At 43.3% G+C, this 135,061-nt stretch overlaps 95 non-coding genes and 1 pseudogene across 95 annotated transcripts; 1 reads left to right on the top strand and 95 right to left on the bottom strand.

Moving 5' to 3' along the window:
* The first annotated feature begins 49,492 nt into the window (after positions 1–49,492).
* Positions 49,493–49,611, top strand: LOC130421559 (5S ribosomal RNA; annotated as a pseudogene).
* A 21,944-nt stretch (positions 49,612–71,555) lies between these two features.
* trnas-uga (transfer RNA serine (anticodon UGA)) lies at positions 71,556–71,637 on the bottom strand. The gene has a single exon. It is a non-coding gene; the product is annotated as a tRNA-Ser (tRNA).
* Positions 71,638–72,033: 396 nt separating this feature from the next.
* Positions 72,034–72,106, bottom strand: trnak-uuu (transfer RNA lysine (anticodon UUU)). The gene has a single exon. It is a non-coding gene; the product is annotated as a tRNA-Lys (tRNA).
* Positions 72,107–72,246: 140 nt separating this feature from the next.
* trnal-uag (transfer RNA leucine (anticodon UAG)) lies at positions 72,247–72,328 on the bottom strand. The gene has a single exon. It is a non-coding gene; the product is annotated as a tRNA-Leu (tRNA).
* Positions 72,329–73,032: 704 nt separating this feature from the next.
* Positions 73,033–73,114, bottom strand: trnas-uga (transfer RNA serine (anticodon UGA)). The gene has a single exon. It is a non-coding gene; the product is annotated as a tRNA-Ser (tRNA).
* Positions 73,115–73,514: 400 nt separating this feature from the next.
* Positions 73,515–73,587, bottom strand: trnak-uuu (transfer RNA lysine (anticodon UUU)). Its single transcript has one exon. It is a non-coding gene; the product is annotated as a tRNA-Lys (tRNA).
* Positions 73,588–73,727: 140 nt separating this feature from the next.
* Positions 73,728–73,809, bottom strand: trnal-uag (transfer RNA leucine (anticodon UAG)). The gene has a single exon. It is a non-coding gene; the product is annotated as a tRNA-Leu (tRNA).
* A 704-nt stretch (positions 73,810–74,513) lies between these two features.
* Positions 74,514–74,595, bottom strand: trnas-uga (transfer RNA serine (anticodon UGA)). The gene has a single exon. It is a non-coding gene; the product is annotated as a tRNA-Ser (tRNA).
* An 84-nt stretch (positions 74,596–74,679) lies between these two features.
* trnah-gug (transfer RNA histidin (anticodon GUG)) lies at positions 74,680–74,751 on the bottom strand. Its single transcript has one exon. It is a non-coding gene; the product is annotated as a tRNA-His (tRNA).
* Positions 74,752–74,983: 232 nt separating this feature from the next.
* On the bottom strand, positions 74,984–75,056 carry trnak-uuu (transfer RNA lysine (anticodon UUU)). Its single transcript has one exon. It is a non-coding gene; the product is annotated as a tRNA-Lys (tRNA).
* A 755-nt stretch (positions 75,057–75,811) lies between these two features.
* trnas-uga (transfer RNA serine (anticodon UGA)) lies at positions 75,812–75,893 on the bottom strand. Its single transcript has one exon. It is a non-coding gene; the product is annotated as a tRNA-Ser (tRNA).
* An 84-nt stretch (positions 75,894–75,977) lies between these two features.
* On the bottom strand, positions 75,978–76,049 carry trnah-gug (transfer RNA histidin (anticodon GUG)). The gene has a single exon. It is a non-coding gene; the product is annotated as a tRNA-His (tRNA).
* Positions 76,050–76,281: 232 nt separating this feature from the next.
* On the bottom strand, positions 76,282–76,354 carry trnak-uuu (transfer RNA lysine (anticodon UUU)). The gene has a single exon. It is a non-coding gene; the product is annotated as a tRNA-Lys (tRNA).
* Positions 76,355–77,109: 755 nt separating this feature from the next.
* Positions 77,110–77,191, bottom strand: trnas-uga (transfer RNA serine (anticodon UGA)). Its single transcript has one exon. It is a non-coding gene; the product is annotated as a tRNA-Ser (tRNA).
* An 84-nt stretch (positions 77,192–77,275) lies between these two features.
* On the bottom strand, positions 77,276–77,347 carry trnah-gug (transfer RNA histidin (anticodon GUG)). The gene has a single exon. It is a non-coding gene; the product is annotated as a tRNA-His (tRNA).
* Positions 77,348–77,579: 232 nt separating this feature from the next.
* Positions 77,580–77,652, bottom strand: trnak-uuu (transfer RNA lysine (anticodon UUU)). Its single transcript has one exon. It is a non-coding gene; the product is annotated as a tRNA-Lys (tRNA).
* Positions 77,653–77,792: 140 nt separating this feature from the next.
* Positions 77,793–77,874, bottom strand: trnal-uag (transfer RNA leucine (anticodon UAG)). The gene has a single exon. It is a non-coding gene; the product is annotated as a tRNA-Leu (tRNA).
* An 875-nt stretch (positions 77,875–78,749) lies between these two features.
* On the bottom strand, positions 78,750–78,831 carry trnas-uga (transfer RNA serine (anticodon UGA)). Its single transcript has one exon. It is a non-coding gene; the product is annotated as a tRNA-Ser (tRNA).
* Positions 78,832–78,915: 84 nt separating this feature from the next.
* Positions 78,916–78,987, bottom strand: trnah-gug (transfer RNA histidin (anticodon GUG)). The gene has a single exon. It is a non-coding gene; the product is annotated as a tRNA-His (tRNA).
* A 232-nt stretch (positions 78,988–79,219) lies between these two features.
* trnak-uuu (transfer RNA lysine (anticodon UUU)) lies at positions 79,220–79,292 on the bottom strand. The gene has a single exon. It is a non-coding gene; the product is annotated as a tRNA-Lys (tRNA).
* A 140-nt stretch (positions 79,293–79,432) lies between these two features.
* On the bottom strand, positions 79,433–79,514 carry trnal-uag (transfer RNA leucine (anticodon UAG)). The gene has a single exon. It is a non-coding gene; the product is annotated as a tRNA-Leu (tRNA).
* A 533-nt stretch (positions 79,515–80,047) lies between these two features.
* trnas-uga (transfer RNA serine (anticodon UGA)) lies at positions 80,048–80,129 on the bottom strand. Its single transcript has one exon. It is a non-coding gene; the product is annotated as a tRNA-Ser (tRNA).
* Positions 80,130–80,213: 84 nt separating this feature from the next.
* On the bottom strand, positions 80,214–80,285 carry trnah-gug (transfer RNA histidin (anticodon GUG)). Its single transcript has one exon. It is a non-coding gene; the product is annotated as a tRNA-His (tRNA).
* Positions 80,286–80,517: 232 nt separating this feature from the next.
* On the bottom strand, positions 80,518–80,590 carry trnak-uuu (transfer RNA lysine (anticodon UUU)). The gene has a single exon. It is a non-coding gene; the product is annotated as a tRNA-Lys (tRNA).
* Positions 80,591–80,730: 140 nt separating this feature from the next.
* trnal-uag (transfer RNA leucine (anticodon UAG)) lies at positions 80,731–80,812 on the bottom strand. The gene has a single exon. It is a non-coding gene; the product is annotated as a tRNA-Leu (tRNA).
* Positions 80,813–81,516: 704 nt separating this feature from the next.
* Positions 81,517–81,598, bottom strand: trnas-uga (transfer RNA serine (anticodon UGA)). Its single transcript has one exon. It is a non-coding gene; the product is annotated as a tRNA-Ser (tRNA).
* Positions 81,599–81,682: 84 nt separating this feature from the next.
* trnah-gug (transfer RNA histidin (anticodon GUG)) lies at positions 81,683–81,754 on the bottom strand. Its single transcript has one exon. It is a non-coding gene; the product is annotated as a tRNA-His (tRNA).
* A 232-nt stretch (positions 81,755–81,986) lies between these two features.
* Positions 81,987–82,059, bottom strand: trnak-uuu (transfer RNA lysine (anticodon UUU)). The gene has a single exon. It is a non-coding gene; the product is annotated as a tRNA-Lys (tRNA).
* Positions 82,060–82,814: 755 nt separating this feature from the next.
* Positions 82,815–82,896, bottom strand: trnas-uga (transfer RNA serine (anticodon UGA)). Its single transcript has one exon. It is a non-coding gene; the product is annotated as a tRNA-Ser (tRNA).
* An 84-nt stretch (positions 82,897–82,980) lies between these two features.
* On the bottom strand, positions 82,981–83,052 carry trnah-gug (transfer RNA histidin (anticodon GUG)). The gene has a single exon. It is a non-coding gene; the product is annotated as a tRNA-His (tRNA).
* A 232-nt stretch (positions 83,053–83,284) lies between these two features.
* trnak-uuu (transfer RNA lysine (anticodon UUU)) lies at positions 83,285–83,357 on the bottom strand. Its single transcript has one exon. It is a non-coding gene; the product is annotated as a tRNA-Lys (tRNA).
* Positions 83,358–84,112: 755 nt separating this feature from the next.
* trnas-uga (transfer RNA serine (anticodon UGA)) lies at positions 84,113–84,194 on the bottom strand. The gene has a single exon. It is a non-coding gene; the product is annotated as a tRNA-Ser (tRNA).
* Positions 84,195–84,278: 84 nt separating this feature from the next.
* trnah-gug (transfer RNA histidin (anticodon GUG)) lies at positions 84,279–84,350 on the bottom strand. Its single transcript has one exon. It is a non-coding gene; the product is annotated as a tRNA-His (tRNA).
* Positions 84,351–84,582: 232 nt separating this feature from the next.
* Positions 84,583–84,655, bottom strand: trnak-uuu (transfer RNA lysine (anticodon UUU)). The gene has a single exon. It is a non-coding gene; the product is annotated as a tRNA-Lys (tRNA).
* A 140-nt stretch (positions 84,656–84,795) lies between these two features.
* On the bottom strand, positions 84,796–84,877 carry trnal-uag (transfer RNA leucine (anticodon UAG)). Its single transcript has one exon. It is a non-coding gene; the product is annotated as a tRNA-Leu (tRNA).
* Positions 84,878–85,752: 875 nt separating this feature from the next.
* trnas-uga (transfer RNA serine (anticodon UGA)) lies at positions 85,753–85,834 on the bottom strand. The gene has a single exon. It is a non-coding gene; the product is annotated as a tRNA-Ser (tRNA).
* Positions 85,835–85,918: 84 nt separating this feature from the next.
* trnah-gug (transfer RNA histidin (anticodon GUG)) lies at positions 85,919–85,990 on the bottom strand. The gene has a single exon. It is a non-coding gene; the product is annotated as a tRNA-His (tRNA).
* Positions 85,991–86,222: 232 nt separating this feature from the next.
* trnak-uuu (transfer RNA lysine (anticodon UUU)) lies at positions 86,223–86,295 on the bottom strand. Its single transcript has one exon. It is a non-coding gene; the product is annotated as a tRNA-Lys (tRNA).
* A 140-nt stretch (positions 86,296–86,435) lies between these two features.
* Positions 86,436–86,517, bottom strand: trnal-uag (transfer RNA leucine (anticodon UAG)). The gene has a single exon. It is a non-coding gene; the product is annotated as a tRNA-Leu (tRNA).
* Positions 86,518–87,050: 533 nt separating this feature from the next.
* trnas-uga (transfer RNA serine (anticodon UGA)) lies at positions 87,051–87,132 on the bottom strand. The gene has a single exon. It is a non-coding gene; the product is annotated as a tRNA-Ser (tRNA).
* An 84-nt stretch (positions 87,133–87,216) lies between these two features.
* Positions 87,217–87,288, bottom strand: trnah-gug (transfer RNA histidin (anticodon GUG)). The gene has a single exon. It is a non-coding gene; the product is annotated as a tRNA-His (tRNA).
* A 232-nt stretch (positions 87,289–87,520) lies between these two features.
* trnak-uuu (transfer RNA lysine (anticodon UUU)) lies at positions 87,521–87,593 on the bottom strand. The gene has a single exon. It is a non-coding gene; the product is annotated as a tRNA-Lys (tRNA).
* A 140-nt stretch (positions 87,594–87,733) lies between these two features.
* Positions 87,734–87,815, bottom strand: trnal-uag (transfer RNA leucine (anticodon UAG)). The gene has a single exon. It is a non-coding gene; the product is annotated as a tRNA-Leu (tRNA).
* Positions 87,816–88,519: 704 nt separating this feature from the next.
* Positions 88,520–88,601, bottom strand: trnas-uga (transfer RNA serine (anticodon UGA)). The gene has a single exon. It is a non-coding gene; the product is annotated as a tRNA-Ser (tRNA).
* Positions 88,602–88,685: 84 nt separating this feature from the next.
* Positions 88,686–88,757, bottom strand: trnah-gug (transfer RNA histidin (anticodon GUG)). The gene has a single exon. It is a non-coding gene; the product is annotated as a tRNA-His (tRNA).
* Positions 88,758–88,989: 232 nt separating this feature from the next.
* trnak-uuu (transfer RNA lysine (anticodon UUU)) lies at positions 88,990–89,062 on the bottom strand. Its single transcript has one exon. It is a non-coding gene; the product is annotated as a tRNA-Lys (tRNA).
* Positions 89,063–89,202: 140 nt separating this feature from the next.
* Positions 89,203–89,284, bottom strand: trnal-uag (transfer RNA leucine (anticodon UAG)). Its single transcript has one exon. It is a non-coding gene; the product is annotated as a tRNA-Leu (tRNA).
* A 704-nt stretch (positions 89,285–89,988) lies between these two features.
* Positions 89,989–90,070, bottom strand: trnas-uga (transfer RNA serine (anticodon UGA)). Its single transcript has one exon. It is a non-coding gene; the product is annotated as a tRNA-Ser (tRNA).
* An 84-nt stretch (positions 90,071–90,154) lies between these two features.
* On the bottom strand, positions 90,155–90,226 carry trnah-gug (transfer RNA histidin (anticodon GUG)). Its single transcript has one exon. It is a non-coding gene; the product is annotated as a tRNA-His (tRNA).
* A 232-nt stretch (positions 90,227–90,458) lies between these two features.
* Positions 90,459–90,531, bottom strand: trnak-uuu (transfer RNA lysine (anticodon UUU)). Its single transcript has one exon. It is a non-coding gene; the product is annotated as a tRNA-Lys (tRNA).
* Positions 90,532–91,286: 755 nt separating this feature from the next.
* Positions 91,287–91,368, bottom strand: trnas-uga (transfer RNA serine (anticodon UGA)). Its single transcript has one exon. It is a non-coding gene; the product is annotated as a tRNA-Ser (tRNA).
* An 84-nt stretch (positions 91,369–91,452) lies between these two features.
* Positions 91,453–91,524, bottom strand: trnah-gug (transfer RNA histidin (anticodon GUG)). Its single transcript has one exon. It is a non-coding gene; the product is annotated as a tRNA-His (tRNA).
* A 232-nt stretch (positions 91,525–91,756) lies between these two features.
* On the bottom strand, positions 91,757–91,829 carry trnak-uuu (transfer RNA lysine (anticodon UUU)). The gene has a single exon. It is a non-coding gene; the product is annotated as a tRNA-Lys (tRNA).
* A 140-nt stretch (positions 91,830–91,969) lies between these two features.
* On the bottom strand, positions 91,970–92,051 carry trnal-uag (transfer RNA leucine (anticodon UAG)). Its single transcript has one exon. It is a non-coding gene; the product is annotated as a tRNA-Leu (tRNA).
* Positions 92,052–92,926: 875 nt separating this feature from the next.
* trnas-uga (transfer RNA serine (anticodon UGA)) lies at positions 92,927–93,008 on the bottom strand. The gene has a single exon. It is a non-coding gene; the product is annotated as a tRNA-Ser (tRNA).
* Positions 93,009–93,092: 84 nt separating this feature from the next.
* trnah-gug (transfer RNA histidin (anticodon GUG)) lies at positions 93,093–93,164 on the bottom strand. The gene has a single exon. It is a non-coding gene; the product is annotated as a tRNA-His (tRNA).
* A 232-nt stretch (positions 93,165–93,396) lies between these two features.
* trnak-uuu (transfer RNA lysine (anticodon UUU)) lies at positions 93,397–93,469 on the bottom strand. Its single transcript has one exon. It is a non-coding gene; the product is annotated as a tRNA-Lys (tRNA).
* Positions 93,470–93,609: 140 nt separating this feature from the next.
* On the bottom strand, positions 93,610–93,691 carry trnal-uag (transfer RNA leucine (anticodon UAG)). The gene has a single exon. It is a non-coding gene; the product is annotated as a tRNA-Leu (tRNA).
* Positions 93,692–94,798: 1,107 nt separating this feature from the next.
* On the bottom strand, positions 94,799–94,871 carry trnak-uuu (transfer RNA lysine (anticodon UUU)). The gene has a single exon. It is a non-coding gene; the product is annotated as a tRNA-Lys (tRNA).
* Positions 94,872–95,011: 140 nt separating this feature from the next.
* trnal-uag (transfer RNA leucine (anticodon UAG)) lies at positions 95,012–95,093 on the bottom strand. The gene has a single exon. It is a non-coding gene; the product is annotated as a tRNA-Leu (tRNA).
* Positions 95,094–95,968: 875 nt separating this feature from the next.
* trnas-uga (transfer RNA serine (anticodon UGA)) lies at positions 95,969–96,050 on the bottom strand. The gene has a single exon. It is a non-coding gene; the product is annotated as a tRNA-Ser (tRNA).
* Positions 96,051–96,134: 84 nt separating this feature from the next.
* On the bottom strand, positions 96,135–96,206 carry trnah-gug (transfer RNA histidin (anticodon GUG)). Its single transcript has one exon. It is a non-coding gene; the product is annotated as a tRNA-His (tRNA).
* A 232-nt stretch (positions 96,207–96,438) lies between these two features.
* On the bottom strand, positions 96,439–96,511 carry trnak-uuu (transfer RNA lysine (anticodon UUU)). The gene has a single exon. It is a non-coding gene; the product is annotated as a tRNA-Lys (tRNA).
* A 140-nt stretch (positions 96,512–96,651) lies between these two features.
* trnal-uag (transfer RNA leucine (anticodon UAG)) lies at positions 96,652–96,733 on the bottom strand. The gene has a single exon. It is a non-coding gene; the product is annotated as a tRNA-Leu (tRNA).
* A 704-nt stretch (positions 96,734–97,437) lies between these two features.
* Positions 97,438–97,519, bottom strand: trnas-uga (transfer RNA serine (anticodon UGA)). The gene has a single exon. It is a non-coding gene; the product is annotated as a tRNA-Ser (tRNA).
* An 84-nt stretch (positions 97,520–97,603) lies between these two features.
* trnah-gug (transfer RNA histidin (anticodon GUG)) lies at positions 97,604–97,675 on the bottom strand. Its single transcript has one exon. It is a non-coding gene; the product is annotated as a tRNA-His (tRNA).
* Positions 97,676–97,907: 232 nt separating this feature from the next.
* Positions 97,908–97,980, bottom strand: trnak-uuu (transfer RNA lysine (anticodon UUU)). The gene has a single exon. It is a non-coding gene; the product is annotated as a tRNA-Lys (tRNA).
* A 755-nt stretch (positions 97,981–98,735) lies between these two features.
* On the bottom strand, positions 98,736–98,817 carry trnas-uga (transfer RNA serine (anticodon UGA)). The gene has a single exon. It is a non-coding gene; the product is annotated as a tRNA-Ser (tRNA).
* Positions 98,818–98,901: 84 nt separating this feature from the next.
* On the bottom strand, positions 98,902–98,973 carry trnah-gug (transfer RNA histidin (anticodon GUG)). The gene has a single exon. It is a non-coding gene; the product is annotated as a tRNA-His (tRNA).
* A 232-nt stretch (positions 98,974–99,205) lies between these two features.
* On the bottom strand, positions 99,206–99,278 carry trnak-uuu (transfer RNA lysine (anticodon UUU)). Its single transcript has one exon. It is a non-coding gene; the product is annotated as a tRNA-Lys (tRNA).
* A 140-nt stretch (positions 99,279–99,418) lies between these two features.
* trnal-uag (transfer RNA leucine (anticodon UAG)) lies at positions 99,419–99,500 on the bottom strand. The gene has a single exon. It is a non-coding gene; the product is annotated as a tRNA-Leu (tRNA).
* A 533-nt stretch (positions 99,501–100,033) lies between these two features.
* trnas-uga (transfer RNA serine (anticodon UGA)) lies at positions 100,034–100,115 on the bottom strand. Its single transcript has one exon. It is a non-coding gene; the product is annotated as a tRNA-Ser (tRNA).
* Positions 100,116–100,199: 84 nt separating this feature from the next.
* On the bottom strand, positions 100,200–100,271 carry trnah-gug (transfer RNA histidin (anticodon GUG)). The gene has a single exon. It is a non-coding gene; the product is annotated as a tRNA-His (tRNA).
* Positions 100,272–100,503: 232 nt separating this feature from the next.
* trnak-uuu (transfer RNA lysine (anticodon UUU)) lies at positions 100,504–100,576 on the bottom strand. Its single transcript has one exon. It is a non-coding gene; the product is annotated as a tRNA-Lys (tRNA).
* A 140-nt stretch (positions 100,577–100,716) lies between these two features.
* trnal-uag (transfer RNA leucine (anticodon UAG)) lies at positions 100,717–100,798 on the bottom strand. Its single transcript has one exon. It is a non-coding gene; the product is annotated as a tRNA-Leu (tRNA).
* An 875-nt stretch (positions 100,799–101,673) lies between these two features.
* trnas-uga (transfer RNA serine (anticodon UGA)) lies at positions 101,674–101,755 on the bottom strand. Its single transcript has one exon. It is a non-coding gene; the product is annotated as a tRNA-Ser (tRNA).
* An 84-nt stretch (positions 101,756–101,839) lies between these two features.
* On the bottom strand, positions 101,840–101,911 carry trnah-gug (transfer RNA histidin (anticodon GUG)). The gene has a single exon. It is a non-coding gene; the product is annotated as a tRNA-His (tRNA).
* Positions 101,912–102,143: 232 nt separating this feature from the next.
* Positions 102,144–102,216, bottom strand: trnak-uuu (transfer RNA lysine (anticodon UUU)). The gene has a single exon. It is a non-coding gene; the product is annotated as a tRNA-Lys (tRNA).
* Positions 102,217–102,356: 140 nt separating this feature from the next.
* On the bottom strand, positions 102,357–102,438 carry trnal-uag (transfer RNA leucine (anticodon UAG)). Its single transcript has one exon. It is a non-coding gene; the product is annotated as a tRNA-Leu (tRNA).
* A 1,107-nt stretch (positions 102,439–103,545) lies between these two features.
* trnak-uuu (transfer RNA lysine (anticodon UUU)) lies at positions 103,546–103,618 on the bottom strand. Its single transcript has one exon. It is a non-coding gene; the product is annotated as a tRNA-Lys (tRNA).
* Positions 103,619–103,758: 140 nt separating this feature from the next.
* trnal-uag (transfer RNA leucine (anticodon UAG)) lies at positions 103,759–103,840 on the bottom strand. The gene has a single exon. It is a non-coding gene; the product is annotated as a tRNA-Leu (tRNA).
* Positions 103,841–104,715: 875 nt separating this feature from the next.
* On the bottom strand, positions 104,716–104,797 carry trnas-uga (transfer RNA serine (anticodon UGA)). Its single transcript has one exon. It is a non-coding gene; the product is annotated as a tRNA-Ser (tRNA).
* An 84-nt stretch (positions 104,798–104,881) lies between these two features.
* Positions 104,882–104,953, bottom strand: trnah-gug (transfer RNA histidin (anticodon GUG)). The gene has a single exon. It is a non-coding gene; the product is annotated as a tRNA-His (tRNA).
* Positions 104,954–105,185: 232 nt separating this feature from the next.
* On the bottom strand, positions 105,186–105,258 carry trnak-uuu (transfer RNA lysine (anticodon UUU)). The gene has a single exon. It is a non-coding gene; the product is annotated as a tRNA-Lys (tRNA).
* A 140-nt stretch (positions 105,259–105,398) lies between these two features.
* On the bottom strand, positions 105,399–105,480 carry trnal-uag (transfer RNA leucine (anticodon UAG)). The gene has a single exon. It is a non-coding gene; the product is annotated as a tRNA-Leu (tRNA).
* An 875-nt stretch (positions 105,481–106,355) lies between these two features.
* Positions 106,356–106,437, bottom strand: trnas-uga (transfer RNA serine (anticodon UGA)). The gene has a single exon. It is a non-coding gene; the product is annotated as a tRNA-Ser (tRNA).
* Positions 106,438–106,825: 388 nt separating this feature from the next.
* On the bottom strand, positions 106,826–106,898 carry trnak-uuu (transfer RNA lysine (anticodon UUU)). The gene has a single exon. It is a non-coding gene; the product is annotated as a tRNA-Lys (tRNA).
* A 140-nt stretch (positions 106,899–107,038) lies between these two features.
* trnal-uag (transfer RNA leucine (anticodon UAG)) lies at positions 107,039–107,120 on the bottom strand. The gene has a single exon. It is a non-coding gene; the product is annotated as a tRNA-Leu (tRNA).
* Positions 107,121–108,227: 1,107 nt separating this feature from the next.
* trnak-uuu (transfer RNA lysine (anticodon UUU)) lies at positions 108,228–108,300 on the bottom strand. The gene has a single exon. It is a non-coding gene; the product is annotated as a tRNA-Lys (tRNA).
* A 140-nt stretch (positions 108,301–108,440) lies between these two features.
* On the bottom strand, positions 108,441–108,522 carry trnal-uag (transfer RNA leucine (anticodon UAG)). Its single transcript has one exon. It is a non-coding gene; the product is annotated as a tRNA-Leu (tRNA).
* Positions 108,523–109,397: 875 nt separating this feature from the next.
* trnas-uga (transfer RNA serine (anticodon UGA)) lies at positions 109,398–109,479 on the bottom strand. The gene has a single exon. It is a non-coding gene; the product is annotated as a tRNA-Ser (tRNA).
* A 355-nt stretch (positions 109,480–109,834) lies between these two features.
* Positions 109,835–109,907, bottom strand: trnak-uuu (transfer RNA lysine (anticodon UUU)). Its single transcript has one exon. It is a non-coding gene; the product is annotated as a tRNA-Lys (tRNA).
* A 140-nt stretch (positions 109,908–110,047) lies between these two features.
* trnal-uag (transfer RNA leucine (anticodon UAG)) lies at positions 110,048–110,129 on the bottom strand. Its single transcript has one exon. It is a non-coding gene; the product is annotated as a tRNA-Leu (tRNA).
* Positions 110,130–111,004: 875 nt separating this feature from the next.
* On the bottom strand, positions 111,005–111,086 carry trnas-uga (transfer RNA serine (anticodon UGA)). Its single transcript has one exon. It is a non-coding gene; the product is annotated as a tRNA-Ser (tRNA).
* A 400-nt stretch (positions 111,087–111,486) lies between these two features.
* On the bottom strand, positions 111,487–111,559 carry trnak-uuu (transfer RNA lysine (anticodon UUU)). The gene has a single exon. It is a non-coding gene; the product is annotated as a tRNA-Lys (tRNA).
* A 140-nt stretch (positions 111,560–111,699) lies between these two features.
* On the bottom strand, positions 111,700–111,781 carry trnal-uag (transfer RNA leucine (anticodon UAG)). The gene has a single exon. It is a non-coding gene; the product is annotated as a tRNA-Leu (tRNA).
* Positions 111,782–135,061: the final 23,280 nt, after the last annotated feature.

Genomic DNA, 135,061 nt, shown 5'->3' with positions numbered 1-135,061 from the left:
GCATCGGGTCCTCCCTCAGTATGAAATACTTTGTTGTGCGGCATGTTAATAATTATAATTGATCTTAGTTTTGTTTTTAGTAAAAATGCCGGGTGGATCAACTTTTCGGCAGTGCACCCATTGCTTGGAAAAAATCAACAGTGCTAATCGAAGATGCACCAAGGTAAATAATGTACAATAGACTATTGTACTGTCTAACTACTATCCCCTTTTGTCATGCATTTGTGCCAGAGGAATTAGGTCAAAATTCAAATAACCTTTATTGGATTTAAATATCTCAGTATCTGTTGTCCAAGTAATACAATGAGAATAAAACTGGAGTTTGCAGTGGATAAATTAAGTTAATAATAAAAAAGCCAAAAGAGTTTTGTTTTAATACACTACAAACTTGCATGACAGTAGGCTCAAAATTCTAGAAAATGGCAACATCTCTGCTAGCCCATGCAATAGGGTACGTGAATGTGTCAAACATCACATGGATAAACAAGTCTCGTTACATCTGCTTGTTGGAAAAAGTGTTAACAGAAGTACTAACTAACTGTGATATTTATTTGTAATTAAATCGTAAAAATTATTTGTATTTTTAAGTTATTCAGATAACCTAGCTAGCTGTTTCCATTTTTTTCATATTATTTTGCTATTCAAATATCTGTGAGAAGAAGAAAAATAAAAGCTTTTAAATATCAATCTGGTTATGTAATGGCCATTGATCTTCGGTAACTCATTTAAAGGTAATTTAAGTATATCAGCTCTTTGTCTAACAAAGCGCTTAGAAAAGGCTTAAACCTGATGCAATGAGAATTGTTTTCTGCATTTGGGGATCGGCATGAAGCCTATAGTGACAATTTAAGTTATATTGTTTGTGGCCAAATAACGGAGATTCATATTTTCCATTAAAATATGGTACATAACAAGCTTGGTGATATTAAAGGTTGGCTGCATATTTAGTCTACCTAGTCAATACACACACCACAGTCTAGAATTTTTTTTGTGTCATACTGTTTCCTCACTCTCTCCATCTCTCCTCCTTACTCAGTATGGGAAGCTGCTGGACCTAAAGTCCAGGCAGACAGCTCGCATGAGAATGTTCCAGACCAAGGCCAAAGAATGGGCTCAAAAAGTAAAAAAGTCACGGAATCAGGCCAAAATATTTGACAACAGTTCCCTGTTGGTAATAAACACTTTGTTTTTTTCTTTTGGTTAGCCATGGGAGCTTTCTGTCAACATAAATTACATTTAACTTGTATCCATTCTGCTTCACGCTAAGGTTTTTTCTTTTGGTTCACTGGTAATGCAGTAGAGTACACTAGTGGTCCAAAGTTTTGGGACACTTCCGTAAAAGGTTTATCTTGTTTTAAAAAAAACTTTTGATCTGAAAGTGTATGCCTAAATGTCTGAAATTAGTTTAGTAGACAAAAATATACTTTTGCAAACATACATGTTTTTCAAGGAGAAAACTAACATTTTATTTAATGATAAAAGTTTTTAAAATTGATGACTTTGCCAGAATAATGAAAAATAATGAAGTTCAATGAATGCAAATAATGAAAAATAATATTGCTTTAAGAGCATCTCAGGGTAAGACCTCAAGAAGCTTCTTGATAAAATGACATAATAAAGAAAACATTTCTGTACTGTACTGTATTTTTTTTCCACATTTTAGAATATTAATAAACACTTAAATTATGAAATGAAACATAGGGTACTAGGGGAATGTTGTAACTGTGACACTGAAAAATAATCAAAAAATATTATGTTTGATCTTTAGTGTAGTCACTTTTGACTAGAAATGTTTTCATGTCATTTTAGAAGCTCCTTGAGGTCTCACCCTGAGATGCTTTAAAAAGAATATTAAAGGAGTTCCCATCTATTCTGTCCTCTTATTGACGTTTTTTTCTTAATTATTCGGTCAAAGTCAGCCATTAAAAAAAAAGTTAGTTTTGTAATTAAAAACATGTATGTTTGCAAAATTATATTTTGCAAATTATATACTGGCTGCTGCTCATCCAGGGGCAGTACAGAATCCATTCCATTCCATTTTCTACCGCTTATCCGAACTACCCCGGGTCACGGGGAGCCTGTGCCTATCTCAGGAGTCATCGGGCATCAAGGCAGGCAGTACAGAATCTTTAAAGTTAATTTTTTTAAGGATTTGCTTTGCCATTATTTAGAAAGGATGAAAGAGAGTGGACAGAAAAGTGTTGGGCAGAGATAGGGGACCTTCCAGGGGGGAATTTGGTTTGTCGTGAATTGCACTAGCAGTTTATGACGGAACACTAACCAATTGGTTATTGGTGCCGTTGTACAGAATCTTTCAGAGAGTTTCTCGTAAAAAAAAAATTGCTCTGGATGTTCCCCCTTATAAAAACACATACTAAGGAGTAAGGACAGTGGACTGCCCGCTCTTTATTTCTAAATACTATGTGTATAGTAACCCTGCTTTGGAAATCTCTCTCTGTTTGCTTATATGCTTTTCTTTGTTAAGATGGAGAAACTGAAAGCTCTTTGGTTTTTGCCCCTCCTGCTGTGGGGAAAGTATAGACTGCAAAATAAAAAGTGGGTGGCCCACCTCCAGTGCCCCTTTGAGATGCCAGTGTTAGCGCATGCGGTCATGGAGAAGATCATTTGCCTATTTGAAGGTTTGTTTGAAGGTAGGTCACATGATAACATCAGTACATTCATGATAATTTAAGATTGATCCTGTATTGTGTACCTGTCCAGAACAGATTTAAATCTCAGTTAATATCATTTTTCTACATAGTGGGTTGTAATTCTGTTTGGTTTATATCTGTTTATATTTCTTTGGGTACTCATATTTTATATACTGTGTGTGTTTGTGTTTTTGTTTTGTATTTTTTATCAAATCATGTGTTCCTGAAAGAGAGGAGGTGGGGCAGCAAGTAAGGACAGGAGAAGATGAGGTAGAGAGAGAAAAGATGAACACCAGAGAGGACAGAAGGAGCACCGTGAAGTAGAAGAGACTGAGAGTAGGGACATGCAGGAGATTGAGGTACAGGAAGACAGAGAAGAGACTGAGAGTGCGGAGAGAGAAGAAATGGAGGGACGAAAATACTTAGAAGAGTTGGGACTGATGGAGACAGAACAGGTACAGGAAGAAAAGGTAGATAGTAAGATGGTGGAGAGAGAAGAGATGGAGGGACAGAAAGACTTGGGGGCAGACAAGGAGAGAGAACAGACAGCGGAAGTGGGGAAAAGCAAGATTAAGGAGAAAAAGAAAGTAGTAGCAACAAACAGGTAAGTGCCAATTCAGAATAGAAGATACAGAGTAATAAGGGCAACCTTCACTATGTAGAATATATCCATGTACAAAGAAAAGAAGCACACCACACTAGACTCTGGACACAGGATAGTAATTCACAAGTTGATCTTTTTATACTTTCTTAAAACATGAAGTTATTTGTATGGCAGCAATTTGGCATCCAGGGGGCCATAATGCAAGGTGGCAACAACCAACTGTGAAGTCATCAGAGAAAGTGTCAACAGATTGCCCTGCATTGCACTTGCAAGTATTTACCTGGCTTACTTCTAATGCAATTTACACAGTTGTTTTTCTCTATATAGGAAAGTAGCTGTCAATATTTCAGCTAAAAAGAAAAGAAGAAAAAGAAGACAAACCGAGGATGATGGTAGGAAAATGCTATAAAGTATTTTAAATAAAAAATTAAATAAATAACTAATCCTAAACTGTTAATTAATAATTTAAAAGGTTTAAAAAATCGAATACCTTTTTGGGGTGAGCTTCAGGGTTAAGTACTCTGTACTATTCTCTCCCATTTAGGACTACTTTGCGAATCCTGTAACATCCATTGTGGCACAATTTTTAACCTAGTTTATATTTACGAAACGCAATTGGGGTGGTTAGTAAAGCTATTGAAAATATTTTCTTTGTATTTTTTCAGTAAAACAAAGGTAAATTAACAAATCACATATTTCTTGAAATGGGGATGTAGATTACTATCTAGCCAGTATGGCAACAATCAAAATCTCTCCGCTGATCCACATTTCTGGTGTTTTGGTTATACCGCTGTTTCATTAAGGAGCAATGGTTTGTAATTAGACAATTTGTGCATTTTTCTTGACAACATGTCAGTATCACAGCACATTGGACATTTTTCAAGTACAATGTGTATCTATGACACGTGAACGAAAGGTTAGCAGCTATACAAAAAACATTCTGTACAACTGTATGTGCATGAATTGATACTAAACCACACCTAGAAAATATTGCTGAAAATGTTGCATTTTGTCAAAAGTTTTGAAGTCTAAAGAAAAAATAGTTAAAATGCCTTTTGATTTGTCTTTTACCTTCTCCCCAAGGGATGTAAAGAAGTACTGGTCCACTGGCTCCTGTGTCCATCATGGTAATATCAGCTTTCATGTTGAACTGAATCGAGTTGTCCCTAAAGGGACAGTTAACCCTAATAAAGAAGACTGTCCTATAATAGAATGGCAGTTATTTAGAGTTTTGTAAGCACATGGACCAATGTTACACCTCTTTTTGGAAAGTGAAGCGGGCTGCTTGATTGTGATTGACTGAAACAACTCAACATGTTTTCCCTATCAGAGAGATTAAGTTTTGTCACAAGAACAATTTATATGTACAGCTGTTTTAAGTGACATTCTGCTAAGCGATGACAGAGCCATAAATATTTGCTAAATTTTGATTTGATTGAGGGTAAGGAGAAGTTATCACAATTTCATATTTGGTAGGAATGGGAAGGTCTGCTTTTCACACAATACGATTAGATACACAATATGAGGTTAACAATTTTTCTAACTGTGAGAATCTGATTTCGTCCTGTCCTCTACAAATATTGCATCTGTGTTTAATACAAAGTTCATATATCATATGTATTCATTCGTATTCATTCCTATTAATATTAGCTTCTATTCATATAAGATGTGCCTTTCATTCTTGTTGTTTAACCTCGTTGAAAGTTGTATAATGTCTTATGCTGTCTTATGTTGATATAAGTATCTGTTGTTCTCCATCTCAAGGTTCCTAATGATGTCTAGGGAATTTTTTTTTGATATTGTAATATTAAATACGTGATCATATCTGATTGTTCAGGAGAAATAAGACTAAACAGAACGTCTGGTGATTTTCCACTGCTTTGGTGGTTTTATATGACACCTCCTGGTTAAAACTTATAAATATTAGTCCTTAAAACAATAAACTTTGGACTCTGATTGAACAAGCACTTGTGTCTGTGTCAAACTTTGTCTCCAGGCCTGAAACTCTGTGTGTTCTTCCGACTAGACTCTTCAACCGTAGAATATTGTTTAGACAAGGGGACATAATAAGTTTACATTCTTATAGATTGGGGGCTCGTCTGAGGGGAGATTCTTCTCTCAATGAACCAAAGAGAACAAAGACCTGTGGGGCACTGACGATCGGTCACAGACCTACATTAAAAGGGGTAAGTGTTTTTCTATACAGTTCTTGATGACTTACAGAAATCTAACGCTTACCCTGTAGGATTCTTGTGTGTTTAAATTCATGTTAGTGGGAGTTGATTCTCCCATTGTTGTACCAGTGAGGCTGGCGACAGTAATTAATAAAATAATTATTAACGAACATGAATAGGTTTCAATTCATGTTAGTGGGATTCGACTTCCCATTGTTGTACCAGTGAGGCTGGCGACAGTAATTAGTAAAATAATTATTAACGCACGAATATGAATGGTTAATGCAGTCTTGATCACACTGTAATTTGGGATCGAAGTGTTGGCTTTGAGGAGGCTTTGTTACTCACAAACAAACAAAAAATATATATAAAAATAATTCAAATCTGTGAATTCAAATGGTTATTCTAAAAGATAACATTCTAACAGTTAAAATTGAAAATATTATTGATATCACTGTTACTGCTTGTATTGAAATATTGGTGTCAGAAAAGGACGGTGAATGTAAATATCCCCCTCTGATCACAATATAATTCATGCAGCACTGTTGAAACTGTTGGTCGATTGAACACAAGGGTTTTTTCTTTGTTTTGTCTGTACTGTACTGTTTTATCACCGCCGGGTTTGAAAATAAAGATGGGAAATTCTGTTTCAAGGCCACTGCCGGGCGAAACAATCAAGGATTTTATATAAATCCATATGTTAGCAATATCGCAGGATGGTCGGAGGGAATAAAACCGAAAATTGATATTCCCTATCCGAGGGAAGGTTCATTTTCTGATGAGTGTATGTTACTGGCAAAGGGCATGTCACATGGAGGTTGGGGAGACCCAATATGGGATTATGCATACATGAATAAAGCTTATGCAGTATGGAAAGACATGAAAAAGGTTTGGGACCAGGGTCTGGAAAAAACTAAAATTGTTGCGTATGCAAATCAAAACCGGTGGCCATTAGAAAAGCCGCCGGGATACACAAACCCTTGCCAGACACAGACTTCTCCCTCTGCACCATCACTGTCGATATAACCAAAAGAGATGTGTAACAATCTCAATAAAATGGAAGGAAGGAGGCGGGAACCGGCAAACATTTAAACATTTAATAAAGTAATATAACAGCCGGCGGCCCCTCACGGACGACCGCCAGCGAACAAAACATAATATAAATACAAACATAACATAAGTTCGGGCCCGGTCCTCTCTCTTCGACGGTCCGGTCGCTCGTTCCTTTTATATTCTCCCATCTCCTACGTGATTCGAGGCCGGTGTGCGCACAGCTGGCGCTAATTCACAATTACTCACCGGACTCGAACCACGGTCTCGCCCCGCCTACTCTACTACAAGATGAAACCGGAAAAATTTATTGATAAAACTAATGTAACTACAAACCCTCTAAATTCAATGGTTTGGGTACGCGCTGGAAACGGGAAAATATGTGTCCATTTTGCGAACCCACATGCGTTGTTTGGGAAACTTGTACAGATGTTGAAATATTTTTTTAGACAATTAAGAGTGTTTCTTGATAAATGTCTAGGGAGTCAACAGGTCTTATCTTTTGAAACAGGCAGCAAGAGAGACTCAGCTGGTCCATTTTTTGTGCGTTTTAAGAAAGCATGGATTGAAGATTCTAAATTGCCATTAAATAATGACATAAAGCCTCTGTTTTTAGCACTCTGTTAAATAACATGAATTATAAACAAGCGCAGTTAATCAGAATAACAACTTCAAACTTGCATGATATGACTTTAGATGCTCTAGGAAAGCGAATCAGAGAGCTGGATAGCTCTGGGGGGTTTTCTGTAAAACAGGAACATGCTATGTTTACAGGCTATCCCGAAAAGAGGAGGACTGAACAAACAGCTGTAAACCCTAGCCAACGGAAGAAGTCTGAGGTCATTTGCTTTTGTTGCGGAAGGAGGAGCCATTACAACGAGAGTGCAGACAGTTGCGCAAGCCGATTTCTGGTGAGACACACACACAACAAAACACACCACAGAGCAGACATGAGACCACGGGTGCTCCATACCCAACCCAATGGCCCTCAAATCAAGAATAGGGGTGCCCACAGAGTGATCAGAGTGATGTCAGTTCTGATTTATGTATGATGATTCAAGTGTCGAGTAATGGCAATGGTCTTAAACCATTTTTCCACAAATACACAATTATTCCAGTTTACAGGCATCCGTCGATCCTCTGCCTAAAAGTGGACTGATAGGCGGCTCAAGGGCAATCTGTCTCCGGTGGCAGCATGTCTACACGGGTAGACTCCATGATTAACCCTTTGTTATGGTCTCAGTTCAGGGATGAAACTGCACAGCACATTCCCTGGTGTAAAAATGTACACCCTGGTGTATATATGAGTCCATACCTACGGGTGTACAAATTTACACTGAAGCAGAGTCTTTCTGGTGTGAAATGTTAATTTATTCATGCAGTTATTTAATCAATTGAGTTCACATTACAAGTGATGATTAATCATTAATGATGAACACCTGCTGTTAACAAACACAATCACTGAAGAAAACATGAAAAAGAGAAGTAATTTATGAGGTCACCAATAAGGAGAATAATGATTCCTTTAGTTAATCTCCTTGCTCCTTGCTAAAATATATGTTTATTTTAATTCTTTCAGTGTTGTCGTCTTATTAACACTCATAAGATGTTAAACACAAAGTTTAGCTAAAGTTATACGTGAGGTAAAATATGTATGTGGTTGATATTTTGCAATATATCTGGAAATTTTGTGTTAGTTTCAGTTTAACACTATTAATGTAAAATGCTTTATATAACACATAAATAACACTGCTGCGGTCGAAATATCACTTAAATTATTCTGGAGAAAGAAGTAACATTAATACAGAGCTACATCTAGACATCAACACTCATCATTCAATCCTCAATGATGGTGACAAGCTACAGAATTATTAAAATGAACAGATCAACTGCAATGCATTCTGGGAGTCATAGAGGAGTTTCTACCATGATGTTACCCAGAATACATTGCTACCTAAAGTTAATCTGTTGTTGATTGTCACCATCATTGAGATGCATTAAAAGATTCTTGAAGTCTGTGTGTTTAAATAAAACATTTTGACCCTTTAAAAATAATTGGGTATTACTATGCAGGTTCAGAATAACTTATTATCAAAATATTTTAAGTATAACATTTTGGTCCTGTATCATACACCAAAATCGCCACTTGGCCTCTTTGAACTTTGCTTTTACTGGAGTAAAGACACCAATAAATGAGAATGTTACAACTGAAGAATTTTATTATCATTGACAAACAAGGATCAAGAGACCAACTAAAGGAAACACTAAACACTATCAGGGTGACTTCTTATTGTTGATGTTTCTTCAGTGATTGTGTTTGTTAACAGTAGGTGTTCATCGTTAATGATCAATCATCACTTGTAATGTGAACTCTTGATTATTTAACTGCATGAATGAATTAACATTTCACACCAGAAAGACTCTGCTTCAGTGTAAATTTGTACTCTCTTAGGTATGGACTCAAATATACTCCAGTGTGTACATTTAACACCAGGGAGTTTGCTGTGTGGTTTCATTGACATGGAGCCGTATAGGGCTAAACTTAAAACAAACAAACCTGTCTACATTAAACAATACCCTTTGTCTAAAGATAAGGAACAAGGCATTCAACATTTGATTGAAAATTTTGTCAAGCAGGGTGTCCTCGAACAAACACACTCACCATATAACACACCAATTAATCCTGTTATGAAAGCTGATGGGAAAACTTGGAGATTAACTCAAGATTTAAGAGCAGTTAACCAGTTAATCATACCACTCGCACCAATTGTGCCTGATGTTGTATATCACAGTAATTGATTTGTGTGCAGCCTTTTTCTCTGTACTTGTACACCCAGATACTCAGCCTTTGTTAGCATTTACATTCAAGGGGCAGCAATATTCGTGGAAACGCCTTACACAGGGCTATGTAGACTCACCCGCTGTCTTTTCTGCAGCAGTGCACAGAACTTTGGCCAAAATGAGTGATTTGCCTTCAACAGTGTGTGTGCTTCAGTTTGCAGATTACATCCTTGTGTCGGGGAGACGGAGGTGGACTGTGAAAAAGCATCTGTGATAGTTTGCAGTGTACTTGCTGAAACAGGTTTTAAAGCCTCGAAAGAGCACGATAGGCACCTGAGGGGTCTGATCGATCACAAAGCTCGACCAAACACACCATTGGAGGTGGACTGCGGAAGCTGATGAACATTTCAATGCTTTGAAAGCAGCCATCACGACAGCACCAGCATTGGGCCTGCCAGATTACACCAAGCCTTTTCACTTGCATGTTAGGGAGACAGCGGGTGCCGCCTTAGGGGTTCTATATCAACTTCATGGCTCAACATATAGGCCAGTTGCATATCTGTCTAAAAAGTTAGATAACATAGTCACAGGTATGCCAGCATGTCTTCGTGCTGTGGCTGCAGCTGCTCTGATTGTACAGATAGCTGAGAAAACTGTGCTGTCACACCCTTAAATACTGTATGCATCCCATCAGGTAGGTGTAATTCTACACAACATGCAAACACAACACATGACAGCGCAACGACGCTCAGGTTACGAGGCTAATCTGTTGGCAACGAAAAATCTTAGCATTCAAACAACAGCAAACATTAATCCTGCTTTGCTGGGTATTTTGGGTATGGTAGACATGGCAGATTTTAATGTTGAACATGATTGCATCTTTGAACTGACCACCTCTTACTCTTCTAGGTTCGATCTGTTGGATACGCCCCTAGAGGGAGGAGAACATATTTATGTTGATGGGTCTTGTTCAAAACCATCTGACGGTGTCTACCTCTGTGGCTATGCTGTGGTTTCCGAGTCAGGAGAGGTAAAAGAAGCTTTTGCTCTAGATTACAATTCGGCTCAAGCTGCAGAGTTGATAGCATTAATACGGGCCTGTGAGCTGATGACAGGAAAGACAGTAACAATTTTCACTGATTCAAAGTATGCTTGGAGTGTTCTTCACCATTATGCCAGAATGTGGGAAGCGAGAAGTTTTAAAACTGCTGATGGAAAGCCAATTGCACATGCGAATCTGATAGGACAGTTAACTGAGGCAGTTCAGCTTCCGCTCGAAGTGGCCATAGTAAAGGTCAAGGGTCATGCTTCGGGGGGAGGATGAACAGACTATAGGCAACAGAAGGGCTGATGAAGCCGCAAAGGCAGCAGCCCAAGCTCAGATTAAATCACCATTTCTTCCAAAAAATGAAAGACAGGTAGCAATGACAGTGCACATAACGAATGTATCTGACATTGATATCAAAATCCTGCAAAGTCAACCAACACAGGGAGACTTAGAGCATTGGAGCTAAAGTGTTTGCACTCCTGACAAGGAAGGGATTATTAGAGATGGACAGGGTAGGATAGCACTACCAAAATTAGGGTTAATTATCCTAATTAGACATTACCATGGGTTATCTCACACCAGTTGTGCAAAAGTAGTTCAAGCAATTAATCAATTGTATTGTATAGCCGATGTTCATAGAACAGCAAAGCTTGTTTTGGATGCATGCTTAACATGCGCTCAGGTAAACCCGCACAAATCAGCTAAGCACGATGCATTGACACATCCGGAAGCTCCTTTTCAACATTTACAAATTGATTTTGACTCCATCTTCCACGACAAAATTGTAACCGTTCGAGGTACTAATGGGTAGACCTTTCCCGACCCCGTGGTCAAAGGCCGGTCTGGTATTTCTTGTTTAGGTGATCTTCAGGTGATCCAGGAGGACTACGTGACTTCCCTAGTTGAAAAGTTAAATTCTATATGTGCTGATGTTTCTTTGTGCCTTGCTCTTCCCTCAGAGCAGCCTACTCATAACTTTGTTCCAGGACAAAAAGTCTTTGTGAGGAATCTGAAGCCAACAAAGGTTGGAGAACCAAAGAACCACAGACCAGCGACTGTGATTGCCATAACACGGACAGGAGTTCTGACGGACTACCAGCCACAGTGGATACACGCTTCCAGACTGAAGTTGTGTTCTTCAGGAGAGCAGGCCAGCTCCAATTTAACATAGAATCTCAACAGGGGATTCACCTTACTAGACCTCAGGGTGGAGAAAGCACTGACTAAGCTGAGGAGAGAACTACCTTTTGTGAGGTGGGGGCCACCCAAAGCAAGAAGATAGGAGGCCCATTGAGCCAACAGTGCTGACTCTGTAGCTTCCCCTGCGGTGCATTGAGGGCCAAATTCTATTCTTAAAAGGAAAAAGGGAAAAATTGTTATCCTTAGTGCAAATTTCCATGGAATTCTTAGATATCAATTCCTATACTGCTTGCACACTTACAGAAGCCCTTATTGCGTTTGGCCCAGATATTCTGAAATGATAGAACCTAACAGGCCATGGCATCCGTTCAGGCAGCCAGGTAGACTGCGTGGAACTACGATTATTCTAATCTAATTATTCTAAAATACCTCTGGCACACTGACGACCGGACACAGACCTACATTAAAAGGGGTAAGTGTTTTTCTATACAGTTTTTATGACTTAAAGAAATCTAACGCTTACCCTGTAGGATTCTTGTGTGTTTAAATTCATGTTAGTGGGAGTTGATTCTCCCATTGTTGTAACACTGAGGCTGGCAACAGTAATTAGTAAAATAATTATTAACGAATATGAATAGGTTTCAATTCATGTTAGTGGGATTCGACTTCCCATTGTTGTGACAGCGAGGCTGGCAACAGTAATTAATAAAATAATTATTAACGCACGAATATGAATGGTATATGCAGTCTTGATCACACTGTAATTTGGGATCGAAGTGTTAGCTTTGAGGAGGCTTTGTTACTCACAAAAAATAAAATCTGTTTAATGTTTATTCTAAAAGATAACATTCTTACAGTTAAAATTGAAAATATTATTGATATCACTGTTACTGCATGTATTGAAATATTGGTGTCAGAAAAGGACGGTGAATGTAATATCCACCTCTGAACACAATATAATACATGCAGCACTGTTGAAACTGTTGGTCGATTGAACACAAGGGTTTTTCTTTGTTTTGTCTGTACTGTACTGTCTTATCACCGCCGGGTTTGAAAGTGTAAGATGGAAAATTCTGTTTCAAGGCCACTGCCGGGTGAAACGCCAGTCGCCTGTATGTACAGAAATAATCAGGGATTTTATACAGATCCAGTATGTTAGCAATCTTGCAGGATGGTTGGAGGGAATAAAACCGAAAATGTTATATTCCCTATCCGAGGGAAGGGTCCTTTTCTGATGAGTGTATGTTATTGGCAAAGGGCATGAGACCCAATATGGGATTATCAATACATGTTTAAAGCTTATGCAGTATGGAAAGACATGAAATTGTTGCGTATGCAAATCAAAACTGCCCCTTGCCAAACACAGACTTCTCCCTCTTCACCATCACTGTCGATAAAACCAATAGAGATGAAACCGGAAAAATTAATTGATAAACCTAATGTAACTACAAACCCTCAAAATTCAATGGTTTGGGTAAGAGCTGGAAACACGCTAAATGATAGACCGTTGAGAAAAGTTTGCCCTCCCCACAATATCAATTGAAAATGATAAAATCACAAACAGCGATACGGGGGCAAACCCACATGCGTTGTTTGGGAAAATTTTACAGAAGTTGAAATATTTTTTTAGACAGATAAGAGTGTTTCTTGATAAATTTTTAGAGAGTCAACAGGTCTTATCTTTTGAAACAGGCAGCAAGAGACTCAGCTGCTCAATTTTTTGTGCGTTTTAAGAAAGCATGGGTCGAAGATTCTAAATTGCCTATGAATAATGATATAAAGCCTCTATTTGTCAATACTCTGTTAAATAACATGAATCATAAACAAGCTGTCAGGCTTTGCCTGTCGTTTTATTTTTGGTTTATTCTTATCCAGTTTGCTGTGTTTTGTCGTTTGCCTTTGTCTCACGTCTGGTAACCCATTAAGGCTCTTACTGCTGTTGATTTCCCTCACCTGCTCCTCATTTGTGTTCCCTCTATTTCAGCTCGTTTTGCCATTCTCTCTGTGTGGCGATGTAATTTGTTTGTACCATGTTTGCTCGTAGCGCTTGTAGTTACTTTTGATCTATCCTTTCGTAGGAACGAGGCATCCCGTGAGCTGGTTTGGACTTTATTTTCCCTTACAGCTCTCTTTTGGATCTCGTGTTCCTTTTGGATTTACGTTTGGATTATTCTCTCACGGAGTATCGACTAGCGGAGTTTTCCAGTTTTACGGTCTGGTGTGCCCTGGCCACATTCTCTCTCACGGAGGTTATAGCCGGCCGTGGTTCCTATGTTTCTTGTCAGCAGTGCCCTGCCGATTTATTGTTTGTTGCTGTGTAACCTTGTGCAAATAAACTGTATTATCCTCACCTGCATCTGTGTCCTTCTGAGAACCGTGACAGTACATCGCCACCAAAGATGGACTCAGCAGAAGAGGTCGATGTTCGCCGTGCCATCGCCAGCCAGGGATTGCTTTTAGGACGTCAGCAGCAGGAGGTAGCGGAGATTCGTGTGGGCATCTCTACTCTCTCCCAACAACTTGCTGCTATCGCTCATCACCTTGACCAGACCCAGTCTATACAAGCGGCAGCTTCAGCTAGTGCTGCACCGGTTGAGACGGACGCAGTCTCTTCCCGCCGACCGGAGCCTCGTCTCAATCCTCCAGTTCCCTACGCCGGTGAGCCCACTTCCTGTCGCTCATTTCTCTCACAATGTTCTCTGACCTTCTCCCTACAGCCCTCCTGCTTTTCCACCGAGCAGTCGAAGGTAGCATTCGTGGTCATGCAGCTGAAGGGTGTCGCCAGGGAATGGGGTACGGCGCTCTGGGACAATAAGCATGCCTGCTGTGCTTCTTTTGAGGTGTTCTCCCAGGAGCTTAGGAAGGTTTTCGACCGGTCTGCACTTAACAGCGAGGCAGCTCGGTCGTTGTCCCTCTTACAACAGGGTTGCAGGACGGTCTCTGATTACTCCATTGAGTTCCGTACATTGGCTTCATCTTGCGGCTGGAATGACAAGGCTCTTTGGGATCGGTTCTTGCACGGATTAGCGGATCGTGTGCTGGACGAGATTTATTCTCTGGAGCTTCCTCCGGCGCTCGACGGGCTGATACAGCTCGCCCTCCAGGTCGATTTTCGGCTGGGACTCCGTACTCAACGACGCGGGAGGGAAACCGTGGACGGGGAGTCCTCTAGCGTGTTCAGGGATGTTGTCCAGCCCCCTTCTCTATCTCCGCCCCAGGAGGAGCCTATGCAGATCAGCCGTGCCCGGCTCACCAATCAGGAACGTCGTCGACGCCGGGCCAACAATTTGTGTCTCTATTGTGGTGATCCTGAGCATTTAGTGGCTGGTTGTCCACTTATTAAGAGTCGTCCAGTCAGCTTGTCTTCTCGTGGGGTAAGCATTTGCTCTACTGTTCCCCTCTCTCACAGCCGGACTGTTCTTCCCGCAGTCATTCAGTGGAGGGGAGTTAGCCACTCGGTTATTGCCCTCATTGACTCTGGAGCGGAGGGTGATTTTATTGACATTGAGCTGGCTAAGAGGTGGAGGATTCCCGTAGTACCTCTCGCTCAGTCCATTGCGGCTGAGACGCTCTGCGGCACGCCTCTCACACACATTTCTTCGACTACTGAACCTGTTTCGCTCACCACGTCTGGAAATCACACAGAGAAGCTTCAGTTTCTCCTGATTCAATCTCCCTCCGCTCCTATCGTGTTGGGTCACGCCTGGCTGACTAAACATAACCCTCTTATTGACTGGAGAAAGAATGTTGTTTGTGAATGGAGGGATTTTTGTGCTTCTAATTGTTTAAACACTGCTCTTTCTCCTTTGATTTCTTCTCCTCTGTTTCAGGAGGAGCCTGTAGATATCTCGGGGGTACCTAAATGTTATCATGATCTGAGAGCGGTTTTTAGTAAGTTCCGAGCGACATCTCTACCTCCACACCGCCCGTACGACTGTGCGATTGACCTTTTACCTGGCACTTCTCCACCTAAGGGTCGCCTTTACCCTCTTTCTGGTCCTGAAAGGGAGGCCATGGAAAGGTATGTGGCCGATTCCTTGTTGTCCGGCATTATTCGTCCCTCTTCCTCTCCGGCTGGGGCGGGGTTTTTCTTCGTGGAGAAGAAGGATGGTTCCCTTCGCCCTTGCATTGATTACCGGGGGCTGAACGACATCACGGTTAAGAATTGCCATCCTTTGCCGTTGATGTCGTCAGCTTTCGGTCTCTTGCAGGGTGCTACCATCTTTACGAAGCTAGACTTACGCAATGCTTATCACCTGGTCAGGATAAGGGAGGGGGACGAGTGGAAGACCGCCTTTAACACTCCCACAGGCCACTTTGAGTATCGTGTGATGCCTTTTGGCCTGTCGAACGCTCCGGCGGTTTTCCAGAGACTCGTCAATGACGTGCTGAGGGACATGGTCGACCGGTTCGTTTTCGTCTACCTCGACGACATTTTGATTTTCTCGCAGAATGAACGGGACCATGTCCAGCACGTCCGGCGGGTTTTAAGTCGGTTACTTGAGAATCGCCTGTTCGCTAAGATGGAGAAGTGTGTATTTCACGCACGGTCGGTTCCGTTTCTGGGTTTTATCTTGTCGCCCGAGGGTATTCGGATGGACCCCAGTAAGGTAAAAGCAGTTGCTGATTGGCCTACCCCGGTTAATCGCAAGGCGGTCCAGCGATTTCTGGGGTTTGCCAATTTTTACAGACGGTTCATCCGAGGGTTTGGTCAGGTCGCTCTTCCCTTGTCGGAGCTCACATCCACGTTGAGGCGGTTCGTGTGGTCAGAGCGGGCTCAGACTGCGTTTGATAGACTTAAGGGTCTCTTTACGTCTGCGCCCATTCTGGTTAATCCCGACCCGTCTCGTCAGTTCATTGTGGAGGTCGATGCTTCTGAGGCGGGGGTAGGAGCGATCTTGTCCCAACGTTCTGCCCAGGACGACAAGATCCATCCCTGTGCGTTCTTCTCCCGCCGGCTCAATTCCTCGGAGCGGAATTACGATATCGGTAATAAGGAGTTGTTAGCTGTTAAGCTTGCGTTGGAGGAGTGGCGTCACTGGTTGGAGGGGGCTAAGGTTCCCTTCTTGGTATGGACCGACCATAAGAACCTTGAATATATCCGTTCGGTTAAGCGTCTGAACTCTCGGCAGGCTCGCTGGGCTCTTTTTTTTGGGCGTTTTGATTTTGTCATCGCCTACCGGCCGGGTAGTAAGAATGGTAAGCCGGACGCACTTTCGCGTCAGTTCGAGGTCGAGGCTTCTTCCTCCCTCCCGGTGTCCGTTCTTTCCCCCACTCGGGTGGTGGGGGCGGTCACTTGGAGGGTGGAATCCTTGGTTCGCGAAGCTCTTGTCAACATTACTCCCCCGGCTGGTGTTCCAGCGAATCTGTTGTTTGTTCCTCAGGCGGTCCGTACCGACGTTCTCCAGTGGGGTCATTCCTCCAAACTAGCTTGTCACCCAGGAGTTGCTCGCACCTTGTCTCTTATAAAGCAACGGTTTTGGTGGTCTTCCATGGCGCAGGACGCTCACGAGTTCGTCTCGGCATGCCCGGTCTGTGCGACTAACAAATCTTCTAATCGTCCCCCGGCGGGACTCCTGCATCCGTTACCCACCCCTTCGAGACCCTGGTCCCACATTGCCTTGGACTTCGTCACTGGACTTCCTCCGTCCTGCGGCAATTCCGTGGTCCTCACTGTGGTGGACAGGTTCTCGAAGGCGGTACATTTTATTCCCCTCCCTAAGCTTCCGTCTGCTAGTGTAACTGCTAGCATCGTCCTTAAGGACGTTTTCCGTATCCATGGCCTTCCCGTGGATGTGGTTTCTGACAGGGGCCCCCAGTTTGTTTCTAAGTTTTGGGCAGAGTTTTGTCGTCTCCTGGGGGCCACTGCCAGTTTATCCTCTGGTTACCATCCACAGTCTAATGGGCAGTCCGAGCGGGCGAATCAAGATCTCGAGAGGGTCCTGCGTTGCGTTGCTTCTTCTGAGCCTTTGTCTTGGAGTTCTAAGTTGACAATGGTCGAGTATGCTCACAACTCCCTTCCGGTTTCGTCTACGGGTTTGTCGCCCTTCCAGTGCTGCCTTGGTTACCAACCCCCGTTATTTCCCTCCCAAGAGGCTGACGCCTCCGTTCCATCTGCTCAGGGCTTTGTTAATCGGTGCATTCGCACCTGGAGGATTGCTAGACGGGCTCTCATTCTCGCTCGTAGACGCTACCAAACATCAGCTAATCGCCGTCGCTCCAAGGCGCCCTCTTACGTGTGCGGTCAAAGGGTTTGGTTGTCTATATCTGACCTTCCCCTTCATGTCCCCGCACGTAAGCTGGGTCCCAAGTTTATCGGCCCTTTCCCTATCACTAAGATTGTTAATCCTGTGTCAGTTCGCCTCAAGTTGCCTCCCTCTCTTAAGCGTGTTCACCCTACATTTCATGTGGCCAAGATCAAGCCTGTTGTTCGTTCCCCCCTTCAGCCCTCGACCTCTGCTCCTCCGCCTCCTAGACTCATCGAGGGGTCGCCGACATATACGAGCGTCGACTTCTCGATGTGAGACGGCGGGGAAGAGGTCACCAATACCTGGTAGACTGGGAGGGTTACGGTCCGGAGGAGAGATGCTGGATTCCTGCTCGGGACATTTTGGACCGCTCTCTCATTGATCAGTTCCTTCGCTCTCGTGGGTAGGTTTTGGATGCCATGAGGCATCTTTGGGGAGGAGGTTCTGTCAGGCTTTGCCTGTCGTTTTATTTTTGGTTTATTCTTATCCAGTTTGCTGTGTTTTGTCGTTTGCCTTTGTCTCACGTCTGGTAACCCATTAAGGCTCTTACTGCTGTTGATTTCCCTCACCTGCTCCTCATTTGTGTTCCCTCTATTTCAGCTCGTTTTGCCATTCTCTCCGTGTGGCGATGTAATTTGTTTGTACCATGTTTGCTCGTAGCGCTTGTAGTTACTTTTGATCTATCCTTTCGTAGGAACGAGGCATCCCGTGAACTGGTTTGGACTTTATTTTCCCTTACAGCTCTGGATCTCGTGTTCCTTTTGGATTTACGTTTGGATTATTCTCTCACGGAGTATCGACTAGCGGAGTTTTCCAGTTTTACGGTCTGGTGTGCCCTGGCCACATTCTCTCTCACGGAGGTTATAGCCGGCCGTGGTTCCTATGTTTCTTGTCAGGAGTGCCCTGCCGATTTATTGTTTGTTGCTGTGTAACCTTGTGCAAATAAACTGTATTATCCTCACCTGCATCTGTGTCCTTCTGAGAACCGTGACACAAGCGCAATTGATCAGAATAACTTGCATGATATGACTTTAGAGAATGCCATGTTTACAGGCTATCTAGGAAAAAGGAACATTGAACTAACAGCTGTAAACCCTAGCCAAAGGAAGAAGTCTGAGGTCATTTGCTTTCATTGCGAAGGAGGGGCGATTACAAACGAGAGTGCAGAGAGTTGCACAAGTTTCGCACACACACACCACAGAGCAGACATGAGAACACCGGTGCTTCATATCCTACTGAGTGGCATTCAAATCAAGCATAGGGATACTCACAGAGAGATGTCGGTTCTAACCCTAACATTTTCGAGTAATGTGGAGGCCAATGGCATTAAACCATTCTTCCACAAATTCACAATTATTACAGGTGCTCCACTTAATCTTTTAGGTCGTGATATGATGCATAAATTAGGCATGGACATTAAGTTTACTGATAACAAGGTTGTTTTTTCCTTTCTGTCTAGTTTACAGGCATCCGTCGATCCTCTGCCTACGAGTGGACTGATAAGCGGCTCAAGGGTAACTCCCTCCGGTAGCAGCATATCTATAGGGGCGGACACCATGATTAACCCTTTGTTATGGTCTCAGTTCAGGGATGAAACTGGTTTCATTGACATGGGTCCTCATCGGGCTAAACTTAAAACAAACAAACCTGTCTACATTAAACAATACCCTTTGTCTAAAGATAAGGAACAAGGCATTCAACATGTGATTGAAAACTTTGTCAAGCAGGGTGTCCTCGAACAAACACACTCACCATATAACACACCAATTAATCCTGTTTTGAAAGCGGATGGGAAAACTTGGAGATTAACTCAAGATTTAAGGGCAGTTAATCAGTTAATCATACCACTCGCACCAATTGTGTCTGATGTTTTGACTGTTATGAATTCAGTGCCACATTCGCACAAGTATTTTACAGTAATTGATTTGTGTGCAGCCTTTTTCTCTGTACCTGTACACCCAGATACTCAGCCTTTGTTAGCATTTACATTTAAGGGGCAGCAATATTCATGGAAACGCCTTGCTCAGGGCTATGTGGACTCACCCGCTGTCTTTTCTGCAGCAGTGCACAGAACTTTGGCCAAAATGACTGATTTGCCTTCAACAGTGTGTGTGCTTCAGTTTGCAGATGACATACTCGTGTCGGGGGAGACGGAGGAGGACTGTGAAAAAGCATCTATAATTGTTTGCAATGTACTTGCCGAAACAGGTTTTAAAGCCTCGAAAGAGAAACTGCAATGGGTTCAATCCAAGGTAACCTGTCTGGGACATGTGTTGATGCAGGGTCTCAGAGCAATATCCACAGATAGGGTCCAGCTGATCAGAAAGGTTAAGTCCCCACGAACAATAAAGGAGCTACAAAGCTTTCTGGGACTAATTAACTATTGTAGACAGTGGATACCTGACTGTGCGATTCACGATAGGCACCTGAGGGGTCTGATAGATCACAAAGCTCCGCCAAACACATCATTGGAGTGGACTGCGGAAGCTGATGAACATTTCAATGCTTTGAAAGCAGCCATCACGACGGCACCAGCATTGGGCCTGCCGGACTACACCAAGCCTTTTCACTTGCATGTGAGGGAGACAGCGGGTGCCGCCTTAGGGGTCTTATTGCAACTTCATGGCTCAACATATAGGCCAGTTGCATATCTGTCTAAAAAGTTAGATAACATAGTCACAGGTATGCCAGCATGTCTTCGTGCTGTAGCGGCATGTGCTCTGATTGTACAGATGGCTGAGAAAACTGTGCTGTCACACCCTTTAATACTATATGCATCCCATCAGGTAGGTGTAATTTTACACAACATGCAAACACAACACATGACAGCGCAACGACGCTCAGGTTACGAGGCTACTCTGCTGGCAACAAAAAATCTTAGCATTCAAACTACAGCAAACATTAATCCTGCTTTTCTGGGTATTTTGGGTATGGTAGACATGGCAGATTTTAATGTTGAACATGATTGCATCTTTGAACTGACCACTTCTTACTCTTCTAGGTTCGATCTGTTGGACACGCCCCTAGAGGGGGGAGAACACATTTATGTTGATGGTTCTTGTTCAAAGCCATCTGACGGTGTCTACCTCTGTGGCTATGCTGTGGTTTCCGAGACAGGAGAGGTAAAAGAAGCTTTTGCTTTAGATTACAATTCGGCTCAAGCTGCAGAGTTGATAGCATTAATACGGGCCTGTGAGCTGATGACAGGAAAGAGAGTAACAATTCACACCGATTCTTGGTATGCCTGGAGTGTTCTTCACCATTATGCCAGAATGTGGGAAGCGAGAAGTTTTAAAACTGCTGATGGAAAGCCAATTGCACATGCAAATCTGATAGGACAGTTAACTGAGGCAGTTCAGCTTCCGCTCGAAGTGTCCATAGTAAAGGTCAAGGGTCACGCTTCAGGGGAGGATGAACAGACTATAGGCAACAGAAGGGCTGATGAAGCCGCAAAGGCAGCAGCCCAAACTCAGATTAAATCACCATTTCATCCAAAAAATGAATCAAAGGTAGCAATGACGGTGCACATAACGAATGTATCTGACATTGAAATCAAATTGCTGCAAAGTCAAACAACACAGGGAGACTTAGAGCATTGGAGAAAAAATGTTTGCACTCCTGATAAGGAAGGGATTATAAGAGATGGACAGGGTAGAATAGCACTACCGAAATTAGGGTTAATTATCCTAATAAGACATTACCATGGGTTATCTCACACCAGTTGTGCAAAAGTAGTTCAAGCAATTAACCAATTGTACTGTATAGCCGATGTTCATAGAACAGCAAAGCTTGTTTTGGATGCATGCTTAACATGTGCTCAGGTAAATCCGCACAAATCAGCTAAGCACGATGCATTGACACATCCGGAAGCTCCTTTTCAACATTTACAAATTGATTTTACACACATGCCGCCAATAGGTAATTTAAAATATCTTTTGGTAATTGTGGATCGATTCTCAAAGTGGCCTGAAGCATTTCCATGCGCAAAGGAAGATGCTAAAACAGTGGTAAAAATCTTAACGAAGGAGATTGTGCCAAGGTGGGGCGTACCGGCCAGATTGGAATCGGATAACGGGACGAGTTTCACGTCAAAGGTAACACAGCTCTTAGGAAAAACATTGTCTATTGATTGGCATTTTAATATTCCATTTCATCCGCAAAGTGCAGCAGTCGTGGAGAGATGTAATCAAACACTGAAAACACGACTAACAAAAGCTGTACTCGATACAGGAAGAAAGTGGGTTGATTTATTGCCCGCAGTCTTGGCAGAAATAAGAATGACCCCATCTTCCACGACAAAATTGTAACCGTTCTAAATACTAATGGGTAGACCTTTCCCGACCCGTGGGTCAAAGGCCGGTCTGGTATTTCTTCTTTAGGTGATCTGAAGGTGATCCAGGAGGACTATGTGACTTCCCTAGTCGAAAAGTTAAATTCTATATGTGCTGATGTTTCTTTGTGCCTTGCTCTTCCCTCAGAGCAGCCTACTCATAACTTTGTTCCAGGACAAAAGGTCTTTGTGAGGAATCTGAAGCCAACAAAGGTTGGAGAACCAAAGTACCACGGACCAGCAACTGTGATTGCCGTAACACGGACAGGAGTTCTGACGACTACCAGCCACAGTGGATACACGCTTCCAGACTGAATCTGTGTTCTTCAGGAGAGCAGGCAAGCTCCAATTTAACATAGAATCTCAACAGGGGATTCACCTTAATACATCTCAGGGTAGAGAAAGCACTGACTAAGCTGAGGACAGAACTACCTTTTGTGAGGTAGGGGCCACCCAAAGCAAGAAGATAGGAGGGCCATTGAGCCAACAGTGCTGACTCCGTAGCTTCCCCTGAGGTGCATTGAGGGCCAAATTGAATCATTGAAATTATCCTAATGATGGGTATGTATACAGCTCCACTCAATGTGGAGAATGCAGGAGCTTACAGCAGACATGCTAGTAAATGATAAGGGTGATTGCAATATGCCAAAACAAATGTGTTTAATTGTACAAATGACTCTGAATATTCGAGAAGGAAGACCACCAACATCCGTAATGCGAGACTATAACTGTTCGTATACAGGAGAACCTTTTCAAGGTCCTGCATTTTATGTAAATGCTCGTCCCGCAGAATTATGTGTGTGTTCCAAATCAGGCAGACATATAGTAGGAATGTCCGATTGTAGAAATGAAATTACTTTGTCTCAATCAAATAACGGACATCATAATTGCACCATACAATATCTCAATAAAACTACTGAGGGATTTGAATGTCCATTTTCACACTTAGACAGTTCACCAGGAATGGTGTGGGTTTGTGGTGAAACTGCATATTACCATTTAGATGCAGGGGAATGGAAAGGTTGTTGTTATGCTGCTATTTTGTCCAAAGGAACTAGCATAATGGAAAAGACAAATCTGGCCACATCTTTGAATAGACATAAAAGGGAAGTAAAACTGCCAAATTATTAAGCAGGCCATAAGATTAGTGATCCATGGACTACTCCTTGGGAAAACGTGGGATGGTCCCTAGCAGGTTTGTTTACAGGAACCGGTACTACTGTTGCTCTGAATAAAATTAATGGTCTGGCATGGCAAGTTCTTTCTTTGGAAAATGACACAGCACAAGCTTTAAACTTGACCTCTAACGAATTAAAGAAAATGAGAGTTGCCGTCGTGCAACATAGACTTGCTTTGGATATATTAACAGCAGAGAAAGGAGGAGTGTGCAAAATGCTAGGAGTATCTTGTTGTTTTTCAATTCCAGATTATGCAGACAATATCACCGACGTTGTGAAGCACATGAGAGAATCAGTTTGTGAACCCACACCGGTAGATGCAACATGGTTTCAATGGTTGGACAGCCTATCCGGGGGATGGGGATATTGGATAACCGGTACAGTAATTCCAGTTGTGATGACCATCTTAGCCTTGTTATTATTTTTACCATGCATGTTGCAGTGTGTGGTGGGATGTGTTAAAAGATCTGTTACTTCCTTTACAACCAAAGGAACCGATCGAATGATGTTAGCAAAAAGAACGACTGAGGTCAACCAGGCTATGCTGGTTAGACGCACATCTAAAGGTTATCATCCGAAAGATCAGAATCAAACTTGGGGATCCATATTTGATCATAACAGCGATACGGACAAGGATGATATTGATTGTGTTCAAACGCAGGAGTTAGAACCAGAACCAATACCGGTGATAGAAGAACCAAGAAATGTTGATGGACGTGACAATGTAATGGAAGGAGATAATGGGCTTGACGATTCGGTAATTGAGATTGGCACGGTAGATGATGAAGAGTAGATATAATTATGTTTATGTTTTCGTTTTTATTGAGGGTGATTGGTGTTGTTATGTTTTTATTACAAATCAGTCCGATTGATCTTTTACCTCAAAGAGCAGCTTGCAAACCAGAAAACCACATAAAAATACGCAAATGCAACTATCCTTTTATTAAAGATTTTGTATTAACCTTTAGATTAACCTTTTGTACTACTCTATATATATTTGTTCTTTAAAGGGACACAGGACTGCTTGTAAGACCGTTGGTCTGAAAGTGGCCATTGTGAGAATCTGGATTTCGTCCTGTCCTCTACAAATATTGCATCTGTGTTTAATACAAAGTTCATATATCATATTTATTAATTCGTATTCATTCCTATTAGTATTAGCTTCTATTCATATAAGATGTGCCTTTCATTCTTGTTGTTTAACCTCGTTGGAAGTTCTATCATGTCATGCTGTCTTATGTTGATATAAGTATCTGTTGTTCTCCATATCAAGGTTCCTAATGATGCCTATGGACGATTGTTCTGTTATTGTAATAATGAATATGTAATCATATCTGATTGTTCAGGAGGAAAGACTAAACAGAAAGTCTGGTGATTTTCCACTGTTTAGGTGGTTTTATATGACGCCTCCTAAGACAAAATTATAAGTATTAGTCCTAAAACAATAAACATTGGACTCTGATTGAACAAGCACTTGTGTCTGTGTCAAACTTTGTCTCCTGGATCCAGAAACTCTGTGTGTTCCGTCGACTAGACTCTTCAACCGTAGAATATTGTTAGACAAGGGGACATAAGAAGTTTACATTCTTTCAATAACCTTACAGATAACACAAACCATATTATTGTAAACACTCGGTTTTTGTAAAATAGAGTTTGCTCTCAATATGTTTTTCATGTGTTCATGAAGATTCTGCTACAACATACTGGTATTGACTTTACAATACAGTTTTCCGACAATGAAGTATAGTGCCCATCGTGCCCATTCCAAAAAAATTCCAGCCCGACATGCCTGAATGACTACCGCCCTGTAGCACTCACACCCATTGTCATGAAGTGCTTCGAGCGGCTGGTCCTGTCACACCTAAAAGACTCTCTACCATCCACACTGGACCCATACCAATTTGCCTATCGTAGCAATAGGAGCACAGATGATGCGGTGTCTATGGCGCTGCACTCCGTGCTCACACATCTGGACAATAAGTACACTTATGCACGCATGCTGTTTGTAGACTTCAGCTCTGCATTCAATACCGTCATCCCTTCCAAGCTTATCATCAAACTTGGAAACCTAGGCATTAACAACTCAACCTGCAACTGGATTATGGATTTCTTGACGAACAGGCCTCAGCTTGTTAGGTTAGGCAACATCTGCTCCACCACAATCACCCTCAACACTGGTGTTCCACAGGGCTGCGTACTGAGCCCCTTTCTCTACTCCCTTTTCACACTCGACTGCAGGCCTGTGAATGGATCTAGCTCCTTCATCAAGTTCGCAGACGATACAACAGTGATTGGTCTCATCAGCAACAATGATGAGACTGCTTACAGGGAGGAGGTACGGCACCTGTCCACATGGTGCTCAAACAACAACCTGCTCCTTAACACCTCCAAGACAAAGGAGATCATCGTGGACTTCAGGAAGGCGAAATGAGGCACACACAACCCCATCCACATTAAAGGGATGGCTGTCGAACGTGTTTCCAGTTTTAAGTTCCTGGGGACCCATATTTCGGAGAACCTGTCCTGGACCACCAACACCTCATGCCTGGTCAAGAAGGCTCACCAGCGTCTCTTCTTTCTGAGGACACTGAAGAAGAACCAACTGTCTTCAACTATCCTGGTGAACTTCTATCGCTGCACGATAGAGAGCATCCTGACCAACTGTGTCACAGTCTGGTATGGGAACTGTTCTGTTGCTGAGCGCAAGGCACTGCAGCGGGTGGTGAAAACAGCCCAGCGCATCACAGGAACTACACTCCCTTCCACTGAGGACATCCAGAGGAAACGCTGCCTGCATCGAGCTCGCAGCATTCTCAAGGACTCCTCTCACCCTGCTCACAGACTGTTTACTCTGCTGCCTTCCGGTAGGCGCTTCAGGTGCCTCCGGACAAGAACCAGCAGACTAGGAAACAGCTTTTTTCCCAGAGCTGTTTCATTATTGAACTTTTCAATTCAAGTTTATTTATATAGCGCTTTTCACAATGTGTATTGTTTCAAAGCAGCTTTACAGGGGCAAACAGGAAAAACACAGCAAAGTGCATGGTATTTCTACAACAAGTAAGTAAATAATATCTAATTTCTAAATAAATAAATAAATGAATGAATGCAGTCTCCCGGTGAGCAGGCCAACAACTGCCCTGCTGTGGCGAGGAACCCAAACTCCAATGATTGATTAATGGAGAAAAAAACCTCGGGAGAAACCAGGCTCAACCGGGAGGGCCAGATCCCCTCTGACGTGTCATAGCTGCACTCAGACTGCTGACGTGTGGTTTAGGTTTAGCATTTAATACCAAATATTGTAACTTCAGCATTAATAAGACAAATAGTCCGTCTTTGCTCTTGTTTGGGGATGTAGTGGTCTGAGCTGGGATGGTCCGATGGTCATATTTCTCTTGGCAGGTGGTGGAATTGCCTTAGATGGAGCTGGGATGGTCAGTCAGTCTGCAGCTGTATCTGGTGTAATCTCAAATTGGGGATGGGCATCTGTCGGTCGTCTGGACATGGTGGAACTTCTTCCTACCTCGGGATGGGCATCCCGAGGCAGAGGCGGAAAGAGAATAAAGAGAATAATTAGCGTAGCTGCTGTTCATTAACTATGCATTAAGTGAAAGCTTGGCTGAAAAGATGTGTCTTTAAGCTAGATTTAAATTGGGAGAGTGTGTCTGACCCTCGAATAGTATCAGGAAGACTATTCCAGAGTTTAGGTGCTACGTATGAGAAAGCTCGTCCACCTTTGGTGGATTTTGTTATTCTAGGTGTTGTCAAAAGTCCTAAGTTTTGAGATCTTAGCGAGCGTGATGGGTTGTAACGTGATAAAAGCTCGGTTAAGTAAGTATGTGCTAAACCGTTCAGGGCTTTGTAAGTAATTAAAATAATTTTAAAATCAATACGATACTTAATGGGTAGCCAGTGAAGCGATGATAAAACTGGGGTTATGTGATCGTATTTTCTTGACCTAGTAAGAACTCTGGCAGCTGCATTCTGAACTAACTGTAGTTTGTTTATCGATGATACAGGACAACCACTAAGTAGAGCATTACAATAGTCAAGCCGTGAGGTCACAAATGCATGAATAAGCTTTTCTGCGTCTGCAACACATAAACTATTTCGTAATCTGGCAACATTTCTAAGGTGAAAGAAGGCAGTTTTTGTGATATTTGAGATGTGATTTTTAAATGACAGGTTTCCGTCTAATATAACACCTAGGTCTTTAACTGTATTTGTTGGAGTAACAGTGCAGCTTTCAATTTGCAGGCTGTAATCGGATATATTCTGTTTACTTGATTTTGGTGCTATAAGTAATATTTCTGTTTCTGAACAGAAACTCTGTCCCCCACTGATTCCTCTACCCTCATAACTTTAACTTTAATGCTGCTATTACATTGTTTACATTGCACTACAGGGCTGCCATGCATGACTGAACTGTACACACAAGTACTTCATGTATCTGCTCTACCGGTCTGTTTACGCACCACAGTATCATTTGCACTCTATACTGCTCACTTGCACACAAGGAATATTACTGAATGCTCATTTGCACTAATGGACTACTCTCATAACTGCATTACCTCATCTACTGCACTGTAACTTCAATAACTGCTCGAACTGATCTACTGCACTGTAACTCTACTAACGGCATCTACTCATCTATTGCACCATAACTTCAATAACTGTATTAGTAACTCAGTAACTCTATTAACTGCATCTACTCATCTACTGCACTGTAACTTAAATAACTGCACTAACTCATCTACTGCACTGTAACTCTATTAACTGCATCTACTCATCTATTGCACCATAACTTCAATAACTGCATTAACTCATCTACTGCACTGTTACCTTAATAACTGCATTAACTCATCTTCTGCACTGTAACTTTAATAGCTAATGTCTGTAATTATTGCACACTTAAGTCACTTGCACTATTGTATAGTCTAAATTGTTATCTGTTCATATCCACCTGTACATTAATGTTCACAGTATATATCCTTCTGTATATATTGTCCATAGTACATACCGACTGCCATATTGTCATAGAACATTTGTATAGTATTTCCCTAATATTGTATTCTGTATTTATTCACACTGTATATCCTGCACTTGCTAGTTGCACTTCTGGTTAGACCTAAACTACATTTCGTTACACTGTACTTGTATATGTGTAATGACAATAAAGTTGAATCTAATCTAATCTAATAGCAATGTTTTTAGCGCTTGACATTCCAGAATTCACAAAACACACGTGAAGTCATAAAAGGTTATTTATTTAATAAATAACAATGAATTTATAGTCTCAATTGGTCAGACAGTCTCACACATAAGGTAAGTTAGTCTAGGCGTTATTTGCTAGGCTTGAATTAGTCCAAATCCATGCTATGTAATGTTTAATGAGTGACATTATTTTCCTCTTCCCATTGACTGCTTTTGATCTTTAGATCGTTGCTATGGTAGTTGCTGTTACGCTGATATCGCTATGACATGAAATTTTCCAGAAGTATTTTCCTCACAGACACCAGCTTTTTTAATATCTTAAACATTTAACTTACCTACAGAAAAACAACTTATCTCAACAATGAAAAGTTAACGTTAAGGCCATCGCTTTCAATAATTTGTACTTCGATTTTGAGAAATAAAGTTATTTTCAGTTTTTTTGTAGTAGATGGTCACGGAAAGATATCTACAGATAGGAATGCAGTTAGAATTTTTGTTTAATATTTGAAATAAATATGCTGTAGTCTGTAACCTCTGCCCCTCTTTTCTTTCTTTGTTCCTTAATATATAGTTGTATATTCCTGTCTCTATATGGATACTATAATGTTGATTGTAATTTGTAAGGAAATCTAATTTTATATTGAATTATTACATTTCAATATTCAATTGCAATAAAAATGGTTACGGAATGAGTGCATCGTGTTGTGGGCGGATTTTGTGCATTCTAGCCTACTCGTGTTTGGCTATAAATTATGAAATAATTTACTTTTTGTTAACATAGATCATCTAGATACAACGCAATTACTATTTCAGCTGTACTAGATATTCGATATATTAGGTAGATATTGTCAGGGTTCCGTCCTTTCTGTTTCGGGCTTTCATGCCTTGTGGACGGGACCTTGACAGTACAATGTCTTGTATGTATGTTTTGTTATTTGTGGAGACACGCGGCTGTATGTTTTGATAATTCGCCGCGTGTCCTCCTGTCCGTGTAGCTCCGCCCCTTGTTTCCCTGTTAGTCTCCCATTAGTGTTTTATCTCCGTCACCTGTCTCCCTTTAATGTTTAGCCTTGTTACGCCTCCTGTCTCATTATCCCTCGTTAGTTTTGCCTTCTTAAACCCTGTGTTTCCCGAGTCCGGGGTCGGTTCGTTGTATGCTGTTCGTAAATTTTATGCTACTATGTTTAAGGTTTGTTCTTGTTCATGCTTTGGTTTACCTGTGCGCACTGGATTATTTTTCCCCGCCTTTTCGTGTGGGAATGTGGCATTGTCCCCTGTATGTTCTGCATTATTTTTCCCAGCCTTTTCGTGTGGGATTGTTCGTGTATTCTTCGTGTGATATTGTTTGTTCGCTCCTGTTATTTTTACCCCCTCGTGGGTTTTGTTTTCTCTATTTTGTTAATTAAATATTTTTCACTCGCTGTACTGCTTCTGGGTCCTGTTTCCCTATCACACCCAGTATTCGTGACAGATTTATCTTTTCACAACCCTATTTTACAAGCCAACTCTGTTTTACAACCCTATACCAGAAGGACTACAATTGTAGTGCTGATTCGTATCAATCTGCATTACGTGGCTGTAGGGAGTTGTAGTTTATACACAATAGTCTTTTTCATAAAAGTGGAAGTTGCAAATATTAACTGGAGAGCATAGTGAGAGGTTTAGGGGGATAATAAAAAAAAACCTTAAGAGCTTAAATGTCTAATTGTTAAATCGGTTATAATTAAATTTAAACATATTTGATAGTAGGGGTGGGCGATCTAGAAAAAAAATTCAAATCACGATTTTTTCCAGATAGATCACGATTCACGATTTTATCGCGGTTCTTCTTCAAGTTGGTTTTAAGACTATTTTGCAAATTAAAGGGGCTTCAATACAGCCAAACTAAGTCCCCATATAAAAATATACTCTTTACCATTTATATTTTGAAGAATATTTTAATCAAGTTAATATTTAATGCAAGTGCAAGACCATAAATCAGCTGTTAGGAAAAAACTTTACATTTTGAATTTTGTTTTTCATCTTGTTGCGGCACTCGGAGTAAAGCTGTGGAATGGGCGTGGAGGATAAATATTTTTGGCTGGGTATTTCGTAACGTGGATCTACGACTTTGAGCAGTTTTTTAAAGCACTCATTTTCCACAGTCTTTATGGGAATCATGTCTTTGGCCAGGTAAAATGCGACCGCGTCAGTGACATCTTTCCAGCGCTTGCTCGTTCTGTCATACGGATACGGAGTTCCTTTCTCAAATGGTTCTTTCGCTAAAGTCGTTGTTTAAGCCTTTTAGATTCCGTATGCTTGGTTGTACCTGATTTACTCGCGTGGGATCCCTTTATAATTTGACTGTTGGCATAATCTTTCAGTCCCTTTTATTTTGAGGTGGTTAAAAAGGTTCGTTGTGTTGCCTTACGACGCTCGAATCTTATCATTGCCACATTTGCAAATAACTGTTGTTCGGGCCGTGTCAGTTGGGGAAAACCCAAACCATTTCAATATTACTGATGTAGAATTTTTTTTAGGGACCAAGTCCTCCGTTTTCCCTCCATCTTCACTGACCGCGTCATTTAATCTTATTGAATTCACAAGCAACGTATACGAGCTTGTTAACATGGCGCAATCTATCGCAAGTATGTTGACGAATTCTATAGAACACTGCTATATAGGACGATTTAACGATTTTCCCGAAAAAGTGGATCGTGCAGTCATTTTAATCGTTCACGATCTAATATGGTCATATCGCACACCCCTACTTGATAGTGCCCCCAGTTATTGACTATCCTCACATGATAGCTGAGGTCAAGTACTCACTATATCAGTTGATCACTGTAGTAGAGTAGGCGGGGCGAGACCGTGGTTCGAGTCCGGTGAGTAATTGTGAATTAGCGCCAGCTGTGCGCAAACCGGCCTCGAATCACGTAGGAGATGGGAGCATATAAAAGGAACGAGCGACCGGACCGTCGAAGAGAGAGGACCGGGCCCGAACTTATCTTATACGTTTGTATTTATATTTATATTTGTTGTTATTGTTATTTCGCCGGCGGTCGTCCGTGAGGGGCCGCCGGCTGTTATTATTTATATTAAAATTTTGTGTTTAATGTCTGCCGGTTCCCGCCTCCTTCCTTCCATTTTATTGAGCTTTGTTACAATCACATATCTGTAGCCACTTTTGTTGCTGATTTATGCATATTCAAACGTGCAATGAGGTGTAGTTTTAAACGTCAATATTTCAAGAACGACCCCTTTAGAATCTTCGTAATAACAAACACTCACCTAAAGGATTATTAGGGCCACCTGTTCAATTTGTCATTAATGCAATTATGGTGGTGTAATGGTGTGGGGGATGTTTTCTTAGCACACTTTAGGCCCCTTAGTGCCAATTGGGCATCGTTTAAATGCCACGGCCTGCCTGAGCATTGTTTCTGATCATGTCCATCCCTTTATGACCACCATGTACCCATCCTCTGATGTCTACTTCCAGCAGGATAATGCACCATGTCACAAAGCTCCAATCATTTCAAATTGGTTTCTTAAACATGACAATGAGTTCACTGTACTAAAATGGCCCCCACAGTCACCAGATATCAACCCAATAGAGCATCTTTGGGATGTGGTGGAACGGGAGCTTCGTGCATCCCACAATTCTCCATCAACTGCAAGATGCTATCCTATCAATATGGGCCAACATTTCTAAAGAATGCTTTCAGCACCTTGTTAAATCAATGCCACTTAGAATTAAGGCAGTTCTGAAGGCGAAAGGGGGTCAAACACAGTATTAGTATGGTGTTCCTAATAATCCTTTAGGTGAGTGTATATTACATTCCAGGTCAAGGCCTTTTCAGCAATTTATTTGGTTTAGCTCTACAACAAAGTTAACATTATCTCATTTTATAGACACAGACTCAGGTCTTGTTTTACTGAGCACTTTGAAGACTCAATATAAAATGAAGCCTATTGTTTGTTTGTTTGTTACTGACACGAGGTCTAGATCAGGGTTCCTCAAAACTTACCCTGGAGGGCCAAAGCCCTGCAGAAATTAGCTCCAACAGTGATCCAAAACATTTGCACGTGATTTTCTAGTGATCCTGAAGACCTTGATTTACTTGCTTATGTGTGTTTTATCTGGGTTGGAGCAAACACTGCAGGGCTTTAGACCTCCAGGGATTTGAGCAACAGAGCTTGATGGGCAGGGCTTACACATGCATATTGTCTGTACTTAGTTGATGGTGCCAACAAACAATTAAAGGAAATAAAAATAATCTGATTGGATCAGGAGTCATCTCTGGGATTTGAATCTGTGATTACCATGTGTAGGGGAAAAAACTGCATTCTACCCATTCTGTCCCATATCTATGAAGCTGATAACGGCCATTCAATTGAGCGATAACTTTCAAAGCAAGTGTTTTAGCCCCTCCAAACCACCTGAATAGTCCTACATTGTCAGGATCATATACAGTTTTAGCCCTAATATCCCACTGTCTATAATGTTTCATACATATACTGTGTCTCTGAAAATGACACTATTGTTAACATCTAGATGACAGTCTCCACATCAGATTTGTGGCTTATTTGTACCATGGGATGAATTGTTAATAAAATGTATATTATCATTACTGTTCCAAGACCTCACCACACTAAGCTTCTTAAAAAAACAATTTGGCTTTGGTTTTTGCTAAACTGTATATTTTATAAGTAATATTGCAGTGTTTTTCTATTCCGATTCTCTGTATAACATGTGGTTATATATATGGTTCATATGTATTTAGATGGTTCTACACTGTATGTATGCTACACTGTCAGTATTAATCTGTGTACAGCAAGTACGTTTCGCATATCAATTTTTATATGAGACATGGTGTGACTATGAATTCTGATGTTCCAAAATGTAGTTCAGGTTGAATCTCAACGCTCTCAGTTTCTCTCTTCTCCTAAGAGACGATGAGCCACAGACAACTCAATAGTCTGCCAAATCACATTTGTATTTCTGTTTGTATTTACACATTTATACAGTTGTATCAGTAAGTGTTATACAGACATCAGTTGCATACATATCTATCATATATCTACAAGTATAACAAATTCAGGTACAAAACAGTAAAATTTGAGCATATGGTATCACAGATAAAAATAAATACTATGCATATAAGACAGCAGATCCTTTTTATATATATTAAGGGAATAGTTCACCCAAAATATTAAATTTTCTTACCCTAAGGTTGTTACAAACCTGTAAACATTTCTTTGTTGTGTTTGACACAAATTAAGATTTAAAAAAAATGTTTGTATCGTTTTGGGTCACCATTGATTCCCATATTAGGACAAAAGACTGAATAATTTTAATTAAAATCAGCACAACAAAGAAATGTAAACAGGTTTGTAACAACTGTGGGGTGAGCAAATGATGACAAAATGTTTATTTGTGGGTGAACTGTTCCTTTAATGCACATTAATTGATGATACTAAGTCAAGCAAATGTACAAACCTACATTGGTAGATTTTTCAAAAGTTCCAAATTTTGTCATTACATACACATTCATGTTTTTATATTTAGGTTATATTTACATGCATGTTTATATTAAAATTATATATAAATGTGTGTGAATTATGTAAACACAAAGTAGTCGAATCATCGTCATCCACTGAGCTCATGTCACTTTGCCAGTCCATTTCTTCCTCCATTTCCCATTCCTTCTCTTCCACCAGCCTAGGAGACGGTTCAATAATTCCTCTGTATGTGCATGCTACAGTCTTTTGTTTGAGTCTGAGGTCATGCAGTCTTTTCTTAAGTAGAGAGATGAGGCCCTTGGACCCCTCCTCTGTGAATGCATTTGGATAGCCTAAAAGTCCACACATGAAGAGTAATGGAATTACTGTCTCAATGAACATTTTATCAGATTGAGCTTATTTATGTTAACAAAAATCTTAAAAATACTAGTTAAAGTATGACTAAAAGCAAATTGGATAAAATAATCTTTGAAGGCCATGATTAAGTTAAGTTTTTTAACATATACTAGTATGATTGCTTTTCACTTGAAAGTAGTTTGACCTATGAATTTTAAAGTGCATAGAGCCATATAGTTTGATTTACACTTACTTCCTGTTTGTATGCACAGAGAAACGGTGGCCATCAGTGACTGGACCTTTGTTACGGAGTCCTTAAGGTAGTGACAGTGCTGCATCATCTCCTTAAGGAGTATCTGCTTTTCTTCTGTCAGTCGTGAGACAAGCATTACTTTGTCAAAGAGCTTCTTTTTGGTCATAATTTCGACACCATCTAAAAGAATGAACACATACATTAATAAACTAATTTAATGATGATGCATTTAAAAAAAAAACGGTAAAGTTAAATCTTAGAAAAATACCAGTGTTCTGTTCCTGCCAAGGCAAAATCATGCTCTCTGCAGCTTCGTTAGAGAGATTCTGCACAACTGAGTTTGTGTCCACGAGGTCAACATCAGGTTGCTGGTTGTATTTCTGAATCTCCTCTAGCAAGCGTATCTTTTCTTTCTTCTGACTAATCCTATGACGCTGTTTGTTGCGATCTGTATTAAGAGCGAAAACAATTGTTTTACAAATGATCTGTCATAACATGTAATGAAAATAACCAACATAATTTCTATCTGCATCACTTACATTTACCAATACATACCATTTTGTCTATAAAGGTAGTGCTTCTTTTAAAAATGCTCACAAAGAGTGCTTCGATGGAGATCTGCAAAGCATGGGCATCAACAGGACTGGCTGCTGCATTTCCTAAATTAAAGGTAAGAAAAATTAAACATGTTTTAAAGACAGTTAAGATCTGTTTATAGCACATAGTAAAGCAGAAACAGACAAGACTTTAGGACAATGTTTAGTTCGGACGGCAAAATCTTGTGTTTTCTTATAACGTAACGGGCCTGCACTGACTGCACATTTCAGCAACAATTAGGGAACAAGCAACAAAGAGGCGTGGGCATCTACTCTCTGTGAAGTTTTCATTATTATCATCACTTTTCTAGAGTCCCTGTTTATGGCAGTCTTTCTTTATTAAACTCATTGATGGGGGTTTATGTCCCCTATCAAACATCAAATGAGGTGACCCAATGACTATAATTCTAGATTGACCAATAGGCCAAACTTTCAATAATGAAAAAAACTGTATCCTCTGAACAGAAGTAACCATGGTGCTCTTAAGAATTAATAATAAAGTGAAATCCTTAGATTCATAGTTGCTTATTGGAAATAGAAACTAGATCAGTAGAAAACAACTGAGATACTTGCACCAAGAATGTGAACTAACAAGTGCCTTTTGAAAATATCAGAAATACAAGCTGAGCATGTATGAATGCTGAAAACAACCTGGACTTGCACACTGCTTGACATCAGCAATCCACTACTTTAGCATGTCATCACAGCAATGCAACTGGTCCTGCATCTTCTTCAGGCACTCGGTTACATTAAATGTCTTTTCTACAGTCTGAAAACGAGCAATATAAAATGTTGTAATTTCAAAAAGAACAAAAAGGTTCATGTTCCTGTCTGATTTAATACAATAACATATTCAACTACACACACATAGATAAGGTCCTGCACCCCTACAATATCTACATGGGTTTACATGTGATGCATTTTTGGTGGACTGTGAGTTCAAATTTAACCATTTAAAATAGTTCATCCTTTTTCAATCCTGGAACATACCTTTTTGTATCTGGAAGACAAGGCAATGTGGAGGCCATTATCTTTACGCAGATTCCACCCAATAGAATGTATAGTAAGCATATCAGTTCTTACTATAAAGAACAATAGAAAATCACAATAAATTGATACAAATGTGTATGTTTGCATGCATGGGGGGTGGAACTTGAGGACAAACCTGACTTGGTCATATACTTTGTGGTCAGGGGACATCTGGAGAGAAAACTATTAACTTGCTCTACTTCTTCACCAAGAGTGGTTCCAGCACCTTCCTGATTCCTTGCATTCCACAGAATCTACAGGAAGCAGAGGACTTGTTAAACAGTGTGGACAACAGGTAGATCATTATAAATGCATATGGACACCAGCTATGAAAGACTGCACATATGAATTCATGTACAACTGAAAACACACTTCTGGGTTGTTGATTAGGTCACAGTGTCATTCTTTGTGGCACATTACATTATTTGTTGGCTACATCATGAAAATGAAATGTAGAAGTCAAGTTGATAAAAGTATCACCTCGCATTTTGTATTGTGTGCTTTGGCATGCATCACGGACAAGCAATATCTCATTTTCTTAAGAGGCTGAAGATGAGTCAGGACCTCTGACACCTTCTCCAGATATGGCACATAACGGCAGGTCACATCCATGGGTAAAAATGTAGCACTCTGGAACTCTTTTTGGAGAAACATTGGATATGCAAAGATTTCTCCTCTATACATATTCAGACCTTTTGAAAAAAAAATAGTAAAGATCACATTGCAGACTGAAGAAAAGGCTTCAAATCATCAACACATATTTTCATGCAATTTATCAAGACCAATACACACCTTTGAGGAGGAATCCATGCCTGCAAACAGCGATTTCTACACCTTCTTCATCTAACTTGTTGGCCTGCCTTGATGTCTCCCTTGCTGCTGACCATTGGGTTGCCCACACATCGCTTTTCCTGTAGTCTACCAAAGTTTCAAAATGTCAGAAGTTAATTCAAGGACATTAAACGACAGAACTGTAAACTCAGACACAACAACAATTACAGTATTTACAGGATTGTGTCTTTTATTGCCTGACCACCTAACCCATCTTTCACCTGTAAATCCATTGAGGATAACAAACCAATTCGAATACAGACAATGTGTCAGACACATGTGCGGCAACCAATATTGTGAATATACTACATTGTTTATAACTTTACTTCCAATTAGTTATAAATTAAGCCAGAGACCCGTTGCTCAGCCTGATTAAAAACTTACACTTTTGACAGCCCCCCTGACTTCCTCAACAAAACTGGACACCTCGGAGTCTTGGGCTAAAAACACTCCATCAAAAAACCCTTGCTCTTCACTCCTACAAGAAAATATATTCTGGATAACCACAGTAATAAGAAGTTTTACACAACATTATATTTATATTGCATTTGTTTAAAAACATACGTTACAAACTCTAACACATATGTCATATTCAACTGCTACAGTAGCAACAGCTTAATTTTAAATTATAAGTTATAAAATAACTATATTATTATTATAATGTTAATAGCGCGTACATGCATTAACTACATTGTTTTTTTTTAATGTGCGCAAAACTCACTGGTTTGTTTTCTGGAACCTGTACAGTTTTCTGTTGCCATCTACTGAGACAGCCACCATTTCAGGGATACAGGCAGGACAGACAAATGGCTCCTTTCCGAGAAAATGGTTCTCTTCAAAGCTGCAGTACACATATTGCAGAAAGCTCCGCTGTAAAGCATCTGCATTCACTTTGCCAGTCTGAAATAAGATATAGTACAGCTTTCAATTTGCTATGTACAATACCTAGTCAATGTACCTTTTCAAATGCAAGAGGGATGTAAATGACAAAGCTGTCAAGTATGTTTTTTTTTGTCCAGTTTATTTTAACAGCCTGAAATATTACAGCCACTTGTTGACCTTGAACTTATGTGTTTTTTTTTAAATGCCTTGCTTAGACTCAACCACAATTTTTGACATACTGTCCAGAATACTAATAAGTGATGCCTTGGGACTTGGCTTCCGCATAGGCTAAAATATTTGTTCGACGCATCATGTGTGTAGCTTGTCATGTCAAACTATGTGTTCAGAATGTCATGTGACCTATGTGCATCACGTCAAAATACGTACCTGCTACAGACCCGTTAAAAGAGTTTTTGATAAAAGAGACGCTTGAGTTTGCTAGAAACCCAGGAGTGTACTCTGAGTTAAGTGTTACATTTACATTTAGGCATTTGGCAGACGCTTTTATCCAAAGCGACTTACATAGCTTTATCCCAGACATTTTACATAGGTATGTGCAATCCCCTGGGATCGAACCCACAACCTTGCATTGTTACCGCAATGCTTTTACCACTGAGCTACAGGAAAGCTTAGCGAGTGTCTCCCGAGTATCTTGTGAATGAGAGTATCTCTTATTTCATAAACCCTTTTTAAGATGCATCTGGAGGCAGGCACGTAGGTGATGCACATATGTTTACGTGATAAACCGAACACACATTTTGACATGACAGGCTTAATCAAAGATATTAATATTAACAAGATGCGCCACTGCCATTACAATGAATGGAGAGGGAATGCAATGCTCAATATGGCCACTCTAGCGAAGGAAGTCATGCCTTGCAGTGAAACGAGCCAATCGTCAATCAGTATTTGAGTTGCTCACCAGCCTGTGTGCATGCGAACTAGATGATGAGACCTCGAAAAAGGGGTTAAACAGTGCAATTTAAGCATACCAAGCCAAAGTTATGTCACACTTTGTCAGGTTTAGTTATGGACAGGAAATATGTCGTTTAATTGTGATTTCTACCAGAAATTTAAAAAATATCTGCCTTCCCCCATTTAAGTAGATAGAACTGTGGACTTGCTATGACGTAAATAACTGCCCAGAGGTGTTGTAAACATGTTTTGACAAGATTCGCATTTGTGCCCCTCTGGAGGAAAAGTCGAGGACCGCATCTAATAATACCTCTGATAATAATTCTCAATGTATTTGTCTGTCAGCTTCAAATTTACTCACTCTTCCAAACTGCTCTGTTCTTTGGTCCAGCATTGCTGTGAAGCCTTTCATGGACATTCCTGGAGATGCTGTCTTCATAGCCTCAAAGGAACGGAACAGATCTTGGTGGAACAGTGTCTGCGAATGCATTGTTGCTGGCCAGTAACCACTCCTTACAAAATCACTGACTTCTGGGGCCCATTGCTTATTGCAATGTTTACATGTAAGCACCGGAACGTGAAGATTATAACGACATGAGAGCACAAAAAGACAAATACATAGCAAGGAACTAAAGTAATGTGTAAAGCTGATGCCACAAAAAAGATGTTTTGAATCTTATAAAAAAAATGTACGGCCTATTTATAGTCTTTTAAAGCCTGATTATCTTGTGGTGTGGCCCCAGCTTTATAAACAGCTTTTTGCAACCCAACCATTTATGCAAACCAGTATGATGGGTCTACCAACAGAGACTGCAACATCACCAGTGTCACAGGAGCAAATCATTTGAGGAAAAGCTGTTGGCAGCAAACAATCTGCAGGAGCCGATGACAATTAGGATAACATTAAATAATGTTTGGATTTTGAGCAAGTACTTGAAAAACATAATGCTTAACTTAACAATGTTGTCTTACATCAATTGAAACAGAGACACCAACCTTGTTCACAGATGATGTACTTGTCATCATGGAGTTTCATAAACTCAGTTGGAGGAATGTATTTATAAAAGCCATTTATGGTGGTTTGTCTACTGTGCAGGGCATGGGATTTATGTACCAATAGATCACAGTCTGTACAAAACCACTCTGGGGGAAAAAACATTCCCCACAACGGATGATGGCTTCGCTTATGTGACAGTGATTACACATCCTTTGGACAATATTTTCAGTAGACATCAAGTTGGCAAGGTTTTGTGGCCTCGCCTGCTGCCAACATTGTTGGGCCTCTTTTTGCCTTTCACACCAATTGTACAATGGTGGCTGCTGAGCTAAATCTTCTTCATCAATGCCCTCCATTGAATCATGAAGAAGGTCCTCAAGCCTCTGCTTTATAATATCTTCAAAGAGGGAAAGAGAAAAATACATACATACCAGAAATGTAACATTGCAATTCCACTACCACTGATTCCTTATGTGCCATTTCCATTGCTTTTAAAACAGGGACAGTCCAGTGATAGCAGAAAAGGTAAAGGGTAGTTGGAAATGGGCAATCAATCAAACCCAAGTCCCTGTACATTATGTGTAGTTTTGCCCACTTAACTGTGAAATTGAACAACCAACACATGGTTTCCTAAAGAAACACTGGTGCTGTTGTTGCTGTTCTCCTACTTCTGTGATGTGAACCGAGCTTAAGGCACCAAACTATGATAAGAGTAATATTTGAGGCATGTTTTGGGAGTCGAGGCAAAAAAGATTTTGAAAGGAACATTGTCAGCTGGCTAATTACTTATCGTAACAAATTGCGGGTATAATGATACTTCATTTTTACTTAATTCATAATTTTTGTATGATTCATACCTTATTAAATGTTTGTAAAGTATACTTACCAGGATAATCGTAGCTAGTACATGGTAAAGTTGTGATGAAGGAACTAGCACACTGAGAAGTAACAACTGTTTGAAAGTAAAAATAACATGAACATTAGGAAAAACTCTTTGCCAGATGTATAAAAATAAACACTGAAAAAAGTTAAACTTGCAAAACGGACACAATATAATATGAATGTATTTGGGATTAAAATGTTATCATAGTCCACCAACTCCAAATTACACATCAACACTCTACATTAAAAGTATTTAACATGTATTTTATAAGATGGACACTAACCAGCAGGGGATCGTTTTTTCCTGTTTGCTGGTGGTCACAGGCTGCCCATCACGGCCCCTCTTCCACCAGGTCACTTTAGTTTGTTCTGTGACTTCAGGCGTCTGAGTCTGTGACTCAGTCTGAGTACATTTCTTTATGGACATAGCATATAATGAAACATAGATGGGTGAAAATAGACATTATAAACTAACTGGAGTTATTAATTACACATTTGTGTGAAACTTGCCTGCATCTCTTCAACGAACGCATCCCCAAGCTGAAGAACAGCTTCCAGTCTGTTCATATTTCCACTAGACATTGTACTTAAACAAAAAGGTGTCCGTTAGATCTGCCTGAAACCTATAAGATATCATTTTCAACTACAGGTTCATGTTTTTGTAGACTGTATTGGTTACTGCATAATATTAAACATGTTTTACTAGTTTTGTTTCCGCTGGAGACCATTGATTTTGTCTAAATTGTGCATAAGCAAAACATGATGACATGAGAAATTAAATAACCCGGAAATATGAGCCAAGATCAACCCTAATGTATCGTGGATCTGCAAGCAACTAGTAATGCCTAGTTTAATTATACCAACGTAACTGTTATTTTAGCAGATCTCAGATCGGCCTGAATAGAGATTGCAGGCCGTATGATGCGAAATACTGATCTGGCGTCAGCTATAACGAGGTTACCTTTTGGTGTCCACAGGGACACAGTTGCATATAACAGATGCATCAAAATGCATTTTCCACGGGCACGATGTATAGGCAGTAAACAGGTTGTCCCGTTGCCCACAAGTTGGGAATAAATCCGGTTTAAGAGTCCATGCGCAGTGGTTGGCGCAATTTATTGACCCCGGGGCCCCGTAGGCTAACGTTACCACTTAAGTTAAAACATCAGATAACTCAGTCTGTCGAATAGTGGTTCTTTCATCAGCCATGTCAAAACATGATAAAGCACAGTTTTATTTGTGTATTTCAAACTGCAACATATACAGGAGATATACAGTAGATTGATCTTAGGCTATTAGGCTAATGGCAATGGTAGGCTAACGTTTCCAGCTGCGCAAACTGAGTAGCGCGATGTTAAAGTAACAAACTTTAACGCACACACTGCCGTTTTGACGCATGGCACCATGTAACGTGATACAGAAACACAAAAATAATGAAACTTAATTATAATTCACTTACAAATAACCTTATTTACAAAGTGTGTTTCCTTTACTCACCTGTTTAAAGATGGCGCGCATAAGGTGAACTGAGCGAACCGAGCATCGCTGGTGACGTCACTGCCGTTGAAGACGAAGCGTGATATTTGCACACTTCTAATCCCCATTGAAGATAATTGAAAGGATTGGCGTATCACATGCACGCGAAATTGGAGTTTGGCGTATATATATCATACGCAGTTTGAAAGTGTAAAGTCGTGTTATTTATACGCAGGTTGATGAGAACGGGTTGGATGTGTGGAGGGAGAGAAATGGAAAAAAGAAGGAATATATAAGAAGACAGCAGGTGGGGAATTTTATGTGTCAAACTAGAATAGACTACTTTTTAAGCACCAGGAATTTGGAATGTTTTATTGATGGAGTGTTTTATAAAGAAACGACTTTAAGTGATCACAAAATGGTGTTAATGAGAATGGATTTAAAAGATAATTGAAGGGACCAGGGGTATGGATTTTAAACACTGGAGTTTTAAAGGAACAGCATTTTAAAAAAGAGATAGAAAACATATTAGATGATGGGAAAAAGACTTGATGTATATAGAAGATAAAAGACAATGGTGGGAAAACATGAAATATGACATAAAGAAATATACAATGAATTACTGTAAATTGTTACAAAAAGTGAAAAGAACTAAGGAGGAAGAAATAAGAAAAACTTTAAGAGAGGAGCTAAATAAAAACAAAGTAAATGTGCAATGAGTAATTGAAGTGGAGGAAAAGTTAAAGAAAATAGAAGAAGATAAATACAAAGGGGCAATGTTAAGAAGTAAAGCAAAGTATACGGTGGAAGGGGAAAAATGTAACAGATTATTTTTTAACCTAGAGAAAAGCAGGGGGAGGGCAGAAAGAATTAAAGAAGTTAAGAATAAAGAAGGACAAGCGGTTTTAAGCACAGAGGGGATCTCAAATGAAATAAGCACGTTTTATGAAGAACTTTTTAAATCAGAGGGAGGAGATGAGGGAAAAAATAATATTTTATTACAACAGATAACAAGAAAAGTTAGTGAGGGGGATAAAAAGGAATGTGAAAAGGAAATAACAGAAGAAATTATAGAGGCCATAAATCAGCTAGGAGAGAAGAAAAGCCCAGGAATACATGGTATTGGAAGTGAGTTTTACAAGGTTCTTAAAGAAAAAATAAGCCCAATTTTAAAAGAAATCTATGAAGAGGTGTTCAAAAAAGAAAGAGTACACCCAAGAATGGGCCTAGGCTTAATGAAAATAATCTATAAGAAAAAAGGAGACAAAATGGAACTGAAGAATTTTAGGCCCATTACAACGTTAAACACAGATCTAAAAATTTTAGCCAAAGTTTTAGCAAACAGACTAAAAAATGTCATGCCAAATATAATAGAAACTAACCAGACGTACAGAGTAAATGGGAGGGACATAGCAGACATCACAAGCAGCATAAGAGATATAGTGGGATACATACAAGAAAAAGGCAAGAGCACATACGTCATAAGCATGGACTTTGAGAAGGTTTTTGACAGAGTGGAACAGGGGTTTTTATTGGGAGTTTTAAAACAATTTGGTTTTGGAGGGAATTTTATCAAATGGATCTCAGTTTTATACAGCGATACTTTAACAAAAGTAAAGTGTAATGGTTTTCTAACGCAGCCTTTTAAAGTTCTAAGATCCATAAGACAGGGGTGTCCACTGTCAGCGCAATTATATTCTTTGGTGGCAAAACCCCTAGGGCTTGTAATGAACAGAGAAAAGGGAATAAAGGGGATACAATTTGAAGAAAAAGAAGAATTAACGAAAATATTCCAATACGCTGACGATACGACAATTGTGGTTGAAAATATAGAAAGTGTTAAAGAAGTGATGGAAAAAATTAAATGCTATTGCGAGGGCTCAGGTGCAAAAATAAACGAAGAAAAAACAGTATATATGAAGTTTGGAAAGACAGAGGTTTTAACAGGGGTTGTTAAGTTCATAGAGGTACAGAAGATGAAGATTTTAAGAGCAATTTTAGCAAAGAACGAGAAGGAAGCTGTTGATAATATTACTGTCGAGTATTACTGTCTGCACTATTACTGTCTGCACTTCGACTATTGCACTTTATCTATGATCTTTATTCAATTTTTTTATTTGTCTCGTACATTCCTTCATTTTTCAATGTTTTCAAATCCACACTGTCATTACATCTCGTAAACCAATGGTAACTCGCAGAAGGCCACGCATGGCTAATCCTAACAACCTGCGAACTCTTTCAGCGTCCAAAACCTTTTAACTATTACCATCCTATTACCTTTCCTTTTGGTTTATGGAACTGCCAATCCCCTGTAAACAAGGCAGATTTCATCACAGCTATTGCAAAACATTCTGGTCTTTCTCTTTTAGCACTTACTGAAACCTGGATCAAACCGGAGGACACTGCCACACCGGCTGCCCTCTCTAATAATTACACTTTCTCCCACAGCCCACGCATATCAGGGAGGGGCGGAGGAACCGGTCTACTTATTCCTAACGACTGGAAATCTAAACAGCTGACACCCTCATGCAACAACACCGCCTTTGAGTCTCATGCTGTCACTGTCATCCACCCTGTAAAAACACATGTTGTAGTTATCTATCGTCCCCCAGGGCACCTTGGACTCTTCTTAGAGGAATTGGATACACTTCTGTCATCATTCCCCGAGGATGGTACTCCTCTGGTGGTACTTGGAGACTTTAACATCCACCTGGAAAAAACACAGGCTGCTGACTTCAACAACCTGACTGCGTCGTTTGACCTCAAGCGGGTCCCAACTTCAGCGACTCATAAATCTGGTAATCAACTTGATCTCATCTACACACGCTATTGCTTCACCCATCACTCCCAGGTCACCCGGCTGCACACGTCAGATCATTTCCTCATAACTCTTGATCTCGACTTAACTTCTCCAGACACTACACATGCCTCCCCACTGGTCACATTCCGACGCAACCTACGATCACTCTCTCCCTCCCGCTTATCCTCTGCAGTCTCTGCTACCCTCCCACCCCCTAAACAGTTCTCTCTCCTTGATGCTAACACCGCCACCCACACCCTTTGCTCCACACTAACCTGCTGCTTAGACATCTTATGCCCTCTTAGATCTAGGCCATCTCATGCATCTCCTTCTGCCCCCTGGTTATCTGATGTTCTCTGTGAGCATCGTGCCTCTCTCAGGTCTGCTGAGAGAAAGTGGCGCAAATCAAAAGAACCCACTGACCTCTCTCTTTATCAGTCTATTCTCTCTTCTTTCTCTGCGGATGTCTCCTCTGCGAAAACCCAATACTACCACACTAAAATCAACAACTCTCCTGACCCTCGTACGCTCTTTAAAACCTTTTCTGCTCTCCTTTGCCCGGCTACCCCCTCACCTCCATCAGACTTAACAGCCGACTACTTTGCATCGTTCTTTGTAAACAAAACGAGCACCATCAGCAATCAATTCTCTGTGCCACCGCCTATGGACCACAGTCAATCCCCAGACACATGCTTCTTCCCCTCGTTCTCTCTCCTATATGAAGAGGAAGTTTCCAAGGTAATTTCTTCTAACCACCCGACTACCTGCCCTCTAGATCCCATCCCCACACATCTCCTCCAGGCCATCTCTCTATCGGTTGTCCCCTCTCTGACTCACATTATCAACTCGTCTCCCACCACTGGCACATTTCCTACACTCTTCAAAGAGGCTCGTATTACCCCACTACTAAAGAAGCCTACTCTTAATCCTGCACTGTTAGAAAACTACAGACCGGTATACCTACTTCCCTTTGCTGCTAAAACTCTAGAACGTGTTGTATGTAACCAGCTCTCATCCTTCCTCACCCAGAACAACCTCCTGGACAGCAACCATTCTGGGTTCGAGAGCGGTCATAACACTGAGACTGCGCTACTCTCTGTTATTGAAGCCCTGAGACTGGAAAGAGCTTCCTCTAACTCATCTGTTCTCATCCAACTGGATCTATCTGCCGCCTTTGACACTGTTAACCATCACATCCTCCTGTCCACTCTCAAGGCTATGGGGGTCTCCGGAATGGTGCTACAATGGTTCAGGTCTTACCTCTCAGGTAGGTCATTTAGAGTATCTTGGAGGGGTGAGGTGTCTGAGTCCCAACATCTCGACACAGGTGTCCCTCAGGGCTCAGTGCTTGGTCCGTTGCTATTCTCTGTATACATGACATCCCTTGGCTCTGTCATTAGGAAACATGGCTTTTCCTATCACTGCTATGCAGATGATACACAACTCTACCTGTTTTTTCGCCCAGATGATCCAACTGTTTCTGTACACATCTCAGCCTGCCTAGCCGAAATCTCGCTCTGGATGAACGGCCATCACCTACAGCTGAACCTTTCAAAAACAGAACTGCTTGTAATCCCGGCTGATACAAAGACTTATCACAACCTTTCCATTCAACTGGGCTCATCAACCATCACACCTTCCAGAAAGGCAAGAAACCTGGGAGTGGTGATCGATGATCAGCTCAACTTCACCGATCAAGTTTCCAGCACCGCCCGGTCCTGTAGATTCATCCTCTACAATATTAGGAAAATTAGACCCTTCCTATCAGAGCATGCTACGCAAGTCCTAGTGCAGCCTCTAGTCCTGTCCAGACTGGACTACTGCAATGCGCTACTGGGTGGACTTCCAGCTTGCACAACCAAACCTCTACAGATGATCCAGAATGCTGCAGCAAGAGTTATCTTTAATGAACCGAAGAGAGCACACGTCACTCCTCTACTTATTAAGCTACATTGGCTCCCTATAGTCGCTCGCATCAAATTCAAGACTCTGCTCCTGGCCTACAAGACCACCACTGGTTCGGCACCACCTTATTTTCACTCCCTAATACAGATATATGTACCCGCCAGATCCTTAGGCTCTGCAAACGAACGGCGTCTTGTGGTGCCATACCATAGGTAAAGGTAAAAAATCTCTCTCGCGCACCTTCTCCGGATCTGTTCCACCTATGTGGAAAGATCTGCCCGCTGCTACAAGATCTGCAGATTCTGTAGCTATCTTTAAGAAACACCTGAAAACACATCTCTTCCGCCAACATCTTACTGATCTGTTCTGACAGTATTTTCTTCTCTACTCTTTTCTTCTCTACCAAAAAAAAGTATGAATGAATGATTCTGTATACTGTGTTAGGCTATATGATGCCAATCTTCTTTTGGATAAAAGTCTTTTTATCCAAAGTCGCTTTGGATAAAACCGTCTGCTAAATGACTAAATGTAAATGTAAATGATAATATGTGGGAAGAGGCGCTGGGAGGGATGGAAAGAAGGCAGATTTTTTGTAGAAATAGGTTTTTAAGTTTGAAAGGGAAAATTTTAACTGTAAACGTATTAATGTTATCAAAGATGTGGTATAATTTACATGTGATGCCATTGCCAAACTGGGTTTTTAAGAGAATAAAAAAAGAGTATTTTAGAATTTTTATGGGAAAAAGCCTCCAAGGATAGCATATTATACGCTGATAGGAAAACCAGATGAGGGAGGGATGGGTTTAGTCGATGTGGAACAAAAGATGAAAAGCATGAGGGTAAAAGTGGTTAAGAAATTTTTGGATGACAAGAATAGAGCTGAATGGAAGAAATTGATGGGTCTTTATTTAAATAAATGTGGGAATTTTAACTTTGGGGAAAACATTTATGGATGAAGTCGAAAATTTGGATGATAGAGGGGAATACACAGTTTTATAAAGAGGTTTTAAATGCTTGGAGGCTTTTTCTAACAGAGGTGCATTTTAATCCAGAGGGGAGGGAAGGGATTTTAAATCAGCCTCTGTTTCTAAATGACAAAATAAAGATACAAGAGCAAGATATCTATTTTAAGAAGTGGTTACAAGTGGGGATTGTAAAAGTGAGAGATGTTTTATGGGAGTTTAAAGAGGGATTCTTACCACTTCAAGTGACTATGGATAAGATGGAGGAGGAGAAGGAGGATTTTAATGTGATGGTTTTAAAAAAACAGTATGAAGATGTCAAGAAAGGAACCCCAAGGCAATGGCTAGATGAGATTAACAAGAAAGAAGAAAAAGAAAACAAAATAACTGTGTTCGTAAAATGTAAAGACAAAAAGGTGGATTTTAATTTAGGAACTGTGAAAATGTTTTATGAGTTTTTTATAAACAGAGTTTTTAAGAAACCTGTGGCCAACCAGGTCTGGCTACGGAATTTTAATGGAATTGAAGAAAAAGACATCTGGAAGGATAGAACATGGAAATGGTTGGATGTGGATTTAGAATGTTTAGACTATTTTATTAGACAAAATGCGATTTATACAGAAATGAGATTGTGTGTAATGCAGAAAGAAACAAATGCCCAATGTAAAGTCTTTAAAAAAGAAGATGAAGGGATTTTACATCTGTTTTTATTCTGTGAAAAGCTGAACCTATTTTTTAAAGAACTGAAAGAAATTGTCAAAGACTTAAGAGAAAAAGAAGAAGCTACTGAATGGAAGAGATTTTTTATGCTGGGAATGACAGAGAACAAAGAAAATAGGAAGCTGGTGAATTTGTGTTTAATCCTGGCGAAAAAAGCAATATGGAAAAGAAGGAATGTAGCAAGGACCAGAGATTTTACTCTAAATCTATGGGTGCTTTTTAAACAGATGGTAGAGGAATATGTAAAAATGTTATACAATTATTTCGAATTAGAGAACAGGATGGGGGAATTTTACCAAATTTTTTACCAAAGATGTTATATGCGTTTTCAAACAACTCAACTCAACTTTATTTATATAGCGCTTTTTACAATTTTCATTGTTACAAAGCAGCTGTACATGAGACACATTGAATACAAGTATGAATTCTAAAGCAGCCCCCCCGGCCAGGCAGATAGTGCAAAATAATATGCAAACGGTGGTGAGGACAAAAGCACTTTGACTTTCCAAAAGAGGATGGACTTGTTTTGTATTAAATTCTTGGTTTAAATCGTTGTTATGAAGGTGTTAAGAAGATGTTTCTGCGATGATAATCTATTTTTTATTTAGAGAAAAAAAAAAAAGCACGCCTGCTTTCGTCTGATCTCGGTAGCCAAGCAGGGTCGGGCCTGGTCAGTACTTGGATGGGAGACCGCCTGGCAGTACCGGGTGCTGTAAGCTTTAGCTCTTTAGTTCTTTAACGCATGGTGGCCTTTTGGCCGCTTATTTTATGAGGCGAGCTTGGGCAGTCAGTTTCTCCTTAGGGCCACACCACCCTGAGCATGCCCGCTCTTGTCTGATCTTGGAAGCCAAGCAGGGTGGGGCTTTTAAGTACTTGGATGGAAGACAGCCTCGAAATGCCAGGTGCTGTAAGCTTTAGCTCTTTAGTTCTTTAACGCATAGTGGCCTTTTGGCCGCTTTATTTATTTGACGAGCTCGGGCAGTCTGTTTCCGCTTACGGCCACACCACCCTGAGCACGCCCGCTCTCGTCTGATATCAGAAGCCAAGCAGGCTAGGGTCTGGTCAGTACTTGGAAGGGAGACCGCCTGGGAATACCAGGTGCTGTAAGCATTTGCTCTTCAGTTCTATAACGCATGGTGGCCATTTGGCTCCTTATTTTATGAGGCGAGCTCGTTTCTGCTTACAGACACACCACCCTGATGCGCTATTGAGCAAAACAGGAAGTTAGTTGGCAATAGTTCGGAGAGGAAGGCTCTCCAATTTTTTTTGTTTTCATTGTTTGTTTGATTGTTTTTCTAAAAATCGAATTCAGTATTTTTTATTTTTATTATTTTTTGTGTTTAAACCACCTAACAGCAGCGTAAGCTGTCTATTTTTGGGGGATTTAGTCATTTTTTGTACTTGTTTTCAAAATGGACCGACGTGTGGCAAACAACCTGCAAATGGATGGAGGAAGATCCAAAGGTAACAGCAATGGACCAGAATTTCAACAGAGAGCTGGAAAAGAAAAGGCAGATTGAGTAAGAAGGAATATTGAGAAGAGGAATTATTTGAAGGAGGCAACAGTTATCATAAATGTAGAAATTAAAGTGGAAGATATAATGAAAGCAATAACGGAACTGATTGGAGCTTGCATGATTTTGGTGAAAATGATTGGTGATTTTTGGTGATGCACAGCCATCAGGTGAAAACTTGTAGGTTGTGCATGAGCACTGAACATTTGTTCAAGGATTGTCCAGACTTCAGGTGCTATAAGTGTGGAGAGAAGGGACACTTTGCGAGGGACTGCAATACTATCATGTGCCTGGAATGCCAAGAGTTTTTAAACAAGTTTGAGTTCTGTATGGAGGAGGAGGTGGAAGGAGGTGTGCAAGAACAGGTGGAAGGGCAAATGCATGAAGGAAGCAACTTAAAAGAGGGAATAAACAATGAAGAACAAGAGGCAGAAATATACAATGGAAAGGAGAAGGAAGCAACTATTGAAGAAGAAGGAAAAGTTGAAAATATGAACGAAATGAATGACGGACAATCGCAGGAAGAAGACTCATCATGGACTCTAAATAAAATCTTAAGCAGTTTTAAAAACGTTATGGACAAAATTGGGAAAGAAGAACAAAGTGATTCAAACCAAAACAAACAAACTGGCTGCAATGAAGAGGAAAAGAGAGAGGAAATGGAAAACAACATAGACAAGAAAGGACAACTAAGAAGAAGACTTTTAAAGGTAACCCCAAATGTTGACATAACCAGAAAAAAAATATGAAAGAGGACTAGTGAAATGTCTCAATAGATTTGACGTGTTAAAGAGCTTGGATGAAGAGAACTAAGATAATGGGTTTTAGATATTTCTTCTTTCTTCTAATGGTTTTAAGTTGTGTGTGTTTTAATGCAAGAGGACTGCTGGACTTGAACAAATTGGAAAGAGTCAAAGAAAGATTTAAGAGAGAAGATATCATTATACTACAGGAAACAAACTGCAGAGAAAATGTGATGGATGGTTTTATACAGAGAAGGGAAGGGGGGTTTTTTACCATAAGGGAAATGGCAAATATGTGAGAGGTGTTGCTTTTTTAATGAAGATTGTGTATAAAGATGGAATGGGGAAATGTATGATGGTTGAAACCAATTATGAGGGTAAATAATTGATTTTTGTAAATGTACATTTACAAAAGAAAAGAAAAAAGAAAAGAGTGTTTTAAAGAATTATAAGGAAATAATTATGGTGGGAGATTTCAATACTGTATTTAGTAAACAAGATATGGTGGAAGGTATGGTTTTTAGATCTGATACAGGCAGACATGAATTACAAATTCTAATGGAAGAGAACAATATGATAGACGTGTGGAGAGATAGGAATGAAAAGAAAAAAGTATTTTCAAGAAGACAAATAGTGAGAAATTTTGTATGTGAAACAAGAATTGATTTTATTTTATGTTCAAGAAATCTGGAAAGATTTATTGAAAACATTCAGTATGAAGACACCAGCCTAAGCGATCATACATTTTTATTTTTCAAAGTAAATAGGGATAAATTGCAAAGAGGGCCAGGGATATGGATTTTAAATACTGAAATATTAAAGAGAGAAGGTTATGTTTTAGAGATTACAGAAATTATAGAAAAGGAAAAGGCAAGCAGAATATATAAAGAGGATAAAAGAATGTGGTGGGAGAATGTAAAGTATTTAATAAAACAGTTTTCATTAAAGTATTGTAGTTTAATAAGGATATGCGAAAGATACAAAGAAAAATAAATTAAGGGAACTTTGGAAAAGGAACTGAATAAAAAATCGAAAGATATACAAAAAATAAATGAATTAGAGGAAAATCTGAAAGAAATAGAGGAAAAAGATTATGAGGGAGCAAGATTTAGAAGCAAAGCAAAATACATGGTGGAAGGAGAAAAATGCACATTTTTCTTTGATTTGGAAAAGAAGAAAGGTAAAGCTGAAATAATAAAAGAGATAAGGAACAAAAATGGGGAAATTGTAGAAGGGAATGAAAAAGTTTTAAAAGTAATACAATCTTTTTATGAAGATCTTTTTAGGGCAAGAGGAGAGGAAGGAAAAGGAAATGGGGAACTTTTGAAGTTAATAAAAACAAAAGTTAGTGAGGAAGACAAAAAAGAATGTGATGGGAAAATCAGGGAAGATGAAATCGAAAGAGCAAAAGATGAGCTAAATACAAAGAAAAGTCCGGGAATAGATGGTTTGGGAAGTGAGATTTATAAACGTTTTAAAGATGTTTTAATACAAATCTTAAAGGAGGTCTTTGAAGAGATTTTTGAAAAAGAAGAAATCAATGAAAGAATGAGGATAGGACTGATGAAACTGATACAAAAAGAAAGGTGAAAAGGTAGATCTTAAACATTATAGGCCAATAATGATGCTCAACACAGATTTTAAGAATTTAGCAAAAGTTTTAGCAAATAGGTTAAGGGGAATAATGCCAAGTATAATCAAAACAAATCAAGCTTACGCAATAAAAGGAAGAGACATAGCAGACATAACAATGAGAATAAGAGACAGAATATGGTACATGAGGCGGCAAAATAAAGATGGATATGTTATTAGTATAGATTTTGAAAAGGCGTCTGACAGGGTTGAATATGGGTATTTATTTGAGGTTTTACAGAGTTTTGGATTTGGGGAAAATTTTATTAAATGGATTAAGGTTTTATACAAAAGTGTTTTAACAAGGATAAAATGTAATGGTTTTTTAAAAAGACTGTATGAAAATTACAAGATCTATAAGGCAAGGATGCCCACTTTCAGCACTATTGTATTCACTTGTATTCGAACCTTTAGGACTAGCAATTAACCAAAAATGTGAAATAATGGGAGTTGAAATCGAGGGAAATAAAACGGATTGGAGAGCGTTCCAATATGCTGAAGACACGGCGGTAGTTGTAAATGGAAAAGAGAGTGTTAATGAAGTGATCAATATTATAAATGAATACTGTAAAGGATCTGGAAGTAAAGTGAATGAAGAGAAAACAATGTACATGAGATTTGGCAAAGCTATGATTTTGAAAGATTATTTTAATTTTACAGAGAAATTAAGATTTTAAGGATTTTAATCGGCAAGAAGGAGAACAAAGTAAGAGATGCAATGTGGGAGGACCTGATAACGGGAATAGAGAGAAAGTTAATTTTTTGGAGACTGAGAACTTTAAATTTGAAAGGAAAAGTTTTAAATTTGAATGTTTTAATGGTTTCTAAACTATGGTACGTTTTATATTTGTCGGAGATGCCCCTATGGACAGAAAAGAGGTTGAAGAAATGTCTTCTCAACTTTTTATGGGAGGGGAATTCATCGAGGATGGTGTATAATACAATTTTAGGAACGGTAGAGCAAGGAGGTTTGGGGTTAATGGATGTCGAACAGAGAAAAAATTGCTTGAGAGTTAAAATAGTCAAGAAATATCTACAAGAACACACCGAAAGGGAATGGAAGAAAACAATGAAGTATTTTTTAAACAAGTGTGGGAATTTTAAAATCGGAGATGGGATTTTATGGATGAAAACGAAAAGTTGGATGATTGAAGGATAACCTGGATTTTATAGAGAAATTTTAAGTGGTTGGGGAAAGTTTTTATCAAAAGTTCAAACCACCCCTCGAGGGAGAGAAAACATTTTAAATCAACCTCTGTTCTTAAATGGCAACATTTTAAAAGAAGAGAGAAACATATTTTAAGAAATGGTTGGAAGTGGGAATAACAAGGGTGAGAGATGCTTTGTATGATATTAAAGAGTGGTTTTTACCAGTACAATGTGTTATAGATGCAATGGAGGAGGCAAAAGAAGAGTACAGCAAACAAGAAATAATAAACAACTATGAAATAATTAAAAGTGCTATACCCAATGAATGGATTGAAAGAATAGAGAGTATGGAAAAATAACCACAAGAAAAAGGGATTTATGTGAAGCAAGGGGGGAAACTGTTTGATTTTAAGACATACACAATCAAAATGCTTTACTGTGGGTTTCGAGATGACGTTTTTAAAGAGCCAATTGTAAACAAGTGCTGGGTACAAAAATTTACAGATTTAAAAGAAGATAGCTGATAGATATTATTTTATGATAAGTAAGCCCACATAAATGAATGAATAAGTGTAGCCTATGTGTGGTTTTAAGGCTCACAGAGTGGATAGCTGGTAGAAGAGTGAACAGCAGGCTAAAAGTGGAGGTAGAGGATTTATTTAAAGCTAAACATTCTTTGTCTGACATGCTATGTTAGCTATACCTTATTTGGAATAACCAGTGTCTTATGGCACACTATATAAAGATGTTTCTTCCACATAGTTCTATACCTTATTTGGTACAACAGGTGTCATATTGTGCACTATATAAGGATTTGTCTTCCCTGAAATAAATGAGTTCAAAAGCTGGATGCCTTTGTGTCTAGTTCTTGTGCTCCCAGATCTGCAAAATAATTCTCTCACAACATCCAACCTATTTCTGATTTGATTTTAAGTGTAATCCGAAACACAGAAAGAAACTTAGTTTTTCGAAAGGAACCTGAAGTTTAACAATAGCATATGGAGAAACATGAGCGGAAGATGTCTGGAAACAAAATTGGAATGTTAAGAGTATTTTATTAGACACAGACTTGTTTTTACTTAAGTTATATTAAACAAAATTGGAATGGAGCAGAATGCAATGTTAAAGTCTGCCAAGAACGGGAAGAAGACATCTTACACTTGTTTCTGCATTGTAAAAAGTTGGAAGCATTTTTAAGAAAATGTAAAAGTGTGATCAGAGATGTAATTGGGAACTTTTATGAAAATGCAATAGAATGGCGAAGAGTTGTGATATTTGGATGGGGAAAAAAGAGTCGAAACCAAAGGTTTATAACTTTTGAGTAATAATGAAAAGTGCAATATGGGAAAGAATAAATGTGGCTAAAAAAAGAAAAAACGTGTTGGATGTGTGACGAGTCACCCGTTGCGCAATCAGCGTCGCCCTGTGGAGACAGGGGAAATCAACGAGACGCACCTGCCGGTCGTTCAAAGCACAATCCCAACAGCTATAAAAGCTGTTGGCATTCTGAGGGAAGGTGAGCTTGATCTCCACAAACCTTACTGAGCTTCCTCCTAGACTCCGAAGGCTGAAGGACGGACTGGATGACCAGATTCATATTGCCGGATATAGTGCGGTCCCGGATATTCCCTTGGGCGTACTCGTGTACGAGGCTACGAGAACGACTACCCCTTTTTCCCTACCCGGAGATCACCAGCACCTTCGACCGGCATCATCTTGGTGCATTCCCCTGTCTCGTTTGGAACCTTCAATAAAAGTACCCTCCGGGGCCGTTTATTGTACCTGTTGTGTCCGTGTCGTTGTTCTCCCCGTGACATTTGGTGGAGAATGCGGGCATAGCAAAGACACGTAGGCTTAAGTATCTTACCGCGGATACTTAATTTTTTTTTTTTTTTTTCCTCTCTCTCTCTCTCTCTGTGCATCCTGCAGGACACGTGCAGCTCTCTCTCTCTCAAAATGGAGGACGTTATCCGACGCCTGGCTGAAGTTGTGGTACGCCAGCAACGGTTTTCAGAGCAACTGGCCAGCCGGCAGGAACAGACAGACCAGACCATAGGTATGATCCGAGAGGGTATGGCTGCCCGAACATCTTTGCCAGAAACGAGAACTGCGGCCCATCAGCTGTTGACGAAACTGACGGACCATGACGATATAGAGGCATATTTACATACTTTCGAGGTGGTAGCAACGAGGGAAGCCTGGAACAAGGCCGAGTGGGCGAGGATCCTAGCACCACTTCTGTCCGGCGAATCTCAGCGGGCCTACCATGCCTTGCGACCGCCCACCAGCGAGGACTACGAAGCTCTTAAACGGGAGATCCTCGCCAGGGTGGGTCTCTCCCCTATCAGTGCCGCCCAGAAGTTCCAGCAATGGACGTACCAGGAACGTATCCCAGTGAGAACCCAGGCGGCCCAACTGTCCCGGCTGGCACATCTTTGGCTCATGACCGGAGAACCCTCAGCCCTCCAAGTGGCGGAGCGCGTAGTGGTGGACAGGCTGTTAAGAGCTCTACCCCGACGTTTCCGGATGGCTGTCAGCATGAGAGGACCGTCCACCCTACGCGAGGTCGTGGAAGCGGTAGAGTTGGCAGAGGCATCAGTAGCCAGAGATGCCGGAGAGAGAGAGCTGGCATGGCCCCGGAGGGGAAACTCGAGTTGGCGATCGCTGGAGGGCACCTCGAGGCCAGTACATCAACCCCAAGCAGCCACACCACGGGATGAGCCAATGCCTACAGAACAGACTTCCGCGGGAACTCCCCCTATGTGGCTCGCTGGCTGTGCGGTACACCAGACTGTGCCGTCGGGAGCCCCTCGGCGGATGGTCCGGGTAGATGGTCGACTCATCACCGCTACGCTGGACTCCGGTAGCTCGGTTACCCTGGTGCAGCCCGGCATAGTGAGCCCCAGGACCGGGGGGAAGTCCTCCATCCCGATCACCTGTGTCCACGGTGATACCCGTAGGGTGCCGGCCGACCAAGCGACGGTGGCCGGTCACCCAGGCACGTGGACCCTGGAGATCGGGATCATGGATGACCTACCGGTACCGATGTTGTTGGGTCGGGACTGGCCAGGGTTTGACCAATTGTTGGTTAGTACCGTGCGGTCAGTCGGTCGCGAGGGGCGACTACAGAGAGCCCGAGCCAAAAAGGAGAGGAAGCCCCGACCCGTTCTGATGGCCACCGAAAGCGAAAAGGAGGGTGAGTGTCCTGACCATAATTTGTTCACTGACCTATACCAACAGGTGACCATAGGGGGATCGTTTGGACGGGAACAACGGGAGGACCCCAGGCTACAAAATTGTTGGGGCCAGGTGAGAGTAGTGGACGGAGAAGACCGTCAGCCCGGTCCACACCCGATTCCCCATTTCGTCATTAAACAGGGGTTGTTGTACTGCGCCGCTATGAGGCGGGGGGAGGAGAAACTCTTGTTGGTGGTACCTGCAACCAAAACAGCAACGGTGATGGAGCTAGCTCACACACACCCCATGGCCGGACATATGGCTTCAGCGAACACCATACAGCGTATCCGAGATCGTTTTCACTGGCCAGGTCTAGAAGGCGAAGTGAAAAGGTTTTGTCAAAGCTGCCCCACATGCCAGCAGACTTCACCCCAACGACCCCCCCCCAGTCCTCTCATACCCCTACCAGTAATCGAGGTGCCCTTCGAACGCATCGGGATGGACCTGGTAGGACCGCTGCCGAAGTCTTCCCCGGGGGCACGAGTATATCCTCGTAGTGGTGGACTACGCTACCCGGTATCTGGAGGCCATTCCATTAAGAAAAGCAACATCGAAAGCGATAGCCAAGGAGCTGTTTCTACTCTACAGCTGGGTAGGCATCCCCACTGAAGTCCTGACAGACCAGGGGACCCCGTTTATGTCCCGGCTGATGGCGGACCTCTGCCGCCTCCTCAAGGTGAAACAACTCCGGACCTCTGTGTATCATCCCCAAACTGTCGGTCTGGTGGAGGGATTTAACCAGACGTTGAAGAGGATGCTCCGCCGAGTGGTGGCAGAGGATGGGCGCGACTGGGACTTGTTACTGCCCTATGTGCTTTTTGGCGTACGAGAAGTACCCCAGGCATCTACCGGGTTTACGCCATTCGAGCTTCTGTTCGGTCGACAACCCCGCGGCCTTTTGGACATCGCCCGTGATGCCTGGGAACAGCAACCTGCTCCCCACCGGTCTCTGATCGAGCACGTACAGCAGATGAGAGCCCGCATAGACAGAGTGATGCCTATTGTCCGGGAACACCTCGTCGAGTCCCAGCGCGCCCAGAAGCGGTGGTATGATCGGCCTGCCCAGCCACGGGAGTTCCAACCAGGAGACCGAGTGTTGGTGCTGATCCCTACAGCCACGTCCAAGTTCTTGGCCTCCTGGAGGGGACCCTACGTTATAGTGGAGAGGGTCGGGCCGGTCAACTACCGTGTCCGTCAGCCGGGAAGAAGACGAGAGGAGCAGCTGTACCACATTAATCTACTGAAGAAATGGATCCCCACCCCAGCCCTCTTGGCGATTTCCGTTCCAGAAGAACCACCAGTCATCCCAATGGGAGAACAGCTGTCTCCTCTCCAAAAGAAAGATCTACAGACCCTGGTCAGTCAGTTTCGAGATGTATTCTCAGAAAAGCCCGGGCAGACTCGAATAACCCAGCACGAAGTTCGAACACCACCCGGAGTCATCGTCAGACAGCGGCCCTACCGGGTACCAGAGGCTCGTTGGTTGGCTATAGAGGAAGAAATCAACAGGATGAAAATGCTTGGAGTGATAGAGCCCTCCCGCAGCCCTTGGTCCAGTCCCATCGTGATGGTCCCAAAACCAGACGGCACTCTCCGCTTTTGCAACGATTTCCGGAAGCTCAACGAGGTATCCAGCTTCGACGGGTACCCAATGCCCCGGGTGGATGAACTCCTGGACCGGCTAGGGAAGGCCCGGTACATTACAACACTTGACCTAACAAAAGGGTATTGGCAGGTGCCCCTGTCCCCAGCCTCCAAGGAAAAAAACGCATTCAGCACCCCAGGGGGACATTGGCAATATAGAGTCCTACCTTTTGGACTGCATGGGGCACCGGCCACCTTCCAGAGGATGATGAACATTTTGCTTCGTCCACATCAACCATATGCTGCAGCCTACATTGATGATGTAGTCATCCACTCGGGGACCTGGGATGAGCACCTGGACCGATTGCGGAGAGTGCTGATGGACCTACGGAAGGCAGGCTTGACGGTGAATCCCAGATTTTGGCTGCCCCTTCATACTCCAGACCGATGCTTCCAATACTGGAATAGGAGCGGTCCTGTCACAGACCCGGGATGGGGCTGAGCACCCGGTGGTATACATCAGCCGCAAACTCACCCCGACGGAAAGTCGGTATGCCACAGTCGAGAGGGAGGCCCTGGCCATAAAGTGGGCAGTCCTGGAGCTACGCTATTACCTCCTGGGATGGAAGTTCACGCTGGTAACGGACCATGCACCACTCCAGTGGATGGCCAAAGCTAAGAACAATAACACACGAGTTACAAGATGGTTTTTAGCGCTCCAGGACTTCCACTTTACCGTGGTACATCGAGCCGGGACCTCCCACGGGAATGCAGACGGTCTGTCGAGGATCTGGTCAGGGTGGACCACTAGGTCAGGTGACACTCAAACCCCCCACACATATTTCCATCTCCCTACAGGACGGCCCAGGCGAACAAGGCAACGCTTAGGGGGGGGGAGTGTGACGAGTCACCCGTTGCGCAATCAGCGTCGCCATGGAGACAGGGGAAATCAACGAGACGCACCTGCCGGTCGTTCAAAGCACAATCCCAACAGCTATAAAAGCTGTTGGCATTCTGAGGGAAGGTGAGCTTGATCTCCACAAACCTTACTGAGCAACTTACTCACGTCACGTATTGTCTTCCTCCTAGACTCCGAAGGCTGAAGGATGGACTGGATGACCAGATTCATATTGCCGGCTATAGTGCGGTCCCGGATATTCCCTTGGGCGTACTCGTGTACGAGGCTACGAGAACGACTACCCCTTTTTCCCTACCCGGAGATCACCAGCACCTTCGAACGGCATCATCTTGGTGCATTCCCCTGTCTCGTTTGGAACCTTCAATAAAAGTACCCTCCGGGGCCGTTTATTGTACCTGTTGTGTCCGTGTCGTTGTTCTCCCCGTGACAGATGTTTGGAATGTTTTTTTAAAAAAAGACAGAAAGATATAGAGAAAGATTGTATGTAAATTTTAAGGGAGAAAATTTGTTGGTAGCATTTTAAGATGTCTTTACAAGAGAAGTATACTCTGTACTAGAGGATCAAAAATGGAAGTTACCTGGGAGCGATAAACTGTTATAAAATTATATTTGGTTATGTGATTATTTTTTTTTTTTTTTTTTAAATCTTGACTAGTATCAATGTGAATGCATGAATAATTTGTTGTAAATGTATGTTGCATAAAATTATAAAAAAATAATTACAAAAAACGCCGGCTCTCGTCTGATCTCACAGACCCAACTAGGGTCCGGCCTGGTCAAAAAATCACCACCCTGTGCGGCGCTATCGAGCAAGAAGCGTGAGTTGCAGGTAGTAGTGGGTGAAAGAGGCTCACCAAAATGTTGTTTTATTTTGAGTTGATTTTGAAAGTTTTTTTTGTTTTTCACATTCAGTTCCGGCAGCATATGCTGTTCGGGGGAGTGAGCTTTTTTTCTTTTGTTTGGTGAACAATGGCGGACAGACATGTGGTTATGAACTTGGATAAGGCTGGAGGAACATGCACGGTAAACGAACCTGGAACTTCAAAAAGACGACGAGATGGGATTACTAAAGAAAAGGAACAAGGGAGTAAAAACACAAAGAAGGATTAGTTGAAGGAGGCTACAGTGACGGTGGATATTTCAAAAGTTAATGCAAGAGCAGAGGACATAATAAAGGCTGTAACAGAAAAGATTGGAATAGGGAAAATTCTGACGGTAAGACCTAAACAGAACAAAGAATATGAGGCGACCTTAGAAAATGTGGACGATGTTGAATTGCTGGAAGATGATATAATGATAAAGGAAGTGAACTGCGGAGTAAAGAGACAAAAATAAGTGACAAAATAAGACAAAATAGAGACTATGTCATCTCGTTTATGCACCTGCCCGCGTACATAGACGATCAAGAGATTTTAAATAAACTTTAAGGATGGGGAGTTACCCCGATATCTGAAATTAGAAGACGGATTTATACGGGCACGAACATCGAAGACGGTACGAGGTTTGTGAAATCTCGGTTCCCCAGAGAAGTTGTCTCTCTCCCGTACAGCACTAAGCTGGAAACGGCTGAAGGGTGGCAGTTCTTCAGGGTGATGCACAGCCATCAGATTAAAACTTGTGGGCTGTGCATGAGCCCTGATCCTATCATGAAAGATTGCCCAGAGTTTCAGTGCTACAAATGCGAGGAGAGGGGACATTTTGCGAAGGATTGCAATCCGGTTCAGTGCCCGGACTGTAAAAAAGTTTAAAAAAAGTGTGAATGTTGTTTCGACGACAAAGAGAGTCATGTGGGCAGGCAGGTGCATGAGCGAGACGATGTAGTACAGCAAGAGGATAACGACGCGAGTGAGATGAGATATGAATAAGCTGTTCGAGAGAAAGAAAACGATGAACAGACAGAGGAACATAATGCCCAACACAAGCACAAACAACAAGAGAAGGAGAGAGAGACACAGAGCACTTTTGAGGAGAAAAAAATGGATGGATCGGCTAAAGAAGGACAAATCCACACCCTGGAGGAAGATATGGAGCGAGATGAAGATTCTATCAGTGACGAAGAACAAAATATTGAAGAAGTATTGAAAACAAGGAGAAGACGAAGCCTGAAGGTAAAGCCATCTATAGGAGGAGTTAGAAAAAAACAAAAACAAAGATGTTTTAAAGAATAGACTTGAATGTTTAGAAGACTTGGAGGATATTAACTAAAGGAATGGGTTTTATGAGTTTTTTTTTTTTTATGGTTTTAAGTTTGGTTACATTTAATGCAAGAGGACTGATGGACATGAGAAAATTTGAAAAAGTAAAGGAAAAATTTAAAGGTCAAGACATTATAGCACTACAGGAAACAAACTGGAACGAAAATGTCATGATTGAGCTTAAAAAGAAATGGGATGGAGGGATTTTATATAACAATGGAGATAGGAGATTCTGGAGAGTTGAGCCAATTTTAATGAATGTGGATGTTTTTAAAGCAAACAAAATGGTACACAAAGACAATATGAAAATGTTTAGCCGTTGAAATAAAATATGAAGGATGAGATTTGATTTTAGTAAATGTACATGCACCAGTGGAGGAAAATGAAAGTATTTTAAAGATTTAAAGAATATAGTAAAAAGTACAACGAAATTATAATGATGGGGATTTTAACACTGTTTTTAGTAAACAAGATATTGCTGAAGGAATGGTTTTTAAAAGCGATACGGGGAGAAAAGAATTAAAAGCTTTAATGGAAGAAAATAACATAATAGATATAGGGAGAGAAAGAAATGGAAGAAAATAGATTTTTCAAGAAGACAAATAGTGGGGAATTTTGTATGGCAAACAAGAATCGACTTTGTTTTATGTAGCAGAAATGTGGAGAATTTTATCGAAAAGATAAAATTTGAGGAAACCAGTTTTAGCGATCATAAGTTTTTATTTTTTATTTTAGACTGGAGTAAAATGCTGAGAGGGCCGGGAGTATGGATTTTAAATACACAGATTTTATATGACAAATCCACTTTCAAGTTAGACATATCAACAAAAATGATGTAAATAACATAATATATGTTTTAATAATTGATTAAAAAACATGATAAAAGGTAAATTCACTCAACAACTGGTCAAAAAAATTAATAGAATCTGAACAAAACAATTAATAGATTGTCTCCCAATTTTTTTCACAACTTACAAGATCAAAATTCTATTCAATCTAAGGCACAGAATGCATGCCGCCACTGTTCGGTTACCAGTTATTTTCAAAATATCTTATTTTTTGGTTTGCAGAAGAAAGTCATACAGGATTGAAATGACAAGTGGGTGAGTAAATGATGAAAGAATTAATTTTTTTGGGTACCATCCCTTGAAGCTTTGTCCGTGAATCTGGGCCTACATCTCATAACCATCACAGAAAAATTGTTTTCTTAATGTTTTTTTTCTCACTAACAAGAATGTTACATTCTTTTAATTTTAGAAATCATAATTTTGCGTGCCTTTTAAAATATTGTCTGGACATCTTGACAGTTTTTTTTCATATAGCTATATTTTTAACAATCATATACAGTTGAAAGAAAAAGTATGTGAACCCTTTGGGCTTACTTGGATTTCTTCATAAATTGGTCATAAAATGTGTTCTGATCTTCATCTAAGTCACAACAATAGAGAAACACAGTCTGCTTAAACTAATACCGCACAAACATTATACGTTTTCATGTTTTTATTGAACACAACATGTAAACATTCATAGTGCAGGGTGGAAAAAGTATGTGAAACCCTAGGCTAATGACTTCTCCAAGAGCTAATTGGAGCCAGGAGTCAGCCAACCTGGGGTCCAATCAATGTGATGAGATTGGATGTGTTGATTAAAGCTGGCCTGTCCAATAAAACTCACACACCAGTTTTGAGTTTGCTGTTCTGAAGAAGCGTTGTCTGATGTGAACCACAAAAGTGCTCTCAGAAGACCTACGATCAAGAATTGTTGACTTACATAAAGCTGGAAAGGGCTACAAAAGTATATCTAAAAGCCTTGATGTCCATGTGTCCACAGTAAGACAGATTGTCTACAAATGGAGAAAGTTCAGCACTGTTGCTACACTACCTAGGCGTGGTCGTCCTGTAAAGATGAGTGCAAGAGCACAGCGCAGAATGCTCAATGAGGTGAAGAAGAATCCTAGAGTGTCAGCTAAACACTTACAGAAATCTCTGGCACATGCTAACATTTTTGTTGACAAATCTACAATAAGGAAAACATTAAACAAGAATGGACTTCATGGGAGGACACCACCGAGGAAGCCACTGCTGTCCAAAAAAAACATTGCAGCACGTTTGAAGTTTGCAAAAGAGCACCTGGATGTTCCACAGCACTACTGGCAAAACATTCTGTGGACAGATGAAACCAAAATTGAGTTGTTTGGAAAGAACACACAACGCTATGTGTGGAGAACAAAAGGCACAGCACACCAACATGAAAACCTCATCCCAACTGTGAAATATGGTGGAGGGGGCATGATGGTTTGGGGCTGCTTTGCTGCCTCAGGCCCTGGACAGATTACTGTCATCGATGGAAAAATGAATTCCAAAGTTTATCAAGACATTTTGCAGTAAAACTTAAGACCATCTGTCCGCCAACTGAAGCTTAACAGAGGATGGACGATGCAACAGGACAACGACCCAAAGCATAGAAGTAAATCAACAACAGAATGGCTTCAACAGAAGAAAATACGCCTTCTGGAGTGGCCCAGTCAGAGTCCTGACCTCAACCCGATTGAGATGCTGTGGCATGACCTCAAGAGAGCGATTCACACCAGACATCCCAAGAATATTGCTGAACTGAAACACTTTTGTAAAGAGGAATGGTGGAAAATTTCTCCTGACCGTTGTCCAGGTCTGATCTGCAAGGGTTCACATACTTTTTCTTTCAACTGTATATCATATCATGTTAAAATTGGCAAATACTGAGAGAATGTAAATTGCTTTACTGAAAAGAGTTTCTCTCACATGCTGTATGGATTTACCATCAAACTGAAACTCATTCCTAATCCCACTGGGTGCAAACTCAGATAGTCGTGTCCAAATAACATGTAATGTTAATGAAAGGCTAGAACGATTTTATACCGACTAGAACGACTTACGAATCAATTGACACAGAGTAATTGTGAGAATCTGGATTTCGTCCTGTCCTCTACAAATATTGCATCTGTGTTTAATACAAAGTTCATATATCATATGTATTCATTCGTATTCATTCCTAATAATATTAGCTTCTATTCATATAAGATGTGCCTTACTTTCTTGTTGTCTAACCTCGTTGAAAGTTGTATCATATCTTATGCTGTCTTATGTTGATATAAGTATCTGTTGTTCTCCATCTCAAGGTTCCTAATGATATCTAGGGACAATTGTTTTGATATTGTAATATTAAATATGTGATCATATCTGATTGTTCAGGAGGAATAAGACTAAACAGAAAGTCTGGTGATTTTCCACTCTGGTGGTTTTATATGACACCTCCTGTTTCAAGCATATAAATATTAGTCCTTAATACAATAAACTTTGGACTCTGATTGAACAAGCACTTGTGTCTGTGTCAAACTTTGTCTCCAGGCCTGAAACTCTGTGTGTTCAGTCGACTAGACTCTTCAACGTAGAATATTGTTTAGACAAGGGGACATAAGAAGTTTTATATTCTTACAGATTGGGGGCTCGTCTGCGAAAGAGGGGAGACTCTTCCCTCTAAGAACCAAAGAGAACAAAGACCTGTGGGGCTCACTGACAAACGGTCACAGACCTACATTAAAAGGGGTAAGTGTTTTTCTATACAGTTCTTTATGACTTACAGAAATCTAACACTTACCCTGTAGGATTCTTGTGTGTTTAAAATTCATGTTAGTGGGAGTTGATTCTCCCATTGTTGTACCAGTGAGGCTGGTGACAGTAATTAATAAAATAATTATTAACGCACGAATATGAATGGTTAATGCAGTCCTGATCACACTGTAATTTGGGATCGAAGTGATAGCTTTGAGGAGGCTTTGTTACTCACGAAAAAATAAAAAGAAATAAAATCTGTTTAGTGGTTATTCTAAAAGATAAGATTCTTACAGTTAAAATTGAAAATATTATTGATATCACTGTTACTGCATGTATTGAAAGATTGTTGTTGGACATTGAACAAACGTCTGTAAATCCGTAATTGCCGCATATAACCCAAGGGAGGAAGTCATAAATAATCAGCTTTCATTGCGAAGGAGGGGCCATTAAAAACGACAGTGCAGACAGTTGCACAAGTTTCGCACACACACACCACAGAGCAGACATGAGAACATGGGAGCTTCATTTTCCAGCTTACAGGCATCCGTCGATCCTCTGCCTACAAGTGGACTGATAGGCGGCTCAAGGGCAATCTGTCTCCGGTTGCAGCATGCCAACAGGGGTGGACACCATGATTAACCCTTTGTTATGGTCTTAGTTCAGGGATGACACTGGTTTCATTGACATGGAACCTTATAGGGCTAAACTTAAAACAAATAAACCTGTCTACATTAAACAATACCCTTTGTCTAAAGATAAGGAACTAGGCATTCAACATTTGATTGAAAATTTTGTCAAGCAGGGTGTCCTCGAACAAACACATTCACTGTATAACACACCAATTAATCCTGTTATGAAAGCTGATGGGAGAACTTGGAGATTAAGTCAAGATTTAAGAGCAGTTAATCAGTTAATCATACCACTAGCACCAATTGTGCCTGATGTTTTGACTGTTATGAATTCAGTGCCACATTGGCACAAGTCTTTCACAGTAATAGATTTGTGTGCAGCCTTTTTCTCTGTACCTGTACACCCAGATACTCAGCCTTTGTTAGTATTTACATTTAAGGGGCAGCAATATTCGTGGAAACGTCCGGTGGTCCCTAGTCCGGAGGTCCCGAGTTCCAAATATTTTTTGGGGGGGCGCCGCAGGGAGGTGAAGGTCCGAGCGGCCAGCCCGGCCCCAGATTCCTTCCAGGAGCTGGAACCAAGCCCGGTCCAGGAGCCGGCACCCAGCCCGGCCCAGCAGCCGGCGTCAAGCCCTGTCCACCCGACCCAGCAGCCGCCGTCAAGCCCTGTCCAGCTGGCCCAGCAGCCAGTGTCAAGCCCTGTCCAGCTGGCCCAGCAGCCGGCGTCAAGCCCTGTCCAGCCGGCCCAGCAGCCGGCGTCAAGCCCTGTCCAGCCGGCCCAGCAGCCGACGTCAAGCCGGCCTTCCCACCGGCGTCAAGCCCTGTCCAGCCGGCCCAGCAGCCGGGGTCAAGCCCTGTCCAGCCGGCCCAGCAGCCGGGGTCAAGCCCTGTCCAGCCGGCCCAGCAGCCTGCGTCAGGCCCTGTCCAGCCGGCCCAGCAGCCGGGGTCAAGCCCTGTCCAGCCGGCCCAGCAGCCGGGGTCAAGCCCTGTCCAGCCGGCCCAGCAGCCGGCGTCAGGCCCTGTCCAGCCGGCCCAGCAGCCGGCGTCAGGCCCTGTCCAGCCGGCCTTCCCACCGGCGTCAAGCCCTATCCAGCCGGCCCAGCAGCCGGCATCAAGCCCTGTCCAGCCGGCCCAGCAGCCGGCGTCAAGCCCTGTCCAGCCGGCCAAGCAGCCGATGTCTAGCCCTGTCCAGCCAGCCTTCCCACCGGCGTCAAGCCGTGTCCAGCCGGCCTCCCGACCGGCGCCAAGCCCTGTCAGGCCCCCTGGGGCTCCGTGCTATGGCGCGTCCCCCAGGGCTAGGACTTCCCCCTCCCAGCCCTGCCCCTTCTGGACTTCCCCACATGTACTCTTGTTTGCCCCCACCCCCCCCCTTGTTTGTTATTTTTATTGTCTCACCCCAACCCGTTTATTGTTCTTGCCTGTCTGCCCCTATTCATGTTTTCCATGTTTTGTTTGGTCTTGTCAGTGTCCCAGTCTGTCCTGTCTTGTTTGTGCCTTTGAGGAGCATCAGGATGCTGCTCCTTAAGGCGGGGGTTCTTTCATGATTCCACCTCACCTTGTCAGGTATTTCTTGTTCTAGAGGTGGAATCATACAGGGTCCTCTGTTTCATGTGGGAGAGAGACGATTTCTTCTCTCTCTGGTCTGCGTCATCGTTCCTACCCTCCTGTTTCCGAGTTTGTGTTAATTAGCTTCCTTTGAGTGTTCATCCCCCGCACCTGTTCCCTCTTTAGTTTGTTCCCTTTAAAACATCCTCATGTTCATTGTCCTGTGCACGTTCATTGTACTTGTACCTTGTTGTAGCTTTTGTGCTTTCGCTGTTTCTTGTACCTGTAACTCTATGCTAAGTCGTTGTTCCTGTTCCCCGTGTCTTAGTAACTGTCAGTTTTATGTTCATATCAAGTATTTGTGTTTTCATAGTCTAGTGATTCAGTGTCTTTATTTATATATATTACCCTGTCTTGTTTTCCCCCTCGTGGGTTTTGTTTTGCCTTTTTGTCTTGTTTTTTGTACAATAAATATCTGTTAACCCGGTCATTCCTGAGTCCTGCCTGCAATTGGGTTCTACCATGAGTTTTCATGACACATTTAACTCTGTTTGCAGTAACATTTGTTTAGCTGTGGCCTTAATCAACAAAGATCTTAGTTTAGGGAGAACACAACAGAATAATATTGCAGAGATTATTAACACAATAACAATCGTTATTCCCACTTTAGTTAGCCATTCTCCCCAGAAACCAAACATTGACTTAAACCATGTCCCCAATGCCCTCTTCCTGCATTAGCTGTTATTTCACTGCTAAGGTTTTTCAATCTCTCCATAGCATGAGTAACAGACCCATCAGGGGCAGTATTATTAGGAATGTAAGTACAGCAATCTTCTCCAAACATTGCACAGACTCCTCCTTTTTCAGCTAACAACCAATGTTTTGTGTCTGTTTTGCCAGGCCATTTTACTTGTTGGGGCTAGTTGCTCTCCAAGAGCTTTAAGTGCATCATTTGTGTAATCAATAAACCTCTGCTGGTTGTAATACACATAATTTATCTATTCTGTGTTCTTATTTGGGATAATCCATACAAGAATAGATTCAAATCCGGATTTAACTTTATCTCTTGCTTTAAACTGGTGTGGGATATTTCTAGGTTGACCAATGGCATCCAAATAAACATTTGGGTCACTTTGGTAGGCCCTTTTCATTATTTTATGTTTTGGTTCCCTTTTAACATTCTCATTCGGATCCCATGTGATCATAGTGACATCTTGTTTTAGCTTCACTCCTGCACATAAACCTCTCCAGTGTTTTGGTAGTGTTGGTCTTAGTTTGCTTCCTCCACATACCCAAAAGTAATCAGCTATAGCATTAACCTTTTTCATAAGATTCAATAAAGGGCTTATTGTCATTTTTGGGCAATCTTCCCATCCTATCACTGTAAAATTTGTGTAGCAGAAGCAAACTTATTATCCCAATGCATTTTAACCCAATCCTGACTTCTGTAATGATGTGGGTTTGGCACAACAGTAAGTTTGCTCAATGGTGACGGGGTGCAAAACACACAACTGTCCATGTATGATTGATCTACTGTGAAATGTGCTCACCTGTACCCAGTGGCGGCTCCAGGCAATTTTGATTGGGGGGGCAATGGGGGGTCCTGGTCATTTCAAGGGGGTTCTCATGAAAACCAAAAAAAATACAGTGGACACGGCTAATAACTGCATATTACTGCTACTAAACAAATAAAACCAGATCCATGCATACTGTGAAAAAAATGACGACAGGCAAAACAAAAAGCCGCGTCTTTTGACAGAATATTCAAGCCACTGGTACCGTTTGAACCACGAGTAACTAAAACCCCTGGATGCTAGTTGCCCCTGCGATCCAAAAGAACGACACGGTTATGTTTTAATTTATGCTGTATGGTTTCTCGGCTGGGCCATAGCTTGAATCCCCGTTAAATATTTCAAATACCGTATGTGCAACATTAAGTGCAAAATGAAAATAAAAATTCAATTAAATCAATTACATTTGTAAGCATAAAACCTGTGTAGGAACTCCCAAATGTAATTGATATAATTGAATTTTTATTTTCATTTTGCACTTAATGTTGCACATACGTCATTTGAAATGTATATTTACACAATTGACACAATTGAATTGTCAATTACATACTGCATTGCCATTTTGCATATTACATTGCAAATTGAATTTTGCACCACATATGCTTCCATATGCGAGTTGCTCCGGTCCCACCTCCTCATCCTGCAATTCCTCGGTGTCCTCTATTTCTATTCTAGGATAAAGCAGGGCTCGCCCTCCCCTGCCACGGGTATATTTTCAGTCTTATTTCCGTCTGCTGTCAATTTGTTTTTAGGTATGACGAAGCGATCCATTTTAAGCTTCAAGATATAAAGTGCGTTGCAGCACTTGCGGGCTCGCGGCAGCTCCTTGAACGCAATGACGCAAGGCGCAGCGGCGGCAACGTTCATGGGGCGTCGCAGTGATTCTTATGTTTATATTTTTTATTGTCGAATAAATTATGAGTTATTATTGTTCTGCGTAGTTTGAAGAGGATCACTGTTAAATCTTTATCCCAGATATATATATATTTTAATATATATTTAATATTTTTTAATCAGGGAGGTGGTGGGGGGTCAAATTGGGGGTCAAGGCGTTTTTTGGGTGCCTGTACCACTCATTTTGAATAGCAATGTCCCAAAGTCTCTCATATTGGGGCACTTCATCACATGTTAAAATCTGAGGGTGTGCACTCAAGTGTTGACAAGTCGATTGTTGGGAACTCTTCTGCCAGTAGTTGTTCGACGGATAATTATGGGCTGGGAAGCTCTGGATCTGTGGTATGGTCTGCACCAGGCTCATCAAGAGCAGTACGGTCCTGCATCTCCCTTCCGACTTGGGCCCGGCCGTGGTTCACCGGGGCCTGTTGGGGTTGGGGTGGTGTCTGGTTCTGGTCTACGGCAGCTATCTCGAGCAGCACTATGTTCCCCATGTATGTCAGGATCATATACAGTCCTGATAACATGTTCTTGTATGCAAGCAAGTTCTGTAATTCAGGGTTCGGGTTGTATCAACACCATGGGTGCCATTATAGCAGCTTGGCACCCTGAGGCTATTCTAGCCTCTGCATCTGCAGCATTATTTCCTTGTATTACAAAGTCATTTCCCTTTTTATGCGCTTGGCACTTAATGATACCCAGCAGTTTAGGTTTCATCATAGTCGAGATTAACTGTACAATCTGATCGGTATGCTGTATTATGGTACCATCACTTTTTCTTAACCCTCTTTGTTTCCAAACTGCTCCATAAAGATGACAAACTCCATACGCATATGCAGAGTCTGTATAAATATTTACAATTTGCCCCTTTGCCAGCTGGCAAGCTGTGGTCAAAGCTTTCAAATCAGTCAACTGTGCTGAACAAGGCTGTTCACAGTGCTGAGAAATTACAGGAATGAATTAATTTCCTTCTCGTTTAACCACAGCAAAACCAGCATGATTTCCTAAATGGTCTCTGAAGCAAGAGCCATATACGAAATAATAAGCCACTGCATTTAGTATGGGCGTAGACTCTAAGTCTGGTCTAAGACGGGTGAACCCACGCCTCCAAAGAGACTGGAGCCTTAATCCAGCGCCTTAGACCGCTCGGCCACGCTACCTCAAAAAGGCACCTTGTGCCGCCGGTTTCCTCCATGGTGTTTTACAGTAGGCCCGCTGTGATATTTCGCAGACAATCAAGAGCTTACAGGGTTCTGTCGGCCTAGGGTTCAGTGAACCTTTCTGATGTAAGGGTGTTCAGTCCTATATCTGGAGACGATGCCATCTGTTGATTGCAGTTCATCAAGTACCCTTGAACCGGGTAACAGGCTCTGGGAGCTGAAAGTCAGACGTGTTTTAAACACTGCCCTGACATCTCATCTTTGGTCTTTTATCTGGCCCTGCTTTCCTTAAAGGTCCATGCAAAGAAAACATTTATAAAATCACATTAAAGGCTATAAAGTATGTACACATTGTTTTACATTAAATGTTTACTCGTTGTTGTATACCTAGTTGCATCGACAACCCATCGAGCACTCCTGTACCAGTCAATTTGTGTTATATCAACAACTCGTGCCATCTGTTGCAGAGTCGCTCTTAAACATCTGTAAAATCACATAAAAGGCTATAAAGTATGTACACATTGTTTTACTACATTGTTATATACCTAGTTGCATCGACGACCCATCGAGCACTCCTGTACCTGTCAATTTGTGTTATATCAACAACACGTTGATCTGTTGCAGAGTCGCTCTTAAAGAAAAACGTGGTAGTCTATAAAGGCTTGATCTTCTTCTCTCTCTCAAGCAGCCGTAGTCGGCAGGATTTGAACCTGCGCGGGGAGACCCCAATGGATTTCAAGTCCATCGCCTTAACCACTCGGCCACGACTACAACAGGTTCCAGGGCCTCTGGGTTTCGGTCGTGCTGCAAAGAGGACGATGTCAAAAAGGGAAAGGCAGGACTTCAATAAGACGTGGTGCCCTGCCGTGACCCGAAGTTGCTGCGACCACAACGCAGAGTACTAATCACTATACGATCACGGCTAGCCAACATGCCTCCGGCAAAGTTGCGCTACCAGGACTGAGTGACTAGATCTGCAGTGAGAAGATTGGCAGCTCTTGCTGAGGTCTCACGGAATTCCTTACGCATGTGCTCGAGGAAATCCCTGCTCAAAGCCAATCTGCAGACCTACAACGCACGAGCAAACTGTTTATTTAATTTTTATCAACAGAGGGAGGGCCCAGAAGAGCTCACAAGGTAAAGGTGACTAACAATGTGGAAACACATCGCCCAAACAGGGACTTGAACCCTGGACCCTCAGATTAAAAGTCTGATGCTCTACCGACTGAGCTATCCGGGCTCTTGAGTTGCAGCGACGTGTTGAGTACAACAGGTGATTGCAGGTTCTTCCCTCATCAAGCACACCGTAACCAGCTAATGTGGCTCTGGAGGTAAGAGAAAAACACGACTCACAACGATCCAAGCGGAGCAAAGACCCACTGGCAGCGGTGGGATTTGAACCCACGCCTCCAAAGAGACTGGAGCCTAAATCCAGCGCCTTAGACCGCTCGGCCACGCTACCTCAAAAAGGCACGTTGTGCCGCCGGTTTCCACCATTGTGTTTTACAGTAGGACCGCTGTGACATTTCGCAGACAGTCAAGACCTTACAGTGTCCTGTCGGCTTACGGTTCAGTGCACCTTTCTGATGCAGGGGTGTGCAGTCCTATATCTGGAGGCGATGCCATCTGTTGATTGCAGTTCATCAAGTACACTTGAACCGGGTAACGGGCTCTGGGAGCTGAAAGTCAGACGTGTTTTAAACACTGCCCTGAAAGCTCATCTTTGGTCTTTTATCTGCCCGTGCTTTCCTTAAAGGTCCCTGCAAAGAAAACATTTATAAAATCACATTAGAGGCTATAAAGTATGTACACATTGTTTTACATTAAATGTTTACTACGTTGTTGTATACATAATTGCATCGACAACCCATCGAGCACTCCTGTACCGGTCAATTATGGTTATATCAACAACACGTGCCATCTGTAGCAGAGGTGCTCTTAAACATTTGTAAAATCATATAAAAGGCTATAAAGTATGTACACATTGATTTACATTAAGTGTTTACTACATTGTTATTTACCTAATTGTAGCAAAAACCCATCGAGCACTCCTGTACCGGTCAATTTGTGTTATATCAACCAAACGTGCCATCTGTTGCAGAGTCGCTCTTAACGAAAAACGTGGTAGTCTATGAAGGCTTGACCTTCATCTCTCTCTCAAGCAGCCATAGTCGGCAGGGTTTGAACCTGCGCGGGGAGACCCCAACGGATTTCAAGTCCATCGCCTTAACCGCTCGGCAAAGACTACAACAGGTTCCAGGCCCTCTGGGTTTCGGTCGTGCTGCTGCAGAGGACGATGTCAAAAAGGGAAAGGCAGGACTTCAATAAGGACTGCCGTAAGGACTGGCGTAACCCGGATTCGAACCGGGGTTGCTGCGACCACAACGCAGAGTACTAACTACTATACGATCACGGCTGGCCAACATGCCTCCGGCAAAGTGACTGAGTGACTAAATCTGCAGGGAGAAGATTGGCAGCTTTTGCTGAGGTCTCAAGGAATTCCTTGAGCATGTGCTCGATGAAATCCCTGCTCAAAGCCAATGTGTAGACTCCAACGCACGAGCAAACAGTTTATTTAATTTTTATCAACAGAGGGAGGGCCCAGAAGATCTCACAAGGTAAAGGTGACTAACAATGTGGAAACACATCGCCCGAACAGGGACTTGAACCCTGGACCCTAAGATTAAAAGTCTGATGCTCTACCCACTGAGCTATCCGGGCTCTTGAGTGGCAGCGACGTGTTGAGTACAACAGGTGATTGCAGGTTCATCCCTCATCAAACACAACCTAACCAGCTAATGTGGCTCTGGAGGTAAGAGAAAAACTAGACTCACAACGATCCGAGCGGAGCAAAGACCCACTGGCAGCGGTGGGATTTGAACCCACGCCTCCAAAGAGACTGGAGCCTAAATCCAGCGCCTTAGACCGCTCGGCCACGCTACCTCATAAAGGCACGTTGTGCCGCCGGTTTCCACCATTGTGTTTTACAGTAGGACCACTGTGACATTTCGCAGACAGTCAAGACCTTACAGGGTTCTGTCGGCTTAGGGTTCAGTGCACCTTTCTGATGCAGGGGTGTTCAGTCCTATATCTGGAGGCGATGCCATCTGTTGATTGCAGTTCATCAAGTACACTTGAACCGGGTAACGGGCTCTGGGAGCTGAAAGTGCGACATGTTTTAAACACTGCCCTGAAAGCTCATCTTTGGTCTTTTATCTGCCCGTGCTTTCCTTAAAGGTCCCTGCAAAGAAAACATTTATAAAATCACATTAGAGGCTATAAAGTATGTACACATTGTTTTACATTAAATGTTTACTACGTTGTTGTATACCTAATTGCATCGACAACCCATCGAGCACTCCTGTACCGGTCAATTATGGTTATATCAACAACACGTGCCATCTGTTGCAGAGGTGCTCTTAAACATTTGTAAAATCATATAAAAGGCTATAAAGTATGTACACATTGATTTACATTAAGTGTTTACTACATTGTTATTTACCTAATTGCAGCAAAAACCCATCGAGCACTCCTGTACCGGTCAATTTGTGTTATATCAACAACACGTGCCATCTGTTGAAGAGTCGCTCTTAACGAAAAACGTGGTAGTCTATGAAGGCTTGACCTTCATCTCAATCTCAAGCAGCCGTAGTCGGCAGGGTTTGAACCTGCGCGGGGAGACCCCAACGGATTTCAAGTCCATCGCCTTAACCGCTCGGCAAAGACTACAACAGGTTCCAGGCCCTCTGGGTTTCGGTCGTGCTGCTGCAGAGGACGATGTCAAAAAGGGAAAGGCAGGACTTCAATAAGGACTGCCGTAACCCGGATTCGAACCGGGGTTGCTGCGACCACAACGCAGAGTACTAACCACTATACGATCACGGCTGGCCAACATGCCTCCGGCAAAGTGACTGAGTGACTACATCTGCAGGGAGAAGATTGGCAGCTTTTGCTGTGGTCTCACGGAATTCCTTGAGCATGTGCTCGATGAAATCCCTGCTCAAAGTCAATGTGTAGACTCCAACGCACGAGCAAACAGTTTATTTAATTTTAATCAACAGAGGGAGGGCCCAGAAGATCTCACAAGGTAAAGGTGACTAACAATGTGGAAACACATCGCCCGAACAGGGACTTGAACCCTGGACCCTCAGATTAAAAGTCTGATGCTCTACCGACTGAGCTATCCGGGCTCTTGAGTTGCAGCGACGTGTTGAGTACAACAGTTGATTGCAGGTTCATCCCTCATCAAGAACAACCTAACCAGCTAATGTGGCTCTGGAGGTAAGAGAAAAACTAGACTCACAACGATTCAAGCGGAGCAAAGACCCACTGGCAGCGGTGGGATTTGAACCCACGCCTCCAAAGAGACAGGACCCTAAATCCAGCGCCTTAGACCGCTCGGCCACGCTACATCAAAAAGGCACGTTGTGCCGCCGGTTTCCACCATTGTGTTTTACAGTAGGACCGCTGTGACATTTCGCAGACAGTCAAGACCTTACAGGGTTCTGTCGGCTTAGGGTTCAGTGCACCTTTCTGATGCAGGGGTGTTCAGTCCTATATCTGGAGGCGATGCCATCTGTTGATTGCAGTTCATCAAGTACACTTGAACCGGGTAACGGGCTCTGGGAGCTGAAAGTCAGACGTGTTTTAAACACTGCCCTGAAAGCTCATCTTTGGTCTTTTATCTGCCCGTGCTTTCCTTAAAGGTCCCTGCAAAGAAAACATTTATAAAATCACATTAGAGGCTATAAAGTATGTACACATTGATTTACATTAAGTGTTTACTACATTGTTATTTACCTAATTGCAGCAAAAACCCATCGAGCACTCCTGTACCGGTCAATTTGTGTTATATCAACAACACGTGCCATCTGTTGCAGAGTCGCTCTTAACGAAAAACGTGGTAGTCTATGAAGGCTTGACCTTCATCTCAATCTCAAGCAGCCGTAGTCGGCAGGGTTTGAACCTGCGCGGGGAGACCCCAACGGATGTCAAGTCCATCGCCTTAACCGCTCGGCCACGACTACAACAGGTTCCAGGCCCTCTGGGTTTCGGTCGTGCTGCTGCAGAGGACGATGTCAAAAAGGGAAAGGCAGGACTTCAATAAGGACTGCCGTAACCCGGATTCGAACCGGGGTTGCTGCGACCACAACGCAGAGTACTAACCACTATACGATCACGGCTGGCCAACATGCCTCCGGCAAAGTGACTGAGTGACTACATCTGCAGGGAGAAGATTGTCAGCTTTTGCTGTGGTCTCACGGAATTCCTTGAGCATGTGCTCGATGAAATCCCTGCTCAAAGTCAATGTGTAGACTCCAACGCACGAGCAAACAGTTTATTTAATTTTAATCAACAGAGGGAGGGCCCAGAAGATCTCACAAGGTAAAGGTGACTAACAATGTGGAAACACATCGCCCGAACAGGGACTTGAACCCTGGACCCTCAGATTAAAAGTCTGATGCTCTACCGACTGAGCTATCCGGGCTCTTGAGTTGCAGCGACGTGTTGAGTACAACAGTTGATTGCAGGTTCATCCCTCATCAAGAACAACCTAACCAGCTAATGTGGCTCTGGAGGTAAGAGAAAAACTAGACTCACAACGATCCAAGCGGAGCAAAGACCCACTGGCAGCGGTGGGATTTGAACCCACGCCTCCAAAGAGACAGGACCCTAAATCCAGCGCCTTAGACCGCTCGGCCACGCTACATCAAAAAGGCACGTTGTGCCGCCGGTTTCCACCATTGTGTTTTACAGTAGGACCGCTGTGACATTTCGCAGACAGTCAAGACCTTACAGGGTTCTGTCGGCTTAGGGTTCAGTGCACCTTTCTGATGCAGGGGTGTTCAGTCCTATATCTGGAGGCGATGCCATCTGTTGATTGCAGTTCATCAAGTACACTTGAACCGGGTAACGGGCTCTGGGAGCTGAAAGTCAGACGTGTTTTAAACACTGCCCTGAAAGCTCATCTTTGGTCTTTTATCTGCCCGTGCTTTCCTTAAAGGTCCCTGCAAAGAAAACATTTATAAAATCACATTAGAGGCTATAAAGTATGTACACATTGATTTACATTAAGTGTTTACTACATTGTTATTTACCTAATTGCAGCAAAAACCCATCGAGCACTCCTGTACCGGTCAATTTGTGTTATATCAACAACACGTGCCATCTGTTGCAGAGTCGCTCTTAACGAAAAACGTGGTAGTCTATGAAGGCTTGACCTTCATCTCAATCTCAAGCAGCCGTAGTCGGCAGGGTTTGAACCTGCGCGGGGAGACCCCAACGGATGTCAAGTCCATCGCCTTAACCGCTCGGCCACGACTACAACAGGTTCCAGGCCCTCTGGGTTTCGGTCGTGCTGCTGCAGAGGACGATGTCAAAAAGGGAAAGGCAGGACTTCAATAAGGACTGCCGTAACCCGGATTCGAACCAGGGTTGCTGCGACCACAACGCAGAGTACTAACCACTATACGATCACGGCTGGCCAACATGCCTCCGGCAAAGTGACTGAGTGACTACATCTGCAGGGAGAAGATTGTCAGCTTTTGCTGTGGTCTCACGGAATTCCTTGAGCATGTGCTCGATGAAATCCCTGCTCAAAGTCAATGTGTAGACTCCAACGCACGAGCAAACAGTTTATTTAATTTTAATCAACAGAGGGAGGGCCCAGAAGATCTCACAAGGTAAAGGTGACTAACAATGTGGAAACACATCGCCCGAACAGGGACTTGAACCCTGGACCCTAAGATTAAAAGTCTGATGCTCTACCCACTGAGCTATCCGGGCTCTTGACTTGCAGCGACGTGTTGAGTACAACAGGTGATTGCAGGTTCATCCCTCATCAAACACAACCTAACCAGCTAATGTGGCTCTGGAGGTAAGAGAAAAACTAGACTCACAACGATCCGAGCGGAGCAAAGACCCACTGGCAGCGGTGGGATTTGAACCCACGCGTCCAAAGAGACTGGAGCCTAAATCCAGCGCCTTAGACCGCTCGGCCACGCTACCTCAAAAAGGCACGTTGTGCCGCCGGTTTCCACCATTGTGTTTTACAGTAGGACCGCTGTGACATTTTGCAGACAGTCAAGACCTTACAGGGTTCTGTCGGCTTAGGGTTCAGTGCACCTTTCTGATGCAGGGGTGTTCAGTCCTATATCTGGAGGCGATGCCATCTGTTGATTGCAGTTCATCAAGTACACTTGAACCGGGTAACGGGCTCTGGGAGCTGAAAGTCAGACGTGTTTTAAACACTGCCCTGAAAGCTCATCTTTGGTCTTTTATCTGCCCGTGCTTTCCTTAAAGGTCCCTGCAAAGAAAACATTTATAAAATCACATTAGAGGCTATAAAGTATGTACACATTGTTTTACATTAAATGTTTACTACGTTGTTGTATACATAATTGCATCGACAACCCATCGAGCACTCCTGTACCGGTCAATTATGGTTATATCAACAACACGTGCCATCTGTTGCAGAGGTGCTCTTAAACATTTGTAAAATCATATAAAAGGCTATAAAGTATGTACACATTGATTTACATTAAATGTTTACTACGTTGTTGTATACCTAATTGCATCGACAACCCATCGAGCACTCCTGTACCGGTCAATTATGGTTATATCAACAACACGTGCCATCTGTTGCAGAGGTGCTCTTAAATATTTATAAAATCACATTAGAGGCTATAAAGTATGTACACATTGATTTACATTAAGTGTTTACTACATTGTTATTTACCTAATTGCATCGAAAACCCATCGAGCACTCCTGTACCGGTCAATTTGTGTTATATCAACAACACGTGCCATCTGTTGCAGAGTCGCTCTTAACGAAAAATGTGGTAGTCTATGAAGGCTTGACCTTCATCTCTCTCTCAAGCAGCCGTAGTCGGCAGGGTTTGAACCTGCGCGGGGAGACCCCAACGGATTTCAAGTCCATCGCCTTAACCGCTCGGCCACGACTACAACAGGTTCCAGGCCCTCTGGGTTTCGGTCGTGCTGCTGCAGAGGACGATGTCAAAAAGGGAAAGGCAGGACTTCAATAAGGACTGCCGTAACCCGGATTCGAACCGGGGTTGCTGCGACCACAACGCAGAGTACTAACCACTACACGATCACGGCTGGCCAACATGCCTCCGGCAAAGTGACTGAGTGACTACATCTGCAGGGAGAAGATTGGCAGGTTTTGCTGAGGTCTCACGGAATTCCTTGAGCATGTGCTCGATGAAATCCCTGCTCAAAGCCAATGTGTAGACTCCAACGCACGAGCAAACAGTTTATTTAATTTTTATCAACAGAGGGAGGGCCCAGAAGAGCTCACAAGGTAAAGGTGACTAACAATGTGGAAACACATCGCCCGAACAGGGACTTGAACCCTGGACCCTCAGATTAAAAGTCTGATGCTCTACCGACTGAGCTATCCGGGCTCTTGAGTTGCAGCGACGTGTTGAGTACAACAGGTGATTGCAGGTTCATCCCTCATCAAACACACCCTAACCAGCTAATGTGGCTCTGGAGGTAAGAGAAAAACTAGACTCACAACGATCCAAGCGGAGCAAAGACCCACTGGCAGCGGTGGGATTTGAACCCACGCCTCCAAAGAGACTGGAGCCTAAATCCAGCGCCTTAGACCACTCGGCCACGCTACCTCAAAAAGGCACATTGTGCCGCCGGTTTCCACCATTGTGTTTTACAGTAGGACCACTGTGACATTTCGCAGACAGTCAAGACCTTACAGGGTTCTGTCGGCTTAGGGTTCAGTGCACCTTTCTGATGCAGGGGTGTTCAGTCCTATATCTGGAGGCGATGCCATCTGTTGATTGCAGTTCATCAAGTACACTTGAACCGGGTAACGGGCTCTGGGAGCTGAAAGTCAGACGTGTTTTAAACACTGCCCTGAAAGCTCATCTTTGGTCTTTTATCTGCCCGTGCTTTCCTTAAAGGTCCCTGCAAAGAAAACATTTATAAAATCACATTAGAGGCTATAAAGTATGTACACATTGATTTACATTAAGTGTTTACTACATTGTTATTTACCTAATTGCAGCAAAAACCCATCGAGCACTCCTGTACCGGTCAATTTGTGTTATATCAACAACACGTGCCATCTGTTGCAGAGTCGCTCTTAACGAAAAACGTGGTAGTCTATGAAGGCTTGACCTTCATCTCAATCTCAAGCAGCCGTAGTCGGCAGGGTTTGAACCTGCGCGGGGAGACCCCAACGGATGTCAAGTCCATCGCCTTAACCGCTCGGCCACGACTACAACAGGTTCCAGGCCCTCTGGGTTTCGGTCGTGCTGCTGCAGAGGACGATGTCAAAAAGGGAAAGGCAGGACTTCAATAAGGACTGCCGTAACCCGGATTCGAACCGGGGTTGCTGCGACCACAACGCAGAGTACTAACCACTATACGATCACGGCTGGCCAACATGCCTCCGGCAAAGTGACTGAGTGACTACATCTGCAGGGAGAAGATTGTCAGCTTTTGCTGTGGTCTCACGGAATTCCTTGAGCATGTGCTCGATGAAATCCCTGCTCAAAGTCAATGTGTAGACTCCAACGCACGAGCAAACAGTTTATTTAATTTTAATCAACAGAGGGAGGGCCCAGAAGATCTCACAAGGTAAAGGTGACTAACAATGTGGAAACACATCGCCCGAACAGGGACTTGAACCCTGGACCCTAAGATTAAAAGTCTGATGCTCTACCCACTGAGCTATCCGGGCTCTTGACTTGCAGCGACGTGTTGAGTACAACAGGTGATTGCAGGTTCATCCCTCATCAAACACAACCTAACCAGCTAATGTGGCTCTGGAGGTAAGAGAAAAACTAGACTCACAACGATCCGAGCGGAGCAAAGACCCACTGGCAGCGGTGGGATTTGAACCCACGCGTCCAAAGAGACTGGAGCCTAAATCCAGCGCCTTAGACCACTCGGCCACGCTACCTCAAAAAGGCACATTGTGCCGCCGGTTTCCACCATTGTGTTTTACAGTAGGACCACTGTGACATTTCGCAGACAGTCAAGACCTTACAGGGTTCTGTCGGCTTAGGGTTCAGTGCACCTTTCTGATGCAGGGGTGTTCAGTCCTATATCTGGAGGCGATGCCATCTGTTGATTGCAGTTCATCAAGTACACTTGAACCGGGTAACGGGCTCTGGGAGCTGAAAGTGCGACATGTTTTAAACACTGCCCTGAAAGCTCATCTTTGGTCTTTTATCTGCCCGTGCTTTCCTTAAAGGTCCCTGCAAAGAAAACATTTATAAAATCACATTAGAGGCTATAAAGTATGTACACATTGTTTTACATTAAATGTTTACTACGTTGTTGTATACCTAATTGCATCGACAACCCATCGAGCACTCCTGTACCGGTCAATTATGGTTATATCAACAACACGTGCCATCTGTTGCAGAGGTGCTCTTAAACATTTGTAAAATCATATAAAAGGCTATAAAGTATGTACACATTGATTTACATTAAGTGTTTACTACATTGTTATTTACCTAATTGCAGCAAAAACCCATCGAGCACTCTTGTACCGGTCAATTTGTGTTATATCAACAACACGTGCCATCTGTTGAAGAGTCGCTCTTAACGAAAAACGTGGTAGTCTATGAAGGCTTGACCTTCATCTCAATCTCAAGCAGCCGTAGTCGGCAGGGTTTGAACCTGCGCGGGGAGACCCCAACGGATTTCAAGTCCATCGCCTTAACCGCTCGGCAAAGACTACAACAGGTTCCAGGCCCTCTGGGTTTCGGTCGTGCTGCTGCAGAGGACGATGTCAAAAAGGGAAAGGCAGGACTTCAATAAGGACTGCCGTAACCCGGATTCGAACCGGGGTTGCTGCGACCACAACGCAGAGTACTAACCACTATACGATCACGGCTGGCCAACATGCCTCCGGCAAAGTGACTGAGTGACTACATCTGCAGGGAGAAGATTGTCAGCTTTTGCTGTGGTCTCACGGAATTCCTTGAGCATGTGCTCGATGAAATCCCTGCTCAAAGTCAATGTGTAGACTCCAACGCACGAGCAAACAGTTTATTTAATTTTAATCAACAGAGGGAGGGCCCAGAAGATCTCACAAGGTAAAGGTGACTAACAATGTGGAAACACATCGCCCGAACAGGGACTTGAACCCTGGACCCTCAGATTAAAAGTCTGATGCTCTACCGACTGAGCTATCCGGGCTCTTGAGTTGCAGCGACGTGTTGAGTACAACAGTTGATTGCAGGTTCATCCCTCATCAAGAACAACCTAACCAGCTAATGTGGCTCTGGAGGTAAGAGAAAAACTAGACTCACAACGATCCAAGCGGAGCAAAGACCCACTGGCAGCGGTGGGATTTGAACCCACGCCTCCAAAGAGACAGGACCCTAAATCCAGCGCCTTAGACCGCTCGGCCACGCTACATCAAAAAGGCACGTTGTGCCGCCGGTTTCCACCATTGTGTTTTACAGTAGGACCGCTGTGACATTTCGCAGACAGTCAAGACCTTACAGGGTTCTGTCGGCTTAGGGTTCAGTGCACCTTTCTGATGCAGGGGTGTTCAGTCCTATATCTGGAGGCGATGCCATCTGTTGATTGCAGTTCATCAAGTACACTTGAACCGGGTAACGGGCTCTGGGAGCTGAAAGTCAGACGTGTTTTAAACACTGCCCTGAAAGCTCATCTTTGGTCTTTTATCTGCCCGTGCTTTCCTTAAAGGTCCCTGCAAAGAAAACATTTATAAAATCACATTAGAGGCTATAAAGTATGTACACATTGATTTACATTAAGTGTTTACTACATTGTTATTTACCTAATTGCAGCAAAAACCCATCGAGCACTCCTGTACCGGTCAATTTGTGTTATATCAACAACACGTGCCATCTGTTGCAGAGTCGCTCTTAACGAAAAACGTGGTAGTCTATGAAGGCTTGACCTTCATCTCAATCTCAAGCAGCCGTAGTCGGCAGGGTTTGAACCTGCGCGGGGAGACCCCAACGGATGTCAAGTCCATCGCCTTAACCGCTCGGCCACGACTACAACAGGTTCCAGGCCCTCTGGGTTTCGGTCGTGCTGCTGCAGAGGACGATGTCAAAAAGGGAAAGGCAGGACTTCAATAAGGACTGCCGTAACCCGGATTCGAACCGGGGTTGCTGCGACCACAACGCAGAGTACTAACCACTATACGATCACGGCTGGCCAACATGCCTCCGGCAAAGTGACTGAGTGACTACATCTGCAGGGAGAAGATTGTCAGCTTTTGCTGTGGTCTCACGGAATTCCTTGAGCATGTGCTCGATGAAATCCCTGCTCAAAGTCAATGTGTAGACTCCAACGCACGAGCAAACAGTTTATTTAATTTTAATCAACAGAGGGAGGGCCCAGAAGATCTCACAAGGTAAAGGTGACTAACAATGTGGAAACACATCGCCCGAACAGGGACTTGAACCCTGGACCCTCAGATTAAAAGTCTGATGCTCTACCGACTGAGCTATCCGGGCTCTTGAGTTGCAGCGACGTGTTGAGTACAACAGTTGATTGCAGGTTCATCCCTCATCAAGAACAACCTAACCAGCTAATGTGGCTCTGGAGGTAAGAGAAAAACTAGACTCACAACGATCCAAGCGGAGCAAAGACCCACTGGCAGCGGTGGGATTTGAACCCACGCCTCCAAAGAGACAGGACCCTAAATCCAGCGCCTTAGACCGCTCGGCCACGCTACATCAAAAAGGCACGTTGTGCCGCCGGTTTCCACCATTGTGTTTTACAGTAGGACCGCTGTGACATTTCGCAGACAGTCAAGACCTTACAGGGTTCTGTCGGCTTAGGGTTCAGTGCACCTTTCTGATGCAGGGGTGTTCAGTCCTATATCTGGAGGCGATGCCATCTGTTGATTGCAGTTCATCAAGTACACTTGAACCGGGTAACGGGCTCTGGGAGCTGAAAGTCAGACGTGTTTTAAACACTGCCCTGAAAGCTCATCTTTGGTCTTTTATCTGCCCGTGCTTTCCTTAAAGGTCCCTGCAAAGAAAACATTTATAAAATCACATTAGAGGCTATAAAGTATGTACACATTGATTTACATTAAGTGTTTACTACATTGTTATTTACCTAATTGCAGCAAAAACCCATCGAGCACTCCTGTACCGGTCAATTTGTGTTATATCAACAACACGTGCCATCTGTTGCAGAGTCGCTCTTAACGAAAAACGTGGTAGTCTATGAAGGCTTGACCTTCATCTCAATCTCAAGCAGCCGTAGTCGGCAGGGTTTGAACCTGCGCGGGGAGACCCCAACGGATGTCAAGTCCATCGCCTTAACCGCTCGGCCACGACTACAACAGGTTCCAGGCCCTCTGGGTTTCGGTCGTGCTGCTGCAGAGGACGATGTCAAAAAGGGAAAGGCAGGACTTCAATAAGGACTGCCGTAACCCGGATTCGAACCAGGGTTGCTGCGACCACAACGCAGAGTACTAACCACTATACGATCACGGCTGGCCAACATGCCTCCGGCAAAGTGACTGAGTGACTACATCTGCAGGGAGAAGATTGTCAGCTTTTGCTGTGGTCTCACGGAATTCCTTGAGCATGTGCTCGATGAAATCCCTGCTCAAAGTCAATGTGTAGACTCCAACGCACGAGCAAACAGTTTATTTAATTTTAATCAACAGAGGGAGGGCCCAGAAGATCTCACAAGGTAAAGGTGACTAACAATGTGGAAACACATCGCCCGAACAGGGACTTGAACCCTGGACCCTAAGATTAAAAGTCTGATGCTCTACCCACTGAGCTATCCGGGCTCTTGACTTGCAGCGACGTGTTGAGTACAACAGGTGATTGCAGGTTCATCCCTCATCAAACACAACCTAACCAGCTAATGTGGCTCTGGAGGTAAGAGAAAAACTAGACTCACAACGATCCGAGCGGAGCAAAGACCCACTGGCAGCGGTGGGATTTGAACCCACGCGTCCAAAGAGACTGGAGCCTAAATCCAGCGCCTTAGACCGCTCGGCCACGCTACCTCAAAAAGGCACGTTGTGCCGCCGGTTTCCACCATTGTGTTTTACAGTAGGACCGCTGTGACATTTTGCAGACAGTCAAGACCTTACAGGGTTCTGTCGGCTTAGGGTTCAGTGCACCTTTCTGATGCAGGGGTGTTCAGTCCTATATCTGGAGGCGATGCCATCTGTTGATTGCAGTTCATCAAGTACACTTGAACCGGGTAACGGGCTCTGGGAGCTGAAAGTCAGACGTGTTTTAAACACTGCCCTGAAAGCTCATCTTTGGTCTTTTATCTGCCCGTGCTTTCCTTAAAGGTCCCTGCAAAGAAAACATTTATAAAATCACATTAGAGGCTATAAAGTATGTACACATTGTTTTACATTAAATGTTTACTACGTTGTTGTATACATAATTGCATCGACAACCCATCGAGCACTCCTGTACCGGTCAATTATGGTTATATCAACAACACGTGCCATCTGTTGCAGAGGTGCTCTTAAACATTTGTAAAATCATATAAAAGGCTATAAAGTATGTACACATTGATTTACATTAAATGTTTACTACGTTGTTGTATACCTAATTGCATCGACAACCCATCGAGCACTCCTGTACCGGTCAATTATGGTTATATCAACAACACGTGCCATCTGTTGCAGAGGTGCTCTTAAATATTTATAAAATCACATTAGAGGCTATAAAGTATGTACACATTGATTTACATTAAGTGTTTACTACATTGTTATTTACCTAATTGCATCGAAAACCCATCGAGCACTCCTGTACCGGTCAATTTGTGTTATATCAACAACACGTGCCATCTGTTGCAGAGTCGCTCTTAACGAAAAATGTGGTAGTCTATGAAGGCTTGACCTTCATCTCTCTCTCAAGCAGCCGTAGTCGGCAGGGTTTGAACCTGCGCGGGGAGACCCCAACGGATTTCAAGTCCATCGCCTTAACCGCTCGGCCACGACTACAACAGGTTCCAGGCCCTCTGGGTTTCGGTCGTGCTGCTGCAGAGGACGATGTCAAAAAGGGAAAGGCAGGACTTCAATAAGGACTGCCGTAACCCGGATTCGAACCGGGGTTGCTGCGACCACAACGCAGAGTACTAACCACTACACGATCACGGCTGGCCAACATGCCTCCGGCAAAGTGACTGAGTGACTACATCTGCAGGGAGAAGATTGGCAGGTTTTGCTGAGGTCTCACGGAATTCCTTGAGCATGTGCTCGATGAAATCCCTGCTCAAAGCCAATGTGTAGACTCCAACGCACGAGCAAACAGTTTATTTAATTTTTATCAACAGAGGGAGGGCCCAGAAGAGCTCACAAGGTAAAGGTGACTAACAATGTGGAAACACATCGCCCGAACAGGGACTTGAACCCTGGACCCTCAGATTAAAAGTCTGATGCTCTACCGACTGAGCTATCCGGGCTCTTGAGTTGCAGCGACGTGTTGAGTACAACAGGTGATTGCAGGTTCATCCCTCATCAAACACACCCTAACCAGCTAATGTGGCTCTGGAGGTAAGAGAAAAACTAGACTCACAACGATCCAAGCGGAGCAAAGACCCACTGGCAGCGGTGGGATTTGAACCCACGCCTCCAAAGAGACTGGAGCCTAAATCCAGCGCCTTAGACCACTCGGCCACGCTACCTCAAAAAGGCACATTGTGCCGCCGGTTTCCACCATTGTGTTTTACAGTAGGACCACTGTGACATTTCGCAGACAGTCAAGACCTTACAGGGTTCTGTCGGCTTAGGGTTCAGTGCACCTTTCTGATGCAGGGGTGTTCAGTCCTATATCTGGAGGCGATGCCATCTGTTGATTGCAGTTCATCAAGTACACTTGAACCGGGTAACGGGCTCTGGGAGCTGAAAGTCAGACGTGTTTTAAACACTGCCCTGAAAGCTCATCTTTGGTCTTTTATCTGCCCGTGCTTTCCTTAAAGGTCCCTGCAAAGAAAACATTTATAAAATCACATTAGAGGCTATAAAGTATGTACACATTGATTTACATTAAGTGTTTACTACATTGTTATTTACCTAATTGCAGCAAAAACCCATCGAGCACTCCTGTACCGGTCAATTTGTGTTATATCAACAACACGTGCCATCTGTTGCAGAGTCGCTCTTAACGAAAAACGTGGTAGTCTATGAAGGCTTGACCTTCATCTCAATCTCAAGCAGCCGTAGTCGGCAGGGTTTGAACCTGCGCGGGGAGACCCCAACGGATGTCAAGTCCATCGCCTTAACCGCTCGGCCACGACTACAACAGGTTCCAGGCCCTCTGGGTTTCGGTCGTGCTGCTGCAGAGGACGATGTCAAAAAGGGAAAGGCAGGACTTCAATAAGGACTGCCGTAACCCGGATTCGAACCGGGGTTGCTGCGACCACAACGCAGAGTACTAACCACTATACGATCACGGCTGGCCAACATGCCTCCGGCAAAGTGACTGAGTGACTACATCTGCAGGGAGAAGATTGTCAGCTTTTGCTGTGGTCTCACGGAATTCCTTGAGCATGTGCTCGATGAAATCCCTGCTCAAAGTCAATGTGTAGACTCCAACGCACGAGCAAACAGTTTATTTAATTTTAATCAACAGAGGGAGGGCCCAGAAGATCTCACAAGGTAAAGGTGACTAACAATGTGGAAACACATCGCCCGAACAGGGACTTGAACCCTGGACCCTAAGATTAAAAGTCTGATGCTCTACCCACTGAGCTATCCGGGCTCTTGACTTGCAGCGACGTGTTGAGTACAACAGGTGATTGCAGGTTCATCCCTCATCAAACACAACCTAACCAGCTAATGTGGCTCTGGAGGTAAGAGAAAAACTAGACTCACAACGATCCGAGCGGAGCAAAGACCCACTGGCAGCGGTGGGATTTGAACCCACGCGTCCAAAGAGACTGGAGCCTAAATCCAGCGCCTTAGACCACTCGGCCACGCTACCTCAAAAAGGCACATTGTGCCGCCGGTTTCCACCATTGTGTTTTACAGTAGGACCACTGTGACATTTCGCAGACAGTCAAGACCTTACAGGGTTCTGTCGGCTTAGGGTTCAGTGCACCTTTCTGATGCAGGGGTGTTCAGTCCTATATCTGGAGGCGATGCCATCTGTTGATTGCAGTTCATCAAGTACACTTGAACCGGGTAACGGGCTCTGGGAGCTGAAAGTGCGACATGTTTTAAACACTGCCCTGAAAGCTCATCTTTGGTCTTTTATCTGCCCGTGCTTTCCTTAAAGGTCCCTGCAAAGAAAACATTTATAAAATCACATTAGAGGCTATAAAGTATGTACACATTGTTTTACATTAAATGTTTACTACGTTGTTGTATACCTAATTGCATCGACAACCCATCGAGCACTCCTGTACCGGTCAATTATGGTTATATCAACAACACGTGCCATCTGTTGCAGAGGTGCTCTTAAACATTTGTAAAATCATATAAAAGGCTATAAAGTATGTACACATTGATTTACATTAAGTGTTTACTACATTGTTATTTACCTAATTGCAGCAAAAACCCATCGAGCACTCTTGTACCGGTCAATTTGTGTTATATCAACAACACGTGCCATCTGTTGAAGAGTCGCTCTTAACGAAAAACGTGGTAGTCTATGAAGGCTTGACCTTCATCTCAATCTCAAGCAGCCGTAGTCGGCAGGGTTTGAACCTGCGCGGGGAGACCCCAACGGATTTCAAGTCCATCGCCTTAACCGCTCGGCAAAGACTACAACAGGTTCCAGGCCCTCTGGGTTTCGGTCGTGCTGCTGCAGAGGACGATGTCAAAAAGGGAAAGGCAGGACTTCAATAAGGACTGCCGTAACCCGGATTCGAACCGGGGTTGCTGCGACCACAACGCAGAGTACTAACCACTATACGATCACGGCTGGCCAACATGCCTCCGGCAAAGTGACTGAGTGACTACATCTGCAGGGAGAAGATTGTCAGCTTTTGCTGTGGTCTCACGGAATTCCTTGAGCATGTGCTCGATGAAATCCCTGCTCAAAGTCAATGTGTAGACTCCAACGCACGAGCAAACAGTTTATTTAATTTTAATCAACAGAGGGAGGGCCCAGAAGATCTCACAAGGTAAAGGTGACTAACAATGTGGAAACACATCGCCCGAACAGGGACTTGAACCCTGGACCCTAAGATTAAAAGTCTGATGCTCTACCCACTGAGCTATCCGGGCTCTTGACTTGCAGCGACGTGTTGAGTACAACAGGTGATTGCAGGTTCATCCCTCATCAAACACAACCTAACCAGCTAATGTGGCTCTGGAGGTAAGAGAAAAACTAGACTCACAACGATCCGAGCGGAGCAAAGACCCACTGGCAGCGGTGGGATTTGAACCCACGCGTCCAAAGAGACTGGAGCCTAAATCCAGCGCCTTAGACCACTCGGCCACGCTACCTCAAAAAGGCACATTGTGCCGCCGGTTTCCACCATTGTGTTTTACAGTAGGACCACTGTGACATTTCGCAGACAGTCAAGACCTTACAGGGTTCTGTCGGCTTAGGGTTCAGTGCACCTTTCTGATGCAGGGGTGTTCAGTCCTATATCTGGAGGCGATGCCATCTGTTGATTGCAGTTCATCAAGTACACTTGAACCGGGTAACGGGCTCTGGGAGCTGAAAGTGCGACATGTTTTAAACACTGCCCTGAAAGCTCATCTTTGGTCTTTTATCTGCCCGTGCTTTCCTTAAAGGTCCCTGCAAAGAAAACATTTATAAAATCACATTAGAGGCTATAAAGTATGTACACATTGTTTTACATTAAATGTTTACTACGTTGTTGTATACCTAATTGCATCGACAACCCATCGAGCACTCCTGTACCGGTCAATTATGGTTATATCAACAACACGTGCCATCTGTTGCAGAGGTGCTCTTAAACATTTGTAAAATCATATAAAAGGCTATAAAGTATGTACACATTGATTTACATTAAGTGTTTACTACATTGTTATTTACCTAATTGCAGCAAAAACCCATCGAGCACTCTTGTACCGGTCAATTTGTGTTATATCAACAACACGTGCCATCTGTTGAAGAGTCGCTCTTAACGAAAAACGTGGTAGTCTATGAAGGCTTGACCTTCATCTCAATCTCAAGCAGCCGTAGTCGGCAGGGTTTGAACCTGCGCGGGGAGACCCCAACGGATTTCAAGTCCATCGCCTTAACCGCTCGGCAAAGACTACAACAGGTTCCAGGCCCTCTGGGTTTCGGTCGTGCTGCTGCAGAGGACGATGTCAAAAAGGGAAAGGCAGGACTTCAATAAGGACTGCCGTAACCCGGATTCGAACCGGGGTTGCTGCGACCACAACGCAGAGTACTAACCACTATACGATCACGGCTGGCCAACATGCCTCCGGCAAAGTGACTGAGTGACTACATCTGCAGGGAGAAGATTGTCAGCTTTTGCTGTGGTCTCACGGAATTCCTTGAGCATGTGCTCGATGAAATCCCTGCTCAAAGTCAATGTGTAGACTCCAACGCACGAGCAAACAGTTTATTTAATTTTAATCAACAGAGGGAGGGCCCAGAAGATCTCACAAGGTAAAGGTGACTAACAATGTGGAAACACATCGCCCGAACAGGGACTTGAACCCTGGACCCTCAGATTAAAAGTCTGATGCTCTACCGACTGAGCTATCCGGGCTCTTGAGTTGCAGCGACGTGTTGAGTACAACAGTTGATTGCAGGTTCATCCCTCATCAAGAACAACCTAACCAGCTAATGTGGCTCTGGAGGTAAGAGAAAAACTAGACTCACAACGATCCAAGCGGAGCAAAGACCCACTGGCAGCGGTGGGATTTGAACCCACGCCTCCAAAGAGACAGGACCCTAAATCCAGCGCCTTAGACCGCTCGGCCACGCTACATCAAAAAGGCACGTTGTGCCGCCGGTTTCCACCATTGTGTTTTACAGTAGGACCGCTGTGACATTTCGCAGACAGTCAAGACCTTACAGGGTTCTGTCGGCTTAGGGTTCAGTGCACCTTTCTGATGCAGGGGTGTTCAGTCCTATATCTGGAGGCGATGCCATCTGTTGATTGCAGTTCATCAAGTACACTTGAACCGGGTAACGGGCTCTGGGAGCTGAAAGTCAGACGTGTTTTAAACACTGCCCTGAAAGCTCATCTTTGGTCTTTTATCTGCCCGTGCTTTCCTTAAAGGTCCCTGCAAAGAAAACATTTATAAAATCACATTAGAGGCTATAAAGTATGTACACATTGATTTACATTAAGTGTTTACTACATTGTTATTTACCTAATTGCAGCAAAAACCCATCGAGCACTCCTGTACCGGTCAATTTGTGTTATATCAACAACACGTGCCATCTGTTGCAGAGTCGCTCTTAACGAAAAACGTGGTAGTCTATGAAGGCTTGACCTTCATCTCAATCTCAAGCAGCCGTAGTCGGCAGGGTTTGAACCTGCGCGGGGAGACCCCAACGGATGTCAAGTCCATCGCCTTAACCGCTCGGCCACGACTACAACAGGTTCCAGGCCCTCTGGGTTTCGGTCGTGCTGCTGCAGAGGACGATGTCAAAAAGGGAAAGGCAGGACTTCAATAAGGACTGCCGTAACCCGGATTCGAACCAGGGTTGCTGCGACCACAACGCAGAGTACTAACCACTATACGATCACGGCTGGCCAACATGCCTCCGGCAAAGTGACTGAGTGACTACATCTGCAGCGAGAAGATTGTCAGCTTTTGCTGTGGTCTCACGGAATTCCTTGAGCATGTGCTCGATGAAATCCCTGCTCAAAGTCAATGTGTAGACTCCAACGCACGAGCAAACAGTTTATTTAATTTTAATCAACAGAGGGAGGGCCCAGAAGATCTCACAAGGTAAAGGTGACTAACAATGTGGAAACACATCGCCCGAACAGGGACTTGAACCCTGGACCCTAAGATTAAAAGTCTGATGCTCTACCCACTGAGCTATCCGGGCTCTTGACTTGCAGCGACGTGTTGAGTACAACAGGTGATTGCAGGTTCATCCCTCATCAAACACAACCTAACCAGCTAATGTGGCTCTGGAGGTAAGAGAAAAACTAGACTCACAACGATCCGAGCGGAGCAAAGACCCACTGTCAGCGGTGGGATTTGAACCCACGCGTCCAAAGAGACTGGAGCCTAAATCCAGCGCCTTAGACCGCTCGGCCACGCTACCTCAAAAAGGCACGTTGTGCCGCCGGTTTCCACCATTGTGTTTTACAGTAGGACCGCTGTGACATTTTGCAGACAGTCAAGACCTTACAGGGTTCTGTCGGCTTAGGGTTCAGTGCACCTTTCTGATGCAGGGGTGTTCAGTCCTATATCTGGAGGCGATGCCATCTGTTGATTGCAGTTCATCAAGTACACTTGAACCGGGTAACGGGCTCTGGGAGCTGAAAGTCAGACGTGTTTTAAACACTGCCCTGAAAGCTCATCTTTGGTCTTTTATCTGCCCGTGCTTTCCTTAAAGGTCCCTGCAAAGAAAACATTTATAAAATCACATTAGAGGCTATAAAGTATGTACACATTGTTTTACATTAAATGTTTACTACGTTGTTGTATACATAATTGCATCGACAACCCATCGAGCACTCCTGTACCGGTCAATTATGGTTATATCAACAACACGTGCCATCTGTTGCAGAGGTGCTCTTAAACATTTGTAAAATCATATAAAAGGCTATAAAGTATGTACACATTGATTTACATTAAATGTTTACTACGTTGTTGTATACCTAATTGCATCGACAACCCATCGAGCACTCCTGTACCGGTCAATTATGGTTATATCAACAACACGTGCCATCTGTTGCAGAGGTGCTCTTAAATATTTATAAAATCACATTAGAGGCTATAAAGTATGTACACATTGATTTACATTAAGTGTTTACTACATTGTTATTTACCTAATTGCATCGAAAACCCATCGAGCACTCCTGTACCGGTCAATTTGTGTTATATCAACAACACGTGCCATCTGTTGCAGAGTCGCTCTTAACGAAAAATGTGGTAGTCTATGAAGGCTTGACCTTCATCTCTCTCTCAAGCAGCCGTAGTCGGCAGGGTTTGAACCTGCGCGGGGAGACCCCAACGGATTTCAAGTCCATCGCCTTAACCGCTCGGCCACGACTACAACAGGTTCCAGGCCCTCTGGGTTTCGGTCGTGCTGCTGCAGAGGACGATGTCAAAAAGGGAAAGGCAGGACTTCAATAAGGACTGCCGTAACCCGGATTCGAACCGGGGTTGCTGCGACCACAACGCAGAGTACTAACCACTACACGATCACGGCTGGCCAACATGCCTCCGGCAAAGTGACTGAGTGACTACATCTGCAGGGAGAAGATTGGCAGGTTTTGCTGAGGTCTCACGGAATTCCTTGAGCATGTGCTCGATGAAATCCCTGCTCAAAGCCAATGTGTAGACTCCAACGCACGAGCAAACAGTTTATTTAATTTTTATCAACAGAGGGAGGGCCCAGAAGAGCTCACAAGGTAAAGGTGACTAACAATGTGGAAACACATCGCCCGAACAGGGACTTGAACCCTGGACCCTCAGATTAAAAGTCTGATGCTCTACCGACTGAGCTATCCGGGCTCTTGAGTTGCAGCGACGTGTTGAGTACAACAGGTGATTGCAGGTTCATCCCTCATCAAACACACCCTAACCAGCTAATGTGGCTCTGGAGGTAAGAGAAAAACTAGACTCACAACGATCCAAGCGGAGCAAAGACCCACTGGCAGCGGTGGGATTTGAACCCACGCCTCCAAAGAGACTGGAGCCTAAATCCAGCGCCTTAGACCACTCGGCCACGCTACCTCAAAAAGGCACATTGTGCCGCCGGTTTCCACCATTGTGTTTTACAGTAGGACCGCTGTGACATTTCGCAGACAGTCAAGACCTAACAGGGTTCTGTCGGCTTAGGGTTCAGTGCACCTTTCTGATGCAGGGGTGTTCAGTCCTATATCTGGAGGCGATGCCATCTGTTGATTGCAGTTCATCAAGTACACTTGAACCGGGTAACGGGCTCTGGGAGCTGAAAGCTCATCTTTGGTCTTTTATCTGCCCATGCTTTCCTTAAAGGTCCCTGCAAAGAAAACATTTATAAAATCACATTAGAGGCTATAAAGTATGTACACATTGTTTTACATTAAATGTTTACTACGTTGTTGTATACCTAATTGCATCGACAACCCATCGAGCACTCCTGTACCGGTCAATTATGGTTATATCAACAACACGTGCCATCTGTTGCAGAGGTGCTCTTAAACATTTGTAAAATCATATAAAAGGCTATAAAGTATGTACACATTGATTTACATTAAGTGTTTACTACATTGTTATTTACCTAATTGCATCGAAAACCCATCGAGCACTCCTGTACCGGTCAATTTGTGTTATATCAACAACACGTGCCATCTGTTGCAGAGTCGCTCTTAACGAAAAACGTTGTAGTCTATGAAGGCTTGACCTTCATCTCTCTCTCAAGAGAGAGTCCATCGCCTTAACCGCTCGGCCACGACTACAACAGGTTCCAGGCCCTCTGGGTTTCGGTCGTGCTGCTGCAGAGGACGATGTCAAAAAGGGAAAGGCAGGACTTCAATAAGGACTGCCGTAAGGACTGGCGTAACCCGGATTCGAACCGGGGTTGCTGCGACCACAACGCAGAGTACTAACCACGATACGATCACGGCTGGCCAACATGCCTCCGGCAAAGTGAATGAGTGACTACATCTGCAGGGAGAAGATTGGCAGCTTTTGCTGAGGTCTCAAGGAATTCCTTGAGCATGTGTTCGATGAAATCCCTGCTCAAAGCCAATGTGTAGACTCCAACGCACGAGCAAACAGTTTATTTAATTTTTATCAACAGAGGGAGGGCCCAGAAGAGCTCACAAGGTCAAGGTGACTAACAATGTGGAAACACATCGCCCGAACAGGGACTTGAACCCTGGACCCTCAGATTAAAAGTCTGATGCTCTACCGACTGAGCTATCCGGGCTCTTGAGTTGCAGCGACGTGTTGAGTACAACAGGTGATTGCAGGTTCATCCCTCATCAAACACACCCTAACCAGCTAATGTGGCTCTGGAGGTAAGAGAAAAACTAGACTCACAACGATCCAAGCGGAGCAAAGACCCACTGGCAGCGGTGGGATTTGAACCCACGCCTCCAAAGAGACTGGAGCCTAAATCCAGCGCCTTAGACCACTCGGCCACGCTACCTCAAAAAGGCACGTTGTGCCGCCGGTTTCCACCATTGTGTTTTACAGTAGGAACGCTGTGACATTTCGCAGACAGTCAAGACCTTACAGTGTTCTGTCGGCTTACGGTTCAGTGCACCTTTCTGATGCAGGGGTGTTCAGTCCTATATCTGGAGGCGATGCCATCTGTTGATTGCAGTTCATCAAGTACACTTGAACCGGGTAACGGGCTCTGGGAGCTGAAAGTCAGACGTGTTTTAAACACTGCCCTGAAAGCTCATCTTTGGTCTTTTATCTGCCCGTGCTTTCCTTAAAGGTCCCTGCAAAGAAAACATTTATAAAATCACATTAGAGGCTATAAAGTATGTACACATTGTTTTACATTAAATGTTTACTACGTTGTTGTATACCTAATTGCATCGACAACCCATCGAGCACTCCTGTACCGGTCAATTATGGTTATATCAACAACACGTGCCATCTGTTGCAGAGGTGCTCTTAAACATTTGTAAAATCATATAAAAGGCTATAAAGTATGTACACATTGATTTACATTAAATGTTTACTACGTTGTTGTATACCTAATTGCATCGACAACCCATCGAGCACTCCTGTACCGGTCAATTATGGTTATATCAACAACACGTGCCATCTGTTGCAGAGGTGCTCTTAAATATTTATAAAATCATATAAAAGGCTATAAAGTATGTACACATTGATTTACATTAAGTGTTTACCACATTGTTATTTACCTAATTGCAGCAAAAACCCATCGAGCACTCCTGTACCGGTCAATTTGTGTTATATCAACAACACGTGCCATCTGTTGCAGAGTCGCTCTTAACGAAAAACTTGGTAGTCTATGAAGGCTTGACCTTCATCTCAATCTCAAGCAGCCGTAGTCGGCAGGGTTTGAACCTGCGCGGGGAGACCCCAACGGATTTCAAGTCCATCGCCTTAACCGCTCGGCCACGACTACAACAGGTTCCAGGCCCTCTGGGTTTCGGTCGTGCTGCTGCAGAGGACGATGTCAAAAAGGGAAAGGCAGGACTTCAATAAGGACTGCCGTAACCCGGATTCGAACCGGGGTTGCTGCGACCACAACGCAGAGTACTAACCACTATACGATCACGGCTGGCCAACATGCATCCGGCAAAGTGACTGAGTGACTACATCTGCAGGGAGAAGATTGGCAGCTTTTGCTGTGGTCTCACGGAATTCCTTGAGCATGTGCTCGATGAAATCCCTGCTCAAAGTCAATGTGTAGACTCCAACGCACGAGCAAACAGTTTATTTAATTTTAATCAACAGAGGGAGGGCCCAGAAGATCTCACAAGGTAAAGGTGACTAACAATGTGGAAACACATCGCCCGAACAGGGACTTGAACCCTGGACCCTAAGATTAAAAGTCTGATGCTCTACCCACTGAGCTATCCGGGCTCTTGACTTGCAGCGACGTGTTGAGTACAACAGGTGATTGCAGGTTCATCCCTCATCAAACACAACCTAACCAGCTAATGTGGCTCTGGAGGTAAGAGAAAAACTAGACTCACAACGATCCGAGCGGAGCAAAGACCCACTGGCAGCGGTGGGATTTGAACCCACGCGTCCAAAGAGACTGGAGCCTAAATCCAGCGCCTTAGACCACTCGGCCACGCTACCTCAAAAAGGCACATTGTGCCGCCGGTTTCCACCATTGTGTTTTACAGTAGGACCACTGTGACATTTCGCAGACAGTCAAGACCTTACAGGGTTCTGTCGGCTTAGGGTTCAGTGCACCTTTCTGATGCAGGGGTGTTCAGTCCTATATCTGGAGGCGATGCCATCTGTTGATTGCAGTTCATCAAGTACACTTGAACCGGGTAACGGGCTCTGGGAGCTGAAAGTGCGACATGTTTTAAACACTGCCCTGAAAGCTCATCTTTGGTCTTTTATCTGCCCGTGCTTTCCTTAAAGGTCCCTGCAAAGAAAACATTTATAAAATCACATTAGAGGCTATAAAGTATGTACACATTGTTTTACATTAAATGTTTACTACGTTGTTGTATACCTAATTGCATCGACAACCCATCGAGCACTCCTGTACCGGTCAATTATGGTTATATCAACAACACGTGCCATCTGTTGCAGAGGTGCTCTTAAACATTTGTAAAATCATATAAAAGGCTATAAAGTATGTACACATTGATTTACATTAAGTGTTTACTACATTGTTATTTACCTAATTGCAGCAAAAACCCATCGAGCACTCTTGTACCGGTCAATTTGTGTTATATCAACAACACGTGCCATCTGTTGAAGAGTCGCTCTTAACGAAAAACGTGGTAGTCTATGAAGGCTTGACCTTCATCTCAATCTCAAGCAGCCGTAGTCGGCAGGGTTTGAACCTGCGCGGGGAGACCCCAACGGATTTCAAGTCCATCGCCTTAACCGCTCGGCAAAGACTACAACAGGTTCCAGGCCCTCTGGGTTTCGGTCGTGCTGCTGCAGAGGACGATGTCAAAAAGGGAAAGGCAGGACTTCAATAAGGACTGCCGTAACCCGGATTCGAACCGGGGTTGCTGCGACCACAACGCAGAGTACTAACCACTATACGATCACGGCTGGCCAACATGCCTCCGGCAAAGTGACTGAGTGACTACATCTGCAGGGAGAAGATTGTCAGCTTTTGCTGTGGTCTCACGGAATTCCTTGAGCATGTGCTCGATGAAATCCCTGCTCAAAGTCAATGTGTAGACTCCAACGCACGAGCAAACAGTTTATTTAATTTTAATCAACAGAGGGAGGGCCCAGAAGATCTCACAAGGTAAAGGTGACTAACAATGTGGAAACACATCGCCCGAACAGGGACTTGAACCCTGGACCCTCAGATTAAAAGTCTGATGCTCTACCGACTGAGCTATCCGGGCTCTTGAGTTGCAGCGACGTGTTGAGTACAACAGTTGATTGCAGGTTCATCCCTCATCAAGAACAACCTAACCAGCTAATGTGGCTCTGGAGGTAAGAGAAAAACTAGACTCACAACGATCCAAGCGGAGCAAAGACCCACTGGCAGCGGTGGGATTTGAACCCACGCCTCCAAAGAGACAGGACCCTAAATCCAGCGCCTTAGACCGCTCGGCCACGCTACATCAAAAAGGCACGTTGTGCCGCCGGTTTCCACCATTGTGTTTTACAGTAGGACCGCTGTGACATTTCGCAGACAGTCAAGACCTTACAGGGTTCTGTCGGCTTAGGGTTCAGTGCACCTTTCTGATGCAGGGGTGTTCAGTCCTATATCTGGAGGCGATGCCATCTGTTGATTGCAGTTCATCAAGTACACTTGAACCGGGTAACGGGCTCTGGGAGCTGAAAGTCAGACGTGTTTTAAACACTGCCCTGAAAGCTCATCTTTGGTCTTTTATCTGCCCGTGCTTTCCTTAAAGGTCCCTGCAAAGAAAACATTTATAAAATCACATTAGAGGCTATAAAGTATGTACACATTGATTTACATTAAGTGTTTACTACATTGTTATTTACCTAATTGCAGCAAAAACCCATCGAGCACTCCTGTACCGGTCAATTTGTGTTATATCAACAACACGTGCCATCTGTTGCAGAGTCGCTCTTAACGAAAAACGTGGTAGTCTATGAAGGCTTGACCTTCATCTCAATCTCAAGCAGCCGTAGTCGGCAGGGTTTGAACCTGCGCGGGGAGACCCCAACGGATGTCAAGTCCATCGCCTTAACCGCTCGGCCACGACTACAACAGGTTCCAGGCCCTCTGGGTTTCGGTCGTGCTGCTGCAGAGGACGATGTCAAAAAGGGAAAGGCAGGACTTCAATAAGGACTGCCGTAACCCGGATTCGAACCAGGGTTGCTGCGACCACAACGCAGAGTACTAACCACTATACGATCACGGCTGGCCAACATGCCTCCGGCAAAGTGACTGAGTGACTACATCTGCAGCGAGAAGATTGTCAGCTTTTGCTGTGGTCTCACGGAATTCCTTGAGCATGTGCTCGATGAAATCCCTGCTCAAAGTCAATGTGTAGACTCCAACGCACGAGCAAACAGTTTATTTAATTTTAATCAACAGAGGGAGGGCCCAGAAGATCTCACAAGGTAAAGGTGACTAACAATGTGGAAACACATCGCCCGAACAGGGACTTGAACCCTGGACCCTAAGATTAAAAGTCTGATGCTCTACCCACTGAGCTATCCGGGCTCTTGACTTGCAGCGACGTGTTGAGTACAACAGGTGATTGCAGGTTCATCCCTCATCAAACACAACCTAACCAGCTAATGTGGCTCTGGAGGTAAGAGAAAAACTAGACTCACAACGATCCGAGCGGAGCAAAGACCCACTGTCAGCGGTGGGATTTGAACCCACGCGTCCAAAGAGACTGGAGCCTAAATCCAGCGCCTTAGACCGCTCGGCCACGCTACCTCAAAAAGGCACGTTGTGCCGCCGGTTTCCACCATTGTGTTTTACAGTAGGACCGCTGTGACATTTTGCAGACAGTCAAGACCTTACAGGGTTCTGTCGGCTTAGGGTTCAGTGCACCTTTCTGATGCAGGGGTGTTCAGTCCTATATCTGGAGGCGATGCCATCTGTTGATTGCAGTTCATCAAGTACACTTGAACCGGGTAACGGGCTCTGGGAGCTGAAAGTCAGACGTGTTTTAAACACTGCCCTGAAAGCTCATCTTTGGTCTTTTATCTGCCCGTGCTTTCCTTAAAGGTCCCTGCAAAGAAAACATTTATAAAATCACATTAGAGGCTATAAAGTATGTACACATTGATTTACATTAAGTGTTTACTACATTGTTATTTACCTAATTGCAGCAAAAACCCATCGAGCACTCCTGTACCGGTCAATTTGTGTTATATCAACAACACGTGCCATCTGTTGCAGAGTCGCTCTTAACGAAAAACGTGGTAGTCTATGAAGGCTTGACCTTCATCTCAATCTCAAGCAGCCGTAGTCGGCAGGGTTTGAACCTGCGCGGGGAGACCCCAACGGATGTCAAGTCCATCGCCTTAACCGCTCGGCCACGACTACAACAGGTTCCAGGCCCTCTGGGTTTCGGTCGTGCTGCTGCAGAGGACGATGTCAAAAAGGGAAAGGCAGGACTTCAATAAGGACTGCCGTAACCCGGATTCGAACCAGGGTTGCTGCGACCACAACGCAGAGTACTAACCACTATACGATCACGGCTGGCCAACATGCCTCCGGCAAAGTGACTGAGTGACTACATCTGCAGCGAGAAGATTGTCAGCTTTTGCTGTGGTCTCACGGAATTCCTTGAGCATGTGCTCGATGAAATCCCTGCTCAAAGTCAATGTGTAGACTCCAACGCACGAGCAAACAGTTTATTTAATTTTAATCAACAGAGGGAGGGCCCAGAAGATCTCACAAGGTAAAGGTGACTAACAATGTGGAAACACATCGCCCGAACAGGGACTTGAACCCTGGACCCTAAGATTAAAAGTCTGATGCTCTACCCACTGAGCTATCCGGGCTCTTGACTTGCAGCGACGTGTTGAGTACAACAGGTGATTGCAGGTTCATCCCTCATCAAACACAACCTAACCAGCTAATGTGGCTCTGGAGGTAAGAGAAAAACTAGACTCACAACGATCCGAGCGGAGCAAAGACCCACTGTCAGCGGTGGGATTTGAACCCACGCGTCCAAAGAGACTGGAGCCTAAATCCAGCGCCTTAGACCGCTCGGCCACGCTACCTCAAAAAGGCACGTTGTGCCGCCGGTTTCCACCATTGTGTTTTACAGTAGGACCGCTGTGACATTTTGCAGACAGTCAAGACCTTACAGGGTTCTGTCGGCTTAGGGTTCAGTGCACCTTTCTGATGCAGGGGTGTTCAGTCCTATATCTGGAGGCGATGCCATCTGTTGATTGCAGTTCATCAAGTACACTTGAACCGGGTAACGGGCTCTGGGAGCTGAAAGTCAGACGTGTTTTAAACACTGCCCTGAAAGCTCATCTTTGGTCTTTTATCTGCCCGTGCTTTCCTTAAAGGTCCCTGCAAAGAAAACATTTATAAAATCACATTAGAGGCTATAAAGTATGTACACATTGTTTTACATTAAATGTTTACTACGTTGTTGTATACATAATTGCATCGACAACCCATCGAGCACTCCTGTACCGGTCAATTATGGTTATATCAACAACACGTGCCATCTGTTGCAGAGGTGCTCTTAAACATTTGTAAAATCATATAAAAGGCTATAAAGTATGTACACATTGATTTACATTAAATGTTTACTACGTTGTTGTATACCTAATTGCATCGACAACCCATCGAGCACTCCTGTACCGGTCAATTATGGTTATATCAACAACACGTGCCATCTGTTGCAGAGGTGCTCTTAAATATTTATAAAATCACATTAGAGGCTATAAAGTATGTACACATTGATTTACATTAAGTGTTTACTACATTGTTATTTACCTAATTGCATCGAAAACCCATCGAGCACTCCTGTACCGGTCAATTTGTGTTATATCAACAACACGTGCCATCTGTTGCAGAGTCGCTCTTAACGAAAAATGTGGTAGTCTATGAAGGCTTGACCTTCATCTCTCTCTCAAGCAGCCGTAGTCGGCAGGGTTTGAACCTGCGCGGGGAGACCCCAACGGATTTCAAGTCCATCGCCTTAACCGCTCGGCCACGACTACAACAGGTTCCAGGCCCTCTGGGTTTCGGTCGTGCTGCTGCAGAGGACGATGTCAAAAAGGGAAAGGCAGGACTTCAATAAGGACTGCCGTAACCCGGATTCGAACCGGGGTTGCTGCGACCACAACGCAGAGTACTAACCACTACACGATCACGGCTGGCCAACATGCCTCCGGCAAAGTGACTGAGTGACTACATCTGCAGGGAGAAGATTGGCAGGTTTTGCTGAGGTCTCACGGAATTCCTTGAGCATGTGCTCGATGAAATCCCTGCTCAAAGCCAATGTGTAGACTCCAACGCACGAGCAAACAGTTTATTTAATTTTTATCAACAGAGGGAGGGCCCAGAAGAGCTCACAAGGTAAAGGTGACTAACAATGTGGAAACACATCGCCCGAACAGGGACTTGAACCCTGGACCCTCAGATTAAAAGTCTGATGCTCTACCGACTGAGCTATCCGGGCTCTTGAGTTGCAGCGACGTGTTGAGTACAACAGGTGATTGCAGGTTCATCCCTCATCAAACACACCCTAACCAGCTAATGTGGCTCTGGAGGTAAGAGAAAAACTAGACTCACAACGATCCAAGCGGAGCAAAGACCCACTGGCAGCGGTGGGATTTGAACCCACGCCTCCAAAGAGACTGGAGCCTAAATCCAGCGCCTTAGACCACTCGGCCACGCTACCTCAAAAAGGCACATTGTGCCGCCGGTTTCCACCATTGTGTTTTACAGTAGGACCGCTGTGACATTTCGCAGACAGTCAAGACCTAACAGGGTTCTGTCGGCTTAGGGTTCAGTGCACCTTTCTGATGCAGGGGTGTTCAGTCCTATATCTGGAGGCGATGCCATCTGTTGATTGCAGTTCATCAAGTACACTTGAACCGGGTAACGGGCTCTGGGAGCTGAAAGCTCATCTTTGGTCTTTTATCTGCCCATGCTTTCCTTAAAGGTCCCTGCAAAGAAAACATTTATAAAATCACATTAGAGGCTATAAAGTATGTACACATTGTTTTACATTAAATGTTTACTACGTTGTTGTATACCTAATTGCATCGACAACCCATCGAGCACTCCTGTACCGGTCAATTATGGTTATATCAACAACACGTGCCATCTGTTGCAGAGGTGCTCTTAAACATTTGTAAAATCATATAAAAGGCTATAAAGTATGTACACATTGATTTACATTAAGTGTTTACTACATTGTTATTTACCTAATTGCATCGAAAACCCATCGAGCACTCCTGTACCGGTCAATTTGTGTTATATCAACAACACGTGCCATCTGTTGCAGAGTCGCTCTTAACGAAAAACGTTGTAGTCTATGAAGGCTTGACCTTCATCTCTCTCTCAAGAGAGAGTCCATCGCCTTAACCGCTCGGCCACGACTACAACAGGTTCCAGGCCCTCTGGGTTTCGGTCGTGCTGCTGCAGAGGACGATGTCAAAAAGGGAAAGGCAGGACTTCAATAAGGACTGCCGTAAGGACTGGCGTAACCCGGATTCGAACCGGGGTTGCTGCGACCACAACGCAGAGTACTAACCACGATACGATCACGGCTGGCCAACATGCCTCCGGCAAAGTGAATGAGTGACTACATCTGCAGGGAGAAGATTGGCAGCTTTTGCTGAGGTCTCAAGGAATTCCTTGAGCATGTGTTCGATGAAATCCCTGCTCAAAGCCAATGTGTAGACTCCAACGCACGAGCAAACAGTTTATTTAATTTTTATCAACAGAGGGAGGGCCCAGAAGAGCTCACAAGGTCAAGGTGACTAACAATGTGGAAACACATCGCCCGAACAGGGACTTGAACCCTGGACCCTCAGATTAAAAGTCTGATGCTCTACCGACTGAGCTATCCGGGCTCTTGAGTTGCAGCGACGTGTTGAGTACAACAGGTGATTGCAGGTTCATCCCTCATCAAACACACCCTAACCAGCTAATGTGGCTCTGGAGGTAAGAGAAAAACTAGACTCACAACGATCCAAGCGGAGCAAAGACCCACTGGCAGCGGTGGGATTTGAACCCACGCCTCCAAAGAGACTGGAGCCTAAATCCAGCGCCTTAGACCACTCGGCCACGCTACCTCAAAAAGGCACGTTGTGCCGCCGGTTTCCACCATTGTGTTTTACAGTAGGAACGCTGTGACATTTCGCAGACAGTCAAGACCTTACAGTGTTCTGTCGGCTTACGGTTCAGTGCACCTTTCTGATGCAGGGGTGTTCAGTCCTATATCTGGAGGCGATGCCATCTGTTGATTGCAGTTCATCAAGTACACTTGAACCGGGTAACGGGCTCTGGGAGCTGAAAGTCAGACGTGTTTTAAACACTGCCCTGAAAGCTCATCTTTGGTCTTTTATCTGCCCGTGCTTTCCTTAAAGGTCCCTGCAAAGAAAACATTTATAAAATCACATTAGAGGCTATAAAGTATGTACACATTGTTTTACATTAAATGTTTACTACGTTGTTGTATACCTAATTGCATCGACAACCCATCGAGCACTCCTGTACCGGTCAATTATGGTTATATCAACAACACGTGCCATCTGTTGCAGAGGTGCTCTTAAACATTTGTAAAATCATATAAAAGGCTATAAAGTATGTACACATTGATTTACATTAAATGTTTACTACGTTGTTGTATACCTAATTGCATCGACAACCCATCGAGCACTCCTGTACCGGTCAATTATGGTTATATCAACAACACGTGCCATCTGTTGCAGAGGTGCTCTTAAATATTTATAAAATCATATAAAAGGCTATAAAGTATGTACACATTGATTTACATTAAGTGTTTACCACATTGTTATTTACCTAATTGCAGCAAAAACCCATCGAGCACTCCTGTACCGGTCAATTTGTGTTATATCAACAACACGTGCCATCTGTTGCAGAGTCGCTCTTAACGAAAAACTTGGTAGTCTATGAAGGCTTGACCTTCATCTCAATCTCAAGCAGCCGTAGTCGGCAGGGTTTGAACCTGCGCGGGGAGACCCCAACGGATTTCAAGTCCATCGCCTTAACCGCTCGGCCACGACTACAACAGGTTCCAGGCCCTCTGGGTTTCGGTCGTGCTGCTGCAGAGGACGATGTCAAAAAGGGAAAGGCAGGACTTCAATAAGGACTGCCGTAACCCGGATTCGAACCGGGGTTGCTGCGACCACAACGCAGAGTACTAACCACTATACGATCACGGCTGGCCAACATGCATCCGGCAAAGTGACTGAGTGACTACATCTGCAGGGAGAAGATTGGCAGCTTTTGCTGTGGTCTCACGGAATTCCTTGAGCATGTGCTCGATGAAATCCCTGCTCAAAGTCAATGTGTAGACTCCAACGCACGAGCAAACAGTTTATTTAATTTTAATCAACAGAGGGAGGGCCCAGAAGATCTCACAAGGTAAAGGTGACTAACAATGTGGAAACACATCGCCCGAACAGGGACTTGAACCCTGGACCCTAAGATTAAAAGTCTGATGCTCTACCCACTGAGCTATCCGGGCTCTTGACTTGCAGCGACGTGTTGAGTACAACAGGTGATTGCAGGTTCATCCCTCATCAAACACAACCTAACCAGCTAATGTGGCTCTGGAGGTAAGAGAAAAACTAGACTCACAACGATCCGAGCGGAGCAAAGACCCACTGGCAGCGGTGGGATTTGAACCCACGCGTCCAAAGAGACTGGAGCCTAAATCCAGCGCCTTAGACCGCTCGGCCACGCTACCTGAAAAAGGCACGTTGTGCCGCCGGTTTCCACCATTGTGTTTTACAGTAGGACCGCTGTGACATTTTGCAGACAGTCAAGACCTTACAGGGTTCTGTCGGCTTAGGGTTCAGTGCACCTTTCTGATGCAGGGGTGTTCAGTCCTATATCTGGAGGCGATGCCATCTGTTGATTGCAGTTCATCAAGTACACTTGAACCGGGTAACGGGCTCTGGGAGCTGAAAGTCAGACGTGTTTTAAACACTGCCCTGAAAGCTCATCTTTGGTCTTTTATCTGCCCGTGCTTTCCTTAAAGGTCCCTGCAAAGAAAACATTTATAAAATCACATTAGAGGCTATAAAGTATGTACACATTGTTTTACATTAAATGTTTACTACGTTGTTGTATACATAATTGCATCGACAACCCATCGAGCACTCCTGTACCGGTCAATTATGGTTATATCAACAACACGTGCCATCTGTTGCAGAGGTGCTCTTAAACATTTGTAAAATCATATAAAAGGCTATAAAGTATGTACACATTGATTTACATTAAATGTTTACTACGTTGTTGTATACCTAATTGCATCGACAACCCATCGAGCACTCCTGTACCGGTCAATTATGGTTATATCAACAACACGTGCCATCTGTTGCAGAGGTGCTCTTAAATATTTATAAAATCACATTAGAGGCTATAAAGTATGTACACATTGATTTACATTAAGTGTTTACTACATTGTTATTTACCTAATTGCATCGAAAACCCATCGAGCACTCCTGTACCGGTCAATTTGTGTTATATCAACAACACGTGCCATCTGTTGCAGAGTCGCTCTTAACGAAAAATGAGGTAGTCTATGAAGGCTTGACCTTCATCTCTCTCTCAAGCAGCCGTAGTCGGCAGGGTTTGAACCTGCGCGGGGAGACCCCAACGGATTTCAAGTCCATCGCCTTAACCGCTCGGCCAAGACTACAACAGGTTCCAGGCCCTCTGGGTTTCGGTCGTGCTGCTGCAGAGGACGATGTCAAAAAGGGAAAGGCAGGACTTCAATAAGGACTGCCGTAACCCGGATTCGAACCGGCGTTGCTGCGACCACAACGCAGAGTACTAACCACTACACGATCACGGCTGGCCAACATGCCTCCGGCAAAGTGACTGAGTGACTACATCTGCAGGGAGAAGATTGGCAGGTTTTGCTGAGGTCTCACGGAATTCCTTGAGCATGTGCTCGATGAAATCCCTGCTCAAAGCCAATGTGTAGACTCCAACGCACGAGCAAACAGTTTATTTAATTTTTATCAACAGAGGGAGGGCCCAGAAGAGCTCACAAGGTAAAGGTGACTAACAATGTGGAAACACATCGCCCGAACAGGGAATTGAACCCTGGACCCTCAGATTAAAAGTCTGATGCTCTACCGACTGAGCTATCCGGGCTCTTGAGTTGCAGCGACGTGTTGAGTACAACAGGTGATTGCAGGTTAACCCCTCATCAAAGACACCCTAACCAGCTAATGTGGCTCTGGAGGTAAGAGAAAAACTAGACTCACAACGATCCAAGCGGAGCAAAGACCCACTGGCAGCGGTGGGATTTGAACCCACGCCTCCAAAGAGACTGGAGCCTAAATCCAGCGCCTTAGACCACTCGGCCATGCTACCTCAAAAAGGCACATTGTGCCGCCGGTTTCCACCATTGTGTTTTACAGTAGGACCGCTGTGACATTTCGCAGACAGTCAAGACCTAACAGGGTTCTGTCGGCTTAGGGTTCAGTGCACCTTTCTGATGCAGGGGTGTTCAGTCCTATATCTGGAGGCGATGCCATCTGTTGATTGCAGTTCATCAAGTACACTTGAACCGGGTAACGGGCTCTGGGAGCTGAAAGCTCATCTTTGGTCTTTTATCTGCCCATGCTTTCCTTAAAGGTCCCTGCAAAGAAAACATTTATAAAATCACATTAGAGGCTATAAAGTATGTACACATTGTTTTACATTAAATGTTTACTACGTTGTTGTATACCTAATTGCATCGACAACCCATCGAGCACTCCTGTACCGGTCAATTATGGTTATATCAACAACACGTGCCATCTGTTGCAGAGGTGCTCTTAAACATTTGTAAAATCATATAAAAGGCTATAAAGTATGTACACATTGATTTACATTAAGTGTTTACTACATTGTTATTTACCTAATTGCATCGAAAACCCATCGAGCACTCCTGTACCGGTCAATTTGTGTTATATCAACAACACGTGCCATCTGTTGCAGAGTCGCTCTTAACGAAAAACGTTGTAGTCTATGAAGGCTTGACCTTCATCTCTCTCTCAAGAGAGAGTCCATCGCCTTAACCGCTCGGCCACGACTACAACAGGTTCCAGGCCCTCTGGGTTTCGGTCGTGCTGCTGCAGAGGACGATGTCAAAAAGGGAAAGGCAGGACTTCAATAAGGACTGCCGTAAGGACTGGCGTAACCCGGATTCGAACCGGGGTTGCTGCGACCACAACGCAGAGTACTAACCACGATACGATCACGGCTGGCCAACATGCCTCCGGCAAAGTGAATGAGTGACTACATCTGCAGGGAGAAGATTGGCAGCTTTTGCTGAGGTCTCAAGGAATTCCTTGAGCATGTGTTCGATGAAATCCCTGCTCAAAGCCAATGTGTAGACTCCAACGCACGAGCAAACAGTTTATTTAATTTTTATCAACAGAGCGAGGGCCCAGAAGAGCTCACAAGGTAAAGGTGACTAACAATGTGGAAACACATCGCCCGAACAGGGACTTGAACCCTGGACCCTCAGATTAAAAGTCTGATGCTCTACCGACTGAGCTATCCGGGCTCTTGAGTTGCAGCGACGTGTTGAGTACAACAGGTGATTGCAGGTTCATCCCTCATCAAACACACCCTAACCAGCTAATGTGGCTCTGGAGGTAAGAGAAAAACTAGACTCACAACGATCCAAGCGGAGCAAAGACCCACTGGCAGCGGTGGGATTTGAACCCACGCCTCCAAAGAGACTGGAGCCTAAATCCAGCGCCTTAGACCACTCGGCCACGCTACCTCAAAAAGGCACGTTGTGCCGCCGGTTTCCACCATTGTGTTTTACAGTAGGAACGCTGTGACATTTCGCAGACAGTCAAGACCTTACAGTGTTCTGTCGGCTTACGGTTCAGTGCACCTTTCTGATGCAGGGGTGTTCAGTCCTATATCTGGAGGCGATGCCATCTGTTGATTGCAGTTCATCAAGTACACTTGAACCGGGTAACGGGCTCTGGGAGCTGAAAGTCAGACGTGTTTTAAACACTGCCCTGAAAGCTCATCTTTGGTCTTTTATCTGCCCGTGCTTTCCTTAAAGGTCCCTGCAAAGAAAACATTTATAAAATCACATTAGAGGCTATAAAGTATGTACACATTGTTTTACATTAAATGTTTACTACGTTGTTGTATACCTAATTGCATCGACAACCCATCGAGCACTCCTGTACCGGTCAATTATGGTTATATCAACAACACGTGCCATCTGTTGCAGAGGTGCTCTTAAACATTTGTAAAATCATATAAAAGGCTATAAAGTATGTACACATTGATTTACATTAAATGTTTACTACGTTGTTGTATACCTAATTGCATCGACAACCCATCGAGCACTCCTGTACCGGTCAATTATGGTTATATCAACAACACGTGCCATCTGTTGCAGAGGTGCTCTTAAATATTTATAAAATCATATAAAAGGCTATAAAGTCTGTACACATTGATTTACATTAAGTGTTTACCACATTGTTATTTACCTAATTGCAGCAAAAACCCATCGAGCACTCCTGTACCGGTCAATTTGTGTTATATCAACAACTCGTGCCATCTGTTGCAGAGTCGCTCTTAACGAAAAACGTGGTAGTCTATGAAGGCTTGACCTTCATCTCAATCTCAAGCAGCCGTAGTCGGCAGGGTTTGAACCTGCGCGGGGAGACCCCAACGGATTTCAAGTCCATCGCCTTAACCGCTCGGCCACGACTACAACAGGTTCCAGGCCCTCTGGGTTTCGGTCGTGCTGCTGCAGAGGACGATGTCAAAAAGGGAAAGGCAGGACTTCAATAAGGACTGCCGTAACCTGGATTCGAACAGGGGTTGCTGCGACCACAACGCAGAGTACTAACCACTATACGATCACGGCTGGCCAACATGCATCCGGCAAAGTGACTGAGTGACTACATCTGCAGGGAGAAGATTGAGCATGTGCTCGATGAAATCCCTGCTCAAAGTCAATGTGTAGACTCCAACGCACGAGCAAACAGTTTATTTAATTTTAATCAACAGAGGGAGGGCCCAGAAGATCTCACAAGGTAAAGGTGACTAACAATGTGGAAACACATCGCCCGAACAGGGACTTGAACCCTGGACCCTAAGATTAAAAGTCTGATGCTCTACCCACTGAGCTATCCGGGCTCTTGACTTGCAGCGACGTGTTGAGTACAACAGGTGATTGCAGGTTCATCCCTCATCAAACACAACCTAACCAGCTAATGTGGCTCTGGAGGTAAGAGAAAAACTAGACTCACAACGATCCAAGCGGAGCAAAGACCCACTGGCAGCGGTGGGATTTGAACCCACGCCTCCAAAGAGACTGGAGCCTAAATCCAGCGCCTTAGACCACTCGGCCACGCTACCTCAAAAAGGCACGTTGTGCCGCCGGTTTCCACCATTGTGTTTTACAGTAGGAACGCTGTGACATTTCGCAGACAGTCAAGACCTTACAGTGTTCTGTCGGCTTACGGTTCAGTGCACCTTTCTGATGCAGGGGTGTTCAGTCCTATATCTGGAGGCGATGCCATCTGTTGATTGCAGTTCATCAAGTACACTTGAACCGGGTAACGGGCTCTGGGAGCTGAAAGTCAGACGTGTTTTAAACACTGCCCTGAAAGCTCATCTTTGGTCTTTTATCTGCCCGTGCTTTCCTTAAAGGTCCCTGCAAAGAAAACATTTATAAAATCACATTAGAGGCTATAAAGTATGTACACATTGTTTTACATTAAATGTTTACTACGTTGTTGTATACCTAATTGCATCGACAACCCATCGAGCACTCCTGTACCGGTCAATTATGGTTATATCAACAACACGTGCCATCTGTTGCAGAGGTGCTCTTAAACATTTGTAAAATCATATAAAAGGCTATAAAGTATGTACACATTGATTTACATTAAATGTTTACTACGTTGTTGTATACCTAATTGCATCGACAACCCATCGAGCACTCCTGTACCGGTCAATTATGGTTATATCAACAACACGTGCCATCTGTTGCAGAGGTGCTCTTAAATATTTATAAAATCACATTAGAGGCTATAAAGTATGTACACATTGATTTACATTAAGTGTTTACTACATTGTTATTTACCTAATTGCATCGAAAACCCATCGAGCACTCCTGTACCGGTCAATTTGTGTTATATCAACAACACGTGCCATCTGTTGCAGAGTCGCTCTTAACGAAAAATGTGGTAGTCTATGAAGGCTTGACCTTCATCTCTCTCTCAAGCAGCCGTAGTCGGCAGGGTTTGAACCTGCGCGGGGAGACCCCAACGGATTTCAAGTCCATCGCCTTGACCGCTCGGCCACGACTACAACAGGTTCCAGGCCCTCTGGGTTTCGGTCGTGCTGCTGCAGAGGACGATGTCAAAAAGGGAAAGGCAGGACTTCAATAAGGACTGCCGTAAGGACTGCCGTAACCCGGATTCGAACCGGCGTTGCTGCGACCACAACGCAGAGTACTAACCACTATACGATCACGGCTGGCCAACATGCCTCCGGCAAAGTGACTGAGTGACTACATCTGCAGGGAGAAGATTGGCAGCTTTTGCTGAGGTCTCACGGAATTCCTTGAGCATGTGCTCGATGAAATCCCTGCTCAAAGCCAATGTGTAGACTCCAACGCACGAGCAAACAGTTTATTTAATTTTTATCAACAGAGGGAGGGCCCAGAAGAGCTCACAAGGTAAAGGTGACTAACAATGTGGAAACACATCGCCCGAACAGGGACTTGAAACCTGGACCCTCAGATTAAAAGTCTGATGCTCTACCGACTGAGCTATCCGGGCTCTTGAGTTGCAGCGACGTGTTGAGTACAACAGGTGATTGCAGGTTCATCCCTCATCAAACACACCCTAACCAGCTAATGTGGCTCTGGAGGTAAGAGAAAAACTAGACTCACAACGATCCAAGCGGAGCAAAGACCCACTGGCAGCGGTGGGATTTGAACCCACGCCTCCAAAGAGACTGGAGCCTAAATCCAGCGCCTTAGACCGCTCGGCCACGCTACCTCAAAAAGGCACGTTGTTCCGCCGGTTTCCACCATTGTGTTTTACAGTAGGACCGCTGTGACATTTCGCAGACAGTCAAGACCTTACAGGGTTCTGTCGGCTTACGGTTCAGTGCACCTTTCTGATGCAGGGGTGTTCAGTCCTATATCTGGAGGCGATGCCATCTGTTGATTGCAGTTCATCAAGTACACTTGAACCGGGTAACGGGCTCTGGGAGCTGAAAGTCAGACGTGTTTTAAACATTGCCCTGACTGCCCGTGCTTTCCTTAAAGGTCCCTGTAAAGAAAACATTTATAAAATCACATTAGAGGCTATAAAGTATGTACACATTGTTTTACATTAAATGTTTACTACATTGTTTTATACCTAATTGCATCGACAACCCATCGAGCACTCCTGTACCGGTCAATTATGGTTATATCAACAACACGTGCCATCTGTTGCAGAGGTGCTCTTAAACATTTGTAAAATCATATAAAAGGCTATAAAGTATGTACACATTGATTTACATTATGTGTTTACTACATGGTTATTTACCTAGTTGCATCGAAAACCCATAGAGCACTCCTGTACCGGTCAATTTGTGTTATATCAACAACACGTGCCATCTGTTGCAGAGTCGCTCTTAAAGAAAAACGTGGTAGTCTATAAAGGCTTGATCTTCATCTCTCTCTCAAGCAACCGTAGTCGGCAGGGTTTGAACCTGCGCGGGGAGACCCCAATGGATTTCAAGTCCATCGCCTTAACCGCTTGGCGCAATGGATAGCGCATTGGACTTCTAGATTGAGTAATGTGGGCATTCAAAGGTTGTGGGTCCGAGTCCCACCAGAGTCGTGGTTGATTTAGTTTGCAGAAAACTCCCCAAAATCGTGACTAGGGAAGGATATGTTGCTACATGAAGAGGGTGCACACATTCAATAACTCTTAAACAATCCCTTTGCATGTTTTCCTCCATTTTACTGTGAGTTTTTGCCCCTTTGTTACTTTTCAGTCACATGATCAAGCAGTCCTCACAAAAAACTGACTTGTGTGGCAAGTTTCAGCTAAAAAACATTTTGTCAAGTTCACAAACTGTTATTGTTGTATCAAAAATGAAGACCGTGACGGTTTTGAAATAAACTGATCAATTCATGACTGACTCTGCCCCAGTGTGGCCCTCGGTTCCCGTACCCCTGTCAAAGGTGACCTCTTCCATGACTCCCATCTCTTCTTACAGTTGTGTTCAAAATTATTCAACCCCAAATGCTGTAAATGGTTTTAGGGAATTTAGTGTACATTTGTAATTGTATTCAGAATGAAATCCTACAAGGACTTCTTAAAGAACCATATGCAACTAAAATGACATCAATTAGTTTTGTAATACAGTAGTAAATGTTCCTTTTGTGAATTCTTCATTGACATAATTATTCGACCCCTTAAAGACTACCACTCTGAAGAACAGAGGTTCAATGAAGTGTTTTCAATCAGGTATTGAAAACACCTGTGGATATCAGGGAGCAGCAATAAAGCCTAATAAGCACCAATTAGGCAGCTTTAAAATCACTGTGATACTCAGCTCCTTCTAGACATTTACTGGTGTGGTTACAAACATGGTGAGGTCGAGAGAATGGTCCAGGAAGACAAGAGAACAGGTGATTACTGTTCACAGGAAGAGCAATGGCTATAAGAAGATTTCAAAGATGTTAAACATACAAAGAGACACCATAGGAAGCATCATTCGCAAATTCAAGGCAAAGGCGCTACCTGGTCGTGGCAGAAAGAAGATGCTGACTTCGACTGCTGTGCGCTACCTGAAGCGTAGAGTGGAGAAAAGTCCCCGTGTGACTGCTGAGGAACTGAGAAAAGATTTGTCAGATGTGGGTACTGAAGTTTCTGCTCAGACAATACGGCGCACCCTGCGTAATGAAGGCCTCCATGCCAGAACTCCCAGGCGCACCCCCTTGCTGTCCCCAAAGAATAAGAAGAGTCGACTGCAGTATGCCAAAAGTCATGTGGACAAACCACAGAAGTTTTGGGATAGTGTTCTGTGGACTGATGAAACAAAATTAGAACTGTTTGGGCCCATGGATCAACGCTATGTTTGGAGGAGGGCCTATGAAGAAAAGAACACCTTGCCTAATGTGAAGCATGGCGGGGGGTCAATCATGCTTTGGGGCTGTTTTGCTTCTGCAGGTACTGGGAAGCTTCAGCGTGTGCAAGGTACCATGAATTCTCTTCAGTACCAGGAGATATTGGATGACAATGTGATGCAGTCCGTCACAAACCTGAGGCTTGGAAGACGTTGGACCTTTCAACAGGACAATGATCCCAAGCATACCTCCAAGTCCACTAGAGCATGGTTGCAGATTAAAGGCTGGAACATTTTGAAGTGGCCATCTCAGTCACCAGACTTAAATCCGATTGAGAACCTCTGGTGGGACTTAAAGAAAGCAGTTGCAGTGCACAAGCCTAAGAATGTGACTGAACTGGAGGCTTTGGCCCATGATGAATGGGCGAAGATACCCGTAGATCGCTGCAAGACACTTGTGTCAAGCTATGCTTCACGTTTAAAAGCTGTTATAACTGTAAAAGGATGTTGTACTAAGTACTAAGGTTGAATGTCACTTGGGGGTTGAAAAAAACTGATAATGATGTGAGCTCAGAAAAGACATTTGTGGTTATTTCGTAATAAATGTTATGTTATATTTGTCTGACCTACACGTGCCTCTTTGATTTAATTGTAAGCAGGATGACTGAATGATCATAATCAATGTCAAACCAACAATCAATTTCAGTGGGGGTTGAATAATTTTGAACACAACTGTATTTGTAGGGCAAAGATTAAGTAAGATTTTACAAGCCTTTTTCATGAAATTGCATAAATTCAAACTGTCCTTCAATACAATCCAGCTTTACATACTTCTGCAGTTGGCCAAACTTGACCTGGATCAGCATTTTAACTGGGCACAAACATAATACATAAACATAGCAAGGTCATGTTAGTTAATAATACAATACTGAAGGGCAGAACACAAGCCAACAAATTGTTTTTGTGTGTGCAAGTTAAACACATCGGACATAAACGGCATGTCTTTAAAAACCGAGAACATTTTCCGAGTAAGTTAAAAGCAGACCGCGTGATGAAAGCGTCGCGTCTGAACCAAACACAATTTTGCAATGAAAATAAATGTCTGATCATTAATAGTTGGCTATGCTTCAGGCCGCGTTAACAAAATAGCATGTCTATAAAACAAATTGGCCTAAATGGTACCCAAATAGCACACGTACCTCGCGGAGACGTCTGAGAGAGGTCGTGGTTTTCGTCTGTATGATGTCTATATTAGGGCGTTTGCTCATATGCAATACCTCGCCGAGATGTCCGCTCCAGCTCTTTAAACGACATAATTTTGTTTCTCTAATTATTTTCATAATACACAATCTACACCTTCCCTCATGCATGTTACAATTACCAAAAATAAATTTCACACTATTCTATAGTTGAAAAAAGAACACACTCGTTAATTTTAGGAAAAATAATGAATAGACAAACATAACAAACAAACACTTTATTAACAAAACGTACATTTATAACAAACACATCAAGTGAACACAGCAAACAAACAATTACATGATTATATCCTCCCTGGGGCCAAGCGTAGGAAGTCCTTCACAAACTTTTCCGCCTCTGCTTCAGAAGCTGTATGTTAAAATAAACATTTACAATAATTTCATAAAAAAAGTCAACAAACATATTTCAAGTTACATTAAAATAAACGTTAATTGTTCCATCTGGTTACATCACCCGGTGTAACAAGGTCCGTGCTGGGAAGACTCAGACGACATAGTACACAAAATGGTTGTCTTTAATCCAAGGGAAACAAAGGAGAAAATCAACACTATGAAACATTTACAATACTGGACCAGGCATACAACGAAGGGGAGAACTTAAATACAACAGAGAACGAGGAATAAACAGGTGCTGGGGATTAACTAATAATGAGGAACAGGTGAAAACAGTCAATGGTGAGGGAGCTTGTGCAAATGGCAGTCCATAGGGAAAAACGTGGAAAATAAGGGAAGGGGAGTGTTATACCTGGAATATAAAGTCACCCGGAAGTATTACCGACGCATTATGCATGGCAGTTCAGACGTGTCAAGCTCTTCCTTCCTGCATGATTCAATCTATACGTATTACGTAAACCATGTCGAAACAAAACACAAGAAAGAAAATTTACTTGAGATCTGTGCATAACAACTACATTTAATAATTGTATTGTAGGCCAATAGTAGTGAACTAACATAGTTTAGTTCACTGTACGGCCCTAATTCAACATCTGTTCTGCATTTTGAAGTAGTCCCAATCGAATACTTAATTAGCGTGGTCAGGTGTGTGATTAGGGTTGGAAATAAACTATTCAGATCACGGGCCTTCAAGGACCGGATTTCAATAACCCAGCACTAAATTGATGGCGTGTATCTTAGCTGCCCTATTAAGAGTGCTCAGAAGTTTGTTTTACGAAGGCCTTTTTTCCATCCCCTTCCACACCAGTTGAGTTGCCGTGTGACGTCTGTCGTGAAAACTTTGAAGCAAATCCTCCACACAGTCTTCTTCATATTGGGGCAACCACTGAGGGATAATCTGTTAACCTTCAACAGGTACATTTTAAAGTAAAATTTGAGTTGTAATGCTTTTAATATATGTTATGCTCACCATGCATAACATGCAATATTGTTGTATGCAATAAAATAACATTATTGTGGATTGATTTAAATCTGTATTTAAACTCATAGTGAAATTAAAGATTTATTCACATAAATGGTTCATATAGCATTATACATACATTTTTGTGTGCACTGTCCACAATTAGCTTTTATGTGTTCACCTAAAGAAATCTGACGTAAAGCCTTAAAATATGTTTTTTATATGACATTTGAAATTCTGAGTAATTAATGTCAGCGTGTTTGTTATGGACACTTGAACTTTGGAAATGACACAATGCACAAAAACTTGCACCATTAGCCCATTTAATCGCTCTGTGACGAGTCACCCCTGGTGCAATCAGCGTCGCCATGGATACGGAAGGAATTAGAGCCTCACACCTGCCGGACATCAGAGGCTCTTAAACACAGGGCTATAAAGAGCCCGTTTAGACGGAGTGGAGGTGAGCAATGTCTCCATACAAGGCAGACTTCTTATGTGGTTTCTCTCTTTTGCAGAGTCGGAAGGCAATTAGGAGGACCGAACCGTGGAGTTCTAATATCGAGGGAACCGCCCTCGACACTAGAAGAACACTGCTTAAAGAAGAAGGAAGCTTCACGGAAGCCCTGAGAACCCGGAAGTCAAGCCTCATTTGTTTTGTTTTCTTCTGTCTCCTCCGGGGACTTATAATAAATATACCCTTCGGGGCACATCTGTTTAACCCCCTCGTGTATGTGTCATTGCTTCACCCGTCACAAGCTCCTTTTATGATGAAAGCAGACTATGTAATAATGTGCTCAAATGAATTAGAAAAGAAACCCACTCTTAGTCACATGTGTAAGAAACTTTCTCATGCTAAACACAAACAGTTTTGTGTATTGAAAAATGTGCAGCTTCAATTGTTCAGCCGTTTTTGACAATCATTAAAGAATGACTAGACTTTTGCCATGAATACAGTCTGCTTGTATGCTACACTTATATCTCAAGATTTATTTTAACGTTTAGTTTACATATTAAAGCAATAGCCCGGAAAGGAAAAAAAACAGCATAATCTTTCTTTTTGTCCCCCCATACATATCCAGACTTTAGGAATACTCATTCTATAGGAATGGGACATATACAGTGTTAAAAAAAGTATTTCTGATGATCAAATAATGCTGAAAATATGTGATGGTTTACTTTCCACACAGAAAATCTTTCGGAATATAACACAAAGGGGTGGTTTCCCAGAAAGAGATTATTTAGACCAGGACAGTTTAATTAGAACATTTAAGTGGCTTGAACAAACAAACCATTATTTGTGTGCAGTTTGAGACAACACAAAGGGCACTGAAGTACTTTGAGATATGTTAGTGCAAGCTGTTTTCAGTTAGGACAGCTCTTAAACTTCTTTAAATCTAGGACTAATCCCTGTCTTGGAAACCACCCCAACATGTTTTTAACATGGATTTTAAGAATCATTATTAATAATAGAGCGCCAGTAGTAAGCATAAGAGACCTCGTTCTAAAACATTGCAAGTCTTAATAGTTAAAGAAGTTAGAAGTTAGACATAATTAATATTGCATATAAGAATTTATAGTCCGTTTAATATTTGACCTGTGGTTCTCTCTCCTTTATCTCAAATGTGTGCTTTCACTGTGCATGTGTGAGAGTGTGTTTGCGTGTGTGCGTCTATGTCAATGTGTGTAAGTATGTATCCACATTGTGTGTGTGGAGCATTTGTATGTCTGTCTTTTGTTGATTTCATCTTTTTCTTGTTTTTACAGGTATTTGCCTTTAGTTGTTTTTCTTGTATTCAATTTATCTCATGTCCAGCTGCTTTGTAACAATAAAAATTGTAAAAAGCGCTATATAAATAAAGTTGAATTGAGTTAAAATCTTTGTATTTACAGTGTTGTGCAAGTTTGGGCACCCTTGGCTCTTAATACTGTGTGTGGTTACCTGGATGATCTATGACTGTTTTTTTTTTATTTTGTAAAGGTTGTTCACAGATCCTTTTTTGTTCTAAACAGTTAAACTGAGCTCTGTTCTTCATAAACATTTTCCAGGTCCTGCAAATTTTATTGTTTTTCCAACATATTTGGCATATTTGAACCCTTTCCAGAAGTGTCTGTATGGTTTTGATAGAATGATTTTTGGTATGATCTCTCTTATTTTGTTAAAATGATTCACTGTAATCAGGTTCAAGGTATATGGAAGAAAGGAGGCGGGGTCGGCTCGGGCTGGAAGACGAGAATCTTTTATTCTGTTCCGTTTAACACAAACTGCGCTTAACAATACTCAGAATGTCAAAAATCACACTGCTTTTCCGGAGCTCTGTCCATGAGATTCCTTTCAGCTCCTTTGGTAGCTCGGTTGTGTCTTCAAGCCAGTCTCTCTCTCTATCTCCTCTGAATCCTGCCAGCCTTTAAGCAGTCTCCTCACCAATCACTGTAAAGAGATGCAGGTGTTCTTAGTCTGTAATTTACCTACTTGCTTACCGTCTTTCCCGTGTCTCTCCTCTCCTGTGCAGATGTCACTAAACCACGCCCCCCTTGCCACATACCCCCATCACCCGACTCAGGCCGAGGCCCCATCCGGCCTGCAGCCTCCCTCCTCCTCCTGGAGAGAAAGTCGGCAACGACCATCTAAGACCCCGGTCTGTGGATCACCTGAAACTTAAAGGGTTGTAACGCCAGATACCTCAGGGTGATCCGCGCGTTGGAGTCTTTCATGCGGTGGAGCCACTGGAGGGGAGCATGGCCGAATGGAGCGTGGATTCGCGCCCCAGGAGATAATAGCGGAGGGTGAGTATGGCCCACCTGATCGCCAGGCACTCTTTTTCAATGGTGCTGTACTTCGTCTCTCTCCTAGAGAGCTTCCGACTGAGGTACAGCACCGGCCATTCTTCACCCCCCGTCTCCTGGGACAAAACCGCCCCCACGCCTCGATCCGACGCGTCCGTCTGCATCGAAAAAAGGAAGAGAAAATTCAGAGGAGTGCAATAGCAGCACGCCACAGAGAGCAGCCTTCACCTGGGTAAAAGCCTGCTGGTGTGGCTCCATCGACTGGACGGTATCCGGTGCCTCCTTTCTAGTGAGGTTAGTCAGCGGGCTGGTGAGGTCCGCAAAATAAGGTACAAACCTTCTATAGTATCCCACCAGCTCCAGGAACTGCCTCACCTCCTTTATGGTCTTGGGTCTCGGTGTGGTTGCAACTGCTGAAGTCTTATTACTTTGAGGATGCACTTGACCATGACCCAAGTGGAAGCCCATATACCTTACCTCCACACACCCCATTGCACACTTCTTAGGGTTAGCCGTCAGCCCAGCCCCTTTCAGTGAACTCAGGACCGCCCTCAGATGGCGAAGGGTTGGCCAGCTTCCCCCAGTTCCAAGGACCAGAAGCACTGCCGCTGCTGTTCAGGGCTCAGGCCGACCCGCTGTAGGACGGCTTTCTTGAGGTCTGCGTAGACAAGAAGGTTTGCAACTGGCAACTGCTGGGCGGCTAGCTGTGCCTCCCTCGTCAGCAGGGGGATCAGCCGTGGCGGCCAAACGTCGAGTGGCCAGCCCGAAATCTCTGCATACCTCTCGAAAAGCTCAAAAAACGCCTCCGGGTCATCCTGAGGTCCCATCTTGTGCAGCGGCACACCTACCGCTGGGGAGCCGGCCGCTGGTTCCCTGTTGGCGGCCTCCTGGCCCAGACGGCCTTCCTGGTCTTCCCGAAGGTTCAGCAGCGCTTGGTGGTCCTCGCGATGAAGACCGGCGAGCGACTGGATCACGTCCGCAAATGGTGAACCCGGCTGGGACATGGCGGGGGCACTGCACCTTTTTTCCCGGGTTTCAGCACCACCGTAATCAGGTTCAAGGTATATAGAAGAAATGTTATGTTTTGAAAATGTCAACGATTCTTACCATCCTCTGCCTAAATCCTTTTTCTGCAAGTTTTTCCTCTAGCCTATCTAGAACAGCAATGCTTGCTAGAGGAAGGACACCAGTCTCTTCCTCTTTGGCCACATCCATCTGGTGTAAAGCGTGTCTGTTTCCTGTTATAGACTGCACCAGTGAAGTCAGGTTGTTGATCTTCATGTCCATTTTCTCCAGCTTTTCCATAATAGCCCTTTCTACAGCAGCAATAAAGAAGATAATTAAATTTGGTATGTAGATTTCATTAATAACGATGCATTTTGCAGCTCATTTAAACTGAGAAATAAATAGTATGTACAATATAAATGTGCATTGATTTTGTAAAGGACCCAGGGCTGGAATTTCCTGTCTTGCAGCATCTTTAAATATAAATTTATTGTGAGGTTTAAAATTTCAGATGTATTATACAATTTGTCTTGGTGGATTTTACCAAGAACATGTCAAGTTATTTAGGATGAAATGTAACACATTTTCATAAAATGATCCAACCTATGTATATTAATATGTTATAAAACTGTTAGGTCCAGTCCTTAATTCTGATTGGGCAATAGCTGTGTTGTATTCATGGTTAAGCACAGCTATGACTACTGCACCTAATGATTTTGTGTACCAATGCGCAGCACAATTAGAAATGTAAACAAATCATTCTGTTGCTGTTCATAGTCTATCAAGGACTGTTTTTTCCTGCGGAAGGGAGACTTAGTGATTTTACTTCATGCAACTTGCATTGATGCATATGTTTGCGTAAATAGTATTTGTATTGCTTGATAACCGTTTTATAAAAGCAACAAGATACTCGAGGCTAGTGCTTTATTGTAAATAAATTATTTCCAAAGGGATTGCCTACACTTGTGTTGTGCATAAACCACGCACTTCAGTTGTGACTTCTTTAACAGACTCTTGTACCGTATTACTTCCTTAACAATTTTTCTGGTAAGAAATGCGCTGGAGTGGAAATTGTTGTTGAAGATCTATTACTATATATTTGTATAGCATAACTTACCTTGTGGTTTTTCTTGGTGGTCTGCCAAGGATCTTGGGACAGAAAAGGCATGGTCTGTTAAATATAATGTTATATTAATATTTGGTTTAGATCGTGTTGTGAATAGTGTTTCTTTTTCCTATTCAAATTATTGCTCTTACCTTGTGTGTTAGGTGGATCGAGATACCAGCTCTGATAGTGTGCCTGGGAGATTCCTTGAGCTGCAAAGATGGATTAGGTAAGATTTACTTGTATTTACTTGAAATAAAATAAAAACGTATAATAACAGTTATCATGCTATGGGCAATTTATTTTTTATATTAGCTGCGTTTCCACTGAAGATGTGTCTTTGTTTTGGGCTCTTAGGTAGAAGTATGCTACTGCATCGACCTGAGAGCCCTGGTCCATGCTCGACTCTGGAAAAGTGGCTATTGACATAACCACCAATCTCCAGTAAGTACATCTTTGTTCTTTTGAAAACATAAGGATTCAAAGTGGTGTCAAAAGGGGATGCAATGTGGATGCTTGCTGTAGTCCAAGTGTTGGTGTGACTGTTCATGTGCCCAGGAAAACCTTAACTTATAAGGTTAAGGGTACCCTTAGTGAAACATTGGTTGCAAGATAAAATGCATTTCTCTCCCAATACCGATAGCATGCGGTCACGGGTAGAGCAACGACAAGTACACGAGAAGTGCAATTAGTAGCCCCGGAGGGTATGTTTATTATAATTCTCGGAATTATTTCAGCCAGGTTCCTTGTGGGTACGAGTCGGTTATCCGGTCGGGAGGTTCTTGTTTCTTCCGGGTGCTCCAGGAAGTGGTTTGGCTCCTCCAGGAAGGTTCTTTACCAGCTCTCTTCAGTCGGAGCCTAAGGGTAGAAGCAATGACAGCGAGGTTAGGCTTCCCTGTCTGGGAGACGTTGGTCACCCGTGAGTCTGTTCCCGTATCTTTTGTGGTGGTTCGTAAACGAGCCTTTATGAGGAATCCGATAAGCTGCAGGTGCGTTGTTCTGATTTCTCCCATTTCCATGGCGACGCTGATTGTGCCAGGGGTGACTCGTCACACATGCCAAGCATGAATGTGCTTATACCAATAGTTTGGTAGTAACAACCATATACAGCATTGCTTCAAAAATGAAAATTCTGTTCTGAATTACTCACCTTCTAGTTGTTCCAAACCTATGTTTGGTTGCACACAAAATATTTGTTAGAACGCTTGTAACTAAACGTTTCTTAGACCCAAATAACTACTATAGTAAGAAAAATGGCAATGGTAGTTGAAGGTGCCCCAGAACTTTTAACTGTCCTACATTCTTCAAAATATCTGATTTTGTGTTTGACAGAAGAAGAAGAAAAACAAGTATTTGTTATACTATGGTAGTCAATGGGGCCCAAGAACTGTTACTGTTACAAGCATTCTTTCAAATATTATATTCATATATATTCATCAGAACAAATAAATGTTTACAGATTTGGAACAACAAAAATTAATACTGAGCATGAAATTAATAAGAGTGGTTGTCTTTGGTGGTCCCCCAAGGATCTCAGTACAGAAAAGGTGTTCTCTATGATTGAACAAATTATTTAATATTTTCAAATTTTAGATTGCGCAATAGTGTTGTGAATTGAGTGTTTTTTTGTTTCCTCACCTTTATTCAAAATATTGCTCTTACCTTGTGTGTTAGGTGCATCAACATGCCAGCCATGAAGGTCTGCCTGTGAGATGCCCACTGGAGCTGTAAAAGGTGGAGTTGTTTAAGTTGAATATGAATTCATTTGTAAATGGAAACACTCAATTGGCCGGTTCCAACAGCCATGATTAGGCTTTATTCTGGATTATATGAAAGTGTTTAATAATTCTGCAGCGTTACATTTTTAGATATCAGTTGAGGTTTCAATTTTACAGTAAACATAAATGTAAACGTAATTCAGTTGCTCCATTACTTTAAACTCAGATTTAACTCTAAATTGTGAATTAACTTTAAACTTCATGATGAGGTTTAAATAATAAAAATAAATATCTACGATAAAATGTGTGGATAAATGATCAGAAATAGGACATCAATAGTGTCATGTCACACTTAAGAGATTTGTTTATTGTAAAAAAAATATTAAAACTGTGTGAGAATCTGGATTTCGTCCTGTCCTCCACAAATACTGCATCTGTGTTTATTCCAATATTCATCATATGTATTCATTCCTTTATCTTTATTATTCATTTCTATTCATAATATTTGCTTCTTACTTTCTTGTTGTTTAACCTCGTTGAAAGTTGTATCGGATCTTATGCTGTCTTATGTTGATATAAGCATCTGTTGTTCTCCATATCAAGGTTCCTAATGATGCCTATGGACGATTGTTCTGTTATTGTAATATTAAATATGTAATCATATCTGATTTTTCAGGAGGAAGGACTAAACAGAAAATCTAGTGATTTTCCACTCTGGTGGTTTTATGTCATGATTCCACTATCATGTCATGTTTATTCTTGTTGTTTGAGTGGAGTCATGGCATAACCTATGGTTTTGTGTGAGATTGAGTGATTTTTCTCGTGTCTTGTCATTGTTCCCTACATCTCGTCCCTCGTCAGCTTTCCCTGAGTGCTAATCCCCAGCACCTGTTGCTCGTTTCGATCCTCCGTTGTTTCCCCTATAAAGAGTCCTCATGTTTCTTTGTCTCGTTGCTCGTGCATTGTATGTGTTTATGCTGTTTGATGTCATGCTCTGTAAGCTGTATGCTGTTCGTGTTCCTGTTCCCCGTATCTAGTAAGTCTTAGTTTAGTGTTTGTATCCCAGTGTTTGTTTGCGTAGTTTAGTTAGTCAGTGTTTCCTGTCAAAGTTTATATTTCTTTCTGTCTGTTTTCCCCCTCGTGGGTTTTGTTTTGCTTGTTTAGTTTTGTTCATGTTTTATGTTTAATAAAACACCCTTGTTACATCAATACCGTCTGTGTCTGCCTGCACTTGGGTTCTCAAGCCATGTCTCACACCGAGATTCATGACAGAATGCACGAGCCAACACAGAACCCAGTAGGCAGCATGGACGGTACGACGTTGTCCTTGCGGTCTCGCCAGGCCCACTTGATGCTTGGATTCCGCCAGGGGAATTATGGTGACCAGGAGTTCGCCAGGGCATTCTCGGCGGTGGCGGAGGTGACCGAGTTTGGTGAGGCGGAGTTGAAGACGATCTTCAACTGCTGCCTCACCCGGCGCCTCACACCGTCAGAGAAGAGGCTGCTGGCTCCCTTGGGGTTTGCGGACATGGTCAGGTACGTGACCAACCGGAGCGATCCCGGGGGTGAGGTTCCACATGGGACTTTCACCCCACGGTCGAGCGCTGCGGAGGGTCTCGTCCTGGCCGCCGCTGCCCTGGGGGACTCAGTACCCTCTGGTTCGAGCTCCATGGCCGCCGGTTCTTCTGGTAGAGTCCGAGATAAGTGGGTGGCTAGAGACTCGAGGACGACGTCGCGGGAAACCTCCTTCCCGAGTCCTGTGGTCCCGAGTCCTGTGGTCCCGAGTCCTGTGGTCCCGAGTCCTGTGGTCCCTAGTCCTGTGGTCCCGAGTCCGGTGGTGTCAAACCCCAAATATTTTTTGGGGGGGCGCTGTGGGAAGGTGACGGTCCGTCCGGCACTGAGCCCGGCCCAGCAGCCGCCAGAGGTCGCTGCCCAGCCGCCAGAGGTCGCTGCCCAGCCGCCAGAGGTCGCTGCCCAGCCGCCAGAGGTCGCTGCCCAGCCGCCAGAGGTCGCTGCCCAGCCGCCAGAGGTCGCTGCCCAGCCGCCAGAGGTCGCTGCCCAGCCGCCAGAGGTCGCTGCCCAGCCGCCAGAGGTCGCTGCCCAGCCGCCAGAGGTCGCTGCCCAGCCGCCAGAGGTCGCTGCCCAGCCGCCAGAGGTCGCTGCCCAGCCGCCAGAGGTCGCTGCCCAGCCGCCAGAGGTCGCTGCCCAGCCGCCAGAGGTCGCTGCCCAGCCGCCGGCACCAAGCCCGGTCCAGCCGCCGGCACCAAGCCCGGTCCAGCCGCCGGCACCAAGCCCGGTCCAGCCGCCGGCACCAAGCCCGGTCCAGCCGCCGGCACCAAGCCCGGTCCAGCCGCCGGCACCAAGCCCGGTCCAGCCGCCGGCACCAAGCCCGGTCCAGCCGCCGGCACCAAGCCCGGTCCAGCCGCCGGCACCAAGCCCGGTCCAGCCGCCGGCACCAAGCCCGGTCCAGCCGCCGGCACCAAGCCCGGTCCAGCCGCCGGCACCAAGCCCGGTCCAGCCGCCGGCACCAAGCCCGGTCCAGCCGCCGGCACCAAGCCCGGTCCAGCCGCCGGCACCAAGCCCGGTCCAGCCGCCGGCACCAAGCCCGGTCCAGCCGCCGGCACCAAGCCCGGTCCAGCCGCCGGCACCAAGCCCGGTCCAGCCGCCGGCACCAAGCCCGGTCCAGCGGAGACCGTCAAGTCCGGCTGCCCAGCCGCCGTCAAGTCCGGCTGCCCAGCCGCCGTCAAGTCCGGCTGCCCAGCCGCCGTCAAGTCCGGCTGCCCAGCCGCCGTCAAGTCCGGCTGCCCAGCCGCCGTCAAGTCCGGCTGCCCAGCCGCCGTCAAGTCCGGCTGCCCAGCCGCCGTCAAGTCCGGCTGCCCAGCCGCCGTCAAGTCCGGCTGCCCAGCCGCCGTCAAGTCCGGCTGCCCAGCCGCCGTCAAGTCCGGCTGCCCAGCCGCCGTCAGCACCAAGCCCTGTCCAGCCGACGATCCAGTCGGCCTTCCAGCCCTGGTCCAGCCCGGCATTCCAGCCGAGGACTAGCCCTGCAGTCCTGCAGGGGACTAGGACAGTTCCCCCCAGGACTACCCCTGTCAAGCCTCCTGGGGCTCCGCGCCCTGGCGCGTCCCCCAGGGCTGGGACTTCCCCGCCCGGCCCTGCCCCTTCTGGACTTCCTGTGTTTTCTTGTTTGCCCCCGCCCCCCCTCCCATGTCTGTTATTTTTGTTATCTCACCCCAACCCTTTTGTTATCATATCTTGTATGCCCCTTGTCATGTTCACCTTGTCTGTCTGGTTTTTGTCTGTTTCCCAGTCAGTCTTGTCTCGTTAGTTACCCCTTGATGAACACCTGGAGGTGCTCATTAAAGGGGGGGCTTATGTCATGATTCCACTATCATGTCATGTTTATTCTTGTTGTTTGAGTGGAGTCATGGCATAACCTATGGTTTTGTGTGAGATTGAGTGATCTTTCTTGTGTCTTGTCATTGTTCCCTACATCTCGTCCCTCGTCAGCTTTCCCTGAGTGCTAATCCCCAGCACCTGTTGCTCGTTTCGATCCTCTGTTGTTTCCCCTATAAAGAGTCCTCATGTTTCTTTGTCTCGTTGCTCGTGCATTGTATGTGTTTATGCTGTTTGATGTCATGCTCTGTAAGCTGTATGCTGTTCGTGTTCCTGTTCCCCGTATCTAGTAAGTCTTAGTTTAGTGTTTGTATCCCAGTGTTTGTTTGCGTAGTTTAGTTAGTCAGTGTTTCCTGTCAAAGTTTATATTTCTTCCTGTCTGTTTTCCCCCTCGTGGGTTTTGTTTTGCTTGTTTAGTTTTGTTCATGTTTTATGTTTAATAAAACACCCTTGTTACATCAATACCGTCTGTGTCTGCCTGCACTTGGGTTCTCAAGCCATGTCTCACACCGAGATTCATGACAGTTTTATATGACACCTCCTGTTTCAAGCATATAAATATTAGTCCTTAATACAATAAACTTTGGACTCTGATTGAACAAGCACATGGTGTCTGTGTCGAACTTTGTCTTCAGATCTGCAAACTCTGTGTGTTCCGTCGACTAGACTCTTCAACCGTAGAATATTGTTTAGACAAGGGAACATAAGAAGTTACATTCTTTCAAACTGCCTCTGCATTATTTTTTTCTGGAGAGAGTGAGGAGACACAACGCCTTGGGGCATTAAATTCAGGATGCCCTACTTATTCATTACACACTGGGAGAACTTCTAAGAATGAACAGGGGGTGAGGGCAGTTTTATAAAGATAGCATATCTAAAGAGCAGTTTTAAATGGCAAAATTACATTTCCATCTATATACAAACCAATTAATTATTTTTATTGACAAAACTGTTGCTGTTTAGTTAACACTGGCAAATCCATCATGGTGGACAAAATGAGTCACTGATGAAGGTTTAAATATAGGTTAAAATTTTAATCCTAAATTTGTTATACTAGTACAACATAACTCAAATTAAAATAAAGCTAGAATCAAACTCTACATCCTTGTTTCTGCAACCCACCCTTGATTAACAAATCATGAATTTAAACATTCATTTGTATTAATGCCTTCATCTGCAATCGATTTGTTCTTAACTGTTGTAACTAATCTACAATATTGATGCCATACAGGTTTCAATTTAGGCTAAAGTGTCACAAAGTGATGCGCTACTACATCTGTTCAGTCACTGCCATGCAGCTCATGACTGGAACGGCCATGATTGAGGAGGAGCGCAGTAAATTAAATGCATTAAGGGAACACCTGTCACCAGAAGTAGTAAAACGGCTTTACCTGTCATCAATGCTTTATAATCTGATGTTTTCCCCTTGTCCATTCACCAAAGTTATAAGCCTCGCAAAGAAGTGGGTTACAGTGCATTTTCACGGAGTGCCTAAACCCCCCCAGCTGTTATAAAATGCACTGTAACCCACTGCTTTGCAGGGCTTATTGATTGATTTTTAAAACGGTTATTCCATATGCGTAACAAGATTTCATAAAATTAAGTAAATAAAATGATATTTAGGCTATGTAATGCGGTCGGGTATTTTATAATGGCTTAGAACTTGGCACATTAGATGAGAATCGAGGAAAAGAACTGACTGTTTAATAATCGGTTTTAACTCACATTAAGAATTAAAGTAAGCATCAGGGTTACATGTAATTTATGTTTACTGTTAAGTTACACCTGAATCTAGTTACGGCTCAAATGTAACCTGGCTTATTTTTAAACAAGGTTTCAAGTTTGTTGCAACAGAATGATTAAATAAAGCTCATTTAATCAGTATTTAAGCCTAAGCCTTACTGGTGCAACCCAGCCTAATGCCTGCTTCATTTTGTCTGCAGCACACATTCATTTTAGCATCCATATTAACTATGGGGATACTTTGATACATTGGCTTTAGTCTAGCCAAATTTAGCCAATTTTGTGGTTGACGCTCATTGCACAATCTCACCTGAAATGCTTTAATATTGAAGGTCCTTAAAGTGATAGTTCACCCAAAAATGAAAATTCTGTTGTCATTTACTCACCCTCTTGTCATGTCAAAACTGAGTGACTTCCTTTGTTTTGCAAAACACAAAGAACATATTTTGAAGACTGGCACCCATTCACTTGCATTGATTTTTTTTGTCTATACAATAGAAGGGTGCCACTGCTGTTCGGTCACCAACTTTCTTCAAAATATCTTTTTTGCTGTGTGTGGAAGAAAATTATACAGTTTTGAAATGACATGAGGATGAGTAAAAGATGACACAATTTTCACTATTACTTGAAAACATAATTAGTTTTTAGAAATGAACATTATTAGAAATTATTTGTGTTTTCACTATAGGGGTGTTCAGTTAATGTTGTCAAACTTCAAAAGATTGTCAAGTTATGTTTAATAACTGAAAAGACTAAGTTAAGTTACTCCTGTTCCTGAAGGGTCACTGTCCTGCAGAGTTTAGCTTTAACCCCATTCAAACACGCCTGAACCTCTTTATTAAGCCTAAACCTGTCTAGGAACTTGCAGGCAGGTCTGTTGGAGGTGAGTTGGAGTTAACATCTTCAGAGCACTGTCCCTACAGGACAGAGTTTGGACACCCTGACATATAGGCACTGCCCATAACTGGTGACTGATCTGCCTCGGAGTTAGTTGTTCACATTCCACAATGTTTATTTGAACAGGAATGGCATCTGTGTGGTCAACAATCAGAACAAACAGTTTGTGTAGTTTTTTTTTTACTGTAACTAACAATGTGGGTGTCAGTAACAGGTGAGGGTGTCAAATCCTTCTCATATTTTTGTGCAGTTAACTAACTTGGTGTTCTTCCTTGGTGGTCCCCACAGGCTCTCAGGACAGAAAAAGTGTGCTCTACGGATTGAATACGCAATGCCTTTAGTTTTACATTGTGTCTACGTGCTGTGAAAAGTTCTATTTAGTTCAAAATCTTAGGTGTATTTGACTTTCCTCTTTCAGACAAATACAATCAGAGTTCAAATAGCATTTCTGATGGCTCTTCCAAGCTTTACAATGGGAATGAATGGGGGATGAGATTTTGAAGCTCCAAGTGCATCCATCGATCAAAAAGTGCTCCACACAGCTCCATAGGATTATTAAAGAACTTCTGAAGTGAATCAATTGTTTAAGAGAAACATAAATATGAACAACTTTTTAAACCGTAATGTTTCACTTCAGTGCACTATCGACAGATAACAGAAGTTAAACATAATAGTTTGAAAAGTTAATGGAAATTTCTTTAAAATGCATCGATTCATTTCAGATGGCATTTATTTGCCCCATGGAGTCGTGTGGAACAGGTTATATTTTTTGATCGATAAATGCACTTTTTGGAGCTTCAAAATCTCACCCCTCTTTCATTCCCATTATAAGGATTGAAAGAGCCATGATAAAGTGTATAATAACTTTGACGAAGAAACTCATATACACCAAGGAAGTCTTGAGAGTGAGTAAAATATAGGGTTATTTAGATTTTTGTATGAACAATTAGTTTAATTATGCAACACTCCAGCTGCATGTATGCAAAATGTATTACCTTTTTTCTTGTTGTGTTTTGGTGGTTCTGGAGGTTTTGGTGCTGATGGTAGGATGGCTTTGTGTTATGGTTTCTTCATCTGATAAATACATGTTATCAGAATTTTTTTTTTTCTAGAACAAAGAAAAGAGAACAGCATACATGTCATTATGACTTCTGTGATGTAGCAAATACTCTTATAAATAGACAATTCATTGTAAGCTACAAGCTCCCCTTGAGAGATGCAAAAGTCAAACTTCTGTATTTGAAACATGAAGGTAAATGATGACAGTTTACATCTTTTAAACCATTTCTCTGGAGAGTACGTACTTATGAACCCTTTTCCCAAGAAGTTCAGGCTCTGAATTGATGTCAGATGTGTAGCTGGCCTTCTTCCAGTTCTTGGCAACGTTGTCAAAAGATGCTGATACGTGAGATGTAATATGGTTATTTTATGTGCACAAAAACATGAAAACATGTACCATTTCATGTGGTTGTTTAACAATTGGCAAAATTATGTTTCATTTCAAGTAGAAAATGTTCTGCTCCTACCAGACTCATGAAGAATTCTTGCTTTGTGTTGGGTCTTGCTTTTGTGCTTCTAATTTATTAACGACCGTGTGGAAGGGACACTTTTCTGTTCCAACCTGACAATGCCCCTGTGAACAAAGAAGGATTTTAAAAGAAATTCAGTCGATGGGGATGTACATAACTGGTCTGCATAAAGCCCAGAGCTAAACTTAACTGAACAACTTTGGTGTGACTTTATACAGAAAGTTTAACCAAAACACTCAACTTGAGCCAAAATTCAACCCAACATCAATGGCAATAGTAGTCATTTTGGGACCGAAAAAGGCACTTTCGAAACTGTTCAAAATTGTATTTCTGCAGAATTTTGTTTCCATCTCGGTTGCAAACGTTTTGGAAGAACCTTTTTCTGTTCCAAAATGGGTGTACCCCTGTGTACAAGTCATTGAGTGTACATAGCATTGCCATGTTGGAATATAAAAGGGCCCATCTCAAACGGTTGCTAAATTCGAAGCACACAATTCCCTAAAATATCACAATTTGCTGTGGTATTAAGATTTGTACTGATGAAAATGACAATATTAGTTCAATCAAACTCTAACTACAGAAAACAAGCACAGATATAGATTTACTCTTTACGTAAAAGAGGAATTGAAACAAAGCAACAATGATGGGGTACAAGGAAAATTTTGCTCTCTATCTCTTCAAACTTGCAGAAATTGACTGCTGTGGAGAGGTTGTCATCTACGTAGATGCCAAGAGTATGGTAGCGGGTAGTTAAAAAAGGTTTCCAGGTGGTTGAAGGTACTGTAGGCAACATAAATTTCATCCCTGAATGAAATGATGTTCTTCAGCTTAGCAGCTTTACCACTGATGTAAACGAGACTGTTTGACTGATCCAGCTTGAAAGTGTTAGAGCTTGTTCTCAATTCTTTGTATTGTGCTGCTTCATAAAAATGTGCAGTGATAGGACCAGTTGCATGGAGTTTTCTTAACGCGTATGGTCTGGTTTTGTGAGTTTTTGTACAGCAACTTTGCATTTCAGAGAATCTTCTGACTATTTGACTTTGGCACGTTGGTTTCCTCAGAAGTCTTTTCAGAATGTACAGGTGATTCTCATATTTGAAAGCGATGAATTTGTCCAGGATGCCATGCTGTTTTGCATCGTCTGCAAGGTGTACAAGGCAGTGTGCAGTGTAGGACAAGAATTTTGGACCATACAGCTGACCAAAGTAGGTGAGAAATAGAACCAGTATGCCATTGGCATCTTGTGCCATCGTAGGGAAAATAAATACTAAGGGAATCAATGGGAGATAAGATCTGTTTGGTTACTCACATTTTTCCAAATATCTTTCATTGTGTTCACCAGAACAAAGAAATACATGTTTGAAACAAACTGACGGCGAGTAAATTATAACAAAATTTAATTTTTGGGTGAACTAGCCCTTTAAGTATTCTGAATCTATTGTGCAATGTTCAAAATGATCCTTATATAAATGTAAGGTGACTAATGTTTACTAATGTGCTAATGTAACTTTGTTGTACCAATATAGTTGTGTTATTTTGTTGTTATGTGCACCTTATAACTTTCTTAGAGAATTGTTATTTAATGCTTAGTTGAAGTGTGGGAAACTTTTAAGTGTGTTTGTGACCGTAATAAATCCTAGACGTAATTTCGATTAATCTCTAGTACAATAGGTGGCGGCATGCATATGTTGTGCTGCCCTCCAATAAACCGCAGGAGAACAAGAATTATATCCAGCGAGCACCGCTTGCTATAACATGCTCACAGTCTGGTTTGCTGATATCTCGTGAGGACTGTGGATTAACAGCCTTTAAAAGGGAAGAGTTTTAGTCATTTAGATGTTAAAATGTGTTTCATAAATGCAGGTGTTTGTTTTATTTTATTTAGCAATCAACAGACTGTGTGTGACGAGCTTGAAATGTAACTTATCTTGCGCTTCAAATCTAACTTCGTTCGCGCATTTCTCTCGCACTTGAAATCTATTAGCTTGCGCACAGCGCACTATAAACCAAAGGGTAATATATTTAAACATTTTCCCACCACAAATGCAGCTTTGTTTTCCCATTTTTTACCCAGATGGACATGCGACCTACAAAACACCAAATATCACCAATCTACGTTATTCACGTTTTACAACTATTTTCCCGGTAAAGAGTTGATGTGTTTTTTCAGATGAAGTGTGCAGAAAGACGTTGAAGAGTTTGAGGGACACATATTTAAAGGAGAGGAGAAAGGAGACAGGTAATAGGAGTGGGTCAGCAGCAGGGGAAAAAGTGGAAGTACTTGCGGCCTAGGAAGTCTTTCCTAGGCCGCTTTGTCTCCCTAGACAAGCAGGAATATGCAGAGGAGGGATGAGGAGAATCAGGTGAACAGGCAGCAAGGTATGACCAGCCAGAGGACCAGGGCAAGGCAGCAGTAGGTGTGTTGACTAGTGAATCAAAACAACAGGGCAGATATGATGAAAAGTCTAAATTAATTAGTTTGTACAGGAGTGATGTGCAATGTGTGTAATGTCGTATTAATATTTAAAATTGTCATGATAGAGCCGACTGGTTCTTTTGATGGCAGTGAGCCTGGGTCCCCTCTGTCAGAACCTGCTGTTGCTTCCCCTGCTGGCCCTTCATCATCTGCTGCTGTACCCAGAGGTGTGTACAGGCAATGATGACCATGCTTACATGCATATTATATTATATTTACAGTAACCACTAATAACCTCTCACAACACTGACGGTTTGTGAATGAGTTTAATCCTTTTCTGCCTTCTCATTGTATAACATGTGTTATCATTTGATACAACACCACCAAGAAGAAGAGCTCAGAGAACGCCTTTGGAGCAGCCATCAGAGGTGGAGCAGCAGCTCCCAGAAGCACTCCGGACCCGTCGTGTAGCCCCACTCACTCACATTACAATACACCAATCAATCCCATCAGTAAAGCTGATGGAACGAGTTGGCTTTTGACACAAGACTTTATGGCCATTTATTCATTAATAATTCCTCTGGCACCGATTGTGCCTGATGTGCTAACTATTCTGAATGCGATACCACACAATCACACCCACTTCACGGTGGTGGATTTGTGTGCAGCCTTCTTCTCTATCCCCGTCAATCCAGATACTCAGCCATTGTTTTCATTTACATTTAAAGGTGCGCAGCTGACCTTGAAACGCCTTCCTCAGGGTTTTATTGATAGCCCTGCCGTCTTCTCCGCTGCAGTGAAACGTGTTTTGGAGATAATAACTGATCTGCCATCTACAGTATACCGATGACATTTTAATCTCCACTGAAACTGAGTCTGACTGTTTGCAGGCCTCAATTGTGGTTTGCAATGTGCTTGCGAGCGCTGGATTTAAGGCCTTAAATGACAAACTGCAGTCGGTAAAACCCAAAGTCCATTACCTGGGCCACACCATTTCACAGGGCCTGAAGGCCATTTCAGCTGAGAGGGTGCAGCTGATAACTCAACTCAACTTTATTTATATAGCGCTTTTTACAATTTTCATTGTTACAAAGCAGCTGTACATGAGACACATTTAATACAAGTATGAATTCTAAAGCAGCCCCCCCGGCCAGGCAGATGGTGGTGAGGAACCCAAAACTCCCATTGAGAAAAAAACCCTCAGGGGAACCCAGGCCCAACCAGGGGATTCCAGTTCCCCTCTGGCAAAAGCTGCTGCCTCTGCACAAGCTCAACAGTGCTTGCACAACAAGGCTTAATAAAAATATAAAAATTAAGGATTTAAGATTATCATTAAAAATCTAATAGCATTTGAAATGTTGTAGGAAAAACAAAGTTGTCGCGTCCTTTATCCAGCTCTATCCTCTTAGCTCTTGTCAGGTCACCGCTTCCCATTCTCAGCTCTGCCATCAGGTCTGGGCATGAACTGCATCCTGCGGTAACCTTGGAACAAAGAGACAAGACTGGCTGAGAGTAGAGTACTGTTCTGCACTCTTTGATGCAACAAGTACATAATTTGTTGTTGTATGTTTTCCTGGTTCCGGTTGATCTAAATAATGCAGCCTAAATCCTCTGAGGAATAATATTATGAAGGTGTAGTGTGTGCAAGATTAAAAAGATGAGTCTTTAGTCTAGATTTAAACTGACAGAGTGTGTCTGCTTCCCGGACCGTGCAGGGAAGAATATTCCAAAGTTTAGGCGCTAGATAAGAAAAGGAGAGAGTACTGTCGAATACAACGGCAAGATTCTTAGCTGATGACGAGGATTTTATGGAGCATCCGTCAATCGTTAAGCAGTATTCTTGGTTGTTACGCATAGCAGTTTTCGGTCCAGTAAGTAACACTTCTGTTTTTTCCGAGTTTAGTAGTAAAAAATTGTTACTCATCCACATTTTTAAGTCAACTATGCAATCCTTTATTCGATGAAACAGTTGGGTTTCATGAGGCATCAAGGAAATATAAAGTTGAGTA

Source organism: Triplophysa dalaica, chromosome 5 (genome assembly GCF_015846415.1).
Source record: "Triplophysa dalaica isolate WHDGS20190420 chromosome 5, ASM1584641v1, whole genome shotgun sequence".
NCBI classification, from domain to species: Eukaryota; Metazoa; Chordata; class Actinopteri; order Cypriniformes; family Nemacheilidae; genus Triplophysa; species Triplophysa dalaica.
Note: the sequence above shows the minus strand (reverse complement) of the source record. Positions and strands in the feature narration are given on the sequence as shown.